The following is a 121,896-nucleotide window of genomic DNA, read 5'->3' as shown; positions in this document are numbered from 1 at the left end:
GATCAGCAAATCAACACCTTAAGGAATACCGTGTGAAATAAAGCACGACTGGAAACAAAAGCTGTGTAGATTTTTTTTTCAAAACAATTTGCTGCGGTTGCAGTAGTGTCCATCGTACTGAACGGAGGGCGATGCTGAGTCCTTAACCTTGAATGTGCAATCTATATCGAAACAAAGGCTGCAATTCAACCGGGCGGGTGGGGCAGAACGAAGGAAACAACTGTGTGTGTGTTTAAAATCAGCAATATTGTCCTGAAACAGGAAACGCATTTTTCCGTTAGAAAGCAATAATTTTCCCCTTTCCTTTTTATAAGAGGGCGGTACCGACTCTTCAGCCGGAAGTTAGCAAAAAAAGAGCAAGAGCTGCACCACCCTCCGTTTACAGGCTGATTCTTCCTTATTCATGAGTGCGGAGAGCAGGTTCCTTTTTTGCCGCTATTTCATCGCGGACGCTCTCCTGCCTCCCCCCACCCCCCTCCCTTGAATAAAATCTCTGTTGGTGTTGGTGTGTCACCCCCCCTTTCCCCTTCACTGTAGCGTGTTTTTTTTTCTCTAACTAACGGGGGCGTCCGCAATTTTTCTACATTTATTTTAAAGCATAATATGAGAATTTTACGCATCCCGAACCGCTCAGTGTTTGCTTTGTTATTTCTCTTCTCTTTGTCATCATCATTTCTCTACTTCATATATGTAGCGCCTGGATTAGGTGAGTGTTTAATTTTTCATTGTGTGTGTGTATATAAGTCCTTTCTGTGCCTTCTGCTGGGTCTCCGAGGTGATGGTATTATTTGGGAGGTGGTGTAGTAACTGCTTTGCTGTTGCACAGTTCAGCTGACTGTCACATTCTCAGGCCCAGAAGAGAGAGAGAGAGAGAGGGGGGAAGCTGGATCTTTTCGAGATGGGGAGAGAAATAAAAGACAATCTCGTATCTGCGGCTTTACCGGCAAACGATGGGCGGGCGGGCGGGGGGAATGAGCTCACTCTCTTTAGAAATAGGAAATGAGAATTGAGTAAAGCTTTTTCACGGTGGAGACCAGTGCAGGTTTAGCGGAAGTACTGCACTGTTTGGTCATGGAACGAGAAGAAGCGCCCCAAGAAATGCCTTGCATGTTGCTAAATGTGTTTATTTAGAGGACGGGGAGGTTGTATAAAAAATATACAGTTTAAAAAAAAAATGTTTCGTGCCGGTTTTATAATCAAAAATTTAGTTCCATCCCCGCCCCTCCCCCCTGTGAGTTTGTGCGTTTTCACAGTTGTGGCTATATCTTTCGAACATTGTATCTACCTTCTGCATGCGTTGTATCCAAGCATTTTTGGTTTACGCAAGTTGTCGACTGGAAACATTTGAATCACATTGTTGAATTTCGTAACTTTCAGCAGACGATTGACGCCTTTAAAATGTGTATGCGTGGGTGATATGGTGGTGCACTGAGTCATTCACAAACCCTGAGTTGCTGCGTGAAACTGACTAGCCTATTCGCCTGTCAGCTGAGCAGAGACATGTCCAGATGGGAGTAGTTTCTTTCAGTAAAGTAACCTCTAGTTCTACAGTTCTCACGTGTTCTTTAGTGGAATAGTAGCTTGACCAGACACAACATGGATAATTGTACAAACCAATCCAAAATGTACTCGCATGCGGGTCTAAATACAGCAACTCTTGTGGATATGGAAACAGGTGAAAAGCTGAGGCAGTGTTTTATTAAAATTAAGAATAATCGAGAATTCTTGATTTATAAGGGGTAAGATACGAGACTCCCTGATTCATAAGAATTAAATCCATATGTGGTCAAGTGGAGCGACTTCTTATAAATAAGCTTTTCAATAAGTCGTTCATTTTTAGTTGTAGGATATGAGTTGTCTATTTGCCTCCTATCTGTTCTGAGCTTTTTCAAGAAGGGTGTGTGTGGCAACGAGGCAGTATCTAAGACAAATGTTGCTATCTAATCAAGGTCAGCCACAAAGTTTTTCCTGTAGTTCCTTGTACTAAGTGTCTTGTATCCAAAGAAAATTTAAACTTTAATTTCTTTGAAAACGCTATCCAGTAATAAACTGAGGAATAAAAAAATCATCTCATCCTAGTGGGACCAGTGCATGGCTGCAGAGAGCAGCAAAGATTCGAATGATGGGAGTAGGGGGTGAGGAGGATAAGGTAACTTTTTCTGTTTCGGATAACCCTTTTTTAGTTTTTCTAATTCTTTGTCAAGGTCCTCTTTGTCTTTCCTGCTCTTTATTACTCCATTACAGAAACATCCATCCTGTAAAATGTCTATCTTCCAATTTTTGTATTTTTTTTTCCCCAAATGTTTTGTGTCTAACTTTTTTGAATGGGTAGTCATTTTGAAATTTTGATCTCCATGACTTTGTACATATGCTTTGTCATTTTTAATATTGGGGAAGTTAGAGCTTTTTCATAGAGGGTCATTGGAATACAATGTTTAACCACAAGTGACTAATGAGATAGACATTGTAACATAATTGAAGAGAGAATTGGTTGAGTATTTCAAAAGGAACACTATCAAAGGATACAGAGAAACAGAAGTGTGAAATGGGATTCGAGTGGACAGCTCCAGGTGAAGTTAGCAGAGGCAGTGTGCCAAGTGCTGTGAATTCTGAGTCCACAGTGTGGGCTGCAAAGATGCCACCCAGAGCTTGATGGCATGATATGACTGAGTTGGTGAACTTAGCACCAACTTTTCATAAGTTATGTTTTCAAGAGTTACCATAACAGGGAAGGGTTTAAGCAGAGAAATATAAACCCCCTCTTTCCCCCCCCCCCCTCATTTTTATCCCCTCTTTCCATTCCCTCCTTTCCTGAAAGCAGTGGGTCTAACTAAACTACAGTTCTATAAGCACTTGCAGCCCACCAATACCTTTTCCAAATGGTCAGTCTTCATATGAGCCTGGACCCTTATCAGCAAAATATTTGACCTTGGAACATCACTGTTTGACCTTGTCCTCACCTAAAATTCGCATACTTTCTACATTGGAGTCAGACTGCTGGCTGATTTTACCTTTTTTCTTTTACCCTACACTACTTTAGGGACACTGAGATTCGTTAGTTCTACAAAACCAGGGATTATTACATAATGAAGCCTTTAATTATGAATAAAGTTTTATGGGATTAAGACATACCATATATATTCCATCTCTGATTGTTTCCTACTTAACTCCAGTAGCTTTGCTAACCATAGTGACTAAGGAAGTGTGTTAACTTGAAAATAGTGTTTTTAATGTCCAAGCATGGTATTTATAGTTTAAACAGTTGGTATCTCCATTCAGCCATATTCTGATGCTATCTAGTATAAGGCCAGGCCTACTATAGGATCCCCTTCCATCTGCTTTCTTCTCAAACAATATCCCACTTTTTTGGATATTCTTTGGGAAAAGGACATGGAAGGAAGTTACGCAGTTTCAAATATCTCCTTCTCTCTTCCTACCCATTTTGGAGACCTGGCATAATATTCAAGATTTGGCTTTGCATCTTTATCTTTCTTACCCTTGATGGCTGTGTTTTGACTCTAATTTCCATTGCTGTTCTCTTGAGGTCATACCAGCTTTTTTAAAAAAAAAACACTTTTATTCAAGGTTCTGTTAAAGCAAATTCATCCGAATGGTCCATTAGATCACAGTTTGTAATTTTACAACTGCTTAATAGTTTTCTATTCTAGATTTTAAATTAATTTGTATGTTGTACAATACATTAACAATGCAATTTCAGTTTGGAAGGATATGTTTGAAAGAGTCACTATTGAACAGCAGATCAAAGAATTTTGATGGTAGTATTTACTTCACTTTACTGTACTAAGCATTTATTCCTGTTCAGTGAGTTTTTGATATTCCATTTCAGGCTGACTGATTTAATGTTTGCAAACATTTGCCTTACTAATTGATCATGTAAAGGTTCCCTGAAACAAAATATTAATCTAGTTGATGTGAAATTCAGGCAGCCACCTCAACAAATTGACACTAGATATTGACACAAAGGCTGAGTTATGTAGTGGAAGTATTTATATGATCTATGCAATTAATGACTTAATTTGCTACGGAGTTATTTGAATTAAAGCCACATACCTAGAACACCACCTACTGATTGTATTCATCAAAAGGATGTATTCATCAAAAGGGTGATATATTCTGAATCACCCAAAGGAGCAGTGTTATCCTAATAAAATATGTTCCTTTTTTTTATAAAATAAGTGCACATTGACAATACTGATGTTTTCCTTTTTTTAAGTGTCTGAGCTAAAATAATGTTTGCTAAAATTAAGGCTGCTCAGCTACCTAATGGCTCAATGGGTATACTTATAAGTTTTTAAAAGGATTTGCTGGAACTCACGTGCACAAAGCCCCATTTTACATGAGCATAGAACTGTGCAAGTGGGGTACCATACCTTGGTGCTTCCCAGTTTCACCACTGTCATAATAAACTATTCTTGCAGTTATACCACAGTTTAAGTGTAGAAAGAAGGGTGGAAACTGTGTATTGCATTTAAATCAATTTTTGGGACTGCTGCAATGGAGAGCTTCTTTCCCCTAAACATTGCTATTGAATAGTATTGATTATACAAAAATGTATAAATAAAAATACACAACACCAAATAATTGCTATTAGTAATACAAAGCACGTAATTAGATCCTTGGATTGAATCTGTCCCTTGATTACATGCTGACTGTCACCTCTGGGAGTCTTTGACTGTAGACCATGTATCCCCTTCTCTTCTACACATTAGTCATGTGATTATTTTTCTTTCTATTCCTTTTGGCTCTAGCTATACTAGAACGATACCTGGACTCCAAGGTTTAAATTACAAGGAGAGATTACACAAACTAGGGTTGTATTCCCTGGAATTTAGAAGATTAAGGGGTGATTTGATCAAAGTTTTCAAGATATTGAGGGGAACTGATAGGGTAGATAGTGAGAAACTATTTTCGCTGGTTGGGGAGTCTCGGACTAGGGGACATAGCCTAAAAATTAGAGCCAGGACTTTCAGGAGTGAAGTTAGGAAACACTTCTACATGCAAAGGGTGGTAGAAGTTTGGAACTCTCTTCTGCAAATGGCAGTTGATGCTAGCTCAATTGTTAATTTCAAATCTGAGATAGATAGATTTTTGTTAACCATAGGTATTAAGGGATATGGGGTTAAAGCAGATATATGGAGTTAGGTCACAGATCAGCCATGATCTCATTGAATGGTAGAACAGGCTTGAGAGGCTAAATGGCCTACTCTTGTTCTGTTCCTATGATGCCTGTTTTTATTTATCTTACCTTTCCACAAAATACATTCAACTAACCAAATTTTGTGTACAGAATCTAATAGACCTGAAGATCACTTACCCTAATATATAAAGCCATTTATACCCAGGCCTGCTCACTTTATTGTTGCTAGGACTCAATGACAGGAGACCTGTTGCTTGTGTGGTTGCTGGTGTTTAATCTTTGTGCTGTGTATTTTGAGCTTGCTTGATAACAAAACTAAGGTTTTTAATTACAACTTGTAAGACACTGAAGCTTGATTGAAGGCCTAGTAATTAAATTGAGATTGTTTTGTGTTGCAGGAAGTACTGGTGGTAACATTTAAAAAATATTTAATTCGTTGGCGAATTGGAGTACATCTCTAGTTACTACATAGATAGTAGTAGTATCATCCCGCACCCATTGGCTTAGTGATCAAATCTACAGCAGAGGTTTGTGTAAAAGTCAAGTGAGCCAGCAGAAATGCATTATCCTACAAAATGATATTGAAAGGTGCGAAGCTATTTGGATTGGTTTTGAAAATCTATAGTAAATAGGACTGATTTATAAAGTGAAGTTGCAGTCCCAAAAGCATACTGGGAATAAACAGATGATGGTAAAATGCATTGGAACATCAGAGAACTCATGCATATGAACATACAAAAAGATGGACAGGTTGATCTACTGACCCTGCCCCAAATTGTCATGACACAACTAAACATCATGAACCTCAATGTTCCCTCCCACCAGCAGTCATGTAATCTCCTGGGAGAGGCAAAGAACCAGATCAGTACCCTAGGCCAATTCAGGGAAAAGAAAAACTGGGGAATTCCTTTGGGACCCCCACCTCCCACCCCAAGGCAATCAAAAAAAGTTCAGGAGATCACAGCGAGCATGACATACATAGCCACCATCCCACCTATCTTCAGTATGCAGTGATATTAGCCACAACAAGTAGCTTGTCCAGCTCCTTTTTGGACTGTTGTAGCAAATCAGCACTCATCACCCGAGCTGGCAACTTGTTCCAAGTTTTGATGATCTTGGTAAAGAAAGCCTCCTGACATCTAACCTAGTTCTATGCTTACATAACTTATACCCATGACACTTGCATTTCAACACATCCTCAAGTTTTAATCAATTGTTGGTGCTTTTGTGTTTAGATTGTATGAATTACCTGTCCTTTGATCCAAGCTGGATAAGCACATGAAGAAAGGAATAGAAGGATATGCTGGTAGGATGGGAAGAGGCTCGCTTGGAGCATAAACACCGGCACAGACCAGTTGGGCTGAATGGCCTGTTTCTGTGCTGTTAATTCTATGTAATGTATGTGTTTTTTTAAAATCCAGCATATATTTTGTTTTAGAATTTTTTCAAAAAATCCTTATTACTCCTCAATGTTCTTAACAAATTATGGCTTTTAAAATGAGCTCCTTAAAGGAATCCAGCAGTTTTCGACTTTTGACATCCTTGGTTGGCATAGGCCAAACTCCATTTAAGGTCCAATAATATGCCTTAAACTTAACCTTAGAACAGTGTCCCAACTCTATTGTGAAGTACAAAAAAACAACTTGCATTTATATAACACTGTTCACATCCTCCAGACATCTCAAAGTGCCTCACTGCCAATTAATTACTTTTTAAAGTGTGGTCATTGCTGTTATACAAGCAAATGCGGCTGACAGTGTGCAGCTAGGTTGTACCAACAGAATAAATGAGCAGTTAATCTGTTTTCTAGTGGTGTTGACTGAGGGATAAATGTTGGCCAGAACTCTGGAAGAGCGTTCTGTTCTTTGAAAAATGCTATGGGAACTTTTACATCCAGCTGAACAGTCAAATAGATGGCGCCTCTGTTTAACATCTCATTCAAAAGATGGTAGCTTCAGCAATCTCAGCACTGGACAGAATTGTCAGCCCAGATTACATGCTCAAGTCCTGGAGTGGGGCTTGAACCCATGACCTTTTGACTTCGATCATAGTGCGACCAACTGAGCCAAACTGACACACATTTTATTTTGCACATTAGCCATCCATACGGCCGGAGTGAGATTTTAAATCTAATGCTACATTACAGACAGCTTTTTGCTGTGTATTGACTGAAAACTGTGTTGAGACTTTTCATGTAAAATCCTAATTCAGTGTAGAATGGGAGAAGAGAGAAAAAGAAAAATTTTGGGCTAGATTCAACCCAAATTACAGTCTTTGAAAAAGTAATAATGCTATCCAATCACCTGGGAAATTATCAGCTATTATGGCTTTAGAAGTTCAAAAAAATAATTCCCTCAATGGTTTCAAACATAAAGTATTCAAAGCTGATTATGAACCCTGAAGTGGATTGACAATAACACTGGATAAGTAGCTGTTTAAACTATTTCTCTACCCTTTGAATTGCTTTTATACTATTTGCAGACTCCCTAACTTCAGTAATTGAAATGCAAAATTTAAAACTGCAATCTATAATTGAAACCAGCTTGCTCTTTTACCCCTTACTGACCTTTGTTTCTGCCAGAGCTGAAAATATTATTTTATAAAGTTTGATGGACTTTCAAAAGCATTTGCTGAAGATTTCTTAAATTCAGCAGTTTTTATGCAAAGGTTCTAGTGATGTAACATGTTGATCAAGACTATCTCTCCACAGTACCATGTAGAGATATCCCTGCAGATGATTGCATCGCAATTAGTTGCGTATTCTACCCAATTCTCTGCAAGCCAACATGTTCCCCGTCACCTTCCAGCTCCTGCTATATCTGCCAGCATATCCCAAGATGACTAGCACATGATGTCAATGTGTTATGCAAAGGTGAATTAGACTTATTACAAAATGAATTCATCACTTGAAGTTACCATTATCACTTGAATGGTGTCACTAATGGGAAAGATAAAATGGAATAATATATATGGTAGGATACATCTTCTGTCACTTTTTTTCATTTTGTACCCCCCCATGAAGCAATTAGATAAATCATTGTCTCCATTAATTAAATCATTGACTGTTCAGATGCTGCCATGGCTTACTTGTGTATCAGTGTTCTCTAAGAAAGCAGAAGAAAATGTGTAAGTTGGCCAGAAATAAATGTAAATTCCTCTGCAATTTTTTTTTAAGAGATTGAAAGTTTAAGGTTTTCTTTTAAAGCTGAGTGTTGCCATGATGTAACAGTGACCGAAAGGCTGTTACGACTATAGGCTTTAGACATTAGTGTTCTCTAGCACTCATCATTGTTCAATTTTATCATAGATTTTAAATGGACTATTTACTTGATTTATGTAGGTTATGCCTGTGTTTTGTCAGTGGTTGATATGTTGTCTGTGATATGATTGATCTTCAGTCAGTGATATTTAGCTTTTGATTCAAAGGGTATGGACTTTTAATGATGGGTACACTACAGCTGGCCTCATCAGCCCCATTCCAGGAAGGGGAAAAAATGAACGGGGTTCCTGCATTGATTAGTCTCCAATGTCTGCTGCTGGAGTTGCTGATGTAAAGTAAAAATACAGCTGCGCTTTGCTGGAATGATCCTCATTGTAATATAACCCACCGAGGCTCATTGTCCAGGCTCACACATGTAAAATGGGAAACGTGTAGTTTGATCTATATGTAGATCTTACAGGAAAATTCTGAATGTAACTTTAAGGTTACTCCCATTCTAATTGGCTAACTTTTAGAATTATATTTTTAACCATAAGGTTAAGCTAATGATTGTGTCTTTAATTTGTGAATACTTTTTACATAAAGGATAGCACTTAGATTCTCTGACGTAACAAGCCAACATGTAATTGATTTGTAGGAGGCACTTATGAGTGTTGCTCTGAATTTCCTTTCTTTTACTGAAGGGTGTAGCTTGGCACTTTTCCAGAAGATTCTAGCTGGAGCCAGGAATTCACCATGTCTGTTTGAGTCTAATGTTGTCTAGATACTTCAGGGTGGAGGTCTTGTGGTTGATTTTCAATTAGTAGCTCAGTTAAATCTTTTTTTGCATGCCTTAGTTATTAACCTGAAGCATTATGAACTAAACTGGAGCTTGTGTCTTATTTTCTGTAAATGCAGTGTTGAACAAGAACTACAGTAGTTCATCAAAGGAAAAATTTCCACTGCAACCTCTAATTTATCATGGAGATAAAAACTGCAGGGAGCACTGTAACACCACCAGCTGAGCTTGGAAATTGCAAGGCAATGTTTATTTCTGTTTTTTGTCTTTGCTACAACTTTTTTGCTTTTCATTAGATCAAAGATCTTTCAAATCAGTGAATGATATTGAAAGCAGAGATGATTTGAGAAATCTGCAGTTTTAATTTTTTGAAATCTCTCCTACTGAAATGCCTTTTTTTGCTTTTCCTGAGAAAAATAAAGCAGTTAATATTAAATCCTGGCTTTCAAGTACTTGTACGTAATATCTCCCAGGGTGTACATTTCAAGAATTAAAATAAGTAAAAGCAGGAATGTACATATACTGCAGGTACCCTGATTTCATGTTTCAACAAGTTAATAAAATGCACTTAAGTATGATTAGGATGGTTTATTGCATAGGTGTGTCACCACTTGACATGCTCAGATGCAGTGTGTTTTTCCTATTGTCACCTAGACCGTCCTTCACTCAATGTGTGGAGATTGGTTTGGTTGTTGCTTAAGAAGTATTTGGATATTGATAAAGTGCCTAATCAAACATGCTGTGGGAAGGATATGGGAATCAGGATTCCATTAAAGTGGAGAGACTGTGTATAAACGAAAATATACCTTGAAAATAAATACAACCACATATCAATATTGCCCAACCATTAGCATTTTATCAACTTGCTATAATACATGAGGCTACTTGCAGTCGATGCAAGACTTTTATGGAAATATATAAGCCAATAACTTGACTTTTCTCTATTGCAAAACTTCCTGATTTAAACTTTCAAAGTTTCCTCCTCCAGATTGAGATACCTTTTTATAAATCATCAAGTCTAATTATCTTCTTTCTCTACACCTCCCACCATTCACCCTATTTCCTTCCATGAATCAGTTCTGCACAGTGAGAAGAAAATTATTTGTGAATAGACTTTTTTTAAGTGGAAGTTCTGCTTTAAGCTATGTTTTTCTAGTGGATCTTTCTACATCAAATACTATCCCCAGCAGAAAACATAAGTGACCTACCCTCATGGTCATATTGTGGGTAGGTGGTACTGATATAAGTGACAGCAGAACAAGAATGTTCGTGAACTTTATCCCTTTTCATTTTCATATTTGTATACTTGTTCTCTACTATTAAGTCCTGTTGTCAATGTTTTTCATCTGCTTTCCAATGTTGTCCCCTTCTTTCCTGAAGCTGGTGCCTTATGCTGAAATATAATTTCACAGGCACCAGCTGCCCACAATGGTCAACTTTTGGTGTTGACATAATCTTCCTAATGGCTAACTACACTGTGGTGTGGTACTCATTAACCAAGCTCATTTTGGCAACTGATTAACCAACGTTATCGTGGCATCTCATTAACCAAACTCATTTGTGACAATTCATTAACTGCATTTCGTCTGAGGCCCACATGCAACCTCCGCCCGACTTTGGGTGATTGGTGTGTCGGCCGCACAGCCAGCATGCGTTCCTGATTTCAGGAGCTGTGGGAGTGTTAAAATGGTGCATAGCATGGACCTGGACTAGTGGAGGAAAATTGGCCAGGTATCTGACCCAGTGTGTATCCAGTTCCAGTGCGGCCTGCTGGAATGTGTGGGCAAGGACCGGAGTGGTCTTAAACTGTGGTGATTTCCATGGTCAAATGGCTAATCATTCCCATTGTCAAGGTTCACTATGAAAATTGCCACATGGGAAATGCACAGAAGGGCAGGTGTAGCGTGTGAAATTATATTTCAGCATAAGGCACTAGCTTCAAAAGAAAAGGGGACAACATTGACAAAAAGAGTTGATAGAGAACAAGTATGCAAATATGAAAACGATGAAAGGAAGGGTAAAGCTCACTAACATTCTTGTTCTGCTGTTATTTACATTAGTGCCACTTATCCGCCATATTTACTTGGGTGTCTCTGAATCTAAGAGCTCTGAGTAACTATTTTGTGTAGGTAGAGAGAGAGAAATGGTATAGGAGAGGGTTGAGAGACAGATTGCTGTTTATACAGTATGGATTATGAAATCTGTTTGTCAACTAGTTTCCCAACAGAGGGCAGAGCACCATGCAAGGTTTTACATGAACATGGAAGCATTACACAAATTCACCTGTCATGATTAGTTTGTTTTTGTGTACAAAGGGTGCATTTGAGTCATGCATAGTAACTGAATCTCTTGAGTTGAAGCTATTGGGTGTATGCATAATGTAAACAAGATACCCTTTATATGTTAGTGAGTTGTAGGGTATCCTATATTTAATAAGCTAGAAGCAATCCAGTGAAGTTGAAGTACAGCATGAAGAGCTACAAACACATGCTAAATATATACTTCATATAATATTGTCATATAGGTAGTTCATTGGTTGATTCCATAAGGTTTACTTGTACTAATACTCAATTGTATTAACACTCAGGCCAAAGTAATTTGCCCAAGTTTTTAAATTTGTTGCTGTACTCTATTGCCATAATTTGAGCACACAGTGTCATATATATGGTGGGGGTACATTTACAAATGAACAAACAATTTCATCTAAGGAGGAAAATTCAGAAATTTGTAGGCTTTTTGTTTTTAAAAAAGCAATGTTTTGTACATCTGAGCTTCTGATCTCTTTTGAAGATTGCAATACACAAATTAATAACATTAGGACAATTCTGTGAGTAGTTTAGTTAGCATTTGGGTGTAGAAAAACCTGGACACTTATTGTAAAGAAACTGCAATATTTAATTTGCTAGATAATGAATAATTCAGTACAGTACCTTAGTCCAAAAATAACCATTTTATACGGAGTTAACACAAGTTTGACTTTAACCACAGAAATATGTTCAAATTAATTATTGCCCATGCTGCATACCAGTTGCTGACAGAAGGAATAAGTGGCCACCCTATCTCTAGCTTCTGCCAATGCTGCTGTTGAGCTGGATATTGGAATTATGTCCACTTGTGAACTAAGTGAATTTAACTGCTCATCAGTCATCTCTTAATCACTTTTATGGGTGCCCCGATGTAAATTTACTTCTGATAAATTGTACCTGTAACTGTTGGATAATTCAGTGTAGTATGTCCTCATCATGACCTGAGAGAAGTATTGCCTGAAGGCACCTATATTTTCCATCCTAATCAAATGGGGTATCAGGCTGCTGCCTTTTTCAAATTTTATCAAAATAGCACCTGAAGTAAACTTTGCTCCAAAAATTCCAGTTCCCAATATCCTATCAGCACTTGCAACACCTGAGGCTTAAACTAAAGGCTGTTTTTAAAAGAACCTGCCTGATGCATGCTTTTATATCCCCTTATAGAAAAAAAAATGGCTGGAGAATTACAAACAATTTTAATGGTCCATTGTGATTTTTCCCTCAGTTTTAGCCAATTCTGAGGTCAAGTAGTTATTACTGTGAAATATCATTGAAAATTTGCATTTTTATTTGATTGTATGCTCTGAATTGGTTGCAAATTGATGCTTGTTCTTTGGTTGGTTGGGGAACTAATTCAGCAAAAATAGTCGAATTTAAAAGACTGATACAGTTGAAATGAACTCAAATAAGATACTGCCAGGTGTTTCTATTCTGTGTGAAAAGATAGTTTGCAGAATTAATCTGATAGATTTGCAAAGATTGTTAAATTTGACCAAATTTCCTAAATAAAAGTAGAACCTTGATCATTACTTGCTGCTATACGTTAGTAAGAAGATTTGATTCTCTGAATTAAGAGCAAAGTGTTAAATACCCTTGTTACAAATTTAAGTCTGCCATAGTTACCCTCACAGGTTCAGTGACATCAGTCACTCCCATTAGCGGTCTGAGTAGCTTATGTTCACGGGAGTTGACTCACTGCCTTATGTCCACTTTTATGATAACGTGACCCGGGGGTGTAACAGTGGGTGCCCTTGTGACACAAACTGGATATCTCTGTCTTTTGCATGTGTATTTCTTGAAACTCCCCGACAACAGATCAAGTTGACAATAAATGAGGCAAGGTTGGTTCGAAACATTGATATTTTATTCCATAGAAAGACATTTTGAAGTATGTTGAACATCTGCCTTTTTCAAAATGTTCTGGGCTCCTACCTTGTATAGTTTCTATTCTTAAAAGTGCTCAATAATGCTGGGCTGATTACTAAAAAATTATATTCTGGTTTCCTGTCACTTTCAGCACCTTTTCCCCCCAATTCTACCGTGCTAGGCAGCAGCATCCAGCAGTGCAAACCAATTGAAGCAAAGGGCTTTATCGACCTTTTATTGTGCATAGTCCTGATTTTTTTTTGTTCTGTTTTAAATAACAACTGAATATATTGGGAATGCAGAGGCCTGTCAACATTTGAAAAGATAGAGTAACATCTTGGGTGGAGGCTTTGTCGTAATTTCGTCCTGACCATGTCTTTTGCATTGGTACCAATCAAGTGAGGGGAAAAATAGTACAGGGGAGGGAGGAGTGGGAGAAAGAGTAATCAAATAATTGGTATTTACACAGAATGGGCTACAAGTTCTGCTGGTTTGTCAACTACTTTAAATCTTTAGCAATTCCCATTGTGAACATCAGGAAAGTGTTTAATAGAATGGAAGATGATATGTCCTACCCCCATTGACCTTCATTGTGCAATTTTTTTTGTTTTAAATAAAAACATAAAATGTTGGGAATATACAGGTGCGTCAACATTCGAAAAGACAGATTAGCAGTTTGGGTGGTGACTTTGTCGTCATTTCATCCTGATGTGCTTCGTCTTGCTTTAATCAGCATTTGAATTGGTTAAGAAAATTGGCAGCCCAACCGTCTTCTACCACAGATCTAGGCCAGATCATATTATGCGGTTGAACAAATAACTGGCAGGTATTTTGGGTGTATCGGTCTCCAGAATTCAGTTACTGGATGCAATTCTATCCATTACTAGGTCTGAGGCTGGGTTCCAGTGTTTATTCCTAAGGTCCCTTAAATATCTTAACAAGTTTTGGTTATCTAGGGTAGTCATTTGTCTATTGAGCATTTTATTACTTTTAGTAGACTGTTTAATGAAGTACGGTGCTACAGCTCAGGTCCTTGCTTGTACATTTTCCTGTAGATTTGACACTGGTTTCGATAGTGATCCCTTTTTAAATAATAATGCAACAAGGTGGTGTTAACAGTCAAATGCCCTCCATCTTGCATTACCTAATCTATTTAAATATGCATGCAGTAACATAGATTGGTTTCCAAGAAAGTGTGAAATCAGCAGCTTAATACTATGCTACTACACTTAACACTTATTGGTGTAGTTTGAGGCAAAGTATTTATATTTACTGACATAATTCACCAAAAGTATGAGAGATTGTTCAGCCTTGATGAAAAGCCATGTGAACTAGTATGGTGCTTTCATACAAATGGAGTTAATGTGTGAAGCTACATTAATTGGAACATTTGAGTGACCATTACTTTGCCATTGACAAAGATGTAAAGTGACAGCTTATGTTTACGCGACGTATGACTTTTACAATCAATCCTACATGAGTGTACTATTTTAGTTTGAAAGATTAATACTGGTTTGTTTTTATGGACTCTGCAGAATGAAAACCTAGCATATGAATTTACAAACTGCTTAATCTTTTGTGGTCTGGCAGATAAGTTATTGTATCTTGCTCTTAATCTGATATGGAGAGTTTGAGCTGTTTGGTATTGTGGCACTGTGTAAAAAAAAAAACCCAAATCTCTGTTCACTTAAGTGAGATCAAATTACTTGCATGCTTTACTGGTGCTATGCTGCACTCAGCTGAGAAAAGGTGGTAAGATGTACTTTGATTTCCTTAGACCGGTGCTTTTAATAAATTACCCCATAATTTATTGCTGTAACTAATGTACTGAGCATTCCAATTTTATTATCTGTAATATTACTCTTAATTTACAAGCATTTTGTGGTAAAAGTTTACATGACCTATCTTTTTGTACTTCGTATATATTTTAAACGTATAAGACTGTTTATTTTAGCTTGAATTTAAAAAGCATCCCATATAATACAAGATCATTCTAAGCTGTGTGGTAAGTATCTGGGAGAAATAAAACTCTCTGCTGCCTTTACAACTGAAAATTATTCACTGAGGGAAATCTTTGCTGAGAAAAACTTACCTTTTCTCCTGAAATTTGGAGCTGAGGGAAGGGGGTCATTTTAAACACTCAACAAAAATATTGGAAAATATCTTGCTTTATACTGGCATTTTTAAGTCAATAATTCTCAGATACCACAGGGAAACACTGCTTAAAGTTTGCTCTACTCTATACGATACCATTATCCACAAGGTTATTTTCTCCCAAGCAACAACTGTAAATAAACAGCTATGACACAATGTATTCATAGTAGAAATAGCTCCATAATTGCAGTGAAACCATATTTTTAGACCGCACATGTAAAATGTGTTTTTTTTTAAATCAAAAATTTTGCATACACTGTCAAGTAATACTTCACTACTTTCTCCTGTCGAGCTATTTCTGTCATAGTGAAACTTGACTCTGTTTTACATTCTCCCCAGAGTTCTCGACATCTTGTTGTTTGCTCACACATGAGACCTTCCCTGTTGTATATTTGCATGTTGCTAACATAAGAACAAGGGGTGCCGCTCCAACCTGCCACATGCTTTCTTATCACTGACTTCTCTTGTGGCTGACGTTGCTCCCAACAATGAGGAAACCTACACTATCTATAAATATTATATTAAAAATTAGATTGGCACTTCTTGTCACCTTTTTCTATTATAAATTCCTGCGTCCATATTTATAATGGAGACTTCCTATGTAAGCTTGTCACAATGTGCTTGTCACTCTCTTACCAGTGCAGGTGCTGCTTCCCCACCACTGGCAAATAGGTTTTAATTAACGCCTGATAACTTCAGCATTATAAATGTGGACGCAGCAATTTATAATGGAAATATAAAAATCAACTTGCAGGAAAGTCTGGCCCAGAATTCAACAGGCTATTAATACAGTCCCTTGCATTAGTGAAGATTTTGTTTGCTTGTGGTTGAATCTGCAAAACAACCTGTTTCCAGTAAAATGGAAGATGCCAGAAAATTCTGGTTGCTGTTAAAATATTTGAATCAGAATTTTTTAAAAAGCCAACTTGGAAATAAATTAACACTTGTATTTGATATCTAAACTGACATGAAATTGGTTTCCTTCAGTGAGTTTGCTCCACATTACTCACTGATTTCATTTGGGCAGGAGACATGTTTTCAAAATAAACCACATTACTGACTGACATCTTGAGCTGAATGACTAAATAAGTTTCCAGTAAATACAATCTACATGCAAATTTCTGAATGCTCCACCTGAAATCTGCCGCAATCCAACCCAGTATTCTGTAAAGGTTCAAAAAATGTGGACACAACTTCTCTACCGAGATTAATGTTTCAGTTGTGGATCCTTCGCCAGAACTGTAAGATTTTTCAGATGACAAGCATTTAAAAAGGAACTAAACAAAGGGAAGAGGAGATGATTAAATGGCAGAAGTGAATGAGGGATAATAAGAGAAGTAAAAATCTGCCGAACACCTCTGGTTCTGTCCGCATGTACGACCCCAAGCTCCCTGTTGCTTACTATTTCAATTCCCTGACCCTCTCCCACTCTGACCGCTCTGTCTTTGGCCTTCTACATTGTTCCAATGAAGAGCTCCAGGAATTGCACTTCACCTTTCTATTAGGTGCTTTGCAAGGGTCTGACCTTCATATTGACCTTCAAACCTTTATGGTCTGCACTTCCTCTTCAGCAGGAGGTGCTGACTGTGTGGAATGCATGTGCAGGGTTTCATGTGAACATGGTGCTGCGGTGGAAATCTGCGCTTTGCATCAACATGCTTTTTTTTCTTCTCCCAGGCCCCAGTAGTGTGCCACTTGGCCAGCTTTTTGTGCTTCCATTTCTAACCTGCCTCTTCTCCCACCCCCTCAGTCATTGACGCATTCTGTGTGTCATAACGTCTTTAAGAACATAAGAACATAAGAAATAGGAGCAGGAGTAGGCCAATCGGCCCCTCGAGCCTGCTCCGCCATTCAATAAGATCATGGCTGATCTGATCCTAACCTCAAATCTAAATTCATGTCCAATTTCCTGCCCACTCCCCGTAACCCCTAATTCCCTTTATTTCTAGGAAACTGTCTATTTCTGTTTTAAATTTATTTTATGATGTAGCTTCCTAGGGCAGCAAATTCCACAGACCTACTACCCTCTGAGTGAAGAAGTTTCTCCTCATCTCAGTTTTGAAAGAGCAGCCCCTTATTCTAAGATTATGCCCCCTAGTTCTAGTTTCACCCATCCTCGGGAACATCCTTACCGCATCCACCCGATCAAGCCCCTTCACAATCTTATATGTTTCAATAAGATCGCCTCTCATTCTTCTGAACTCCAATGAGTAGAGTCCCAATCTACTCAACCTCTCCTCATATGTCCGCCTCCTCATCCCCGGGATTAACCGAGTTAACCTTCTTTGTACTGCCTCGAGAGCAAGTATGTCTTTTCTTAAGTATGGACACCAAAACTGTATGCAATATTCCAGGTGCGGTCTCACCAATACCTTATATAACTGCAGCAATACCTCCCTGTTTTTATATTCTATCCCCCTAGCAATAAAAGCCAATATTGCGTTGGCCGCCTTGATCACCTGCTGCACCTGCATACTAACTTTTTGATTTTCTTGCACTAGGACCCCCAGATCCCTTTGTAATGCAGTACTTTCCAGTTTCTCGCCATTAAGATAATAACTTGCTCTCTGATTTTTTTCCTGCCAAAGTGTATAACCTCACATTTTCCAATATTGTATTGCATCTGCCAAATCTCCGCCCACTCACCCAGCCTGTCCAGATCCCCTTGTAGGTTTTTTATGTCCTCCTCACTCTCTACCTTCCCTCCCATCTTTGTATCATCTGCAAACTTTGATATGTTACACCCGGTCCCCTCCTCCAAATCGTTAATATAGATTGTAAAGAGTTGGGGACCCAGCACCGACCCCTGCGGAACACCACTGGCTACTGGTTGCCAGTCCGAGAATGAACCATTTATCCCAACTCTCTGCTTCCTGTTAGATAACCAATCCTCCACCCATGCCAGAATATTATCCCAATCCAGTGATTCTTTATCTTGAGCAATAATCTTTTATGTGGTACCTTGTCGAATGCCTTCTGGAAGTCTGAATACACTCTGTACACTGGTTCCCCTTTATCCACCCTGTACGTTATGTCCTCAAAGAACTCAAGCAAATTTGTCAGACATGACTTCCCCTTCATAAAGCCATGCTGACTTTGTCCTATTAAATTATGTTTATCCAAATGTTCCGCTACTGTCTCCTTAATAATAGACTCCCAAATTTTACCCACCACAGATGTTAGGCTAACTGGTCTATAATTTCCAGCCTTCTGCCTACTACCCTTTTTAAATAAGGGTGTTACATTAGCAGTTTTCCAATCTGCCGGGACCTTTGCCGAGTCCAGAGAATTTTGGAAAATTATTACCAAAGCATCCACAATCCCTACTGCCACTTCCCTCAAGACCCTAGGATGTAAGCCATCAGGTCCAGGGGATTTATCTGCCTTGAGTCCCATTATTTTACTGAGTACCAATTCCTTAGTGATTTTAATTGTATTTAGCTCCTCCCTCCCTAGAGCCCCCTGTTTGTCCAGTGTTGGGATATTCTTAGTGTCCTCTACTGTAAAGACTGAAACAAAATATTTGTTGAGCATTTTTGCCATCTCCATGTTTCCCAATTTTTCTCGTGGCTCCTATTGTCTTGTGCTAATATCACATTTGCCATTTAACCATTTCCTGTATCCCATGTTTTCCACTTAAGTACTTTATATATGTGTGTGTGTGTTCGTGTTCCTCCCACTTTGTTCTGCTTTTTAAAATTCCGTTGCATCTTCCAGTTTTGATGAAGGATCCATGCCTGAAATGTTAAATTGTCTGTTCTCTCCATAGATGCTGGCTGACATATTGAGTGTTTCCACCATTTTATGTTCTTGTTCTCGATTTCCACAATCTGCAGCTCTTGGCTTTCTGTTTAATTACAATCTCGTGTAGATGAAACATGCCAAATATTAAAAGTAACCTCCCCTGAAGATTTAGTGGGTAAATACATTGCATAGTGTAGCACTGTAGAACGACATGGGAACAGGAAGTGTGTGCAATTCATCAGATGCTTCCTTCATTTGTCAGTGTCAGGCTGTGGCCTTGCAGAACTGCTCAACAGTGAAATACAGTATGTTGCAGTTATCTGGGAGTGGTGCAGAAAATCCAAATATAAAATGAAATGTGTCTAGGAAATGGAAGATCCCAATTGGTGCTAAGTTAGCTGAACTTGGGGTGATGTTTGAGGTGTAAAATTGGCCTTGGTGTCCTTGGACCAGGGAGGGGGAAATCAACTATCAAGTGACTCTTGCTGGAAAGTGTTAAGTGTGCAAGCTTGTCTTTACTGCCCTACATGGTCAATTAGGCTGCTGACACTTGCTGCCAATTCGCACACTTGACTGATCTGTTGACGATGTGCTGGAAGAAGCCCAGCAACAGTCAATGCTTTCAGGAGTGGAAGGGAGAAGATTTGGGGAGGGGGACTGGCTGGAGAAAAGGAACATTGAACATATCTCCAGTAATGGGATATTCCAAATTCCTTTTGGGGCACATGAGGTATGGCTACATGTCCTATCTGTAATGCTCATTTGTATAGCTCTCTGAGAATTGCTGTAATTTGATTGCTGTGTGCTAAAATCTTAATGTGTGTATATAACTGGTTCTTTCAGTGGTGTACTTTGCACTCAGTGGTTGTGAATGGGCAGACATTCACTGATGCAGCTCCCTGAAATTATTTATTTTAAAAGTCTGGCAATATTATTCAACATTTCTGGAGTTGGAAACAGAAAAGCTAATTCAGTTTAGTTTGAATTGGGATAAGCTACCATACATGATAATTGATGCAAGTCAAAAAGCTAGGGATAATGATTGTGAGCAAATTATTAAAGTGCCCAGCCTCCATGCTGGCAGCTAAATTGTATTTTTTTGAATCCTGTACTGTCTGTACCATTATCGAAGATTCCATATTTTGTAGCAGCAGTTTACTGCTTTCTGGCATGTTTCTTTAGGGAAGGCCTAAGGTAGGGAATATTGTTAGGATCTTCATGGTTCAGCCTTGAACCTGGTTTAGTTCTTTTTCATTCAATTTTTGAAATGATGGGAGAGCTCTTACAAAACTGGTGATTTAAAACTTGACAGGTGTTCCCTTTCACACAATAGAAAATCTGTTAATGTACAATATTAATGCGATATCAGAGAGTTTTGCTCTGATACAGCATTAGCATTTAGATAACTTCCTGATTTTTGTTCTTTCAATTTTCCTTTTATGGGCATTTAAAAGTTTAATCTTTTGTGTTGGATCTTTATGGCTAAATTAACTTTAGTTTAAGTGCTTTTTCATTTCCTAGACACATTTCATTTTATATTTGGATTTTCTGCACCACTCCCAGATAACTGCAACATACTGTATTTCACTGTTGAGCAGTTCTGCAAGGCCACAGCCTGACACTGACAAATGAAGGAAGCATCTGATGAATTGCACACACTTCCTGTTCCCATGTCGTTCTAACACGCTGACTAGTTTGCTGGGCTTTCTTATAGAAACTTGTTTAAATTTGAGTATGCTTCAAACAGTCTCCCAAAGTGACTTATTATAGACTGTCAAAGGTTCTGTACTTATTTTTTGGAGGGGGGGGGTGGGTGCGGTGGTGAAGGGGTGCGTTATGGTATACATTATTTTTCATTCGGAAATGGCTGCAAAACTAGTGCACGTTATATGGAAAAAACATTATAATAGTATATTCCCAGAATAAGAATGTATAATTATGAGAGCCACTAACCGATCAAAAGAAGAATTTAGGAGAAATTTCTTTACACAGGATGGTGAGAATGTGGAACTTGCTGCCACATGGAGTGTTTGAAGTGAACAGCATTAATTTATTTACGGGAAGTTTGATGCGTACAAGAGGGAGAAGGGAATAGAGGGATACTGAGACAGGGTGGGAATAAGTAATTAGTGGGAGGGGGCTCATATGGAGTACAATAACTGTCAGCATAGACCAGTTGAGCCAAATGGCCTGTTCCTGTACTGTAGATTCTATGGAATATGAGCTTCAAGAATGGAGCAGAAAGCAAAGCCATGACTTTTGAGAGGGCCTTTGAATACAAAAATTGATGGGGGTATTCTGAACTGCAATGGGTAAGCTTCCTGGTATTTTTTTTTCAACAAATGTTCTTAGCTGTTGTTAATGGTGCAGCAGGTGGGGAAGCAATATGGCCACTGAGATGTGCTTGGACACAGTGAAGTAGTATTTGACTCAAACTTCTCTGTACCCAATCATTATGCTTTGTCCCCCATTAACACATAGCTTTCCCACATCCTGTAGACTGATGCAAAATTTAGCATTGTATAGATTTCTGAAAAAATACTCCCTTTTTTAAAAACTCCGAATCAATTTAAAGAAAAACAGATCTCTGGGATTTTTTTTGGTCTGATTAACCTTGGTAGGGTGGGATCCTATTATACAGACATGTCCAGTAACAAGTAGGGAAATTTAAAATTAGCCTGCATTTAGATTTTTTGCAATTGCAGTAAACTTTATTTTGCTTTGCAGAAAAGTTTTAAAATTGTGGGTTGAAGTTTGCAGTGGAGGAAGTGTTAACCACCCCACACAGGAACTATGACCAAAATTCCTGTAAATGGTGCGCCATGAGGCCAGACAGATCTTATCTACAACCAAAATCCACAATTCTTACATTTCCCCAAAAAATTACTACATTTTTCTGGTGTAATTAACACTGTAGCAGGATTTTTCTTAACCACATGCCATTTTGTGTGGGCCTGAGCAGCAGAATATTGCAAAATCACAAATGTCTACCTTTGCTATCGCTGTCTGAGGCTGAACTAGACTGTTCGCTACCTAGGCATCCTATTTGACCCTGAGATGAGCTTCGGACCACATATCCACTCCATCACCAAGGCAGCCAACTTCCACCTCTGTAACATTGCCTGTCTCTACCCTTGTCTCAGCTCATCTACTGCTGAAACTCTCGTCCATGTCTTTGTTACATCTAGACTCAACTATTCCAATGCTCTCCTGGCTGGCCTCCCATCTGCCATCCTCCATAAACTTGAGCTCATCCAAAACTCTGCCCATGTCCTAATTCGCACTTAGTCCCGTTCACCCATTACCCCTGTGTTCGCTGACCTACATTAGCTCCTGGTCTGGGAACGCCTCGATTTTTAAAGTTTTCACCCTTGCTTTCAAATCCCTCCATGGTCTCACCCCTCCCAATCTCTGTAACTTCCTCCAGCCCCACAACCTCCGCGATCTCGGCACTTCTCCAATTCTTGCCTCTTGCGCATCCCCAATTTTAATCGCTCCACCGCTGGCAGTCGTGCCTTCAGTTGCCTAGGCCCTAAGCTCTGGAATTGCCCCTCTCTCCTCCTTTTAAGAAGCTCCTTGAAACCTACCTCTTTGACCAAGCTTTTGGTCACCTGTCCTAATATCTCCTTATGTGGTTCGGTGTCATTTGTTTGAAAACGCTCCCGTGAAGCGCCTTGGGATGTTTTACTACATTCAAGGTGCTATATAAATGCAAGTTCTTATTTCCCTTCCTCCCCAGGCCCAATAGCAATTGTGCACCTGAATGTGTGAATGATGCCAAAATCTGGGATTTCCCTCTTACCTCCTTCCAGGCCCACCTTTTGTATGCATTTCTAAGGGTCACTGCTCATGTCACTGCGTTCTCAAGTTGGCAACATTCTACTTGAAAATGGCATTTGGGGTTTTATCCTCCCTCTCGAGAACTGTATTTTTGACCAAAACTAAATGTAGAATGCATTTAGATCTGCTTAATTTTCTTCAAGCCTGAAATGACCTTTACTGCCATGGTTTCCTGCCTCAACAGCCTTTCTTTAAAAAGTGAAATTTGATTTGTATTTTTTGTACATTTTTTCCATAAAACCCATGAGCTCCTGGGAATCCAATTTGGAATTGCTGAGTCTGATTGCCTGAAGGACATAAACAAATGGCTCAACAAACATAATCGCTGTTATAGCTTAGTTTGGTGACTAGCCTGGCTAATACAGGGGATGGATAATAAGTGTTAAGGTGGCTTTAGTGGTATTGCCAAATGAACATTTTGCATTTTCTCAGCTCTAATTGTACTGCCAGTGGTAAAGTAAGCCATCCAATCAAATGATGTTTGCATTTGTAAACCTCTTTAAGGCTGAAATGAGTGACTTGCCATTTAGTTTAAATATCCTGTAAACAATGATGCAACACAAGCAAATGCAAAATTGTTCCATTTGTGAACATGCACAGTCTTTATTAATGAAGTCAAACTGTACTTTGTGGGCCATCCTTGAAACAGGACCATCTGATTCTAACCCTTTAATCCGAGAACTTTATAGAACAGAAGGAGGCCATTTGGCTCGTTGGACCTGCGCTAGCTGTCTGAAAGAGCTAGCCCACATAGTCTCATTCCCCTGCCATTTTCCAATACCCATTAAAATGTTTCTTTTTCAAATATTTATCCACTTCCCTTTTAAAAGCTATTATGGATTCTGCTTCCACCACTGTTAATGGTAAAGCATTTGATGCCCTCACAACCCTCTGCATTTAAAAAAAAGTTCTCCCAATGCCTCCCTCTTCTTTTGGTGATCATAACTTTCTGCCCTTTAGTTATTGACATCAATTAATGGAAATATTTATCTTGTCAAAACCCCTCATAATTATGAATACCACTCTCAGATCTTTTCTGGTCTCGCCTTAATTAAAGCCTCATCTTTGGTATCAGCTTAGCAAATATCTTCATGATTTGTTTGGTCCTGACATCCTTCCTAAAGTAGGGCACCCAAAACTGGACACATTTTTCTAACTGCAGCCTAACCGATGATTTGCATAGGTTTAACATTACCTCTATCTTTTGTGTTCTATGCCCTTCTCAGCATTATCAGTTTATTCTCAGATCCAAAAAATTTTTTTAAACAATGATTCCTGAAGTATCTCTGCTCTTCTACTCAAGTTTCATCATTCAATGTATATTTTCTCTCTTTCTTCCAAAATGTATCTCCTCATTTCTCTTCATTAAAGTTGATTTGATATCTATCTGTCTAGGTCCTCCTCAATTCACCTAAATACTTTACACACTTAACCTCACTTCCCATTTTGTCATCTTGAAATTTTGATGGCCCCTTGTACACAAATCTAGATCACAGTGGTCCCAACACTGATCCTAGGGTGGTGTGAATGTGTTCACGTTCCTCCAGTCTGAAAACTCTGTGTATATAAATGATTTGGATGTAGGAAGTACATTTTTGAAATTTGCTGATATAATAGTAAGGGGTTTGGCAAACAGTGAGGAGGACTGTGGAAGACTTAGGTTATTGCAGTAGACATATAGGTAGAAGATGTAATTTAATGTGAATAAGTGTGAGGCAATACATCCTGGGAGGAGGGGGGAAATGAGGAATGGGAATATACATGATAGAAAGGTGCTAAAAGCCATGGATGAACAGAGATACCTGTGGTTCAAATACATAATTCTCGTGTGTGGGTAGATAGTCATTTAAAAAGGCCAACATTTGTTCAGTTTTTCAAATAATAGCATGGACTATAAAGAGTAAAGGAGTAGCAAAAATATACAAAACATTAGTTAGTTCACAGTAGAGTTCTGTACACAGTTTTGGGGGTCCCCATTATAGCATGGGCGTGGGAGCCAGAAGCATTGCAGATTCACCAGGATAATGCCAGATATAGGAAACTAGTAATGAGGAGAGACTTGAGACCTTGAGTCAATTAGGGATGAATTACTTCTTCTGGTTGGGGAGTCGGTGATGAGTGGTTTTCAATTTAAATTTGCCATTGAGTGTGAGGAGAGAAGTTGGAAATTTCTTTACACAATGGATTGATGGAGCATTAAATGTTCTGCCACACGGATTGATTGAAATGGAGACCATTGCATGATAGCTAAAGGCTCAGCCAGTGGAGGGTGGGACGCAGAGTAGTCCAGTCTCACGAGTAGAAGTTTGAACTGGTGCAGAAAGACCAGGGAGGGAGCTGTATATGATGACCAGGAAATTGAAGTCAATACATTGGGGAACGGGGACCATTTAAAAAGAGTAGTGACAAAGTTGAGCCGAGAGATGACGAAAGGCATGGATGGAAGTGGGTGATAGTTCAGAGATTCAAATGGATAATCCTGGTGACATTGGACAAGTGGAGTTTGTCAGCTCAGTGAACCAGCACTGAGGCTGCACAATGTTAAGTCTAAGCAAGCAGCTGAGGGGAAAGATGGAATTGAACTAAGTTGCAGAGGTTCTGTTGAGAACCAGACAGATAGTATCAGTCTTCCCAACATTTACTTGGAAGAAATCCTGGTTCATGCATGATTTCACGTCAGTGTAAATAGGAACATTTTTCAAATTTATTTTCTCGATCTGTTCAAAATCTTCACATGGTATTCTGATACTGACAGTTTTGATGAACTCTAATATATTATCTGCATGCACTTCCAGTCCACTATCATTATAAATTCCTGTGTCCGTACTTAGAATGCAACCTGCCTATGTAAACTTGTCATGCTGTAATTACACCCTCTGCTATTTGTAGTGCTTCAGTTTTGCATCGCCAGCTCCTGAGCTTGCCCTGCAGAGAAATTCCTATGCTGCACCAACACTACTTCACTTCCTGATTGGCCCTGATTGATACTTTTGGCCTCAGCCAGGTGAGCTAAACACTAGGACTCCCATTGCCCAGCTTCCACAACAATACACACACACAGCGTCTAATTATATGCTGACGCTAATGTGATGTAACAAAGCAGCAAAACTCTCTTTAGTCAGGGGCAGTGGCCATCCTAAGGGAGCTGCTGCTTGGGAACCTGCACCTCAGCATGGTCGGCCTCAGCAACACGTGGCTGGCAGAGAGAGCGCCCTGGCTGCCAAGGTAACCAGAGTCAGGGATGTGCTGGATGTTGCCAGAGGCATTGGCAGCCCGGATGTCCTGGCACCATGTTTGGCTGGCAGCTGAAGCCATCCAAGTGCTAAAAGTCACACTCAGCCCCGACTCCTGCTCAGTGTGCTGGAGGCTCAAGCGTGTGGAGTGATTCCGTCCGAACTTACCCCTGTCTCTCGTGAATTCCTTCCGTGTCATTTCACTCTGCACGGAGGGATTCCTTGTACGAGCTGCTCTTGCATACTCTCCATTTCTTTGCCTTATTCTGCCTCCAGACACATGACACCTGGCGGAGGTGGAGGCCCCAGTGGAGAGTTCTCCCCTGCACTATTGGCGATCTGGGGTGAAGAGTGTTGCACGGAACATTACCGTCCACGAGGTACTTGAGCTATTTTACAGACTCCCAGGCCACCTGTAATTTTTGCAACCTGAATGCATTCAAGGCTGAGTTAGACAAATTTTTGATCAGCAAGGGAGTCAAAAGATATGGGGAAAAGGCAAGAAAGTGGAGTTGAGGTAAAAATCAGATCAGCCATGATTTCATTAAATGGCGGAGCAGGCTCGAAGGGCCAAATGGCCTACTCCTGCTCCTATCTCTTATGGTCTAATGAGTCCGTGTTTCATGCATATATGGAATATGAGAGGTTGCAGACAAAGTTTCATTATTTGAAGGGGCCACACATTATGGCGGGCAAGTTGGAGAACCCCCTCATGGGTCTGTTCCTGGGCCTGGCCATCCATGGTGGCCATCAACAGGTCCAGGTTGGACGTGGCCTGTGGGAGTAGTTGCTCTGGCTGCCTACCTCTCTTTCGTGGTCTTGTCCATGCTCAGGATACAGTAAAGGCTATGAGTCCTGGCTGTAGTGCTGAAGACTTGTGCTCCAGAACTAGCCGCACCTCTAGCCATACTGTTCCAGTACAGCTACAACACTGGCATCTACCTGACAAAGTGGAAAATTGCCCATGTATGTCCTGTCCATATAAAGCAGGACAAATCCAATCCGGCCAATTACTGCCTCATCAGCAAAGTGATGGAAGGTGACGTCAACAGAGCTATCAAGCGGCACTTACTCACCAATAACCTGCTTAACGATGCTCAGTTTGGGTTCTGCCAGGATTACTCTGCTCCAAACCTCATTACAGCCATGATCCAAACATGGACAAAAGAGCTAAATTCCAGAGGTGAGGTGAGAGCAACGACCCTTGACATCAAGGCAGCATTTGACCCAGTGTGGCATCAAGGAGCCCTAGTAAAATTGAAGTCAATGGAAATCAGGGAAAACTCTCCATTGGCTGGAGTCACACCTAGCACAAAGGAAGACGGTAGTGGTTGTTGGAGGCCAATCATCTCAGCCCCAGGATAAGTGACAAGTAACACTCGTGCCACACAAGTGCCAGGCAATGACCATCTCCAACAAGAGAGAGTCTAACCACCTCCCCTTGACATTCAACGGCATTACCATTGCCGAATCCCCACCATCAACATCCTGGGGGTCGCCATTAACAATAAACTTAACTGGATGAGCCACATAAATACTGTGGATACAAGAGCAGGGTATTCTGCGGTGACTCACCTCCTGACTCCCTAAAGCCTTTCCACCATCCACAAGGCACAAGTCAGGAGTCTGATGCAATACTCTCCACTTGTCTGGATGAGTGCAGCTCTAAAAACACTCAAGAAGCTCGACACCATCCAGGACAAAGCAGCCCACTCGATTGGCACTCCCTCCACCGCCGGCACACCGTGGCTGCAGTGTGTACCATCTACAAGATGCACTGCAGCAACTTGTCAAAGCTTCTTCGACAGCACATCCCAAACCCGCGACCTCGACCACCTAGAAGGACAAGGGCAGCAGGTTCATGGGAACACCACCACCTGCACGTTCCCCTCCAAGTCACACACCATCCTGACTTGGAAAGATATCACCATTCCTTCATCGTCGCTGGGTCAAAATCCTGGAACTCTCTTCCTAAGAGCACTGTGGTAGTATCTTCACCACATGGACTGCAGTGGTTCAAGAAGCCAGCTCACCGCCACCTTTTCAAGGGCAGTTAGGGATGGGCAATAAATGCTGACCTTGAGAGCGATGTCCACATCCCATGAATGAATTTTAAAAAAAGTGGCCCTGGAGAAGGAGTATGCAGTGTCCGCTGGTACGCTTAAAGCCTTTCATGACCAGTGGGTACCACAGGGATTGGAATGCATTGTGGATAATTATAATAGCATTATTAAAGTTTTATAAGCTTCCTTTTGGTTTTCTGGCTAAATTCTTTTAGTTGTGCCCCTTTAAGAAAAAAACTGGTCACTTTTGCTTGATTTATGTCTGGTGATACTGGGGCAACCCAGTGTCCCCTCATGGATTATTTTAGAAAAGAATAACTCCCGTGTGTGAATGTTTCCTGGGATGTGTTTTAACCAACGCATCCCCCCACCCCCACCCCACAATCTCTCAGTTGTCTGAGGCCATCTGGACGGATGCTTTCATAATAGAAGATACAGCACAGGAGGAGATCATTCGACCCATCGTGCCTGTGCCGGCTGTTTGAAAGAGCTATCAATTCATCTCATTTCCCTGCCCTTTCCCTGTAGCCCTGTAAATTTTTTTCCCCATCAAGTAATTATCCAATTTCCTTTTGAAAGTTACTCTTGAATCTGCTTCCAGCACTCTTTTTTCAGGCAGTGCATTCTAGATCATTACAACTCGCTGCATTAAAAAAAAGTTTCCTCATGTTGCCTCTGGCTCTTTTGCCAATCACCTTGTATCCGTGTCCTCTGACCTATATACTATTTATTTTCTCTGTTTGCTTTGTCTGATTTCTGATCCACAACCCCGGCATGTGACTGTCCTGTGAATCTAACCTCTTGAAAGAAAACTTTATATTAAAATGTGTTTTTAAATTAAGTTATGCTAAGTCCCCTTTCATAGTAAAATGGACAAGTATCCGAAAACACCACCTTCAGTTACATGACTACATTGAATCAGATCCCGATATTCAATTCCACAAAATGCACAAAGGAACGGAATTAGATTATGTGCCTACTTCATGTCATGAAATTACCACATTCTCCCAACACACTTGGCAGTATCTTTTTCTTGCTGCCTGTTCATGCTCCACTTCATAAGCCTTGGTCACCCTCTTCCACCCTACTGTCTGTCTTTATATGTATTCTCATTCCTTGGCCTTGCCTAGTGCTGCCCAATCTGTCTCATGGAGCCCAGTCGTAATCTTTTCCACAATCCTGGCCTGGATCTAAAGCCTAGTTTTCTGGCCCTCACACTCTTCCAGTTTTAGTATTTGCACTGCCAATTCCTCTCCCCAGTACTAGAACAAATGAATGCAGCACACAATGTGATCTGGAATGCACTGCCTGAAAGGGTGGTGGAAGCAGATTCAATAGTAACTTTCAAAAGGGAATTCGATAAATACTCGAAAGAGGGGAAAGAGCAGGGCAGTGGGACTAATTGATAGCTCTTTCATAGAGCAGGCATGATGGTCTAAATGGTGGCCTCCTGTGTTGTTTGATTCTATGATTGCATTAAATGGAGAGAGAAAAATAGCTTACAGAAACCAAAATGTGAAGACAGAAATGCAAGTATCTGTGTCCAGTGAGTAAATAGTTCATTTTAATTATCTCTGCGCATAAAGCAGCGGTATGCAAGGGGTATATAGACAAAGTGGGAGAGAGGATACCAAGGGAAAGAGAGACTGAAAGGCGAAAAAGAGTGGAATAAAGACCAACAGCATTCAAACAGTTTGAGATCAAGCGTGTCAGAACCTTAGCAAGAAAGAGGACAGCAGGAAGTGGAAAGTAAGACAAGCAGAGTGTTGGAGGAAGACAGAGACTTTTAATTTTGCTCTGAGAAATGCTTTGGGAAATCAACTGGTTTTATTAAATGTCTAATACTTGTTTCATTTCCTTCTCACCCATGGGGTTGAATTAAGGACATTGCATGCAATGCTTGGCCTCTTGAGGCCTTTAATGATGTAAAAATTAGAAACTGGGCCTACTAGAACTTTCTGGTTAAATGAATGTTGCTTGTATGTAAACAAGTCCCAGTTCTGATTATAGTTGTTCCAATTAATTTTGTGCAAATTGTTCCGGTTATAGTGATTTGTTATTGAGTTCAGTCGATAAACGAGAAAAGGCTTCAAAACTTCAGATTTTTTTTTACTGATCAGTCCGCTTCAACCATATGTGCAACTGTCTATCATGTAAACACAACCAGGCCAAAAGGAACAGTCATGGCAATTCCTACACTTGGTTATGAACACACAGTTTCACCAATGATGTTGCATTGGTAATGTGCTGACAGCTTTAATTATGTACTTACCTGAAATGAGGACAGTATTATATTGTAGTTGTAATGCAAAAGTGTCTGATTATTACAAACTCTGCTACTTGCTGTGCTGTGCCTTTAATGGTTCAAAACCAGAGTGTGTTTTTGAAGAGTAGTAAAAATGAGAAGGCAATAACAGTGATGTGCAAAAAGTTTCAGACTGGTTTAATCAAAAAAGCATTAGAAGCTGGGTTCTGACGAAAGGTCATCGACCTGAAACGTTAACTCTCTTTTTCTCCACCGATGTTGCCTGACTTGAGTGTTTCCAGCATTTTCTGTTTTTATTTCAGATTTCCAGCATCTGCAGTATTTTGCTTTTGATTAAGCATTAGAAACTTGAACTTTGCCAGCTAGTCGGTCTGCACTAGGGCAACTTTGTTCACTCTAGAATATTGAAAACTTGGATCATACTGTGTTTATACTAAACAAAGTGCAGTACAATTGTGATTATTTTGCAATTAAAATACTTAGTTTTAAATCAGTGCATTTAGTATTGTATACTTCTGAGTTACACAGCAGTTCATAAATGGTTTTAGGTTAATAGGAAAGCAGTAAATGCAACGTTTATGAAGCCTTATGGTTGATTTTATCTGCTAGTAGAAAGCAGAAACAAAACCCAGAGTTTGTAGATATTTATGATTAGATTTCCTGGAAAATGTCTTTATTTATGAAATTTAAATCCAGGTGAAAATTAGCAAGATATTAATTTTTTTTTGCAGAAATGTATACAAAAATTACTAATCCTTCATTAAACAGTAAAAGGTATTAATCTATGTAGTTTTATTGGTCTAAATTTTTAGATTGTGTATTGGAGAAGAGTCGAGGAAATGTTGCATGCATTAAATGAAATGAGATGGGCTCAGTGGCCTCCCTCATTTGTATCTATCTTGCGATCTTGTACAGACCACTCTGGACATGGTGTGCAGCTGAAAGATACAGAAACAGATTTTGAGATTAGCAATAGTGCAGGTTGATAGATCTGTTTTTTAAAAACTGATTCTAAAATCCAGGAATTTTTATATAAAATAAAATACAGCACCTTATTTGTAAAATTTAGCACATCGCTAAAATACTTGCATTTTAAATTTAGCTCATGCTCGGAACAGTCGGTAAATGGAAAAATTCTTTGAGAATGACTTGCTATAGATAGAAATAATTATAGTTTCAGAATTACTGCTATAATCTGTGGCACTTGATCATTGCAGATTGTGGTTTTTATGTGGCCAGTGACATGGTACCATTTTTTGACCTGATGAGTAGTAATAACGTGTTTATTTAAGTCTGATCATCTGTATCTTTCTTTGTATAATAATAATTCATGATCATTCGCAAAATACTTTTTTTTTGTTCTAATCTTTCCCTCTAGAAAAAGATTCTACAGATATTGAACAAAAAGAAAGGCTTTGATTTATATGGCATTTTATCCCAACTTGTCTCAAAAATGCTTCCCATACAATCATTTGTTTTGACATGCAGTGTTTGCTTTTTTATAGAGGCAAATGTGGCTGTGTTACAAATTTTGAATCTGCACTAGATATGCACTTGAGTTCAGCGTCACTAGTCTCGCACTCACACTGAATCTATGTCCCCTGTAATCTGGGCAGTACCTTTTATTACCCAATATCCAGTTAAATGATTGTAAACAATTTTACAACACCAAGTTATAGTCCAGCAATTTTATTTTAAATTCACAAGCTTTCGGAGATTTTCTCCTTCCTCAGGCAAATGTTTCAAGAACTCCTTGAAGCCTACGCATTTATACATATAGAACAATACATGGTGTTTACAGACTGCCCCTGCAACTGCCCGTTGCCAAGGCAATCACCGTGTTCAGACAGAGAGGTGTCACCTGCAGAACCCCCGAATACACATTCAACAAAAAAACAAACAGGGAAAAAAAACAGAGAAAAAAAAAACACAGAGAGAGGCAGAAACATCCGGAAGGCAGAGAGAGCCAGCAAATGACCCATTATATTAAAAACAGATAACATTTGTTCGCTGGTGGGGTAACGTGTAGCGTGACATGAACCCAAGATCCCGGTTGAGGCCGTCCTCATGGGTGCGGAACTTGGCTATCAATTTCTGCTCGACGATTTTGCGTTGTCGTGTGTCTCGAAGGCCGCCTTGGAGTACGCTTACCCGAAGGTCGGTGGATGAATGTCCATGACTGCTGAAGTGTTCCCCGACTGGGAGGGAACCCTCCTGTTTGGCGATTGTTGCGCGGTGTCCGTTCATCCGTTGTCGCAGCGTCTGCATGGTCTCGCCAATGTACCATGCTCTGGGGCATCCTTTCCTGCAATGTATGAGGTAGACAACGTTGGCCGAGTCACAGGAGTATGAACCATGCACCTGGTGGGTGGTGTCCTCTCGTGTGATGGTGGTATCTGTGTCGATGATCTGGCATGTCTTGCAGAGGTTACCGTGGCAGGGTTGTGTGGCGTCGTGGACGCTGTTCTCTTGAAAGCTAGGTAGTTTGCTGCGAACGATGGTCTGTTTGAGGTTGGGTGGCTGTTTAAAGGCGAGTAGTGGAGGTGTGGGGATGGCCATAGCGAGGTGTTTGTCCTCATTGATGACATGTTGAAGGCTGCGGAGAACATGGCGTAGTTTCTCCGCTCCGGGGAAGTACTGGACGACAAAGGGTACTCTGTTGGTTGCGTCCCGTGTTAGTCTCCTGAGGAGGTCTATGCGATTTTTTGCTGTGGCCCGTCGGAACTGTCGATCGATGAGTCGAGTGTCATATCCCGTTCTTACTAGGGCGTCTTTCAGCGTCTGTAGGTGTCCATCGCGTTCCTCCTCGTCTGAGCAGACCCTGTGTATTCGCAGGGCCTGTCCATAGGGGATGGCCTCTTTGACGTGGTTAGGGTGGAAGCTGGAAAAGTGGAGCATCGTGAGGTTGTCCGTGGGCTTGCGGTAGAGTGAGGTGCTGAGGTGCCCGTCTTTGATGGAGATTCGTGTGTCCAAGAAAGAAACTGATTCTGAGGAGTAGTCCATGGTGAGCTTGATGGTGGGATGGAACTTGTTGATGTTATCGTGTGGTCTCTTTAGTGATTCCTTGCCGTGGGTCCATAGAAAGAAAATGTCGTCGATGTATCTGGTGTATAGTGTTGGTTGGAGGTCTTGTGCAGTGAAGAAGTCCTGCTCGAACTTGTGCATGAAAATGTTGGCGTATTGGGGTGCGAATTTGGTCCCCATGGCTGTTCCGTGTGTTTGGGTAAAGAACTGGTTATCGAAGGTGAAGACATTGTGATCCAGGATGAAGCGGATGAGTTGTAGGATGGCTTCCGGAGATTGGCTGTTGTTGGTGTTGAGTATTGATGCTGTCGCAGCGATGCCGTCATCGTGGGGGATACTGGTGTATAGTGCCGAGACGTCCATCGTGGTGAGAAGTATTCCTGGTTCAACTGGTCCGTGGGTACTGAGTTTTTGTAGGAAGTCTGTAGTGTCACGACAGAAGCTGGGGGTTCCCTGTACGATGGGTTTCAGGATGCCCTCGATGTATCCAGAGAGGTTCTCACACAGGGTTCCGTTGCCTGATACGATGGGACGTCCGGGTGTGTTGGCTTTGTGTATCTTTGGGAGGCAGTAGAAGTCTCCCACGCGGGGATTACGTGGGATGAGAATGCGTAGGATGCTTTGAAGGTCTGGATCGAAGGTCTTGATCAGTTTGTTGAGCTGGTGGGTGTGTTCTTTGGTCGGATCTGCGGGTAACCGTCTGTAGTGTTCCTGGTTGTCCAGTTGTCGGTATGCTTCTTTGCAATAGTCTGTTCTGTTCTGTATGACTATGGCTCCTCCTTTGTCCGCTGGTTTGATGACGATGTTGCGGTTGGTCTTGAGAGCGTTGATGGCGTTGCGTTGTGCTCGGGTGATATTCTGGACTGTCTTCTGAGTGCGGCTGATGAATCTGGCATTGACGCATTTCCTGACAGCTTGAGCATACATGTCCAGCTGAGGGCAGCGACCCTCCGGAGGAGTCCAGTTTGACTCTTTCCTCTTCGGTTGCTGTACCGCGGATCCCTCTGTCTGCTGTTCCGGATCGTCGATTGTCTCATTGGGTTCGCTGCTGAAATCTTGGGGTTTGTGGTAGAATTCCCGGAGCCTCATTCTCCTGATGAATTCCTCTGTGTCCGCCGCGAGACTAGTGGGGTCCATTTTGGTAGTGGGGCAGAAATTGAGCCCTCGGCTGAGAACTTCGATTTCGTCTGGTTGAAGGGTGTGGTCGGATAAATTGACAATAGACTTCCCTGTGGTTGCAACCGTGGTACCAGGGGAAGCTTGGTCGTTGCTGGTGGTGATGCCGAGTTTCTCAAGCTTCCTGCTCTTGGTTTTCATGTAGGCAGCGTAGTTCCGTTGCCAGTTAAATGATGGCATGACTCAGGGACGTGACAATAGTACACCTCCAATCTTTCAGGACTATGGACTGAAATGCACTTTAGTGAAGCAAGTCCAATTGTAAATCAACATATATGAATGAATGCAATACAGTTTTCACAGGTTCAATCAGTTTCCTATCGCTCCTCATATCATGGAACATAAAAAATGACTTTGCCCTTTGATATGGACACCTAACTCACTTTAAAGTTAACGGTCTCTTACTAACACATGTCTTTAGAAATCTCTACCACTTTCACTAGTTGAGACACAAACCTGCTCAGATTTCCTTTTGTCGGAAAGAGGAAGAAAGACAAAAACTCGACTTCTGATCCTCCACTCCATGTGTTGAGGATTAGCTTGCTAAGCTGTCAACCAAAGTTACCAAATTGAATGAGAAATCTCCCCTTTGCTTTGTGGTCACATAGGCTGCCAATGCTTGCTGCCAATGCTTGCTGTCAAGCCTCGCAGATTAAACTGTGACCACTGAAGTACAGTCTCAGACTGTCTGGTACCTGTGGAATCAAACTCTCAACAAGGAGTCGAACACTTTTTCAGAAGGATTGGAGGAAATGGTGAGGAGGAAAACTAAGATGTACCTTAGTAGTAGATTTGCAATATAACCAAATAGGGAATACAGTGGAGAACATGAATGCAAGATTTCCTCACCATGTGCACCCAAGTGCACAAATTGGCTACCATATTTCCCTACACAGGAAAGTGAAGGCACTTCCAAAAAAATACTTAATTGCCTATAAGCAGTTTAAGACATCTTCAGGTTGTGAAAGGGCCTTTCCTCAGCCTTTTCCAGAATCCCATGTGTCCTCTATTTTATAGTGAAGAATACCTTTTGCAATCTAGGTTTACAGTTACTGGACTGCATTGAGACTGAGTTAAATAGAGCTATATTAATATATAGTAGAACAACACAAAAATGTTCACACTGAACGATAAATTGCTTCACTTTTCCAATTTTGACATGCTTTACCCTTTAAAAATGTATTTTAAACAGGGTTTCTGAAACTGTTTCAAACACCATGTTAGTTTTCCTGTTTAACCCTGTATCAGCCAATAGAGAGATATACCTTTTTTTTGTGATCCTAGCTTTCACTAGTTTCAAATTAAAATCAGTACTGTGCACTGTTGGCAAACTTTCGTGCACAAGGTCATGCTTGGTGCTATTTTGAATTGAAGTAGGAAAGCATGAGTTTGGGACTTAGCTGGAAAATTTGATGGAAATATACCAGATTAAAAAAAAACGATTTTTTTTTTTGTTCAGTATTGTACAAATAAATTGAACAGAACCTTTTAAAATATATAGTAAGAGGGGTGAGTACATTGTAAATGGTACCACATGTGGTGATATCGCTAAATTCACATTTCATGGAAATAGGTCACATATGAAAAGCTGTATTGTTGGGGGGAAAATTAATAAGCTATAGGGGAAATAAAATGTCATAATGAAGTCACCAGAACCAGTCCACAAACTAGTCATTCTAGTTTACATTTAAAATGTTTTAAATTTTTATTTGTCTAGTGTGTGCTATAAACTGCATCCTGCAACTCCTCATGGATGTTATCAGTATTCGTTCAGAGCACTAACCGCAACTTAAACTCATGACTTTGTTCATATCAGGTCAGCTTGTTCTTAGAATATAAGTCCTGTTTAACAGTAATTCATGTGTTTGGTTCACATATCCATTTTTTTCATACTTTAGGTCTTCAAGGTCAGGCATCATAGTACTGAACAATTAAATACCTTTCCAGTCGAGATCCAATGTTAGTATCAAATACTCCTAGGTCAGAGCTAAGTTCCTTTACTGTCCCCCACCAATGTAGCTAATAGTGTTGCCTGTTCATAACCTTTACTAGCAAGCATTCTGACTAAATTAAATCAAACCCAACCATTGTATACTTACTATTGCAAAATGTTATATTATGTTTCAGTGTAACTGAAAATGTAATTAATTCCATAAAATATTAGTTGTACTTATGTGTATGCAATTGCTTAGTTAGTTTTCCTGGCTTGGTTATGTTTTATTGGCTTTATTAAAGCAGGTTTTTCTATCTGATTACCATACTTGGACATTTTCAAACAGTGTCTGTTAAGAAGTTTTGCAGCATACTTGATATAATTTGCAAATGCCACAAGTTAATATGTACAAAGGACTTTGAACACTAGGTGCAGAGCGTTCCACTTCTGCGCTTGCCAGCTCGCAAATTTCTCATCCATTTAAATGAATTGGAGGGAAATTGTGGGCTAGTGAACGCACAAGTGACAAAACTAAAGCCAGCAGTTGTATCTGGTGATGTCTAACTGTGGTAAATATTTCCTGTCAGCGCCCTGTGCTGTTAAGCATGTGTTGGAATAATACGAGGATGTTCAGATAAAAGTAGTTATTGGTAGTCATTGTATTTGAAGGGTTGGGGTACAACACTAAATTGCTGAACAGATTCTGCTTTAGCTCCTCCAATGGCTCAGCAAGTTTATCCAGTCTCCAGCTTTTTTTTTATTCGTTCATGGGATGTGGGCGTCGCTGGCAAGGCCGGCATTTATTGCCCATCCCTAATTGCCCTGAGTCAGACAGATAAGTTAGGGCCTGAGCTTAATCCCCAAATTGTGCTGTGTTTGATGATCTCTGCCTAGGCAGCAGAAGGGGAAGTACAATTGACCTCTATGCCCTGGGTTACAGAAAGGGAAAAATTGCAAGGTTTCCTCTTCAAACATTATCTAGTAACCATTTCCGAAATGCATGTGTGGCTATTAAGTGAGGACAGAATCTGGCTTTGCTGCGATCCCACCATCTTCCACCCCAATAGCTGAATATTGACCATTTGGGGAAGATATTGTAACTCAGCAAGAAATCAATGACCTTAGGAGAGGGGAATAAGATAGGCGAGAGAGCAAAAATGTTTATCCAGGTCATGTGGTTATTGGCCAAAATTTTCTAGGCTTACAATGTGTAAATGTGCAAGATTCTAAAAACTGAAAGGTATTTTGAATACTTTTTTTTTATTCGTTCACTGGATGTGGGCGTCGCTGGCGAGGCCAGCATTTATTGCCCATCCCTAAATGCCCTTGAGAAGGTGGTGGTGAGCTGCCTTCTTGAACCGCTGCAGTCCGTGTGGTGACGGTTCTTCCACAGTGCTGTTAGGAAGGGAGTTCCAGGATTTTGACCCAGCGACAATGAAGGAACGGCGATATATTTCCAAGTCGGGATGGTGTGTGACTTGGAGGGGAACGTGCAGGTGGTGTTGTTCCCATGTGCCTGCTGCTCTTGTCCTTCTAGATGGTAGAGGTCGCGGGTTTGGGAGGTGCTGTCGAAGAAGCCTTGGCGAGTTGCTGCAGTGCATCCTGTGGATGGTACAGTGCGCTGGTGGTGAAGGGAGTGAATGTGTTTCTCTGTCCTCTTGCCTCTGGGATTTAGATTAAAATCCATGCCACATTGATCAGATAAATGCCACATTAGTGCAGTAGTGCTCTTTTGATGGAGTATCAAAAATGGAAAATGTTCGATTCTTCAGTAGCAACTTGCTGTAACAGTTCAGTAGAAGTTTAAAACTGGGCTGGATTTTCCTGCATCTTTACTACTCAGTTTTGGGGTGACCAGAAGAGTAAAGTGGGTGGGTGAGGTGTTCTGCTGAATCCCCACTCCAGAAACAAGGTGACCGGCTAGAAGTGCCTGCCCAAATATCGTCCACCTTTTATATAAATTGTATTTAAATATTGCTGTGACACCGGCTGTATGATTTCCCACCGTTTCTATCTATGGTCCACCCATTGCTATGCATACTAGTATAGAAGAGGCATTCAGCACTGTTGGGTGCCTACCAACAGGCAGAACTGCATTTAGATGGTATCTTCATTGGATGTTTAAATTGATATTATTTGCTTTTGATTGATTATGGGAGTATTTTGGGTTCACTTTTTAATTTAAACTTTGCTAGTTTCCACATTCTTCTTTGTGCTCTGCAACTCACTTTTTACACCGTGAGCCATTCAACTGAGGAGGCAATGGTGCATCCATTAGGGAATCCCCTCTGTGCTATTTAGAGGGAAAGGAGGAATGCAGTGAGGTGAGTCTTATCGAGTACGACAGGAAACATCTCTTGCAATGCTTGTATTTTGTTGTCCAGCTCTGAAAGTCTGTCGATGACCAGTTCCACTCTTGCTAATCTGGAAGCCAAAGCATCTCTAGCAATGGTTTCCTTTACCACCTGCAATGTTGCCTCTGTATTTCCTGTCAAGGATCCAACCTTGCCCTCCCTCCTTTCCTCAACTACATGCTAACATTTGGCAACATTATCTTCAGACATTGGATCAGCTTCCAAGTGCGCACCCAGATGTACCTTTCCGCCACCTCTTTCAACCTCTCCTCCTATGATGTCAGACTGCTTGTCTAACATCCAATCTTGATTTCCTTCAGTTAAACAGTGGGAAGACTGAACCTATCATCTTCAACCTTTGCTTCAAACTCTGTTCCCTCAACACTGACTCAATTCCCCCTCCATAGTCATTGGCTGAACTGTTCACAACCTCAGGGGACCTGTTCAACTGCAACCAATAACTTCATCACAAAGACTGCCGACTTCTACCACTGGAACATTGACTGCCTCCATCCCTGCCTCAGCCTGTCCACTGTTAAAACACTCATAGATGCCTGTGTCATCTCTGGACTCAATTTAATGCAATGCCTTTATCATTCCAGCCTTCCATAAATTCCAGCTAGTCAAAATCTACACTGCATCGCTCACCCACTCCCAGCCCCCCACTGCCTCAAATTTTATATTCTTGTCATTACCTTCAAATCCCTCCATGGTATTACCCCACCCTATCTCTAACCTCTCTCTCCTCCAAATTACCCATTGATCTAATTCCAACTTCTTGTGCAAACTCCTTCCTTTCGAGCTACCATTGGGGACTATGCCTTCAATCCCACTCTCTAGAATTCCCTGTCCAAACTGTTCTCCCTTTCCTCCTTTTGTGATCTGAAGAATATAGTTAATATACTAATAAAATGTAGAATAATACATTAGAATGTAGTACTAATACTGGAACATAGAACTGATGTACTAGGAGTTGAAGTTAACATTGGAATGTAATGTACTGGAAAGATACAGGATGAAACAGACTGATACTGGAGAGATACAGTATTAAAGACAGACTTGGGAGTCGACAAACACCCAAGGATGAACAGGAACCAGATGTTGAAAGAATGTGATATGTATTAAGGTCGCTGATACTTGTACAAATAATGATATGCATCTCATGAACTAAAATATAGATAGATGTCTTTTCATTAGTTTTGGACTTGTGTTAACTCTTTTTGGTGCAATGGGTAGACATGCCAGTGGTTGCATACATTTGGGACCCAAGTACTAAATGCCTAGGTTTAAAAGTAGAGATTATAAGCCACTCCAGTGAGCACACGGAGCTTGCATGCAAGATAGGTCCAGGTTAGCAGACTTTTTATGTCTCTCGGACCGGTAATATGTGATCTGTTCTTTTTTATCTAATGAAGATTAGCTTGTTTACAGGATTTTATTCTAATGTCTGTTTCACTGTTGAATCTTTGACAGAACCAATAAAGCCTATTAAATAGGACTAAGTTGTGGAATGTCTTCAGATTTCTGAACTAAATTATGAGCATCTAATTTAAAGACCGGTCCAACGAATACATCTAATAAATTCTCCTCCCACCTCTTTTGACCAAGTTTTTGGTCACCTTTTTGTAATTCAATGTCCTTTTTCCACATGCCTCTGTGAAGCACCTTGGGACATTTGTCTTGCTCGAGGCAGTATATGAATGCATATTGTTGTCAACTATCCATGCAGCAATATCGACAAAGCAAGGCTCTCCTATCTTGACCTGTGCAATGAGCAATGCTAAACACTGTGCTTCGCTCATGGATGTTGACTTAGAGCTCACCTTCACCAGAGGCACTGCATTACCAGTGTCTTTGAAAATCGCCACCACCCTCAACTTCTTTGCCACAGGGTCATTTCAAGCTGCCTCTGGGGATCATAGAATCATACAGAACAGAAGGAGGTCATTCTGCCCATCGTGTCTGTGCCGGTTCTTTGAGCGATCCAATTAGTCCCACTCCCCTGGTCTTTCCCCATAGCCCTGCAAATTTCTCATTTTTCAAGTATATATCCAATTTCCTTTTGAAAGTTATAATTGAATCTGCTTCCATCATCGTTTTCAGGCAGTGCATTCCAGATCATCATAACTCGCTGCATTTTTAAAAAAAAGATTCTCCTCGCCTCCCCCCTGAATTTTTTTGCCAATTATCTTAAATCTGTGTGGTCTGGTTACTAACCCTCCTGCCAGTGGAAGCAATTTCTCCCCATCTACTCTATCAAAACCCCTCATAATTTTGAACACCTCGACCACATCTCCCCTTATCCTTTTCTGCTCGAAGGACAACAATCCCAACTTCTCTAGTCTGACCACATAACTGAATTCCCTCATCCCTGTTACCATTCTAGTACATCTCTTCTGCACCTTCTCCAAGGCCTTGACATCCTTTCTAAAGTGTGGTGCCCAGAATCGGACACAATACTCTAACTGAGGCCGAACCAATGATTTATAAAGGTTTACCATAATTTCCTTGTTTTTTTATTCATTGACTTGTTTACTGCATCAGTATACTGCTGAGTATACTGAAGCATTAAACAAGTCACTGATCCATTGTTTGCTGGAACTGGGCAAGACATAACCTTTCTCCATGGAGATTACTCATTAACATGAGAAGCCAGTCCACTTTTATGGCGTACTGTCTTGTATTGTGTAGTAGTAATTTTTCTGTTTAAAGAAGCCCCTGATGCCTGCCCCAGAGGAGGAAAGGGAAAATGCATAAGGCCAGCAGTGATAAGACATCTGCAAGAACAGCTCAGAGGACATCCGTTTCTAAATACCTGCTATGGCAACTGCAAGAACAGTGCTTCTTGGTGCTTGCAGTTTTGTACCCTTTTAAACATAATTTCTTCTTGAAGCTTTAAGAATTGGTACCTTTTTCACTGCCTTTCCCTTTGTGCTTACCTGCTCCTGGGTGTCTGCTTTTCTATGGCTGCTATTGGAACATGCACATATTCCTTCCCCCACTGTAATTATTTAGTCTGACTAAGATGAGGAATATAATGTGTAGGAAGTCTGAAGCTCAAGCTTGCACCCTGCTAGTCTATCTGTTTCTTAATCTGTCATTGGACTCTAGTTTGCATCTTCTGATTTTAATGAGGTACTCTGTTATTTCTAAATCCAGCATTTGCTGATCATGTTAATTACCAGTTATGCAATTTTGGTGGACTCTTTAATTGTGCATTTTTTCTTTTCCAGTAAACACCTATCTATTTATGATGCAAGCCCAAGGCATCATGATCAGAGAGAGTGTGAAAACGATGGGATCCCAAATGTATGAGCAGGTGGTTCGTGGCACTTATGCCAAGATGAACAGCAGCCTTAATGGTACAGGTATTTATGCAGTAACCATGGTAACATACATTAAAATGGGGACATGTATTCTACAAGTGAACAATAACTGGCTTCTGTATAGCATCTATAAATGTTACGCACCTAAAAAAGAAAATTCATTCAGAATGTGGCATCGAAACGTATATATTTTTAATATTTCTTTGCCCATCTTAGGAACTAGTATTTGTAGTAAAATTCAATAATTTTCCAATTCATTAATCTTATTTTAAACCTTTTAAAATTTTTCCATTTGTCTCATTTGGTAGTACTCTCCCCTGCAAGTCAATAAGTAAGGTTGTGGTTCAAAATCTATTCATGGACTTGAGCACCAAATCCAAGCTGATATGTCAATGCAGCATTGACAGAGTTCTGCATTGTTGGAGGTGCTGTCTTTTGGATGATGTTAAACCAAAGCTCTGTGTTCCTGTTCAGACTGATGTAAAAGATCCCTTGGCACTATTTGAAGAAGAGCTCTCTATGTCCTGACCAACTCGCACCAGCAAAAACAGATTACTAGTCATTCATCTCATTGGCTGTTTGTGGAATCTTGCTGTGTGCAAATGGCTGTTGGGTTTTCGCCAGTATAAGTGCACTTCAAAAGTAATTTATTGGATGTGAATTGCTTTGGGATGTTTGGAGGAAGTGATGAGGTGCAAATAAATGCAAAGTCATTTTGTTTGCTCTGCAGACGAGTTGAATACATTTGTAGTCTACTAAAAGTGTAGAGGAAATGTGCTGAAGCTTGCACAGGTAGTGAAGGGCAGCAGACCATGTAATGGCATTAATATTTTGTAATGACAGAATGTGCAACACTTCACAGAACGTTATTTTCCCTGAGTAATCTGTTTTTGGTCTTTTACATGTAATTCTATAAAAAAGGGTCACAATTGTTTTTTTTATTATTCATGGGATGTGGGCGTCGCTGGCGAGGCCAGCATTTATTGCCCATCCCTAATTGCCCTTGAGAAGATGGTAGTGAGCCGCCGCCTTGAACCGCTGCAGTCCGTGTAGTGAAGGTTCTCCCACAGTGCTGTTAGGAAGGGAGTTCCAGGATTTTGACCCAGCGACGATGAAGGAGCGGTGATATATTTCCAAGTCGGGATGGTGTGTGACTTGGAGAGGAACGTGCAGGTGGTGGTGTTCCCATGTGCCTGCTGCTCTTGTCCTTCTAGGTGGTAGAGGTCGCGGGTTTGGGAGGTGCTGTCGAAGAAGCCTTGGCGAGTTGCTGCAGTGCATCCTGTGGATGGTACGCACTGCAGCCACTGTGCGGCAGTGGTGGAGGGAGTGAATGTTTAGGGTGGTGGATGGGGTGCCAATCAAGCGGGCTGCTTTGTCCTGGATGGTGTCGAGCTTCTTGAGTGTTGTTGAGCTGCACTCATCCAAGCAAGTGGAGAGTATTCCATCACACTCCTGACTTGTGCCTTGTGGATGGTGGAAAGGCTTTGGGGAGTCAGGTGAGTCACTCGCCGCAGAATACCCAGCCTCTGACCTGCTCTTGTAGCCACAGTATTTATATGGCTGGTCCAGTTAAGTTTCTGGTCAATGGTGACCCTCAGGATGTTGATGGTGGGGGATTCGGCGATGGTAATGCCATTGAATGTCAAGGGGAGGTGGTTAGACTCTCTCTTGTTGGAGATGGTCATTGCCTGGCACTTGTCTGGCGCGAATGTTACTTGCCACTTATGAGCCCAAGCCTGGATGTTGTCCAGGTCTTGCTGCATGCGGGTTCGGACTGCTTCGTTATTTGAGGGGTTACGAATGGAACTGAACACTGTGCAATCATCAGCGAACATCCCCATTTCTGACCTTATGATGGAGGGAAGGTCATTGATGAAGCAGTTGAAGATGGTTGGGCCTAGGACACTGCCCTGAGGAACTCCTGCAGCAATGTCCTGGGGCTGAGATGATTGGCCTCCAACAACCACTACCATCTTCCTTTGTGCTAGGTATGACTCCAGCCACTGGAGAGTTTTCCTCCTGATTCCCATTGACTTCAATTTTACGAGGGCTTCTTGGTGCCACAATCGGTCAAATGCTACCTTGATGTCAAGGGCAGTCACTCTCACATCACCTCTGGAATTCAGCACTTTTGTCCATGTTTGGACCAAGGCGGTAATGAGGTCTGTAGCCGAGTGGTCCTGGCGGAACCCAAACTGAGCATTGGTGAGCAGGTTATTGGTGAGTAAGTGTCGCTTGATAGCACTGTCGACGACACCTTCCATCACTTTGCCGATGATTGAGAATAGACTGATGGGGCGGTAATTGGCCAGATTGGATTTGTCCTGCTTTTTGTGGACAGGATATACCTGGGCAATTTTCCACATTGTCGGGTAGCTGCCAGTGTTGTAGCTGTACTGGAACAGCTTGGCTAGAGGCGCAGCTAGTTCTGGAGCACAAGTCTTCAGCAGTACAGCTGGGATGTTGTCTGGGCCCATCGCCTTTGCTGTATCCAGTGCATTCAGCCATTTCTTGATATCACGTGGAGTGAATTGAATTGGCTGAAGACTGGCTTCTGTGATGGTGGAGATATCGGGAGGAGGCTGAGATGGATCATCCACTCGACACTTCTGGCTGAAGATGGTTGCAAACGCTTCAGCCTTGTCTTTTGCACTCGTGCTGGACTCCGCCATCTTTGAGGATGGGGATGTTTGCAGAGCCGCCTCCTCCCGTTAGTTGTTTAATTTTCCACCACCATTCACAACTGGATGTGGCAGGACTGCAGAGCTTTGATCTGATCCGTTGGTTGTGGAATCGCTTAGCTCTGTCTTATAGCATGTTGCTTCCGCTGTTTAGCATGCATGTAGTCCTGAGTTGTAGCTTCACCAGGTTGGCACCTCATTTTTATGTATGCCTGGTGCTGCTCCTGGCATGCTCTTCTACACTCCTCATTGAACGAGGGTTGATCCCCTGGCTTGTTGGTAATGGTAGAGTGAGGAATATGCCGGGCCATGAGATTACAGATTGTCCTGGAATACAATTCTGCTGCAGCTGATGGCCCACAGCGCCTCATGAATGCCCAGTTTTGAGCTGCTGGATCTGTTCTGAATCTATTCCATTTACCACGGTGGTAGTGCCACACAACACGTTGGATGGTGTCCTCAGTGCAAAGACGGGACTTCATCTCCACGAGGATTGTGCGGTGGTCACTCCTACCAATACTGTCATGGACAGATGCATTTGCGACAGGTAGATTGGTGAGGACGAGGTCAAATTGGTTTTTCCCTCGTGTTGGTTCGCTCACCACCTGTCGCAGGCCCAGTCTGGCAGCTATGTCCTTCAGGACTCGGCCAGCTCGGTCAGTAGTGATGCTACCGAGCCACTCTTGGTGATGGACATTGAAATCCCCCAACCAGAGTACATTTTGTGCTCATGCTACCCTCAGTGCTTCCTCCAAGTGGTGCTCAACATGGAGGAGGACTGGTTCATCAGCTGAGGGAGGACGGTAGGTGGTAATCAGCAGGAGGTTTCCTTGCCCATGTTTGACCTGATGCCATGAGATTTCATGGAGTCCAGAGTCAATGTTGAGGACTCCCAGGGCCACTCCCTCCTGACTGTATATCACTGTACCACCACCTCTGGTGGGTCTGTCCTGCTGGTGGGACAGGACACACCCAGGGATGGTGATGGAAGAGTCTGGGACGTTGGCTGAAAGGTATGATTCTGTGAGTATGGCTATGTCAGACTGTTGCTTGACTAGTCTGTGGGACAGCTCTCCCAATTTTGGCACAAGTCCCCAGATGTTAGTGAGGAGGACATTGCAGGGTCGACTGGGCTAGGTTTGCCATTGTTGTGTCCGGTGCCTAGTGGTCCGAAGCAGGGTGGTCCATCCGGTTTTATTCTTATGACTTTTTTAGCGAGATTTTACAACTGCATTGGCTTGCTAGGCCATTTCAGAGGGCAATTAAGAATCAACCACATTGCTGTGGGTCTGGAGTCACATGTAGGCCAGACCAGGTAAGGACAGCAGGTTTCCTCCCCTAAAGGACATTCGTGAACCAGATGGGTTTTTACGACAATCCGGTAGTTTCATGGCCACCATTGCTGATACTAGCATTTTAATTCCAGATTTTTATTTAATTAATTGAATTTAAATTCCCCAGCTGCCGTGGCGGGATTTGAACGCATGACTCTGGATTATTAGTCCAGGCCTCTGGATTACTAGTCCAGTAACATAACCACTATGCTACCATACCCAATTGATAACTTTTTTATTTGTTTATATGATTGACAAACTTTTAGTTTGGGTGAGGATGGATTCAACCAAATGCAAGTCCTTGGGATTCTTGCTGAAGACTACTCTTAAGTCAGTTTATCTTCCAGGCTGATTCATACGAACATACAAAGTTGACGGGCAGGAGAAGATCGGCTGCTCCATCAAGCCTGCTGCACACCTCATGATGGCTGGAGCATTATGGCTAAACCCTTCGCACCCCACTCCCCACAACCATCCCCTGCAGTCATGTAATCTCCTGGGCAAAAAAGCAGAGAAACCCTGGGCCAATAAGGGAAAAAAATACTCTGGAAAATTCCTCTCCGGCCCCCTCAGGCTATCTGAACCAGTCCAGGAAATCACATAGACAGAGTGTTATCTATAATGACACTTACCTTCTATGTGATCTTTGCTCCAGTCAAGAACCTGAAGGCATGTAGAGAGCCTAGAGAGGATCTAACAACCTCCCCATGACATTCAACGGCATTACCATTGCCGAATCCCCCACCATCAACATCCTGGGGGCCACCATTGACAAGAAACTTAACTGGATCAGCCATATAAATACTGTGGCGACAAGAGCAGGACAGAGGCTGGGTATTCTGCGGTGAGTGACTCACCCCCTGACTCCCCAAAACCTTTCCACCATCTGCAAGGCACATATCCAGGAGTGTGATGGAATACTCTCCACTGCCTGGATGAGTGCAGCTCCAACAACACTCAAGAAGCTCAACACCATCTAGGACAAAGCAGCCCGCTTGATTGGCACCCTATCCACCACCCTAAACATTCATTCCCTTCACCACCGGCGCACAGTGGCTGCAGTGTGTACCATCCACAGGATGCACTGCAGCAACTCGCCAAGGCTTCTTCGACAGCACCTCCCAAACCTGCGACCTCTACCACCTAGAAGGACAAGAGCAGTAGGCACATGGGAACACCACCACCTGCATGTTCCCCTCCAAGTCACACACCATCCCGACTTGGAAATATATCGCTGTTCCTTCATCGTTTGTTCAGGTTGCCATCTGTTTACTCTAATGTGGAATTGCTGCTTTCATACAATGGAGTTTTTGAAGTTACAGTCTAGAATTAAGAGCAATATATCAAAGTGTTCATTTTGTTTTACGAATATTCTATTTTAAAGCAAATGTAAGGAGACGCATAACACCCGATTATAGTCCAACAGCTTTATTTGAAATCACAAGCTTTCGGAGCTTTGCTCCTTCGTCAGGTGAAGTGAAGAGATGCATATAGGCACAGCATAAATAGTCAGAGAACAATGCCTGGTGATTACAGATAATCTTTCTAACTGCCCTTTATCACACCTCGGCAGAGAGATAATCACAGCAATCAAAGGAGTGAATGGTGTTCAAACAGGTTAGTCAGGGAAACATTACATCCAAGAATACTGAGGTGGGGTCACAAGGGGTCAAATGTAGCAGATTCTGGGGTTTGTATTAAAAACAGATAACTTTTTTTTGCTGGAAATCACAGCAGGTCCGGCCACATTTGTTTACGGAGAACAAGACAACTACGACTTGAGTCTGGATGACTCTACGTCAGGTGGGGTTACATGTTGCGTGACATGAACCCAAGATCCCGGTTGAGGCCGTCCTCGTGGGTGCGGAACTTGGCTATCAATTTCTGCTCGACGATTTTGCGTTGTCGTGTGTCTCGAAGGCCGCCTTGGAAAACGCCTACCCGAAGATCGGAGGCTGAATGTCCTTGACTGCTGAAGTGTTCCCCGACTGGGAGGGAACCCTCCTGTCTGGTGATTGTTATGCAGTGTCCGTTCATCCGTTTTCGCAGTGTCTGCATGGTCTCGCCGATGTACCAAGCTCCGGGGCATCCTTTCCTACAACGTATGAGGTAGACAACGTTGGCCGAGTCACAGGAGTATGAACCATGCACCTGGTGGATGGTGTCCTCTCGTGTGATGGTGGTATCTGTGTCGATGATCTGGCATGTCTTGCAGAGGTTGCCGTGGCAGCGTTGTGTGGTGTCGTGGGCGCTGTTCTCCTGAAAGCTGGGTAATTTGCTGTGAACGATGGTCTGTTTGAGGTTAGGTGGCTGTTTGAAGGCGAGTAGTGGAGGCGTGGGGATGGCCTTTGCGAGGTGTTCGTCATCATCGATGACAAGTTGAAGGCTGCGAAGAACATGGCGTAGTTTCTCCGCTCCGGGGAAGTGCTGGACGACGAAGGGTACTCTGGTTGTGTCCCGTGTTTGCATCTGAGGAGGTCCATGTGTTTTTTCGCTGTGGCCCGTCGGAACTGTCGATCGACGAGTCAAGCGTCATATCCCATTCTTACGAGGGCGTCTTTCAGCGTCTGTAGGTGTCCATCGCTTTCCTCCTCGTCTGAGCAGATCCTATGTATTCGCAGGGCCTGTCCATAGGGGATGGCCTCTTTGACGTGGTTAGGGTGGAAGCTGGAGAAGTGGAGCATCGTGAGGTTGTCCGTGGGCTTGCGGTCGGGTGAGCTGCTGAGGTGCCCGTCTTTGATGGAGATTCATGTGTCCAAGAATGAAACTGATTCTGAGGAGTAGTCCATGGTGAGTTTGATGGTGGGATGGAACTTGTTGATGTTATCGTGTAGTCTCTTTAGTGATTCTTCGCCGTGGGTCCATAGGAAGAAAATGTTGTCGATGTATCTGGTGTATAGTGTTGGTTGGAGGTCCTGTGCAGTGAAGAAGTCCTGCTCGAACTTGTGCATGAAAATGTTGGCGTATTGGGGTGCGAATTTTGTCCCCATGGCTGTTCCGTATGTTTGGGTGAAGAACTGGTTATCGAAGGTGAAGACATTGTGATCCAGGATGAAGCGGATGAGTTGTAGGATGGCGTCTGGAGATTGGCTGTTGTTGGTTTTGAGTACTGAGGCTGTCGCAGCGATGCCGTCATCGTGGGGGATACTGGTGTATAGTGCCGAGACGTCCATCGTGGTGAGAAGTGTTCCTGGTTCAACTGGTCCGTGGGTGCTGAGTTTTTGTAGGAAGTCTGTAGTGTTGCGACAGAAGCTGGGGGTTCCCTGTACGATGGGTTTCAGGATGCCCTCGACGTATCCAGAGAGGATATTTAAAGCTATTTGAATGCTGCATCGAGTATTTGCATGTTAGTTTCAATTTTCTATTATTATATCACATGCTCATATTCCCTCCATCATAAGGTCAGAAATGGGGATGTTCGCTGATGACTGCACAGTGTTCAGTTCCATTCGCAACCCCTCAAATAATGAAGCAGTCCGAGCCCGCATGCAGCAAGACCTGGACAACATCCAGGCTTGGGCTCACAAGTGGCAAGTAACATTCGCGCCAGATAAGTGTCAGGCAATGACCATCTCCAACAAGAGAGAGTCTAACCACCTCCCCTTGACATTCAACGGCATTACCATCGCCGAATCCCCCACCATCAACATCCTGGGGGTCACCATTGACCAGAAACTTAACTGGACCAGCCATATAAATACTGTGGCTACAGGAGCAGGTCAGAGGCTGGGTATTCTGCGGCGAGTGACTCACCTCCTGACTCCCCAAAGCCTTTCCACCATCCACAAGGCACAAGTCAGGAGTGTGATGGAATACTCTCCACTTGCCTGGATGAGTGCAGCTCCAACAACACTCAAGAAGCTCGACACCATCCAAGATAAAGCAGCCCGCTTGATTGGCACCCCATCCACCACCCTGAACATTCACTCCCTTCACCACCGGCGCACCGTGGCTGCAGTGTGCATTATCCACAGGATGCACTGCAGCAACTCGCCAAGGCTTCTTTGACAGCACCTCCCAAACCCGCGACCTCTACCACCTAGAAGGACAAGAGCAGCAGGCACATGGGAACAACACCACCTGCACGTTCCCCTCCAAGTCACACACCATCCCGACTTGGAAATATATCGCCGTTCCTTCATTGTCGCTGGGTCAAAATCCTGGAACTCCCTTCGTAACAGCACTGTGGGAGAACCCGTCACCACACGGACTGCAGCGGTTCAAGAAGGCGGCTCACCACCACCTTCTCAAGGGCAATTAGGGATGGGCAATAAATGCTGGCCTCGCCAGCGACGCCCACATCCCGTGAACGAATAAAAAAAAAATTATAACCAAATAGTGGAGGGGGATCTACAGATGCATGGGGGGTGATTTTAAACCCCAAGAACGGGTGGGTTGGGGGCGGGTGGGAGTTGAATATAATTGTTTTTTGGTCGCGATCACAACCCGACTTTATTTCCGGGTTTAACGTCGGCGCGGAAAAGTACAGGCTTCGCACTCGGAATGCAAAGTCCGAAAATTTTGCGGTTGTGATCCAAAAAAACAACTATTTTCAACTCTAACCCACCCGTTTTTGGGGTTTAAAATCACTCCCATGGTCTTTGTTGTAAAATACAATAGTGCACCTCATCTGTTTCCGGGATAAGTGCTTATTGTTGCAACACCAGCTAACCGTGTACGAAGTTCGACATTGTAAACTGATGTATTTTTTGTCCAAATACGTAAACTATGATTCAGTCTTGGGGATTCTTGCACTTTAATGTCATACTGAACCAGTCAATAAGTACTACCATCGGCCTTCACAAGGGAAAGCAGCCAATTGGTGACAGAGTTTACAGCACAGAAACAGGCCAATCGACCCAACTGGTCCATGCCGACATTTATGTTCCATGTGAGCCTCCTCCTTTCCTATTTCATCTAACCCTATCAGCAAACCCTTCTATTCCTTAACTCTCTCATGCTTATCTAGCTTCCCCTTAAATGCATCTGTGCTAATTGCCTCAGCTACTTGTGGTAGTGTGTTCCACATTCTTGCCACTCTTTTTAGGTAAAGAAGTTTCTCCTGAATTCCCTATTGCATTTATTAGTGACTATCTTATATTTATGGCCCCTAGTTCTGGTCTCCCCCACAAGTGGAAACATTTTCTCTACATCTACCCTATCAAACCCTTTCATTATTTTTAAGACCTCTATCAGGTCACCCATCAGCCTTTTTTCTAGAGAAAAGAGCCGCAGCCTGTTCAGCTTTTCCTGATAAGTATATCCCCCCAGTTCCGGTATCATCCTTGTGCATCTTGTTTGCACCTTCTCCAATGCGTCTATATCATTTTTATAATATGGAGTCCAGAACTGTGCACGGAATTCCAAGTATGGTCTAACCAAGCTTCTGTACAAGTTTACCATAACTTCTCTATTGGGCACCGAACCTTAGGAAAGATGCATTAGCTTGGAAGGGATACAGCGCAGATTCACCAGATGGCATCTGACCAAGGCTCTGTACAACTGAAGCATCACTTCCTCACTTCTAGTATAGCCCCTTGAGATAAAGGCCAACATTCCATTAGACTTTTTGATTATTGAATCTCTTTATCATTGTAAATGGATCCAGTAGCTCTATGTAGTGTATCACAATTCCCCCTTTCAAGTGTACTCATTAAAGATTTTGCCCATATGCATCTGACTGGAAACCTTACTGAAGAGTTTTGCCAAGTTATCTCAATCGTAGTAGGCAATCCAAACGTGGTCTCTCCGTTGGTGACACTGTATTTGTCCCAGTCCTCATCCCCACCACAAATTATTCTGTTTGGGGGGAGATGCAATCTTCAAGGATTCCAAATCAAGAGAGTGAATTGGTAACCAGGACCAATTAAGAACATGTCCTTTTGAGTTAATGTTCAGGTATTGTTCCTACTTAGAAGTGCTGTCACTAGCTAGCTGTGAATGTTCCAGAAATGGGTAACCCCCACCCCCCTTTGAGATGAAATAAGAATCCTACCATGTTATCCTCAACTAGAATGGACCAGTTCCCCATGGGCCCAACATAATTCCATTTTACCATGTTGTAACATTTGAATTGACTGTATCCTATGATCAGATGGCTTTGTTTCATATAACAGGGATTTCCTGTCGCGCAACGAACTTACATTCCATGGTGAAGATCTTAATTCAATTAACTAACAAACCTATTTGGGAGACAAATGAATTGTGTTCGTATCTCTGCAGATGGGAATTCTGTCTCGTTTCACACTTGCCAATTGTAATTAATTGGATTCACATATAAAGTATTCAATTCTAAAGCAGTGTCTTCTATTAATCAAAGTTGAGATTCTTTAATGCAGTCAGAGAAAGGCAATATTTAAAAATTCACTGAAATGTTGGTTTTAGCATCTATGCAATTTAAGTAGCAACGGCTTTGAGACAAAGGTCTTTCAAAAAGCAATTGTTTGAATTGTATGAGGTCTCTCGGAGAAAAACCCAATTTGAAGGTAAATGATTTAAGAGCATGAAAATTGACTAAATTTACTGTTCAGAAACGGAATTTAATCGTTTAACAGCAACTGTTCTCATTGAAGACAATGCTATATAGGGAACTTGATTGTTTACAACCTTTAATGTTTCTTTAGTGTATTGCGTTCTTGTGGCTCATATTGCTAATTGCAAATATATTAGGTGCTTTAGTTTGTAAACTAATTGATGTATCAAATGTAAGGAATCTTACATGTGTCCACCCCAGTCCATCACTGGCATCTCCACATCATAATTGATGTCGTGATAGCCACCTTTTCAAAGTGAGTTTGGTAGTGTAGTGCATTATATTCAGTAAGCAGATTACTACAAGTGGAGTACTTGTTAATCCTTTGAGTAAATACCTCTGCAAAGATATAGGTACTGCTTCCGAATCATAGGGGCAAGGTACAGTGAGAAAGTAAACAGCAGATTGTCTCCTGCTTAGTTAAGGTTGTAATTTCCCTCAGCAGGGGCCAACATCATATCCTAATCCTACTGTCCCCTTACTACTCCTCCATTCTCCAGAAATGATGTACAAATCTAGGAGGCAAGATGCCTTGTATCTGCAATTACCTTGAAGGTATCCTTGTGATGTGTACTGCCACTTACTATTGTACGATTGGGGAATTATCGGTAATGCTCTCCAAACTCCATATAAAGATGCAGCTATGCTGTTCATTGTGCAATATTCTTAATCAGGCCCAGCAGAAGGAAGTTTACGAGATTTCAGGAAAGTAATTGTGTTCCTCTGTTAGCACTCCTGGTTGAAAGTCTCCGAGATAAAACTGAGCATTTGTCCCACTATCAAGGAGTTGCTCCCTTATGATAACCAGTTCAGGGAGTTGTTAGAAAACATTTGCAAAAGCCAAATAAAGGCTAGATAAGATCAATGCAATCAAATCTTTTATGTCATTGGACAAATTTTGTCCCATCTCCAAGATGATTTTGGTGGATTCGGTCTGTGTAGAAACTTCAGTGGTTGAAATATAACACTATGACCCCTGTACCATATAGTATGCAGAATGGGGCCTTGGTTAACTAGCAATTTAATGTAAGAAGTAGCAGTAACAAACACACATGTTCCTTATGTACAGAAGGGGGTTTAATGTGCTCACAATATAACAGTGCAGGTCTGTGGCACCACAATAGAGTAAACACACTGTGTACAAATGAGCATGCCAACAGAAATCTATTGCAGTCTTACTACTGCATGTCATCCTGCAGTTTGCATTTGATGCACCTTGGTGGTTTGTAGTGGAATGAGGTGCAGTTATAAAATAGTGCCTTGCTCACCTTTAGGACTGGGTAATTGCTGCCTTACAGCCTGCATACGTCCTTGGTTCAGTGAGGCCTTATTCAGCTTAGGCCCTGGTCTTTTTTATGCTGCTGGGTGCAATACTTCCAACAGTCAGGAAAAAAAATAAATCCTGTGTTGACTTGAGAGGGATTGCAGAATTGTTTGAGCACATGAGTATGAAAGGTCAAACAGATGCACTCCCATTCTTCTTTGTATCACCTGTTTATAGCTGACCTTACTTGGGTCAGGATCAGGAGATGCCTCTTTACAAAACTTTCATGCTAAGAAGGTTTCCATCATAGGCTTTTGTGTTTTACCTCCCAGAAGATTGGATTTTACTGTGATTTTTTTTTTCACTTAGGTATTTGTGAGACCCTTTTGGGTTGTGAATGTGTGGACTTGACATGTCCAATCTGGAGCTGGAGCTTTTTTTTGTTCATTGAATTCCTGCTATCATGTAGGACGCCACCAAGTGGCAACATGGTCAACAGCAGAATGATCATCAGATCATTCTGATGCTTGATTGAGTTGGTTCCAAGTTGATGAAAATAAGGGGTTTTGTTCAAAGGGCCCCTGTTTCCAGGAGGCTAATTTATAGAAAGCCTAAACCAATATTTTAATAGCCTATCATTAAATTGTTGTACCTCGGTACTCAACTCCATTTACCCACCTTTGACCCTTATCCATTGATACCCTTACCTAACAAAAATGTATCGATCCCAGTCTTGAAAGCTTCAATTGACTCAATGTCCACAGCATTTTGGAGGAAGAGAGTTCCAGATTTCTACTAACCTTTGAGTGACAAAGTGCTTCCTAATTTTACTCCTGAATGGCCTGGCTCTAATTTTAAGATTATGCCTCCTTGTTCTAGATTCCCTCACCAGAGGAAATAGATTCTCCATCTACCCTATCAAATTCTTTTTTCATTTTAAACACCTTGATTACATCACCCCACATTCTTCTATACTCAAGGGAAAACAAGCCAGGGTTATGCAACCTGTCCCGATAATTTAATGATTCTTCTCTGCACCCCCTCCAATGCCAATATATCCTTCCTGTGGCGTGGTCCCCAGAACTGAACGCAGTACTCCAGATGGAGTCTGACCAAGGCTCTGTACAAATGAAATACATCTTCCTCCCCTTTGTATTCTAGTCCCCTTAAGATAAAGACCAACATTCAATTAGCCTTTTTGTACCAGTCCACTAGCTTTTAGTGATTTGTGTACATGGACACTCAAATCTCTTTGCTCCTCCATGGTTTCTCACCATTTAGAAAATACTGATAGGCCATCCACTTTGGATCCAAGAAACTTAATTTGTTACAATTTTGTCCGCTCACTTATTCTGTTTATGTCCCTTCCTATCTGCATTACTTATTGTGCCTCCTAACTTAGTGTCATCTGCTAACTTGGATATACAACTCTCTGCTCCTTCTTGCAAGTCGTTGACAATTATGGTTAAAAAGTTGAGGCTTCAGCACAGATCCCTGGAGAAAACCACTTGTCACATCTTGCCAATCAGAGTACATACCCTTTATTCTATCTCTCTGTCTGCTACCTCCCAACCAATTTCTAACCCATGTCACAAGATAGCGCACAGAATTGGAGGCATTCATTTTTACCAAACTCTTGTGCAGAACCTTGTCAAATGCCTCATGAAGTTCATATAGATAACATCCATCGACACTCCCTTATTCCCCATGTTAGTAATCTCTTCAAAAAATTCAGTTAGGTTAGTCAGACATGACTTGCCCTTCACAAATCTATGCTGATTCTCTGATCAGCTCAAATGTATTTGCTCAGTCACTCTGTCCCTAATGACAGATTCTAGTAAAGTCCCCACAACAGATGTTAGACTGACAGGTCTGTAATTACCTGGTTTCTCTTTCCCACCTTACTTAGATAATAGAATCATAGAAGTTTACAACATGGAAACAGGCCCTTCGGCCCAACATGTCCATGTCGCCCAGTTTATACCACTAAGCTAGTCCCAATTGCCTGCACTTGGCCCATATCCCTTTATACCCATCTTACCCATGTAACTGTCCAAATGCTTTTTAAAAGACAAAATTGTACCCGCCTCTACTACTGCCTCCGGCAGCTCGTTCCAGACACTCACCACCCTTTGAGTGAAAAAATTGCCCCTCTGGACCCTTTTGTATCTCTCCCCTCTCACCTTAAATCTATGCCCCCTTGTTATAGACTCCCCTACCTTTGGGAAAAGATTTTGACTATCTACCTTATCTATGCCCCTCGTTATTTTATAGACTTCTATAAGATCACCCCTCAACCTCCTACTCTCCAGGGAAAAAAGTCTCAGTCTATCCAACCTCTCCCTATGAGTCAAACCATCAAGTCCCGGTAGCATCCTAGTAAATCTTTTCTGCACTCTTTCTAGTTTAATAATAACCTTTCTATAGTAGGGTGACCAGAACTGTACACAGTATTCCAAGTGTGGCCTTACTAATGTCTTGTACAACTTCAACAAGACATCCCAACTCCTGTATTCAATGTTCTGACCAATGAAACCAAGCATGCTGAATGCCTTCTTCACCACCCTATCCACCTGTGACTCCACTTTCAAGGAGCTATGAACCTGTACTCCTAGATCTCTTTGTTCTTTAGCTCTCCCCAACGCCCTACCATTAACGGAGTAGATCCTGGTCTGATTCGATCTACCAAAATGCATCACCTCACATTTATCTAAATTAAACTCCATCTGCCATTCATCGGCCCACTGGCCCAATTTATCAAGATTCCGTTGCAATCCTAGATAACCTTCTTCACTGTCCACAATGCCACCAATCTTGGTGTCATCTGCAAACTTACTAACCATGCCTCCTAAATTCTCATCCAAATTATTAATATAAATAACAAATAACAGCAGACCCAGCACCGATCCCTGAGGCACACCGCTGGTCACAGGCCTCCAGTCTGAAAAACAACCCTCTACAACCACCCTCTGTCTTCTGTCGTCAAGCCAATTTTGTATCCAATTGGCTACCTCACCTTGGATCCCATGAGATTTAACCTTACGTAACAGCCTACCATGCGGTACCTTGTCAAACGCTTTGCTGAAGTCCATGTAGACCACGTCTACTGCACAGCCCTCATCTATCTTCTTCGTTACCCCTTCAAAAAACTCAATCAAATTCGTGAGACATGATTTTCCTCTCACAAAACCATGCTGACTGTTCCTAATCAGTCCCTGCCTCTCCAAATGCCTGTAGATCCTGTCTCTCAGAATACCCTCTAACAACTTACCCACTACAGATGTCAGGCTCACCAGTCTGTAGTTCCCAGGCTTTTCCCTGCCGCCCTTCTTAAACAAAGGCACAACTTTTGCTACCCTCCAATCTTCAGGCACCTTACCTGTAGCTGTCGATGATTCAAATATCTCTGCTAGGGCACCCGCAATTTCCTCCCTAACCTCCCATAACGTCCTGGGATACATTTCATCAGGTCCCGGAGATTTATCTACCTTGATGCGCGTTAAGACTTCCAGCACCTCCCTCTCTGTAATATGTACACTCCTCAAGACATCACTATTTATTTCCCCAAGTTCCCTAACATCCATGCCTTTCTCAACCGTAAATACCAATGTGAAATATTCATTCAGGATCTCACCCATCTCTTGTGGTTCCGCACATAGATGACCTTGTTGACCCTTAAGAGGCCCTACTCTCTCCGTAGTTACTCTTTTGCCCTTTATGTATTTGTAGAAGCTCTTTGGATTCTCCTTTGCCTTATCTGCCAAAGCAATCTCATGTCCCCTTTTTGCCCTCCTGATTTCTCTCTTAACTCTACTCTGGCAATCTCTATACTCTTCAAGGGATCCACTTGATCCCAGCTGTCTATGCATGTCATATGCCTCCTTCTTTTTGACTAGGGCCTCAATCTCCCGAGTCATCCAAGGTTCCCTCCTTCTACCAGCCTTGCCCTTCACTTTATAAGGAATGTGCTATTTTTCTTGCAGCTGTCTGTAATGGAGAGACATTAACAATTTTCCAAACCAATGGCACAATTCCCAAATCAAGAGCTTTGGAAGATTATTACTAACGCATCTGCAATTCTCTCACCTATTTCTTTTGATACTCCAGGGGAGGAAACTATCAGGTCCTGGGCACAAGATCTAGGCGATAATTGTAATCCGTTAACCTGGAACTTAATAGACATCTACTTAGCCTTATTTCCTACCACAGTATTGAAAGTCATAGTACAAGAGTGGTGGAAGGATAAAAAAATAAACTGGAAAGGATATTTCAGATTTTGAATTTTGTAGAAGATAAATGGTCTTTTTGCCAGCTTGTGATTTTACCCCCCACCCCACCCCTCCTGTTGCCCAGTAGGGACTTGGAACAGTCATTTTCAGCATGTATGTGGTTCAGCCTCATCAGTAGATTGTGAATTGGGTGACAATAGTAACGTTGCCACAATAGGATTACCCAGCAGTACAACCATTTCACCATTAGCAAACACTCAGATGAGAATCCCTTGAGGAGCAGAGTTCCTCTAGCTATACCTTTAGCAGCTTCCCCACATTCTGAAAATATATCTACATTTTATTCTGTGCCCAATATCCAGAGTGGGCGGGGGGGGGGGAAAGAGTTCCTAATTATTCCAGACTATCCAAAAAAAAAAGCGGTATATTCTCTACTTGTTAGCAAAAAGTCAACATGCATGTACAGCAGGGAAACATTGTTTATACTCTCACCAATTCTTGCAAATGCTAGCAGACAGAGAAAAATAAACTCTTGGTAACCTAAAATCTAGTAGTTTGAATTATCCCTTTCTAATTTCATTACGCAACATATTTTTTAATGGCAAGTAACATGTTTTGTAATTAACATTACATGGCTGGACACATACATGCAATCTGACTTTGTGTATGTGCTACATGTTTTCTTGTACCTGCTGAAGATCTCAAATCTATTGTACTCTAACTTTCTTCTCGTAGATTATCCAGATGATTTAAACCATAGTGAAACCTTTCTACAAACCACAACATTTCTTCCTGAAGATTTTACCTACCATGCAAACCTCGCCTGTCCTGAAAGACTTCCTTCTATGAGTGAGTATATGAACCGGTCAAGTTATTGTAAATCTATTTAAGATATATTAAGACATTAAATTATTGTTAGAGTTTACCTAAACAAGATTTTTTTTTTAATCCATTCAAAATTATAGCTAGGTTTTTCTCTAGTACAGAAATACCACAATATCTGAGAATGGATTACATGAATGGAAATTTACAAATTGATCACAACATTGGATGTAATGTTAAACATGAACCAAAAAAGAATTGTTATGTTGTGTGTTTGCATTGCCTATGAAAAGGAAATCACAAAGATGCTTGTTCTTTTTAAAGAACTATTTTGAGTTCCCTTTTGACTCAATAGATAAATGTACTAAAGCAAAATACTGCGGATGCTGGAAATCTGAAATAAAAACAGAAAATGCTGGAGAAGCTCAGCAAATCAGGCAGCATCTGTGGAGAAAGAAACAATTAACATTTCAGGTCGAAGACCTTTCATCAGAACTGGAAGATGTTAAGGGAGTTAAAGTTTTTGAGCAAGTATAGAGCCAGGGAAAGGCGGGGGAGGGACGGGAGGAAAGAACAAAAGGGAAGGTCTGTGATAGGGTAGAGGGCATGAGTGATGAAATGACAAAGGGATGATTGATTGTGATGGGACCGGTTTAGAAACAAAAGATTGATCAGGAGTAGCTGTAAATGGCAGCAGCAAAACCATTACCAGCACTAGCTGACCAAAAAAAGGGAGCAGTGGTTATGATCTGAAGCTATTGAAATCAGTGAGTCTCGAAGGTTGTAAAGTGCTTAATTGAAAGATCAGGTGTGGTTCCTCAAGCTTCCATTGAGCTTCATTGGAACAGTGCAAGAGGCCGAGGACGGAGAGGTCAGAGTACGAGTAGGAGTGGGAAGGGGAATTAAAATGGCAAGCGACCGGCAGGTCAGGATCACGCTTGCGGATAGAGCAGAGGTGTTCAGCAAAGTCATCACCCAGTCTGCGTTTGGTCTCCCGATTGTAGAGAAGACCACATCATGTGCAGCGGATACAGTATACTAAATTGAAAAGTACAAGTAAACCGCTGTTTCACCTGGAAGGAGTGTTTGGGGCCCTGGATGGTGGGAAGGGAGGAGGTGAAGGGGCAGGAGTTGCATTTCCTGCGCTCACACGGGAAGGTGCCGTGGGGAGGAGTGTGTGTGTTGGAGGTGATGGAAGAGTGCACTCTGGTGTCGCAGAGGGAGCGGTCCCTTCGGAATGCTGAAAGGGGAGGGGAAGATGTGTTTGGTGGTGGGATCGCGCTGGAGGTGGCGGAAATGGCGGAGGATGATGTGTTGAATGTGGATGCTGGTGGGGTGGAAGGTGAGGACAAAGGGGACCTTATCATGGTTCTGGGAGGGAAGGGGAGGGGTGAGGGCAGAAGTGCGGGAAATAGGACGGACACGGTTGAGGGCCCTGTCAACTAGATTGGAGGGGAATCCTCGGTTGAGGAAAAAGGAAGACATATCGGAAGCACTGGTGCAGGAGGTGGTATCGTCAGAACAGATGTGACAGAGAAACTGGGAGAAGGGAATAGAATCCTTACAGAAAGCGGGGTGGGAGGAAGTGTAATCAAGGTAGCTGTGGGAGTTGGTGGGCTCACAATAGATATTGGTTGACAGCCTATCCCTAGAAGTGGAGATAGAGAAGTCGAGGAAGGGAAGAGTCAGAGATGGACCATATGAAAGTGAAGGAAGGGTGGAATTTGGAAGCAAAGTGGATGAAATTTTCCAGTTCGGCGCGAGAGCAGTAAATGGCACCGATAGTCATCAATGTACCAGAAAAAGAAGTGAGGGAGAGGACCAGAGTAGGACTGGAACAAAAAATGTTCCACGTATCCCACAAAAAGGCAGGCATTGCTGGGCCCCATGCGGATTCCCATAGCAACACCTTTTATTTGGAGAAAGTGAGTGGAGTCAAAGGAGAAGTTGTTCAAAGTAAGAACAAGTTCAGTCAGGCGGAGGAGGGTGGTGGTGGATGAGGACTGGTTGGGCCTTCGTTCAAGGAAGCAGTGGCGGGCCCGCAGGCCATCGTGGTGAGGGAGGGAGGTGTAGAGGGACTGGACATCCATGGTGAAAAGGAGACGGTTAGGGCCGGGGAACTGGAAACTGTTAAAGTGGCGGAGGGCGCAGGAAAGTCGCGGATGTTGGTTGGAAGGGACTGGACATAAATGTACCACTTCATGTGGTATCGATCCATACAGAGCAGGAAGAGGTCTAGTTTGTGGCTCTAACAGTCTTCGACCATCAGTGAGTTGCTACAGTTGGTCTCAGCATACCTAGACTAAGAAGGAAGAAAAAACAAAATTGCAAAGGTTCTCACTTATATCTACTTAATGGTGTACCTCTAAAGGTCCAAAGTGGCTGTACTTCTACTGGTAAGTAGATATGTAATTTGCTTTCTGAGATGCTGCATTGTTCATTCTACAGCTGTTAAACATCAGCCAGTGGTGCTACACAATCATTCAACTACCTACTTGGTCTTTCTGGAGGCAAAGCAGCAGAATTTTAATAATTCCATACTATGATTTTTGTACCAAATTTATGCTACTATTGGCATACATGTGGTACAAAAGGCTTACTATGAAAAGGGTATAGGTGCTATCAACCCAAACCATCATAATAAGAATTTGAGTATAATTGGTTTAAAATTAGTTTTGATAAATTTATATTCACACAAAATGAGGCAATTGGTTCAAAGTGAAGATTTTATAAAATCCATTTTTACCATTTTTTTTCTTGAGTTATGGATGACACTGGCAAAACAACATTTATTGCCTATCTCTAGTTGCCCTAAGAAGGTGGTAGGCCTTCTTGAACCATTGCAGTCCTTCTGTCCCTGGTGATCCTACAATGGTGTCGGGTATTGTACTCCAGGATTTTGACTCTGCAACAATGATGCTAATAGGGGTCTATGTCCAAATCCGGATGGTGTGTGACTTGGAGAGGAACTTGATGGTGTTCCCGTGATCTTTCTGCTCTTGTCCTTTATTGGTGGTAGAGGTCACAGGACTGACAGGTGCTGTGGAAGTAAGCTTGATGAGTTACTGCAACATATCCTGTAGATAATCAATACTGCAGCCACAGTGTGCTGGTGATAGGAGGGGATGAATATTGAGTCTAACGGCAGGGGTGCCAATCAAGTAGACTCCTCAGTCCAAGGATGGTATCAAGCTGCTTGAGTTGTTGCAACTACACTCACCCAGGCAAGTGGTCAATATTCCATCACACTCCTAATTTGAAACTTGTAGATGGTGGAGCCCTGTAAATGGTTTGATGGGTTAGGAGGTGCACCACTTGTTGCAGAGTACATGGTCTCTTGCCTTTCTCTTGTCATGTTGTTGTGGTTAGACCAGTTAAGCTTCTGATTAATAGTCTCCGTGATGTGGTTAATGGGGGACTCAGCAGTGTTGGTGCTGTTGAAGGCCGGTGGGAGGTTGTGGCCTCTTGTTGGATATGGCCATTGCCCAGCACTTGTGTAGTGCAAATGTCACCTGCGACCTGCCTGCCCAAACCTGGATGATGATCAGTTTCTGCTGTAGGCTGACATATGGGCTACTTCATTATGGGAGGAGTTGTGAATGTAGCTTGAACACTGTAAAATTGTCAATGAGCAGTATCACTTCTAACCTTATGGTGGAGGGAAAATCATTGACCCAGCTGAAAATGGTTGGACTTAGAACACTGCCCTATGGAACTCCCACAGTGATGTCCTGGGGCTGTGATGATTAGCCTTTAATAATCGCAACCATTCTTTTGTGGAAGGTATATCTCCAGCCGCTTGAGAGCTTCCACTGTGACCCCCATTTACCTCAACTTTTCTCGGGCTCCTTTTGTGCTGGTGCTGCCTCCATGTCAAGGACAGTTGCTCATGACTCCTTTTGGTATTGAGCTCTTGCATCCCTGGATCAGGACTCCGATGAGGTCTGGAGCCAAATGGTTCTGGCAGAATGCAAACTGATGGTGAGCAGGTTATCAATGAGTAGTGTTGCTTGATGGCACAATTATTCACTCCTTCCATCAATTTATTGATTATTGGAAGGAGGCTGATAAGATGGTGATTGATCAGGTTAGATTTGTCCTGTTTTTTGTGAACAGGTCATACCTAAGCAATTTTCCAATGTCATTGGTGGGTAGATGCCAGTGTCACAGCTGCATTGGAATAATGTGACTATGGGAGTACCTAGTTCTGGGTGTGCAAGTCTTCACCTATAGCTGGGGTATCATCAGGGCCTATAATCTTTGTGTCTAGTACGCTTTAATACATGGAGTGGAGTAAATTGGCATGACACTGGCATCTATGATGGGGACCTTGGGAGGATGAGGAGTCAGATCATCCACTTGGAACTTTTGGCTAACGACATTTGAGAATGCTTTACCCTTGCCTCTTGCATTCATGTGTTGGGCTCCATCAGTTTATGGAGCTTCCTCCTCACATTAGTTACCTGACACGTGGATATGGTAAGGCTACAGAGCTTTGCTCTGATCTGTTAGTTGTGGAACTGCTTAGCCCTGTCTTTTGATGTTGAGCATGTAGGTTGCTCTGTGTTGTAGCTTCACTTGGTTGATGCATTTTATGCCTGATAATGCTCTTGCCGCACTTTTCTACACTCCCCATAGAATCAGGGTTGATGGTGATGGAGGAGTGGGGAATATGCTGAGCTACGAGGTTACACGTTTTGGTAGTATGCAACTCTTCTGCTTCTGATGGCCTACAGCATCCCATAGATGCAAAGTTTTGGGCTTGCAGTTCTGTCCTTAGTTTGTCCCACCGAGCACAGTGTAGTGCATCGTCTGTTCTAGAATTGTTTGATGTGATCAACATAGACTGTTGAAACCAATTAGAGCAGCTTGACCTTTCATTCCCAATGTTTCCAAACAGAGGGGCCAATAGATGTAAACATGACTGAAATTTCATTGGAGGAGATCCAGGAATTATTTACTAAGGATCCTTATATCCAACTTGGTGGTCACTGGAAGCCAAGAGATTGCATACCTCGTTGGAAGGTAAGAAATTGGTTCATGCTTATGAAACAAGGGTGCTTTACTTTGCCTTTTTTAATAGCTTAAAAAGTTGTGAACTGTATTCTCGCAAAGCTCAACTTGTGAGTTTAAGATTATTTGTAAATGTAATTAATGCTGTAAGGATTAAGATATTAACAGTAGCAGCACTAACCTATTTTGGAAACTGCATAATGTATTGACAAGCAAAGACTATTTACACACCAATAAGTTATCATGTGAATTAAATATTAACATGGGTGTGTTTTATAATGACTTATCAGAGTTAATGCAAAACAAATTAGATTGATTTTATGGTCTCTGGGAATTCTGAATCATACTTTATGCAACACCCATCCAGGCAATTTATATTTAATGTTTCTGTTAAGCAATAGTCATGATACTTGAGTGCAAATGGTGACTTTTGTGCATCAAATGGGTTAGGAGTTGACTTAAGTTTCAATCTGGCAATCAGACGACAATTTTACTGCTGAATTTTGTGACGTTGCCAATTCTTTTGCACAAATTGTTGCCAAGGATCTCCCTTCTAATCATATTCCAGTAATTACAAATGAAAGGTGCATGTCTGTGGTAGTTGAGTAAGCATAGGGTTCTACTTGGCTGTGGTAGCATGCTGATATTCACTTGCATAAGAAAAATATAATTTGAGCAATGAACCAGAGAGATACCAGCACCTGTAGAAGCCACATTCTGAAAGCAATGACTCATGCTAGGTGAGGAGCCCTTGCAGTGGGAAGAGTTTTTGAAAAATAAGAGATCATTATGCATAAATCTTGTGTTACATTCTTTTTTAGAATTTTCTTTTGTGGACTACTTTCATAAAAACAGAAGGAAACTCCCATTATTCCAGTCTTGCTCACATTTTTATATTTTCATTAAACATTACCCACAGAAGAAAGTCCCTATTGTCATGTATTTGAAGTGGCAGTACTAGCATTTTGTTCCCGAGAAGCTAACACTGACTCCTGTTTTTGCTGTACATGCTTACCCAGGTTCACTATTGCACTTATTTATTCATGATTATACCTTTTTAGTTGTGCTTAACCCCTGGTGCATGACAGCCAGCAATAAAAGATTAGGCTTTAAATAGAATTTGCTGGTAATCAATTCTTTATCCAAGGTTAGCCATGCTCAATTCATTCTCCCTTTTTTATGGGTAAAGTTGTTGAAGGTCATGGGTTATTGAGTTGGTGCTGCAGTTATTTATTTAATATTGGAGACGTCCCTAAGAAGAAAATGTCGTACCCACGTTATATGCATGAGCACTACTTCCATTCATATGATGGGTGAATTAATATCTATAGTATTGACGGAATAAATCAAACTAATTTATTCCATTTTTTTAGACCAATAGAAATTAGAATTCTGGCTTTGTCGTTAATTTGTAAAATATAACATTTGTTTAAAAAATCCTAGATTTACATATTTTGCAGTTAACTTGTAAAGATTTATTTTACTCTCAACTCTTGAATTTACAGGAGTGTTTAAAAAGGTTTGCTCCAGACAATTTCTTTACCGCCTCTTACATTGTTCTGTATTTCTCAAATGATGGTATGTTGAACTAAAACATTTAAGCACCTTTTAATCTAAGTTGCACACTGTTCTGATATACAAGGATATTGCATATTAGTGTTTTAGCAGTGTTAAAGGCCAATTCTCCAATATTGCCTGCCAAATATCTATTTATAAATTCAGACTGTATCTCAGTATTGTTTTGATGTACAGTAGATATCGTGTTCACTCATTGGAATAATTCCACTTGTGGAACTGACCCATTTCTGTACTAAAAATAGCATTGGCAATAACCAATCTTCAGAACAGTTGAAAATTGTAAATGAGCCTACAGAATTGTATTAATTCTGCCAAATTAATATCACATTAATCATCTGTTATTATTAGTAACTTAATTTGAACTGTAACATTTCAGGTGGCAATTTTGATCCCGTTCCGCAATCGTCATGAGCATCTCCCAATCCTGTTAAGACATCTGATTCCAATGCTGCAGCACCAACGCTTGCAGTTTGCTTTTTATGTCATTGAGCAGGTGAGTGACAAAAATAAACAAGACCAGTGTGTAAATATTTGAAACAAAGGACCAGATTTTGCAGTAACAATAACAGTGAGGCTAACAGCACTCACCGTTAATCATGTGCAAATCGGACCATAACTTCTGGCGACCGCACATGCACAGTTAAATGTGGAAATCCAGAAGTTGCTGTCCGAGATGTGATGCTCCTCCTAAAAGCTGCGTGAAAATGGCAGTCAAGCTCTCCATTCAAATGTATTGAATGGAGTGAAGTTCCTGCACTTACCTGATAGATATGGACTGAACCTGCAAAAAGAAGTTAGTCATATCATTTCAAGTCTAAGTACCCTTTTAACGGCGTGGTAAGTCTTAATTACTGCCAATAAACCCCTAAGATTTTAATTATTGTTTGACATTATTAATTTTTTCACTTTTTTTGTCTCTTAACTGTCTCTTAATTCAACCTTACCCTCTCTCTTTATTTTGCTTTCTGTACTCGATATGACATTGAATTCACTATTCTAACTTATACTTCCTGGTTCTGACTGTACTGTTATTAATGATCCTTCAACCTGATTGGTTAAGGAGATGCACAGCTGCTTGCCCTTTTCATACAGGTCCCAGATGCCCTGTACAGGGCGCTCTGCTTTTTGGATCTCTAACTTCCAGGAACTTGCCATGTGAAAGCTCATAGAAAGTCTGCGGGCCGAATGGCCTCCTTCCGTGCTGTAACCTTTCTATGATTCTATGGTTTTAAAGCTGCATTATAATTACTGCACCTTGTTCTCTAAATTTGCTATGGGTAAAATTTAGCTCTGCAAGAGAAAATCTTATGCATTGGTTCACTTCCTTCATTGCTGTGCATCATGATTGTTGCTGTGTATTATCTTCCTTGCTTTTTCCCATTCTTGCCATCAATTGCAATGTGAATTTGGGCTATTTTCTATCAGTAAACATTGCAAAATAACTGCACTTTTTTATAAAGAGGGTTGATAGAAGTCTATGATTTTAGTAACTGTTTTTATCTGGCTTTAACTTTGCACCATGTAGAGAAAGTTCTTCTAATAGCGACATGCATGTGGTATCTTACTTTTGTTAACTTTATGGCTTGTGAACAATTTTCATTACACACACTGATAAATAACCATAGAATCATAGGTTACAGCATGGAAGGAGTCCATTCGGCCCATCGATTCTGTGCCAGCTCTATACAAGAGCAATCCAGCTAGTCCCACTCCCCCGCACTATCCCCTTAGCCCTGCAATTTTTTTCCTTTCAAGTACATATCCTGTTCCATTTTGAAGGCCATGATTGAATCTGCTTCCACCACCTGGCAGTGTATTCTAGATCCTAACACTCGCTGTGTAAAACGTTTTTCCTCTTGTCAACTTTGGTTCTTTTGCCAATCACCTTAAATCTATATCCTCTGGTTCTTGACCCTTCTGCCAATGGGAACAGTTTCTCTATCTACTCTGTCTAGACCCTTGATGGTTTTGAATATCTCTCTCAAATCTCCTCTCAACCTGCTCTGTTCCAAGGAGAACAACCCCAGCTTCTCCAGTCTATCCACGTAACTAAAGTCCCTCATCCCTGGAACCATTCTAGTAAATCTCTTCTGCACCCTCTCTAAGGCCTTCACATCTTTCCTGAAGTGCGGTGCCCAGAACTGGACACAATACTCCAGTTGTGGCCGAACCAGTGTTTTATAAAGGTTCATGACTTCCTTGCTTTTGTACTTTATGCCTCTATTTATAAAGCCCAGGATCCTGTTTGTAATCGCTTTCTCAATCTGCACTGCCACCTTAAACAATTTGTGTACATATGCCCCCAGATCTCTTTGTTTCTGTACGCCTTTTAGAGTTGTGCCCTTTAGTTTATATTGCCTCACTCATTCTTCCTACCGAAATGTATCATTTTGCATTTTTCTGCGTTAAATTTCATCTGCCACGTGTCCACTCATGCTTCTAGCCAGTTTCTATCCTCTTGAAGTCTATCACTATCCTCCTCGTTGTTCACTACAATTCAAAATTTTGTGTCATCTACAAATTTGGAAATTGTGCCCTGTACACCCAAGTCCAAGTCATTAATATATATCAAGAAAAGCAGTGGTCCTTGTACCGACCCCTGGAGAATACCACTGCACACCTCCCTCCAGTCCGACAAATAACTGTTCACCACTACTCTCTGTTTCCTGTTACTTAGCCAATTCTGTATCCATGCTGCTACTGCCCCTTTTATTCCATTGGCTTCAACCTTGATGGCCAGCCTATTATGTGGCACTTTATCAAACACCTTTTGAGAGTCCATATACACCACATCAGCTACATTGCCCTCATCTGCCTTCTCAATCAAGTTAGTTAAACACGATTTGCCTTTAATAAATCCATGCTGGCTTTCCCTAATCAATCTACACTTGTCCAAGTGACGACTAAGTCTGTCCCGGTTTATCATGCCCTTTAGTTTAGACCAGTCAGATAAAAACAAGGAGGGGGTTGCCACCTTTGCCTGCACGAGATCTAGCTAGTAATAGAGTATCTATAGATGTATGAAATGTATGTCCAATACAAAAATATTTTAAGAAATACCAATCCATGCTAGCTTTTAAAACTAGTGCATGGAGAAGAACTAAAGAAGACTTTGCATGAGCATCCCACATGCTGACTTCCAGTACATCCTATATTTGTGGAGGCTGCAGCTATCCTGGTGTGTAACTTGAGGCCCTGAGTATGACTAGATTTTTGACAATATACATGACTACTTTTCAGAAAAGTAAAATCATGCTTCAATGCTGGATACCCTCCAGGCCAGCATAGTCTGTTCTGTGATGAAATATCACCACAGGGATTGGCAGTTAGGCAATGTGTTGTCATCAACAAACTTCATAACCAATGCAGGTTAACCATAATTAACCATCATCATTGCGACCCTGAATCTTTATATCATAAATGATTTAAACTACTGACAAATTGTCCCCTTTTTAAGACTCTGGGTTGATGCCAATGTGGACTCTCATCTCACAGAAACGTCCCAGGTATGTGCCACAGAGGATCAAGTGTGTGCTATGATGGTTCTGGCAGAATGGATTTGGGAGCAGCCCACCAGTCCCCACGTCAAACAGTAAAATATTAAAAGGGCAGACGCTCAGCAACAGCCCTCTACAAATGTTCTTCCTCCCAAGTAGGTGACTTGTAGACAACCAATCCCTATTGTTGGTAAACCCTTCTCTAGATGCCATAATTTTATGAGGAATGGGTCTATGGAAACATAAGCCTATGGCGGATAAGAAGGCAGGTAAACTGAAAGTTGAGAAATGAATGTTGTACCTGCAGATAATGGGCAATGCCTCCATTTCCATTTATCAAAAGTCTGAGTAAGGTCAGGTGGTTCTGGTCCATAATTTGGAGATCCAGTGAGTAGAATTTGTGCTAGATAGTAGAGATTTTCATTGTGCTTTATGTGCAGCAAAATTGCAAACCCCTCTTATAAGCCCAGTTGTAATTCTGTTGCATGTAGCACAGAGAAGAACATTCCTCACCCCCCCCCCCCCCCACACCCCCAACCAAACTTGGTTACTTAAAAGAGAGTATTCTTATGTGCTCAGAAAAGTGATTGGAATATGTTTTCTTTCATCAGGCCGGGTTCCAGCCATTTAACCGTGCAATGCTCTTCAATGTTGGATTTATGGAGGCTTTGAAAGACACTGACTGGGACTGCATAATCTTTCATGATGTTGATCACATACCTGAAAATGATCGCAACTACTATGGTTGTGGGCAGATGCCAAGGCACTTTGCAGCCAAGTTAGATAAATACATGTACTTGTACGTCCTGTTACTTAATCTCAAGTGATCGGTTAAACATAAATTTTGGACAAAAATATTGTTTAAGGGAGGGAGGTATTGTATAGCTTTAAGATTGTATGAAATTAAGGAACGTATCTTTCAAAATTCTAGTAAAACTATATTTGACTGAAGTGTGCAAAATAATTTCATTCTTTTTACCCCTCCCTCCTTTTGAAGTTCCTGTACTATGTACCATTCTTCAGCAAGACCAGTAAGCAAATGACTTGTTCCAAGATCCTTTTTCATGTTACTATATGAAGTTACCAAAAAGGCCGTAAATGGTTTGTGGTGACTCTCCTAATTTCTCTTCCCCTCGCCGCCCCCCCCCCCACCCCCCCAATTAATACTCACCACGTGGGTCATAAACCCCTGTCCTTCCATCCTGTCGTTTGATGCATTACCGCAACTTCACAGTCACCTATCTTATTTTCCACCCCCATCTTCCACCCACTCGAGGGAATAGTAAATGATTTAAAAGTAATTTTTAATTATTTATTATAGTTCTGTCTTTTTTTCTACAGGCTTCCTTACAATGAATTTTTTGGTGGAGTGAGTGGAATAACAGTGGAACAGTTTAGGAAAATCAATGGATTCCCAAATGCATTTTGGGGCTGGGGAGGTGAAGATGATGATCTCTGGAACAGGTTGGTCAGGTTTGATGCAATAATTAGTTAAATCTAGATTCATTCATATGTCACTAATTCAATTCATACAAAGCACTTCTGGTTTAAAAACAGCTGTACATATTCAACTGAATACCATATTAAAAGTACATAAAAAATTGGAGAAGGCCACATTGTCCCTCGAGCCTGCTCCACCATTCAATCAGATCATGGCTGATCTTTGACCTCAACTTCACTTTCCTGCCCGATCCCCATATCCCTTGATTCCCCTCTAGTCCAGAAATATGTCTACCTCAACCTTGAATATATTCAATGACTCAGCATCCACAGCCCTTTGGGGTAGAGAATTTCAAAGGTTCACAACCCTGAGTGAAGAAATTCCTCCTCATCTCAGTCTTAAATGGCCGACCCCTTATCCTGAGACTATGTCCCCTAGTTCTAGACTCTCCAGCCATGGGAAACAATCTTTCAGCATTTGCCCTGACGAGCCCCCACATAATCTTATGTTTCAATGCAATCACCTCTCATTCTTCCAAACTTCAGAGAGTATAGGCCCATTCTACTCAACCTCGTTTCATAGGACAACCCTCTCATCCAGAAATTAATCTAGTGAACATTCGTTGCACTGCCTCTAAGGCAAGAATAACCTTCCTTAGATAAGGAGACAAAAATTGTACACACAACTCTAGGTGAGGTCTCACCAAAGCCCTGTACGATTGTAGTAAGACTTCCTTACTTTTGTACTCTAATCCCCTTGAAATAAAGGCCAACATTCCGTTTGCTTTCCTAATTGATGCTAACTTTTTGTGATTCTTGTACGAGGACTGCGAAGTCTCTGAACATCAACATTTTAATAGTTTCTCACCATTTAAAAAAATTCTGTTTTTCTATTCTTCCTACCAGTGTGAATAACCTCACATTTCCCCACATTATACTCCGTCTGCCACCTTCTTGCCCACTCACGTAACCTGCCTATATCCCTTTGTAGACTCTTTGTAGCTGCTTTTCCTAATGGCCATCAATCACGTTAAGAAACCGGTATTGTGAATCCCATTTGTGCCAGGACGATAACCGAGCAATGCAAGTATGCTTCCATCATGGGAGTACACTTTGCGTTTGGCGCAGAGGAGTGCAAACTGGCGTGGTTAATAGTGGGTAATGTCACCACCTTCTCCCCCACCCCCCACCCCTTTAATCTCTTCCAGCATTTGCACCTGCTCCCCTCACTGCTGTGCTAGAAATGTTTGTCCTCCTTTTGTCACAAAATCTCAACAAAGCAAAAAGAGACAAACCCGATATTGTAGTACCAAGTCCCACTCCAAATTCTAACTCCCCCACCCTGACTTGCATCTTGAAGTACCCTCCCACACCTGGGAATTTTGTGGCCTATATCTTTATTGAAGACATGTCATGCAAATAAAAGGTTTAATTGTTTACACATTTTGAAACAAACTTCAGTGCTGGATTTTCGTTAGTGTTGATGTCCGTTACTGCTACAATGTACAAATGTTAAGGTATTACAATTGTGACAGTAATTTTCTATCGAGTGGGGGGACTGGGGGGTGGTGATGGGATGAGGGAGAAACGCAATTATACATTGACGCAATTTAACTTCACAATGAATCTGCATAACTTAACTAAACACTCTTATATACTACAAGTTAATTCCATCTTCTACATGTGAAGAAGATTACATGTAGAATGCAGACATCGGCCACAAAAGGGGATGCTGTCCTTGTCCAATCATCATGAGGTCCTGGCATTAGCATCTGGCTTTTTGGATGTTTGCCTGAAATTAATACATTTATTCATACACAAGAAGAAAGGCTGATTTAAAAAAAAAAAATTCGACAGTTCAGAACACAACTTAGTAACCATCTACAAATATTCTCTCTCCTCTCTCCCCTCCTTGACCCCTTGTCCCCTCCCCCTCCTTGTCCTCCTACCGTTTCTGGCACAGCACAGAAGGAGCCCATTGTGCCGGCTCTATCCCCATAGCCCTGTAAATTTTTTCCCTCCAAGTATTCATCCAATTCACTATTGAATCTGCTTCCACCACCCTTACAAATGTAAAGAATCTTACAACACCAGGTTATAGTCCAACAATTTTATTTGAAAATCACAAGCTTTCGGAGGCTTTCTCCTTAGTCAGGTGAACGTGGGAATCCTTGAACGTTTCGCATTTATATTCAGAGAACAATACCTGGTGATTACAGATAATCTTTCCAACTGCCCGTTGTCAAGGCAATCAAAGTGTTCAGACAGAGAGGTGTTACCTACAGGACCACCGAATATACAAACGGCCAGAACACAAAACAGAGAGAGGGAGAAACATCCGAATGGAAGAGAAAGACAGAGAATGACCCGTTGTATTAAAAACAGATAACTTTTATTCGCTGGTGGGGTTACGTGTAGCGTGACATGAACCCAAGATCCCGGTTGAGGCCGACCTCATGGGTGCGGAACTTGGCTATCAATTTCTGCTTGACGATTTTGCGTTGTCGTGTGTCTCGAAGGCCGCCTTGGAGAACGCTTACCCGAAGATCGGTGGCTGAATGTCCTTGACTGCTGAAGTATTGCCCGACTGGGAGGGAACCCTCCTGTCTGGTCGGGGAACACTTCAGTAGTCAAGGACATTCAGCCTCCGATCTTCGGGTAAGTGTTCTCCAAGGCGGCCTTCGAGACACACGACAACGCAAAATCGTCAAGCAGAAATTGATAGCCAAGTTCCGCACCCATGAGGACGGCCTCAACTGGGATCTTGGGTTCATGTCACGCTACACGTAACCCCACCAGCGAATAAAAGTTATCTGTTTTTAATACAACGGGTCATTCTCTGTCTTTCTCTTCCTTTCAGATGTTTCTCCCTCTCTCTCTCTGTTTTGTGTTCTGGCCGTTTGTATATTCGGTGGTCCTGTAGGTAACACCTCTCTGTCTGAACACTTTGATTGCCTTGACAACGGGCAGTTGGAAAGACTATCTGTAATCACCAGGTATTGTTCTCTGAATATAAATGCGAAACGTTCAAGGATTCCCACGTTCACCTGACGAAGGAGAAAGCCTCCGAAAGCTTGTGATTTTCAAATAAAATTGTTGGACTATAACCTGGTGTTGTAAGATTCTTTACATTTGTCAACCCCAGTCCATCACCGGCATCTCCACATCATGACCACCCTTACAGGCAGTGCATTCCAGATCATAAACTGCGTAAAATAAAAGTTTCCTCATGTTGCCTCTGGTTCTTTTGCCATTCATCTTAAATCTGTCCTCTGGTTACTGACCCTTCTGCCACTGGAAACAGTTTCTCCTTAGTAACTCTATCAAAACTGTTCATGATTTTTGAATACCTCTATCAAAGCTCCTCTTAACCTTCTCTGCATCTAAAGAGAACAATCCCAGCTTCTCCAGTCTCTCTACATAATTGAAGTCCCTCATCCCTGATACCATTCTAGTAAATCTCTTCTGCACCCTCTCTAAGGCCTTGCCATCCTTCCTAAAGTGTGGTGTGAAGAATGGAACACCAAAATCCTGCTGAGGCCTGGAGGTGGTGTTAGCAGTGTACCTGTAGAAGCTGATGCACAATAGGAGGGTGCCAAGGATGCGTCCTCCCTGGTGACAGTGAGGGGGTTGGAAGAGACATTATTGCTGCAGATGCTTTGGCTACTGTCAAATGGTTAAGAGTAGAACCAAGCAAGCGAAATATCAGAGAGCTGGACAGTTAAGGAAAGGCATTTGAGGATGATGGTGTGGTTTACAATGTTGAAGGCTGCAGAAAGGACAAGAAGGGAAAATGTGCCATGGCATAATTGTTGAGAATGTCATTCGTAACTTTGTTACCTGAGTGATTACGGAGTTGTGGATGGGGTGGAAACCTAATTACAAGGATTCAAACAGAGAATTGTGAGAAAGGTGGGCATGGATCTGAGAGACAACAAACGGTTCAAGAACCTTGCAGAGCAATTGGAATGTAGTTCCATATGCCAAGGCTCAAACATATGGATTTCAGTTTCACAACTTGATAGTGCCCAAGAGGCTGGGAGGATTTAAAACCATCCTGGACCACTGGAATGTGAGCAACCTGTACAAAATCCAGGCCAACTGTGATGAATAGTCTCCCCATTACTGTAAGGTGTCTGCAGCAACCCCATCACTATTTCCTTCCAATTAAAAAAAAAATCAGTTAGGAACACCCCCACTATCTTAATTTTGATATAATAGCCCAGAAGATAAAGCCTCCAGTTAATCTTATAGCTTCACGAGAGGATCTGGTGTTACACACCTTAATAAATTGGCAATTAATTAAAGCTATTCAGTGAATGAAGAAAAACTGAAAGTTAGAAATCTGAAATTTAGAAAAAAATCCACTAAGTTCCGAAAAGGGAGAACATGCTGACATTTTACAGAACTCTGGAACAGTTTTTGAGTTCTGATGGAGGGTCTTGCCAGAAACATTAGTGTGTCTTTTCAGATGCTGAGGATCCTGCTGTATATCTACAGAATTTGCTGAATTTTTTTATTTTAGATTTCTAGCATTCACAGTTTGATGTTATGAGAAGAGCTTGACAAAATTCAGCTGGTTTTCATTGAAGGTTGTGGAATATGTTGCTTTATGCAGCAATTGCCAGGGAGAGGGGTTGTGAAGCAGGTTTGGTCTCCTACAGTGTTGAATTTTTAATTTTGATTAAGCTGCTATGCAAAGGCTAGGTGATTTTCCCACGTACAAGACGAGGAAACTAGATGGAGAGTAATTACTGCGTTGACATTTGAATTTTTCACTGAACTGTCAGAGTGGTGGATATGTTACGTAGCCACTAAATCCCATCAATGCCAGCTAATGCCATTGAGTATAACTAATTAAAGAGTCAGGAGAAATATCTTGCTAAGAATTAACTTGGAAAGTTTACAGGAATACTATGAGCACACATGATCCAGTGTACTGGATCAATCAAATTGTCATCTCTATAATGTAATTGGTCAAGGTTGTGTATTGTAGATACTAATATTAGAGCTGTTACTCCACTATTTTTGCTAGATTACCTTGAACCTAGATGTAGGGTTAATTTTGGTTCTTCAGTTTGGGGTTTTAAATTATGCTATTGCCATGTTGTACATTTGTTTTCACTTGTCTTTGAGATAGATTTGCAAAAACATTATTGTTATCTAGTAATTGTTAATGATTATGTAACAAATCTCATTTTTTAGAAAGTAGCTTCCTTAGTGCACCTTTTGCTTATACTTGGGCTACTTTAAAGTTCTCCACTCAAAAATAACATAAAAATTAATGGCAATAACATGTACAGGCCTGAGAAGATGGAATCTCACTAGTCTAGTTGATAAAGCCTTTTTTAGGACAAGTTTCTCTAGTTATTCTTTCTTCTCCTCCCATTCTCACACAAATTGATGGTATGTGGAGGATAATTTAATTTGAAGAACGAACAGCACTACTGCCAAAGGTGAGTAACCTTCTATGCCTTTGAGCTGTACTTGCTAACCTTTTGTCAAACTCAGCTGGCAAATGTGTTGCTCTTGAAATTCTTTGCAACAAAACTCCAGGTTATGAAGATGAATAAGCTTTTCAATATTTGAATTAACCTCTGGATTTGCTTCTAATCAAGTGCAATGATTTATACATAGCCATTGAACTAAGAACTTGTGCTGAAGAATATATTTGGCTATTTTTAGGGTTCAGTTTGCTGGCCTTACAGTAACAAGACCAGAGGGTGATTTAGGAAAATACAAATCTGTCCCTCATCACCATCGTGGGGAAGTGCAGTTCTTGGGAAGGTGAGTAAAACTTTTGCAGTACTATACTTGAAAATGCTGTTGAGTGTTGGATTCTGAAGAGATGGTAGAAAACTTTCTTAAAATAGTTTGTCCAAGGTAAAATACATATTGATCATATAATTACTTGGTGTCAATTTTGACCAGCCCAGATTTTTTTTTTAAGTACAAGGTATAAATTACATTATTGGAATTTCTAGCATCATACATATGAAGTATGCAAAATGTTAGACTATCTATTGAGATTTAATTTTATTAAATGAAGAACATACCAACAGTGGGTTAGTCTAATTTTATTCCTCATTGGTTCAAATTCCACACAAAAACATTTATATTAATGTAGTGCAGAAACTAGTACTGTGATTGAGAGCAGTTCTACATCTTCAGGCCTGGAGCACAACAGTTCTAAATGTGTATTATTCTTAAACATCAGATTAAATTGGCAGTGCATAGTGAACTACACAAACTGATCCACATAGTCATCACATCATTAAGGATAAAGTTTCAGTACTGAGATTTTCTGGGATGTGTGAAATGTTCCATTACTAGTGGTGAGATGCTTCATTAAATCTGTGAGCCTTTAGAGAAAACAAAGCAATATATTGTTAGATAGGTTGCAGAATGTTTACCTTTTTCCTGATAGGCTAGCTGATAGCTGTCGCATAAAGCGAGCATTCATTGAACTCGTACTATTGGTGCTATATGTACCAATGTTAACCCACTCCAAATTCCATTAGTAAAAACTTGAAGGAGTAATTTCACTGAGCAAACATTACTATCTGACTTTTTGTAAATAATGTACTCTTTGCAGTGCATTTATCATTAAGGTAACCTTAACATCAAAAATCCTAGTATCCCCACAATTGTGCACTTAAGCTACAGCTTCAGAACATAAGTGAGCAACAATGTAAGACTACCAGTGTTCAAAAGGTTTTCTAGTTTATGCTCCAGATACTGCCACCCTCCTCCTCAGTTTTATGACTTGGAGTATTTCAATATAATTTAACATCTGACATTGTTTTGCTGTGTAACATTTGTCCTCACTGCAGAGTGCTTCCTTCGAAAAGAACTCTGACTTTTCTGTAGGGGAATGTGGTTTGGGAGAATGCTGTGAATTCAAATACAAAACTCCTGAGAATAGCACTGACCCATTGATCTCTTGACTCAGTTTTTGGCCTATCATTGGGTAAATGAAGAACAATTTACATTCAAAGGTGACTCACCTCCTGACTCCCCAAAGCCTTTCCACCATCTACAAGGCACAAGTCAGGAGTGTGATGGAATATTCTCCACTTACCTGGATGATTGCAGCTCCAACAACACTCAAGAAGCTCGACACCATCCAGGACAAAGCAGCCCGCTTGATTGGCACCCCATCCACCACCCTAAACATTCACTCCCTTCATCATCGGCGCATCGTGGCTGCAGTGTATACCATCCACAGGATGCCCTGCAGCAACTCGCCAAGGCTTCTTCGACACCACCTAGAAGGCCAAGGACAGCAGGCACATGGGAATAACACTAACCGCACATTACCCTCCAAGTCACACACCATCCCGACTTGGAAATATATCGCCTTTCCTTCATCGTCGCTGGGTCAAAATCCTGGAACTCTCTACCTAACAGCACCGTGGGAGAACCTTCACCACACGGACTCAGCGGTTCAAGAAGGCGGCTCACCACCACCTTCTCAAGGGCAATTAGGGATGGGCAATAAATGCTGGCCTTGCCAGAGATGCCCACATCCCCCATGAACGAATTGGAAAAAAAAGGAAGATTGGACGAAAAGTAGATTGTAGTTTTTTTTGAGTCGCTTTAATGTATTCATTTAATGGCAAATGATTGAAATGCATTTGATTGTACAAAATTGGCAGTTGTAAAGTTAATTCAAAAACCAAAACTTATTCAGAATTTGAGCTTATTTAATATCCTTTTAACCCCTCGTCTCCTCCCCCCCCCCCCCCCCCCCCCCCAAAAAAAAAACATGCTATCCACCTATTCAACAAACATAGCTGTACTGGTCTTCATTCTGTGCAAGTAGATATTTAGGATAAAATCTCCTAGAAATTAGAGTTCAATTGCAATCCAACTATTAGAATTCTAGCTCTATTGGTACAAGTCGTCCTTCTACTCTATTTTAACTAACTTTTAATTCTGCAAAATTGAACCTATTCACCCTATTTTGAATAATTTGCATTATTACTTGAATGTGATCCGAATAGCATTTGTGAAATGAGATTGTTCCTTAGTTGTTTACTATATTATTTTAATTGGCATGAATGCATCAGCAGTAAACTGAATGTTTTAATTTTTTTTACAGATATGCATTATTGAGACATTCTAAAGAGAGGCAACGGCTTGATGGCCTGCAGAACTTGAAGTACTTTCCAAATATCACAGTTGAAGCCTTGTATAAAAACATAACTGTAAACTTGACACCGGAGCTGGCTCCAGTGAGTGACTATTAAGCTATAATAGACATAGAAGGTTAGGGTCCCTTGACAAGAAAAAGTTGATGGACTTGTGAAATTTTTATTGGTAAAAAAAATCTGCAACCACACAAAACAGGAATGCGTGGTCTTGAGGAATTGGCCAACCGTTTGATTTTACTCTTTGATAACAAGATGGGTCATGGTCAATGACTATGCAGCAGAGCTGGTAGATATGAAATATGAGGCTTGAAATTCATTATATAATGGACTCCATCAGTGTAACCTCTTATTCCCGCTTTTCCAATTGGATAATAGTACATCATTGATCAAGAAGGAAAAATAAACTGATGAATCCAAGCAACAACATCACAGTAATAAATCAAACTGAATTCCAAGGCTGCAGAACTAGTTGAAGCTATTAAATTGTAATATTTTGGCATAGGATGCCAAAAGGAATGAAGTGGGCAGTTTCCTTTCCAATCACTTGTGATCAAATATTAAATTAGCTGAAAATCATACCATTACCAATTTTTTTTTATTCACTAGCAATTGTTAATGCACTTCTAGTGGATGAAGTTTTTGTAAATAAGCTGTGAATTGCCAGATATTTTTTTATTTATAGTCTACTGAACCACAAGGTTTACATGTTGAGATCAACAAATATAAGTCTGACACTGTTGTATATGTAAGGCATAGAACACACTGAATATAGTCCCCTTAATTTTAAATGTAAGGGGAATTGATTATTATGTGTTCCTGTACATATGATTTAATGGGATTTTTTGTTTTAGCCATCTTTACTGCTACACTCTCATGCTGCTGAAATCCATGGATTGTTCCTAGAAAGTTTGGCATCTTTACAAATATCTTAGTTAAAACGTTGAACCTTGGTTGCTTCAGTTTATTCAGTGTAAATGATTATATTTGAATTATTAACATTTTGTTAAAAGTAAACAAATATGTGCCAATTATACTGTGGCATTTTGTTGTCAACAATTCATAAGACATAAGACTAGAGGTGTAGAAAATGAGTTTCCACCTTTGTTACGAACAGGGTTTGTGGTGACATCCAGCACTTATGAAGCTGCTTAATTTGTGTGTTTTTTTCTTCCATAATGTTCTGTATTTAGTGGTCCAAATATCTTATCTGGTCCATGACATTTAGCTGATAATTGTAGCTTATCTGTCTGAGTAAATTGAAGAGTTCCTTGGCCCTCACCCCTTACCATGTTTGTGAACATTAGTGGAGGTCAATTTTCGACTAGGTGCTAAAGCCCATTGCCTGTTTAAATTGCTAACTTTTTTTTATAAAAGTGGCTTGTAGTATTAGATGTTGTAGCAGTACACTGCACCAGAGAATGATAGGATATGGAGTTGCACCCAAGATTCTCCAGAGCAATTTGCCAAGGATTGATGAGGTGCTTCTCCATGTGGGTGGACAACGATGAGCCTGCCTGTGCTGCTTTAACACAACTTCTGGAGATCCATTGTTTTACATGCCAGGAGAAGGGATGGGCAAAAGAGAGAAAGTTTTAAAAAAAATATAGTGGGAGAGATATATTATATATATATATAAATATATATATATATGATGTGTATATTTTTGTATCAATCTTTGGTTTACATCTTTTATGGGTCTATGATCCCATCCACCAATGAATGGTAGTGACATGACACAGGCCCTGCTATTTGTAGCGAGGAACAACCCAAGTGAATAGACATGGAAGCTTTTGTTGCAAGGTCATGATCAGTCAATATGAGAGGACATCTAGGGATGAAATGTCTCCCGTTCATATTTTTTTTTAGCAAAAAGTTTGGTCTGAACACAAAATGGAATTCCTATTTTGGTCACTGCTGACTTTTTTGCTAAAATTTTCAAGGCGAAGAATTTCACTCTCCTAGACTTATCTGTCCTTGAAAGGCTGCTAGCCTTATTTAGTTTTATTTTGTTTGCATTTAAAGCTGATATTTTACAGAAGAGCACTACATGCATTATCCTGAAGATTGAGTATGAAGCAGTTAGAGTGTATAGCAATAAAGAGAATGCTGATTGTTTTATTTTCAGCTGCTGATGGTAGTGGTTTAAAATGGTAACTTGTGTTGCTATTTCTGAATCCGGTATATTGCTTTAATGCGGAAAATGAACTTGTAATTGTATTTTGTTTTGATTATAGTTATATGTAAACCATATTTTTTGTGCTGTTTTCCCCCCCTCCTCTTTCCTTCTGTTCCTCTCTCACTCCCTCTCCAAAATGGCTTTGATGAAGCACTTAAGTATGTACTGTTCATGTTTTGCCGATTTATAAACTGTTTGAGTTTTGTGTATTTGTATAAAGAGAAAATTGTCATATGCATGTCCCAACATGGTATAGAAAACATTTTGAAAGACACTACAGTTGGAAAGCTGCTGTAGGGCAGCACACACTCAACTCCACTTGCTGATGGTAGTTTCCAGTCTTCATTTTAAAGTAATTCAGACCACAAGAAGTTTATATCTTCTAACTTTTTAATATATCTACTCGGTAAGGTCCCCTGTCCACTTCAAATTTGTTCCATGTTATGGGAATAAAGGATAATTTTCTTAGTTATCCATTTTGATCACTTCTGCCATGTTGGTGCGCGAGACCCACAATATGTCAGTATATGACCCAAATTGCACTGCACAAAGAAGTTAGTAAAGATACAGGAAACTCGGAATGTATCAAACTTTCGACAGAACACTGATGCAGGCAGATACGCAAAAAAACCCTGCAATATAAGCCCCTTTCCTCAAATGTTGGCATGCATTGTTTATAGAAGACGATTCCTATTTAAATATTTGCTGTATGATCTAGTTTTTGCATGTTTCCACGTAGAGCTGGACAGATCAGCAAAGTCCTAGACCTGTGCACTGAGATGCATTGAAAAGTATTAGCGTTCTCACCTCAAAGCCTTCTGTCCCATCTTTCACACCTTTGATCATTCGTTTATACATTTTTGTATTAATTTATGGATGATTTTTTCAATAAAAAGTGAAAGGCACTAAGTTGATGTGTAGAATACAAATGATTCATCAAAGTTAGGATTTTCATTCCTTTGAAATGGATGACACTGAAGACAATTTAAAATAAACAATTTAAAATGTCCTCATGAAGTGAATCAAACTAAGAATAATTGTGCAGAATGTTCCAAAAAGGGTGCACTAGCCAAGCCACGTTGATTTGCATGACATGAGTAAATGTGTTTGGCTTCTCTGTGACCGACAGTCTCCTCCAGCATCAATCACTGGACTGTGAAGAATCCACGTTCAGCAATTGGTTCATTGTTGGCTGATGCCAGTTCTATCCATGTGATCAGAATGTTTGTCTTGAACTGATGTCCCAGTATGTCTGTTGCCTCTGCTGCCACAGCCATCCTCTGTAGAGGAAGAATTGGGATGATACTAAGTGGTTAGTTACCCAATAAAACCTTTCAGGACCATGCTGATTACAACCGCAACAATTCCAGCAAATATTCTTGCTGACTTGCTAGGTTGCAAATCTAACTGGTTAATGACATTTAGGGCTCGATTTTCGGACCTCCGAGCCGGCGGGTTTGTGGCGGGGGGACTCTGAAAATCGGGGATTCCCGGGGCGGCTCCAACTCGCCCACTTCCGGGTTCCCCAGTGACGCGCTTACATACGCGCGCAGCCCCCGCATGTGGGACTCCCGCCGGCAATTAAAGCCAGTGGGATCCAACTTAAATTAATTAAGTAGGTACTTCAGGACATTTGCAGACCTGATTGACATGATATTTTAGGAGGGGTGAGATTTCCAACTCTGACTGTTTCCCATACTGGGGGAAACACTCCCAGTTGAAATGGACACGTTGCAGCCACCAGCCTGTGGCCGCTGCAAAGGTCCATTTGACAGGTGTGGGGTGGGGGAGACCCTCACTCATTGCAGGAGGCCACTCTGTCACTTTGGACAAAGTTTGGCCTCGACCACACTCCTCCTAACAATAAAATTCACAACCTTGCAACCTCAACCCCGGTGTGCAAACGTACATCTTGCGGATGGGGGCCGCCATAGCTTCAGTCATGATCTCGGAGGACGAACAGCATCACCAACCTAATCGGCCATGCCATCCACCTCTAACACGTGGAGCTCCACAACACAGTGCTGTGACACATCCACCTGCACAGCAGGAGGGAAGGCAACCGCAGAGAGAGATGCATCGCAGAAGGCACTACCCTCGCCACAGGGTCGACAGACTGAGGCTCAGCTTCCTGGACCTCTCTGAGCAGCAGTGCACATGGAGGCTCAGAGTCACTCGACATGTAGTCGTAGACATCTGCAGCCTCCTTGATGCCGAGCTGCTCCCGGCTGGCTCGAGCACCATCTTACCTGTCGTTGTCAAAGTCACCACTGCCCTCAACAACTTCTCCTCTGCATCCTTTCAGTGTGCCACCAGGGACATGGCCCGCATCTCTGTCGTCTGCACAAAAGAACCCTGCATATACACCTGCACCCACTCTGCAGTGATGCAATGAATGGCATCAGGTGTGGGTCTTCGTGGTGATCCTCAAGAAAGGGCATTATTGCGCAAACCAGACAAGATTTTCAAAGATGTGGCAGTAGTGGTGATAACAATTTTTATGGTGTTTTGCAAAACAAAGGAAAATAAATGAAAAACGTCATTTTCAAAAAAAAACATGACATTTCTTCATTCAACCCTGTGCATCCCCTTTGTGCTCACAAATCCTTTGCCTTACGTTTACAGGAACCCCTACGTGGTGCTACCCCTGCGGCTTCAGCAGAGGTAGTGGTAGGTTGCTCTTGTCTATGCCCGACCGATGAGATGCTTTGCGCGGACGCCCTCTGGGTTTCGGTGCCCGTGAGGGCCCCTCCAAAGACTGCTCCACCTGCACCTGTGCAGGGGCAGATTCGGCCACCTGGAGAGGGGGCAGCATTGCGGGTACTGGTTGAGAGGGGGGCAACGGGTGAGACGTAGGAGCGCTTTGAATGGCATCCCCACTTCCATGTCCCCTTTCACCATCATCCCTCTCCTGGCCCAGGCCCACATCACTCCTTCCACCCTGCTGGACGACAGTTTGGAGGACTTGTGTGAAGCCTTGGCAGGCCAGTTGTAAGGTGTCTGTCAGCCTGTTTAAGGCGGCAGAATGTTGCTCAACCTGAATCCGAATGGCCGTTGTCAGGGCCTGAATGGACTCATTGAGCTGTGCTTGACGCTCGACGGAGGCTAGTCTTTCCTCCATCGCAGACATTCCCGCACCTATCCGCGACACTATCTCAGAGATGCCTTCACGTCCCTGTGACAGTATTCCACGCATGCAGGAGTTGGACTCCTCCATCCTCTGCGCGATTGTGGAGAGTGCGTGTGGCAACTCTTCCAGTACCTCGGCAATGTGCTGCTGCCCCTCGATGACTCTCCTTTTCACGGCTGGCCCCCTGGATTCAGCATCTGGGTCCAGCTGAGCAGAGCCTGGAGAAGAGTGCTCCCACCGACGCGGACTCTCCACGGCTGCCCCTGCCACCAGGGTCTGCTCGTGCTCACGTGCGTGGTGACTCACCATGTGCAAGCCCAACTAAGTGAGGACGGGGACTCACAGAGGTGTGTTTATCTGTGCTGGTGAATGGCTGGCTCAGATGTGAGGATGGACCCTCAGAGGCCGGCAGGTCCTCTGAGGAATTGCCCTCCGCAGTCACGGCGGTCGCAGATGGCCCTGCAAGAGAATAGAAAGCAATATTAAACATGTGGACAGATGTTAAAGTGCTGCAGATGCCAAGTGATGCTAAGATCATTCGCTATCATGAGTGCTGAGTGTTAGCTTTCTGTCACCAGCCACTTGTGCAATCCCAGTCTCGGCATCCACCATGGACAGGCACTCCAGCGTGTGCCTGCTACTCCGCATCTGTTAATGCCACCTGGTGTGGCGGGCCCCCTCCGGTCTGTGCCCTCTCCCGGGCATTCTGGCATCTCTTCTCCTATCAAGGCAAAAAACAGAGGTGTGATTGAGTGATGGTTGCATGGTGACCCGCTGCATGCATTGGTGTGTGTGGGGTTGAGCGTGAGGGAGATGCATGGGAGGGTGTGTGTGAGACATAGCCATGAGATTGTATGAGGATCAGGTTGCGTGGTTGTGTTCGAATGGGAACTGGGGCGGTGAGTACGTGCAGGCAAGGTGAGGATGATGATTGAGTGGATGTGAGGAGTGATGCGAGAGCGTTGTGGTGGCAGTGCAGAAGGGGTTGTGTGGTGGTGGAGGTGATGTGGAAGATGGAGTGTGGGGGAATGCGTAAGTATACTCACTTTGGCTGACCTGGTTAGGTCATTAAATCTCTTCCTGCACTACACCCAGGTTCGTGGCACATTGCCACTGCTGGTGACCTCCTCGGCCACCTCCAGCCAGGCCTTCTTGGTGGTGGAGGGAGGACACTTCCTCCCATCCGATGGGAAAAAGATTTCCCTCCTTCGCCTCACCCCATCGAGCAGCACCTGGAGTGAAGAGTCCGAAAACCTTGGAGCAGCCTTGCCTCTGGGCTGCTCCATGCTCCTAAATTGGTTGTTTGCTGCAGGAGGAGCATTGGTGGACTGCCCCTTTAAGTAGGGCTCCTCCTGCTGATAGCCTGTGATGCGGGTGCGCAGTGCACCCGCTGCGCAGGTCTAGGACAGGAAACCCGGAAGCCAAGGTAAGTGCCTTCAATTAGGCTGCGATTGCGTGTGGCGCACCCTGAATTCACTGGGCGAGTTACCCACGGACCCAGTTGACCCCCCCCCCCCGCTGCCACCCCGCCTCCCTCCTAATATCGGGCCCTTAGTCTTTTTTATGGAGTTGAAGAACTTGTTGATTCACATGTTCCAGCCCCTGAATATTGCTTAAGAAATTACACTAATCTGCAATAACCTTACAGCATATAATACACCTAAAAGGGAATTAGATATATACTTAAAAAGGAAACATTTTCAGGGCTATGGGGAAAGAGCAGGGTAATGGGACCAATTGGCTCGCTCTTTCAAAGTGCACGAAGGCCCAAATGACAGCCTCCTGTTGCTGTATGATTCTAATGGTTCTGGTAAGGAGTCCCCCACCCCCCCCAATCCCCTTTCCACAATTGCACTAAGAAACATGGCCTGAAAAAAGAGGATATAATTGACCTATACCTGAAGTAAACCACTCGCTGTTATGTCGTGCACCTTTCATATTCCATTCTGGTAAACAACACTCCGTGATGCACATATTTTGCTATTGTCGCAATACCACTGATGCATTAGGAAAGTTAGAGGAGTTTTGCACAGATGGGGAAGAGAGCTAAGATTATTTGAGAATTCAGGTTATTTATTTAAGCAAATGAAGGGTTGGAGGGCAATCCGTTTTTTTTTAAGTGCTGCAGGACTAGTGGCAGTTTGAGTAAAGCTGGTAAAGACCATGGTGTATGACTCCTTACACCATTTGGGGGTGGGATAATTATTAAATAATGCATCAGGGAACCTTGTGTGCGCCTTACTGTGCAGTGGACAGAAATGTTTCCAATATAACGCAAGGTATAGTTGCACTGCAGTCAGGGTATAATGCTGCTGGTGAGAAGTTACCTCTTGTGGTCTCCCCATTGATACCTGGAGGCAAAACTATACTTTATTCTCGTATACTGCTAATACTAAATAGATTGTGTAACTGCACGACAGGATTGAATTTTTTAAGAACATCTAACACTTGTGAACTTGCAAAATAAATTCCGATTCAATATAGTAAGCATTGAGCCTAATTTTTTATGAAAAATGCTTGATAGATTTGTTATAGGAGGATGTAAATTTGACACAGTATTAGAAGATTTTGGATGCTATAAGATGTTTCTATTCTAGATAACATGTGCCTTTTCTCATTCCATAGTTTCTTTTGTTAATTTTCACACACAATGGAAAGATTAACTTCAATCTGTTCTTGAACCAGTCATACATTAGGTAGTGTAGTATTACATCTACTGTTCAAGTCCAGAACATCGAGAATGATGCAAGCATGCAGAAAATGCTTATAATATTTTTGATATCACAAAATAAATATGTGAGGGAGGCTATTTGGCCCATCTTAGTTCATCTGTTAAGAAACGAGGAGTTGTTCCCATCTCCTAATCTGGTCATCCATCTGAATCTTAAATTAATCTGTCTTTCTGGAAGTCTATTCGAAATGTTGATCAGTCTTTGCATAAAGAAGTTAAACCCCTATCCCTGGTTTCCTCCACCCTCACCTCTAACAGGAAGTGTGAGGTGCTCATGGACTTCTTTGTCATGAAGTTTGAGACAATCAATTCAGCTTCCTCTGCCTTCCTTTTCCTTGCCCACCAACATCAAGTTTCCACCCCCACCCCCACCCTAGCCATGAACCTGTAGTTTCTCTCCTATCTCCTCTCATGCCCTCTCTGAGCTCATCTTGTCCATCGCACCCACCTTCTGCTCACTCAATCCTATTCCCACTCAGCTGCTCACCATCCAACTTCCCTTCCTGGCCCCTATGATGGCTGCCATTCTAAACAGTTCGCTCTCCTCAGGCACTCTTACTTTTTAAAAATCTGCCATCATCACTCCCTTCTCAAACAACCTACTCTTGACCCTCTTCCAGTAGCCTCCTCTTTGGCTTGGTGTCAATTTTTGCCTGATTAACCTCCTGTGAAGCGCTTTGCGGCGTGTTAAAGGCAAGTCATTCTTAGAGGGTGAAATGATAATCTAAGATTGTAACAAGATTAATGGAGAATTCACCCATATTTATAAAATGTTGTTCTGTATGTGACACAGCCCTTTGTCCTATTGGTTAGGTGATAGCTTGAAATGATCAAGAATTCTATCACAGCACTCGGGTAGGTAAAATCAAATTGGATGCCAGGAATTTAACAAAAGGTGAATTAAAATCCATCCCCCCAGGGAAAATTTATGGGTCTAATAGAAAGTTTTTAGTATGAAATGTGACTCCTTATTAGCTACTTTGCTCTATAAATTGAATAATGATAAATGGATTGTGATTTACTTTAATTATACCACTTTGGATTGAATTAGAATTCTACATATTTGCTACAAGTTAGCTCTCCAAAGACAAGGCCAGACTGTGCCAAAGTACAGACTATAAATATCACAGGATGCACAGAGACAATAAGAGTTGTTGCCGGAACAAGCATAGAATGGAGAGCTAACTTGTAGCAAATATGTAGAATTCTAATTCAATCCAAAGTGGTATAATTAAAGTAATAACTAAGTTAGTTATGTGATAGTCCCTTAAACTCAAGATAGAATTACTGGTCATGGATTAACTGCTTATTCAAACCTTTTGTTCGGGACATTTGTGCCTTAAGCTCTGTGTTGCTTCTTCCTCATTTCTGCTCTTCTATTTTCATCCTTTTTTTGATAATTTTAATCTCTTGGATAATTTATCTGGATTCTCATTTATTGCAGATTATTTCCCCCTCCTCTGGCCCTTTACACTTTTAAGCGAATCCTCAACTGTGCACATTTTTGGTGTAATATTTTGCCATTACTTTCTTTCTCTCTCTAGACAGTCATTTAGTACATTCTTATACTTTGCATGCTTTCATTCAACATTCCAACTCAAGATAGAAAAAAATGTGGAAAATTAATTGTTACTCTAGTTAGTTCATTTGCAAGATGGCAATATATATTATGTATATTTCCTTCCAACTGATTTTTAAGGAAAAGTTACAGAAGAGCAGGTCACATTACATAGAAAGTTAAGCAAAAATATATTTAAAATCAGAAAAGGGAAGACTATAAAGGCATAGTCAGTATAAGTAGAGGTTAAGTGTTTAAATGTTTTATTTTTTATTTAAAGTTGTCCTTCACTGTGTGGAATTAATATTACAATAATACAGCTCTCCTGATGTGTGAGTAACTATTATTGTGACACAAGGATTTGTTTCAACATTACGTTTTATGAGTTGATGGTATAAATAATAGCTAGCCTAAGCATATTGGAATTTCCTTGGATATGCCAGTAGTTTAAGGGTTAAGCAAAAAAATCATATTGGTCTCTGGTCTTGATAGTTTGCAAACAGCTGAAGTAGGTAAAATATCAGTTGACCTTAAGCCAAGATAAGTGATTTCCTGGGTGTCTTAAGTAAATCTTATGCTGGTAAAACTGTTCTATAAGGTTTTACTAGGGTAAAACATGAACAGGACTTGAGTATAATATTTGTGATATAGCAGTCTGAGAAAATACCTGATTTTCAGGAACCTGTTTAGAAGGTGTACCTCACCTAAACTGGAGAGGTATGTGAATCCTTGCGGAAAGGGTAGATAAGGCAGTAGGGAAAGATTTAAAGTAGTCGGGGGTGGGAGGAAGAAGTGTGAGAAAAAGACCAGCAGCAGGACGTATAGGCAGGGTGGGGTGACAGTTACCCAGATAAAAGTACTGCAGATAGCATAAGAAATAAAACAAGTGAGTTAGAAGCACAAATTCAGCTTAAAGAGTATGATGTAGTAGCCACTAGAGACCTGTCTACAACCTGACCATGATTGGGAGCTAAGTATTTCCAGTCTATAGCATCTATTGGAAGGACAGGGAAGGAGCTGTAGAGATAAGACCCAATTATCACAGTAGAAAGAAGGGATTTCAGTAAAAGTGAATACCCATAGTGTTCCTGCTCAGAGTTAAGGAACAGCAAAGGCTGCAAGACATTGATAGGAGTTGTGTATAGACCTCCTGATAGTGATGTAGTAGGGGGATGTATAAACAAGATCGATGAAGCATGTAGCAAAAACATAGTGGTTATAATGGGAGATTTAATTTTCACATAGACGAGGAGAAGCAGAATAGCTCAAGTTGTAAAGGCAATACATTTCTAGAATGTATTTAGGGCAGTTTCTAGAACAATGTTTTAGAGCCGATAAGAGAACAGGCCGCTCTAGATTTAGTGAGTAATGAGCCAGAAATAGTTAACAACCTGATGGTAAGGAAGTAACTTGTAAATAATGACCATAATATAGCTGAACAAGGATACGGAACCAAGACAGGTAGATGGAGTTAAGGTACAGATCATCCATGATCTAATTGAATGGCGGAACAGGCTTGAGGGGCTGAATGGCCTACTCCTGTTCATATGCACCTATTAAATATTAGGTTTGAGGGTGAGTGGCACAAACCAAGGTTTTAAATTTAAGTAAGGTAAATTTCAAAGGGATGAGAAATAAATTGACTACAGTAAACTTGGTTGAACTGTTAGTGGGTAAACCTACAAACAGTGGGAAGTATCGAAAGAAGTATTTGGCATGATACAAAACCAGTACATACCCCGAAACGGCAACGGCTCCACTTGTGTAGTTCAGCAACCATGGTCAACAAATGAGACTAGAGACAGTGTCAAGCTAAAAGAAAAGGCTGACACAAATGCAAGGAAAAGTTAAAATCCAGCAGACTGGAAGAGCTATAAAAAGCAACAAAGGGATACAGAGAAAGTAATGAGGTACAAAAAGGGAATATGAAAAAAAATTGCAAGGGATAGGGATATCCAAACTAACAGCAAAAGCTTTTATAAATACATTGAGAAGGGGAATGTGGGCCAATTAAAAACTGATACAGGCGAGACTATAATGGATAATAAGAAAATAGATTTTTAAATGAATACTTTCACAGTGGAAGGGGACAAAATACCAGCAGTACAAGGGAACTTAAAATGTCAAGGGGAAGAGCTTAGCGAATTTAAACAAGTTTAAAAAATGGTAATAGAGAAAATAACAGGATGTAAGATGGACAAATCTTCAGGACCTGATGGTTTCTACCACAGGATATTAAAAGAAATGTGAGGAAATTTCAGATCATTAGTCGTAATTTTCCAAAGTGATCTCGATTCAGGAATTGTCATTGGATTGGGAAATTGCAACTGCCACTGCACCATTTAAGAAGGGAGGGAGAAAGAAAACAGGTAACTACAGACCTGTTAGTTTAACATCAATATTGGGGAAGAAACTGGAATCCATCATCAGAAACAGAGCGACAGAGCGCAAGGACAAATGTCAATTGATCAGAGAGTCAGCATGGATTTGTGAAGGGTAGGCCTTGTCTGACTAATCTAGTTGAATTTTTTGAGGAGCTTGCTAGCATGGTGGATAGGGGAATGTCTATGGATGTAGTCTATATGGATGTCCAGAAGGCATTTGATAAGGTTCCACACATGAGATTATTAGCAAAGAATATGAGTGTATCGAATTGGAGGTAACTTTGTGACATGAGTTGGTAATTGATTGGGAGGTAAACCAAGTGTAGGGATAAAGGGTTTGGTATTTGATTGGTGGGATGTGACAAGTGATGTTCCCGGTGATCTCAGCTTTTCACCATATATATTAATGACTTGGATGAAGGAATAGAGATTTGTATATCCAAGTTTGCAGATGACACTAAGTTCAAATCCCACTCCAGAGACTTTAGCACAAAATCTAAGCTGACACTCCAGTGCAGTACTGAGGGAATGCTGTATTGTTAGAGGGGCCGTCTTTCGGATGAGATGTTAAAACGAGGCCCCGTTTGCCCCCTCAGATGGACGTAAAAGATCCCACAGCACTATTTTGAAGATGAGCAAGGGAGTTATCCTCGGTGTGCTGGCCAATATTTATCCCTCAACCAACATCACGTTTTTAAAAAAAATGATCTGGTCATTATCACATTGCTGTTTGTGGGAGCTTGCTGTGTGCAAATTGGTTGCCATATTTCCTACATTACAACAGTGACTACACTTCAAAAATAATTCATTGGATGTAAAGCGCCAGGATGTCCTGAGGTCGTGAAAAGTGCTATATAAATGCAAGTCTCTAAGTTAGGAGATACAGCAAGTTACAAAGGGACATAGACTAAGTGAGTGGGTAAAACTATGACAGATGGAATTCAAAATGGGGAAGTGTGAGGTCATCCACTTTAGATCTGTAAAAGAAAAATTGGAATATTTTCTTAATGGGGAGAGATTTGAAGCCGTGGAGGAGCAAAGGGATTTGGTGTAAATGTACGCATCACTAAAAGCAAGTCACAGGTACAAAAAGTAATCAAAAAGACTAATGGGATCTTGGCCTTTATCTCAAGTGGATTGGAATTCAAAAGTGAGGAAGTGATACTTCAGTTGTACAGTAAATCTGTAGTACAGTATTTAGAAAGCTGCAAAGCAATGTGTACCAATGTTACAAACCCATACTTTTAATAGATGTACTGCGCCACCTACTGGTGGCCCTTATTACATTTTAATTATAGTTTAACATTTATTTAAGATTATGGTGTCCTGTTCCACAGTTCTTTAGGCACTGATTAAAGAAACAATATTTTTGTCATTTTAGTTATCTTCCAAATAACACTGAATTGGGTTGATCCTCTATTTGGGGACATTACATGGATATATTCTGTGTAATGTTTCTCAAATTTGGTATCCAGAAGATAATTGCTCAGGCAGTGGAAGCTTTGTGTTTGGATACAGCACCAATATTTTGAACAGACTTTTGGGACTAATATAAAATAAGGTGAGGGATGTCAACTTGCCAAAGGTTTAAAATATTAATATTAAAAGAATATTAATTTTGCTAATATTTTTAGTCCACACAAAAAAGGGAGAAGGAAGTGAGGCCAGTGATCAGTGTGCACTGTGAAAAGTTTACAGTTGACAATATTTCTCAGACAATATTGTTCACATTAAGTAACCCATACAACAGTGATATCTATAATGGGCTCTTAATCTGGCCAGATCTGTTCTCCTTTTCATCCTTATTCTTCCTTATGAACAGTTGACAGGGCTGAGAAATTCAGAGTACTGTTTTGATGCCAAACTAAATGTGAAGGGCAGGATAGGGGAACTGGAGAGAAGGATGCAGGTACTCGTGGCATGGTAATTACAAGAAATTTATTGGTGATTAGGGGCTGGCATGTAATCTACTTTAAGGAGATGGGGTGACAAAAATGAAGAATTTTGTTCATGTTACATCATTGGATTGATTTCTGTTTCACATATGGGGTTAAAATCCAGGTTCGCTTTTAGAAAATGGCCCACCTTATTTTGATGCACAAGGGTCAGAATAAACATTATAACCCTGGAACTCTGTGGGCTGCAATCTCTGCAGTTATACCAGGATTGTGTCTGCCAGAGCACTCCCAATACTGATCCCACCAGAGTCCTTCAGCACCTACCCTTCCAGAGTTTGTGGGGTCAATGCAACAGTGCCTCATATGCATGGGTTGGCAGGTGCCCACACCGCTGAGGACAGATCTCAGGTGAATGCCTGCTGCAATTTTGACAGTAACTTGAGTACCTGGCTGTCATCTGGAAGGGGTGACAAGGCCCTACCCCACCTCCAAGAGACCCAATGCATTCCCTCCCCCCTCCCCCCTCTCCCTCGGCCCCCAGTGTAAATGGGACAATCCATAAATCTTTTAAAAATTAATTCTTGCCCTTTTATGGGGGTCTGACCTGCTTCCCTGGCATGGACTCCCCCAGTGGAGCGCACTTCTGCCCTTCTGGAGGCTGGTATTCCCCATCTCACTGGGTGTCCAAACCTCTGATCTTACATTATGTCCCTTATGGGACTCCCAGTGTAAGGAGTCCCCTTCCCTCATGTAATTGGTCTTGTAAGGGTGTGAAAAGGCTCCTTAAAGTTGAGGGGGAATTCCCAACTAAGTCAGATCTTAGCAGAATTGAGTGCTGTTCTTTTTCTACTGAAGGGTGTTTTTACTCAACTCTTTAGGGCGATCAGAGGTGAGATCAACCAAGACTTTAAACTTTTCTAAACTAATGGTTTTATTAACATTAAATCAGTACAAGTTTACAGATGGAGATGCATACAACCTTTAAATCAGTAACACAATTCAAAACTCAGAATGGCCGATTCTTCTGCTTCATGAACGCTGAAAGGTTAATTCTCCGCCAACAACCTGCGTGGTGTGAGATCAATAATCCAGTGACTTCCTGTGTTGCATTCTTCTGGTCTGACTCATGCACTGAGCAATAGTTGATCTCGTGGACTCTCTTATACCATTTTTGCTGACAGTCATAACCCCTCGGTAATTTTCCATTGTCTCTTTCCCATGGTTACGCAGACTGACGATACCAATCAACACTTGGTGTTTAGAATGGTTTCCCAGTCTCTCAAGGTCTCATTATCTGTAACCTTCCAGACAAATGTAAGGAATCTTACAACATCTATGTGCGGAACCACAAGAGATGGGTGAGATCTTAAATGAATATTTCACATCGGTATTTACGGTTGAGAAAGGCATGGATGTTAGGGAACTTGGGGAAATAAATAGTGATGTCTTGAGGAATGTATATATTACAGAGAGGGAGGTGCTGGAAGTCTTAACGCGCATCAAGGTAGATAAATCTCCGGGACCTGATGAAATGTATCCCAGGACGTTATGGGAGGTTAGGGAGGAAATTGCGGGTGCCCTAGCAGAGATATTTGAATCATCGACAGCTGCAGGTGAGGTGCCTGAAGATTGGAGGGTAGCAAAAGTTGTGCCTTTGTTTAAGAAGGGCGGCAGGGAAAAGCCTGGGAACTACAGACCGGTGAGCCTGACATCTGTAGTGGGTAAGTTGATAGAGGGTATTCTGAGAGACAGGATCTACAGGCATTTGGAGAGGCAGGGACTGATTAGGAACAGTCAGCATGGTTTTGTGAGAGGAAAATCACATCTCACGAATTTGATTGAGTTTTTTGAAGGGATAACCAAGAAGAAAGATCTCATGGGATCCAAGGTGAGGTAGCCAATTGGATACAAAATTGGCTTGACGACAGAAGACAGAGGGTGGTTGTAGAGGGTCGTTTTTCAGACTGGAGGCCTGTGACCAGTGGTGTGCCTCAGGGATCGGTGCTGGGTCTGCTGTTATTTGTTATTTATATTAATGATTTGGATGAGAATTTAGGAGGCATGGTTAGTAAGTTTGCAGATGACACCATGATTGGTGGCATTGTGGACAGTGAAGAAGGTTATCTAGGATTGCAATGGGATCTTGATAAATTGGGCCAGTGGGCCGATGAATGGCAGATGGAGTTTAATTTAGATAAATGTGAGGTGATGCATTTTGGTAGATCGAATCGGGCCAGGACCTACTCCGTTAATGGTAGGGCATTGGAGAGAGTTATAGAACAAAGAGATCTAGGAGTACAGGTTCATAGCTCCTTGAAAGTGGAGTCACAGGTGGGTAGGTTGGTGAAGAAGGCATTCAACATGCTTGGTTTCATTGGTCAGAACATTGAATACAGGAGTTGGGATGTCTTGTTGAAGTTGTACAAGACATTAGTAAGGCCACACTTGGAATACTGTGTACAGTTCTGGTCACCCTATTATAGAAAGGATATTATTAAACTAGAAAGAGTGCAGAAAAGATTTACTAGGATGCTACCGGGACTTGATGGTTTGACTTATAGGGAGAGGTTGGATAGACTGAGACTTTTTTCCCTGGAGAGTAGGAGGTTTAGGGGTGATCTTATAGAAGTCTATAAAATAATGAGGGGCATAGATCAGGTAGATAGTCAAAATCTTTTTCCAAAGGTAGGGGAGTCTATAACGAGGGGGCATAGATTTAAGGTGAGAGGGGAGAGATACAAAAGGGTCCAGAGGGGCAATTTTTTCACTCAAAGGGTGGTGAGTGTCTGGAACGAGCTGCCAGAGGCAGTAGTAGAGGCGGGTACAATTTTGTTTTCTAAAAAGCATTTGGACAGTTACATGGGTAAGATGGGTATAGAGGGATATGGGCCAAGTGCAGGCAATTGGGACTAGCTTAGTGGTATAAACTGGGCGACATGGACATGTTGGGCCGAAGGGCCTGTTTCCATGTATTAAACTTCTATGATTCTATAACACCAGGTTAAAGTCCAACAGTTTTATTTGAAAATCACAAGCTTTCGGAGCTTACCTCCTTCGTCACCTGATTTTCAAATAAAACTGTTGGACTATAACCTGGTGTTGTAAGATTCCTTACATTTGTCCACCCCAGTCCATCACCGGCATCTCCACATCATGGCTACCTTCCAGACAGTCTGCGTAACACTTTTCGAGTTTGGTCAAGCTTCCCAGCATGCCCTTTTGAACAGTCAGTTTAATAGTTCCTTTTACTAAACTCGGCTCCTTTAGCAGGTATTTAATCCTGGTAAAGTCCAAAAATCTTTTATTACATTGTTCTCCGGGACCTGCACTGGAATCATGGTGAGAATGCAGCAGAATGGCCAAGGGAATTTAAACCCTATTGGGTAATGTTATGAATCTGTGTTGCCAGCAGAGGGCCTCACCTGCCAGCAATACACCCAATAAATTTGGACATACACTGCCTACAAATTGCAGATTGTGAGCATTTGTTTCTGATTTGTGCTGTCGAAGGATGAGGTTCCCCTTTGGTGGCGGGTTTCATCGTTGCAGAGCAGACTTGTAAAATGATCCCTTATACGTACAGGTACCTGAATAAAGGGCATGGCATTCAATTTAAATGTAAGAATCTTGTGGGTTTGGGTAGTATACATGTTTAATTAGAAGCTCTTTGAGTTTAAAAATCATGTTTACATTTTCTTTGTCCAGGTCTTTTTTTCTAAGCAATATTTCTCAGCCTGTCCAATTCAAATTGAGTAATTCGTACAACAGACATACGCCATCTGCGATCAGAATGGCCAGATCTGTCTTCTCCTGGCACTTCCACTTGCTCTTCCTTACTTGTGAATTGTTATTGTCACCTCTCCTGGACTTATTACCAGGGCATAGCTATCCTAATCTTGCAATGTAACTTGAATTTCTGTGCCCATTCGCGTGCACGTTTTGGCTGTCGCTCCGGAACCAATCCCATCGCTTCTATTTCCCCTTTTTCCTTCTTTTCTTTTTTACCCCTCCTAGGCCTCTCTTACCTGTCATCATGCCTCATTTCATTTTTCCCCCTCTCAGATACTCTGCCCCCCCTACCCCCCAAATCTTTACCCCAACCCTTCAGCATTCCTCACTGACCTTCCCACTCAGCGCGCCCGCTGGGGGCTAATCTTGTCAATCTCCTTCCTGTTCCACTCACCCCTCCCAATATTGACCCTGGGTCTTTGCTAGTGGATCAGCTATCACCACCCCTCTCCTCATCTTCCTCCAGAATTTCCGATCACTTGTGAACAATGCCCTCGCCATCCATGAGTTTATTGTGGATGACTGCATCGACATCATGGCCTTAACGGGAACCTGGCTGACAGGCGATAATACTTCACGCCCCCCCCCCCCCCCCCCTTAATAAAGTCTCCCAGCCTGGCTACACCTTCCACCACTTGCCCTGCCCAGACCACCGCGGTGGCAGTGTGGCCCTTATCACCAAATCACACTTTGGTCTGTCCCCCTATTCCTCTGGCACCTTCTCGTCCTTTAAGCATCTCTCCTTGTTCCACCCTTTTCACCTCTCTTTTAAAATCTTCGTTCTTCACCATCCACCCAAGTACCACTCCAGGTTTCTCACTGCGATATCTTCACTGCTTTCCTCCCTCAGCCTCTGCAACGATTGACTTTTCAACCTCCATTTAAACTCATCATTGCTCTCTCTCCTGTGAGTTCACTGCCCTCCTATCCTCCTTTAATCTCTCTCTCCATATAAACTCCCCTACCCATATTCATGGCCACCCCTCTTGCCATCTCACGTGGCTCTCCCATCATGTCATTCATGGATAAGGCCATCTCGGATCACTTCCTTGTATCCCTCTCCACCCACATCCCCCTTCCCCCTCCCAATCCCACTTTTGTGTTCGCCCTTGAAAAAAATCTCTTTTTCCCCCCACCCCAAGTCACCTACAACGGCACTTTCAAATTCCCAACTGTCTAGCATTTAGTCCTCCATTCACCACAACCTTTCTGTCGCTACCGATCTGCTGAATCACACTCTCACCTCCACCTTTGATACCCTTGTCCCCATTAAACCATTACTTTCTCTCACCCTGGTCATTCCCCCTTCTACAAGCCCTCATCTCCGCCCCCTTAAGTCCAAGGGACAATTACTTGAATGTTTATGGCAGGTTTAGCCAATCATCGCCAGATCTGGCTGGACCACATAAAGCACCATCGGGTCCCGCTCTCCTCTGCCAAATCTGTTTATTACTCCAGGTTCATCCCGGAATGCAAAGATAACCCGGGCTTCTCTTCTCCATTGCAAACTGTCTTCTTAAAGCCCTCTCCCATGCCTCCTCCAATCTCATCTCCAACAACAAGTGCGAAGAGCTCATGGACTTCTTTGTCACTAAGATTGAGACCATCCATTCAGCCGCCTCTGCCGCTTCCCTCCCCTGCCCTCGCCCTGAACTCGCATCTTCCTCCAGTTTCTCTCCTATCTCCCCTCATACCCTCTCTGAGCTCATCTTGACCATGAGACCCACCTCCTGCTCTCTCGCCCCTATTACCACCAAACTCTTGATCATCCAACTTCCCTCCCTGACCCTCATGTTAACTGATATTGTTAACGGTTCCCTCTCCTCAGGTACTGTCTCCCTTCCCTTCACATCTGCTGTCATCACCCCCCTCCTCAAAAAAACTACCCTTGACCCCTATGTCCTTGCAAACTACTACCCCATCTCCAATCTCCCTTTTCTATCAAGTCCTTGAACGTGTTGTTGCCTCCCAAAATCCGTGCCCATCATTCCTGCAATTACATGTTTGAATCCCTCCAATCAGGTTTCTGCCACAGTACTGAAACAGCCCTTATCAAAGTCACAAATGATATCCTATGTGACTGACTGCGGTAAACTATCCCTCCTCATCCTTCTCGACCTGTCTGCAGCCTTTGACATGGTTGACGACACCATCCTCCTCCAACGCCTCTCCTCCGTCGTCCAGCTGGGTGGGACTGCCCTCGCCTGGTTCCATTCTTATCTATCCAGTCGTAGCTAGAGAATCACCTGCAATGGCTTCTCTTCCTACTCCCACACCTTTACCTCTAGAGTCCCCCAAGGAGCTACCCTTGGCCCCCTCCTATTTCTCATCTACATGTTGCCCCTCAGCGACATCATCTGAAAGCACAATGTCAGGTTCCACCTGTACGCTGATGACACCCAGCTCTACCTCACAACCACCTCCCTCGATCCCACCACAGTCTTTATTTTGTCACACTGTTTATCTGACATCCAGTTCTGGATGAGCAAAAATTTCCTCCAACTGAATATTGGGAAGACCAAAGCCATTGTCTTCGGTTCCTGCCACAAACACCGTTCCCTAGCCACCGACTCCATCCCTCTCCCTGGCCCCTGTCTGAGGTTGAAGCAGAATGTTTGCAACCTTGGCATCCTATTAGACCCTGAGATGAGCTTCCGACCACATAGCCGCTCCATCACCAACATCCATAATATTGCCCGTCTCCGCTCCTACCTCAACTCATCTGCTGCTGCAACCCTCATCCATGCCTTTGTCACCTCTAGATTTGACTATTCCAATGCTCTCCTGGCCAGCCTCCCATCGTCCACCCTCCATAAACTTGAGCTCATTTTATCTCCATATGTGGCTCGGTGTCAAATTTGCATGACAATAGCTTTTGTGAAGCCTTTTGGGACATTATACTATGTTAAAGTCACTATATAAATGCAAATTGTTGTTGTTATTGTTACACATTTCTCGTAATGAAACTTTCACATTTCCATTCAGTATGAGGCAAAAAAATAATGATCTCTCCCTTGATGGCAAGCAGCTACCCTTTAAGAGCTGCTGACTTGCCAATTTGGTGATTCCTAGCAAAGAAAAATACAGACCTACCTTCATAAACTAAAGTGGAGAGGAATGCCATGTAAAATTCAGAGATGCCTGCCAATACAAGTGTGCCTATGGCATAGGCAAGTGCAAGCCTGTTATTACAAAATTGGGGCTAATTTCTTCTCTGTACCGAATGAAAGATAATGAAGGAAACTAGAGTTGAATCAGATATCTACAAAAGGTGCCTCACTGTATACCAGGTGAAATGATTAGGGAGCAGTGAGGAAGAAATTCCTCACCCTCAATTCTTGCATTTCTGACATGTGGTCCTGGTAGCGAACCTTGCCCACTGGGAGTGCACATCTGAAATTCAGGTGTTCATTGTGCACAATTTATGGTCAGCAGGCAAGTCTCCCCACCAGGAGCGTAACGACATAAACTCAGCCCTAAACTGCGAGTTTGGCACAGCACATTTTTCAACGATTAAGGAGCCCAACTTCCCAGCTGATGGCAATGTTAAATATGTAGCTGCAGTAGGTAGTTCTTAAATTTTGAAGATACATTAATCTATCAGTCACGAGATGGTAGCACATATCAGGAAAACAGCTCGTGACTGTTTCTCCTGTTCTGCCATTCGATCATTGAAAGGCTGGTATTATGAATTATGTGTAGCTGTGATTTTGTTTTATCATCAAGAAAAATGTCAAGCCACATTTCCTTTCTGGCATCTTAATTTAAACATAATAAAGAAGCAAAAATTAGTACTTGACCCAATAATGAGAACATTGATTTCTTGGTTGTTAACCAGTGCATATTTTATGGCGTTCAAACACTGAAGACAAGTAAAAATGCAGCACAAGCAATATATTCAACACCAGTAACTGGACAATTGACGACATATTTATATCTGTGCTTTCTTGCTTCACTTTGACTACTTCATAATTTTTTCTTCCTCCCCCTGCACCCCCCACCCCCCCAACCCGTCCCCACCTTTTAAATTTGACATCCTTTCCAGGAAAGTGGTTGAGTAGATGAGAGAATCACTTTGTTTCTTAATTGTAAGATTAAAAAAATAAAAGCTGCTTTGTGAGCAGTTTTCCAAAATTACATGTGTGACGAGCACTTGTGTTGACAAGCCCTTTTTGTTTTTGTTTTGCACTCAATGATGTAGAAACGTTCCAACTCTTGGCTTGATGTCACTTCTAATGACACACTATTATTTAGAAGGTTGGCCTTGAATCCGTGGTAGAACTCTTGCCTCTGAGTGGGTTCAAGCTCCACTCATTGTGAGCACATAAACCTAGGTTGACATTTCAGTACAGTACTTATCGAAACTACAGCATAGAAACAGGCCATTCGGACCAACTGGCCATTTATGTTCCTCACAAGCCTCCTCCCTCCCTACTTCATCTAACTCCATCAGGATATCCTTCTATTTCATTCTCCCTCATGTACTTATCTAGCCTCCCCTCAATGCATTTATGCTATTTGCTTCAACTACTCCTTGTGGCAGCGCGTTCCACATTCTTACCACTCTCTGGGTAAAGAAGTTTCTCCTGCATTCCCTATTGGATTTATATGTGATTATTTTATATTTATGACTTCTAGTTTTGGACTCTCCCACAAGTGGAAACATTTTCTCTATGTCTACCCTTTTATTATCTTAAAGACAACTATCAGGTCACCCAGTTTAGTCTTTCCTGATAAGGATATCGTCTCCGTTCTGGTATCATCCTTGTGAATCATTTTGCACCCTCTACAATATCCTTTTTATAGTATGGAGACCAGAACTGTGCACAATACTCCAAGTGTGGTCTAACCAAGGTTCTATACAAGTTTTACATTACTTCTTTGCTTTTCAATTCTATCCCTCTAGAAATGAAATATGGTGCTTGATTTGGCTTTTTTACGGCCTTATTAACTTGCGTCGCTACTTTTAGTGATTTGTGTATCTGTACCCCTCGATCCCTTTGCTCCTCTAACCCGTTTAGACTTATTATTCAAGCAGTATGTGGTCTCCTTATTCTTCCTACCAAAATGTACCACCTCACACTTATCTATATTGAAATTTATTTGCCAATTACCCGCCCATTCTGACAGTTTATTAATGTTCTCTTGCATTTTGAAGCATTCTTCCTTTGTATTAACTGCACCCCCAAGTTTTTGAAATTGACCTGATAGAGGTCTTTAAAATAATAGGGTAAATGTAGAGAAAATAGTTCCGCTTGTGGGGAGTTCCAAAGTAGAGGTCATAAATATAAAATAGAAGCTAATAAATCCAATAGGTAATGCAGGAGAAACTTCTTTACCTTAAGAGTGGTATGTGGAATGCATTAGCACAAGTAGTCGTTGAGGCAAATAGCCTAGATACATTTAAGGGGAAACTAGATAAGCACATGAGGGAGAAAGGAATAGAAGGGTATGCTGATAGGGTTAGATGAATTAGGGAGGGACGAGGCTTGTGTGGAGCATAAACGCTGGCATAGACCAGTTGGGCCAAATGGCCTGTTTTGTGCTTTAGTTTCGATGTAACTCGGTGTGAGATAGGAGAGAATTATCTCTTTCTGTGTTGCTCAGAAGTTTGTGTTACTCAGAAGTCTATTTCCAGAGGATTTTTTTTAGCTTCTACGTTCTTCAGCTGAAGGTTGTCTTAAAGAGAAATCCCTCCAATTCCATAGTCGCTATACACCAAAGATGTAAATAAGCACCTGTCCTCTACTTAGCACCCCCACCCCCCAGCCCACCATGGGTATACAATAATGTGGCTGAAATCAAAAACTTAAGAGTGGGAAATTGTGGGCATAAACACACATATTACTACATGCATCAGCATAATATTGCAACCATTTCTGTTTAGGTGGAGGGAAATTCTAAGGAGGGAGAAGAAAATAATTAGGCAGAGTAGGGCAAAAGGAATATAATTTTCAAAAAATTCTGTAGAATAATTAGATCGCTGTTGACCCTTAAATGGTTGAAGTACTTTCAGAAAAATCTGTACCAATAACGTGGCTGAGCAAAGGCATACTGTGGAAAAATCCAGATCTCATTTCAGTACCTGAGCCAACTGTGGTATCTCAACAACTAAATGAATAGTTTAGTGTTTGCATTTTAGCTTATTTGCCAACTCCCTTTTGCGTGTTGCCCAGAGTTATGACTAATTCATGCTTTATGCTTTTCATAATGGCCAAAGCAGGCAGGCAACAATTGTTGACAATGCATAGACTGTATAAAAAGGACCAGATTTGTGGGAATATGGGTGCTAGAAAATATTTATATGTATTACAATTTGATTTCATAAGTTGTTTTTTTATTATCTTGTATATCAAAGGTGAAGTCTGTACGTTTAAACAGATTGCTGAAAAAACAAGTTGTTTGTCAAATGTTCTAAGCTGTGTGATGTTTTTAAGAGAAGTATAGCTCAGCTCACAGGTTGCATTGTTGAGCTCAAGTTTATGGAGGGTGCCAGGAGAGCATTGGAATAGTCGAGTCTAGAGGTAACAAAGGCATGGCTGAGGATTTTAGCAGCAGATGAGCTGAGGCAGGGGAGGAGATGGTGTTACGGAGATGGAAGTAGGCAGTTGTTGGTGATGGACCGGATATGGGGTCTGAAGCTCTTTTCAGGGTCAAATAGTAGGCCAAGGTTGTGAACGTTCTGGTTCAGCCTCAGATTGTGGCCAGGGAGAGGGGTGGAGTCGATGGCTAGGGAATGGAGTTTGTGGCAGGGACCGAAGCAAAATACTGCGGATGCTGGAAATCTGAAATAAAAACAGAAAATATTGGAAGTACTCAGCAAGTCAGGCAGCATCTGTGGAGAGAGAAACAGAGTTAACGTTGCAGATCGATGACCCTTCGTTAGAACTGGAAGAAGTTGAAGATTAAACAATTTTTAAACAAATACAGAGCCAGGGAAAGCGGGGAAGGAAGTGGAGGGGAGGAAAGAACAAAAGGGAAGGTCTCTGGAGGGCAGGATTGATTAAATGACAAAAGGGATGATGGTGCAAGGGATGGAGGGTGGTAATGGGACAAATAAAGAAACAAAAGATGGGTCTAGAGGACTTGTAAATGGCAACATCTGAACCATTACCACCACTTGCTTTCGAAAAAATGGGAGCAGTGGTTATGATCTGAAGTTATTGAAATCAATGTTGAGTCCAGAAGGTTGTAAAGTGTCTAATCGAAAGATCAGGTGCTGTACCTTGAGCTTCGGTCGAGCTACAGTGGAACAGTGTAGGAGGCCGAGGTCAGAGTGGGAGTGGGACGGGGAATTAAAATGGCAAGCGATCGGCAGGTCGGGGTCACGCTTGCGGACTAAGCAGAGGTGTTCAGCAAAGCGATCACCCAATCTGCGTTTGGTCTCCCCAGTGTAAAGGAGACCACATTGTGAGCAGTGAATACAGTATACTAAATTGAAAGAGGTACAAGTAAATCGCTGTTTCACCTGGAAGGAGTGTTTGGGGCCCTGAACCGTGGGAAGGGAGAAGGTGAAAGGGCAAGTGTTGCATCTCCTGAGCTCGCACAGGAAGGTGCCATGGGGAGGAGAGCGGGTGTTGGGGGTGATGGAAGAGTGGACCAGGGTGTCGGGGAGGGAGCGGTCCCTTCAGAATGCTGATGGGGGAGGGGAAGATGTGTTTGGTGGTGGCATTGCGCTGGAGATGGCGGAAATGGCAGAGGATGATACGTTGAATGTGGAGGCTGGTGGGTGGAAGATGAGGACAAGGGGGAACCCAATCATAGTTCTAGGAGGGAGGGGAAGGGTTGAGGGCAGAAGTGCAGGAAATGGGACGGATGCGATCGAGAGCCCTGTCAACTATAGTGGAGGGGAATCCTCGGTTGAGGATAAAGGAAGACATATTGGAAGCACTGGTGTGGAACAGATGCGATGGAGACAGAGAAACTGGGAGAATGGAATAGGGTCCTTACAGGAGGTGGAGTGAGAACAAGTGTAATCAAGGTAGCTGTGGGAGTCGGTGGACTTATAACAGATATTGGTAGACAGCTTATACCCAGAAATGGAGATACGGAAGAGTGGAAGATTGACCATGCGAAGGCGAGGGAAGGATGGAAAGTGGAAGCGAAGTTGATGAAATTCTCCAGTTCGTGGCGACAGCAGGAAATGGCACCCATACAGTCATCAATGTACCAGAAAAAGAGGTGAGGGAGGGGACCTGAATAGGACTGGAACAAGGAATGTTCCACATATCACACAAAAAGGCAGCCATAGCTAGGGATAGTGGAACATTAGGAGGGGGCAGCACCACCCAGCTGGATGACAGAGGAGAGGCATTGGAGGAGGGCGGTGTGGCCAGCTGTGTCAAAGGCTGCAGACAGGTCGAGAAGGAAGAGGAGGGATAGTTTACCATGGTCACAGTCACATAGAATGCCATTTGTGGCTTTGATAAGGAACATTTCAATAATGTGGCAGGGGTGGAAACCTGTTTGGAGGGGTTCAAACATGGAGTTGCTGGAAAAATGGGCACGGATTTGGGAGGTGAAAACATGTTCAAGGACTTTGGAGAGGAAAGAGAGGTTGGAGATGGGGCGGTAGTTAACAAGCACAGAGGGGATCCCCCACTGCCCTAGCCCTGAACTCGCATCTTTCTCTAGTTTCTCTTCTACTTCCCCTCATGCTCTCTCCGAGTGGCCTTTTTGAGGAGGGGGGGGTGATGATGGTAGATTTGAAGGGGGGGGGATCAATACCTGAGGAACGGGAACCTTTGACAATATCAGCTAACATGGGGGCCAGGAAGGAAAGTTGGGTGGTCGACAATTTGGTGGGAATAGGGTTGAAGGAGTAGGAGGTGGGTCTCATGGACAAAATGAGCTGAGCTCAGAGAGGGCATGAGTGGAGATACAAGAGAAGCTAGAGGAAGATGTGAGTTCAGGGCTAGGGCAGGGGGGAACCTTCGGAGAAGTTTGGCTTGGTGGGTTAGGGGAAGGGACGGAAGTGGCAGAGGCAGCTGAATGGATGGCCTCAATCTTAGTGACAAAGAAGTCCATGAGCTCCTGGTTGGAGGTGAGGGTGGAGGGGGCAGGGAAGAGATGTTTAAGTAGACGGTTTGTAGCAGAGAAGAGAAATTGAGAGTTGTCTTTGCATTCCAAGATGATCCTGGAATAGTAAGCAGTTTTGGCAGAGGAGAGCAGGACCCGATAGTGCTTTATGTGGTCCAGCCAGATCTGGCGATGAACGGCTAAACCAGTTGTCCACTATAAATGTTCAATCTGTGTCCCTTGGACTTAAGGGAGCAGGGATGAGGGCCATACCAGGAGGAACGACCAAGGTGAGAGAGTGTAATGGTTTTAAAGGGGACAAGGGCCTCAAAGGTAGAGGTGAGGATGTGATTGAGCAGATTGATAGCTGCAGAAATGTCATGGTGAATGGAGGGCCAAAGGCTAGACAGTTGGGAATTTGAAAGTGTTGTTGTAAGTGACTTGGGGGAGAGTTCTTTCCAGTAGCAAACACAGAAGGAAGTGGGGTGGGGAGGGGGAAGGGGGATGTGGGTGGAGAGGGATACAAGGAAGTGATCACAGATGACCTTATCTGTGATTGACCCGATGGGAGTAGAGAGGCCACGTGAGATGGCAAAATTGAGGGGGTGGCCGTGAATATGAGTTGGGGAGTTTATATAGAGGGAGAGATCAAGGGAGGATAGGAAGTCAGTGAACTCAGAGGAGAGAGAGCATGATGAGTTGAGATGGAGGTTGAAGTCACCAAGGATGAGAAGTTGCTCGGTGCAGAGGTTGAGGGAGGAAAGCAGTGTAGATATCTCGATGAGAAACTTGGTGTGGTACTTGGGTGCACGGTAGAGAATGAGGATTTTAAAGGAGAAGCAAGAGGGGTGGAACAAGGTGAGATTCTCAAAGAAGGAGAAAGTGTCAGAGGAGTAGGGGGACAAACCAAGGTGCGAATTGGTGATGAGGGCCACACCGGCACCATGGCAATCTGGGCGGGGCAAGTGGTGCAAGATATAGCCAGGCAGGGAAGCTTCATAGCTTCATTAAGGGGGAAGGTGTCATCACCCATCAGCCATGTTTCCATCAAGGCCATGATGTCGATGCAATCATCCACAATAAGCTCATGGATGGCAAGGGCCTTGTTTGTAATTGAACGGACATTCTGGAGGGAAATGTGGAGGGGGTGGTGATAGCTGATCTTCTGGCAGAGTCCACAGTGTCAGCACTGGGAGAGATGAATGGGATGGGAAGGAAGTTGGCAAGATTAGCCCCCAGTGAGTGTGCTGGGCGGGAAGGTCAGTGAGAGAGTAGGGTGGGACAGTTGAGGTTGCTGCTAGTAAGGAAGCAGCAATGAGTGCCTTGATGGGCCCTTCGGAGGAGGCCAAGAGAGGCACAGAGGGAAGCTGTAGCCTTATCTAAAAGGGAGTCAAGCTTGGGATGGTGGTAGGAGAGTAGGAAGGTTGAGGAGTGGCGAAGGGTTGGGGTAGGGATTTGGGGTGGCATTGTACCTGAGAGGGGAAAAGTTAAAGGAGTTGCAATGACAGGAGAGAGGGACCTAGGAGGGGTAAAGGGAAAAGAAGAGAAGAATAAAGGGAAATAGAAGTGATGGGCTCAGGTCCAGAGAGGCAGCCAAAAAGCTCATGCATATGGACACAGGGAAATTCAAGTTACAAAGGCATGCTTACATAGCAAGCTTAGGATAGATATGTCCTGGTGATAAACAGAGAATAGAGAGGGAGTCCAATGTTAAAGTCAGAGGTCCCATGAAGGGATAAAGTTGACGTAGATAGAGTCAAGTCAACTTGGAGCATCGACAAACTGATGTCCAGGTTGGGAGACACATGTGGAGGACGAGTGAGTCCAGAAGCAATTTGAAGGGTAGAATATTGGAGGACACACTGCTGGAGGTATTTCTGTGGAAATGAAGAGCCAGGCAGTATGCAGAATCGATCATGGGGCAGGAAACGGTGGCGAAGTTGGATGTCACTAAGATCCGGAAGTGGCGGAGAAATGGACTTTGACCCAGAAGAGTGAATTTCTGGCCAGGACCAACACTGTAACAAAATAAATCTGAAAAGCCAGTAGGACAGATATAAGCTCAGCACGTAACAGCAGTGGTGGGGAATGTAAGCTGGATAAAGTTACCTTAACATTTAAGCAACTGAATAGAAGATCAAAATCACAGCAGCTGAGTCTTGCAGTGTATTCCAGTGGAGTAGGGTAGTCTTTGCGGCAGAGAAGTCCAGGAATTTGGAAGCCAAATTTAAGCAAAGTTCCAGTGCTCACTGGTAAAAATGAAGAGCTGGCATGGTCGGGGGATGGGCAGTAGATCCAGGTAACTTTAAACTTGCAGCTTAATCATATAGTTAGGGTTAAAATGCACCCACTATGAGAGCCAGTGGAAGAGAGAATATTGGGGGAAAAGGGGTAAAGGATGCCAACGGATGGCTAAGGATAGAGTTGCACAACAAAAGAATTCCCTTGGGAGCTGTAAGAAAAGCACTAAACAAGCTTTCTATATTATAAACATAAGCTACGTTATTATAAATCTTATGGTTAAAGTAGAATACACGTTAAGTCAGCTGTGAACAACGGGCTTGCTGCTTGTATCAAAACATGATGTGGAGATGCCGGTGATGGACTGGGGTGGACAAATGTAAGGAATCTTACAACACCAGGTTATAGTCCAACAGTTTTATTTGAAAATCACAAGCTTTCAGTTTCTCTCCACTGTGAGCCGAAAGCTTGTGATTTTCAAATAAAACTGTTGGACTATAACCTGGTGTTGTAAGATTCCTTACATTTGTATCAAAACAAGCTGCTCACGACCTTGAGAGAGAAAGCCCTTTTGATTAACAACCACCTGGGCCATCTTAATGGGGTATCATTGAAGGAATGCAAAAGGGAGTTGGATAGGACTGTGAGAGTTAATGTTGGGAGTATGGGAGTGGGACTGATAGGCCCTTTCTAGACAGAGGACATGATTGATGGGAACTTCAGACATACAGGGTTTTTTGTCTTTGAAACAAATGTAAGTGAGATGCTTTGCGGTAACTAGCCAGAACGTTCTCAGGACACAGATGGACTGTCCAGAGAGATCAGACTGCCAAAGATGCATTTTGGGGTCTGCTGTTTGTGAACAATTAGCCAGGTTGTATCAATCTAACCAGCATACTTAATTGTACGATTGTATTTTAAACATCTTTGCTACTTGTTATAACTTCTTAATAAAGCTATTATACTTTGGCACCAACAGCCTCAAGGCCTTTATTCAAGGACAAGATCAGTATAAGTAAAAGGCATATTGGTACATATATTTTTACTTACATATTGGCGCCCAATGTGAGGCGTGAGGTATTGTTGGTACAAAGTATAAGTATTTGATTTGGGTTGTTGTTTAAGTATTCGGGTTGTTGTACAAGGTATAAGTATTTGGGTTGCTGTGATTGATAAACAGGCAAAGTTGGGTCAAGGGAGACCCGTTTTCCAGCGGCGGTATTGGGGTGGATTGTTTACCCACAGTTGAGTTGTTTACACACTGATCACACGGACTCACGATGGCCTGGTGTGCCCACAGGTTTTTGAGGTGGGCTGTTGTGCTCACGATTTTTGAGGTGAGCGAGTGTGCTCACGGGTTTTTGAGAATTTTAATTTAGCCATGGCAGGAAAGATCAATAAATGCACTAAAGTTGTAGAGCCACCAGTAAAAACAACTCTGGTAGATAAGACAAAGAAATATATTCAGGGGAACATAGGAACTTGTGCTGTATTAGTTAAAACCTGTCAGACTTTGTGTGCTGTTGAGAGTCGAATGAAGGAGTTAACTGAGGAGAAAAAGGTGATGGCTGGAAAGCAGGGGTGCTGCTATTTCAGCTTCAGGAGGTATTGAAAGTCAGTTCAGACTGAGAATAAAATGCTGAAAGGTAAAGCACAGGAAATGAAGGAAGAACGTAGCAAGACTGACAATGAAAATGGAAAATATATGGAGATGCTGCAGGGATCAGTTGCACACATGCAAACACAGGTAGCAAGCAAAACACATGGAGCTATCCAAAAAGCAATGGTTAAAACAAATGAATTGACTGCAGCCACTAAACCTAAAGCTGACAGTATGAGGAAAGAAAGACAGGCAACAAGCAACCCAAAAGAGACCAAATCACGATATGCAATGTAATAAAGAGACAGAAAAGCTTAAACAACAGCTAAAACCCAACAGGGATATGGTACATGTCGTAAGTCAGTGTAGTGTAATTGAAGGAGATGATAGTGGGAACGAAGGTATGGACTGGAAAGGGGAAGACAACTGAGATCATTATCATGATCAAGGTCCGAGGGACTCGATACCTAGAATGGCCCCCACATGTACAGTCAAACGAGAGGTGGGGACAGTTAGGGTCAAAGATAAAGCACAGCCACCAGAGGGTGAAATTGCAGATATTGAAAATGCTGCAGAGAATTTGACACAGACCATTGAGATTCCCTATACGGGTATGCAATTAGCTGGACTAGTGACAACAATTCCTGAAATAAAAGTCAGGAAAGATGCAGGAGCCTCAATAGCAGCGATAGATCAAACTGCTAAATTGAGTGACTGTGACGATAGAGAGAAGGTGCAAATGATACTGTACGCCTGTAGCCTCGAGGTATTCAAGTGTTTGTCAGCAGGGATACGAGCAGGCAGGCAGGGATGGGTGCATACAATAGCTGCAGTCTGGGAAGCAGTGGGGATAGGAGATAGCAAAGATCAGGCCGCTTTGCAAACTTAAAAGCAAGAGAAAGATGGAGGGACCGTCACCACGCCAGACTTGGGTGAAGGTACAGGCTGTGAGCTTGAGACTTTGAGTCAGTACAGAATGGGGTTAAGTCACAAACATCAGAAATTGAACCGTTTCTGTCATGTCTCTTTAAGAAGCCTGTCCTAATCATGAGTGCTTCCTTTTCGAGGTTGTGGGCTACACCTCCCTTTTAATGCTTGTTAAACCCATCTGTTTCACTAATGTCCTTCAGGGGAGGAAACCTGCCGTCCTTACCCTGTCTGGCCTATATGTGACTCCAGACCCACAGCAATGTGGTTGATTCTTAATTGCCCTCTGAAATGGTCTAGCAAGCCACTCAGTTGTAAAATCTCGCTAAAAAAAGTCATATCAAGAATAAAACCGGATGGACGACCCGGCATCGGACCATTAGGCACCGGACACGACAAAGGCAAACCAAGTCCAGTCGACCCTGCAATGTCCTCCTCACTAACATCTGGGGACTTGTGCCAAAATTGGGAGAGCTGTCCCACAGACTAGTCAAGCAACAGCCTGACATAGCCATACTCACAGAATCATACCTTTCAGCCAACGTCCCAGACTCTTCCATTACCATCCCTGGGTATGTTCTGTCCCACCGGCAGGACAGACTGACCAGAGGTGGCGGTACAGTAATACACAGTCAGGAGGGAGTGGCCCTGGGAGTCCTCAACATTGTCTCTGGACCCCATGAAATCTCATGGCATCAGGTCAAACATGGGCAAGGAAACCTCCTGCTGATTACCACCTACCGTCCTCCCTCAGCCAATGAATCAGTCCTCCTCCATGTTCAGCACCACTTGGAGGAAGCACTGAGGGTAGCAAGGGCACAGAATGTACACTGGGTGGGGGACTTCAATGTCCATCACCAAGAGTGGCTCGGTAGCACCACTTCTGACTGAGCTGGCTGAGTCCTGAAGGACATAGCTGCCAGACTGGGTCTGCGGCAGGTGGTGAGTGAATCAAAACAAGGGAAAAACCTACTTGACCTCATCCTCACCAATCTACCTGTCGCAAATGCATCTGTCCATGACAATATTGGTAGGAGTGACCACCGCACAGTCCTCGTGGAGATGAAATCCCGTCTTCGCACTGAGGACACCATCCAACGTGTTGTGTGGCACTACCACCGTACTCAGTGGGATAGATTCAGAACAGATCTAGCAGCTCAAAACTGGGCATCCATGAGGCGCTGTGGGCCATCAGCAGCAGCAGAATTGTATTCCAGCACAATCTGTAACCTCATGGCCCAACTTGTTCCTCACTCTACCATTACCAACAGGCCAGGGGATCAACCCTGGTTCAATGAGGAGTGTAGAAGAGCATGCCAGGAGCAGCAACAGGCGTACCTAAAAATGAGGTGCCAACCTGGTGAAGCTACAACTCAGGACTACATGCACACTAAACAGCAGAAGCAACATGCTATAAAACAGAGCTAAGCGATTCCACAACCAACGGATCAGATCAAAGCTCTGCAGTCCTGCCACATCCAGTCGTGAATGGTAGTGGACAATTAAACAACTAATGGGAGGAAGAGGCTCTGTAAACATCCCCATCCTCAACGATGGTGGAGTCCAGCACGTGAGTGCAAAAGACAAGGCTGAAGCGTTTGCAACCATCTTCGGCCAGAAGTGCCGAGTGGATGATACATCTCGGCCTCCTCCCGATATCCCCACTATCACAGAAGCCAGTCTTCAGCCAATTCGATTCACTCCACGTGATATCAAGGAACAGCTGAGTGCACTGGATACAGCAAAGGCTATGGGCCCCGACAACATCCCGGCTGTAGAGCTGAAGACTTGTGCTCCAGAACTAGCTGCACCTCTAGCCAAGGTGTTCCAGTACAGCTACAACACTGGCATCTACCCGACAATGTGGAAAATTGCCCTGGTATGTCCTGTCCACAAAAAGCAGGACAAATCCAACCTGGCCAATTACCGCCCCATCAGTCTACTGTCAGTCATCAGCAAAGTGATGGAAGGTGTCGTCGACAGTGCTATCAAGCAGCACTTACTCACCAATAACCTGCTCACGGATGCTCAGTTTGGGTCCAACCAGGACCGCTCGGTTACAGCCTTGGTCCAAACATGGACAAAAGAGCTGAATTCCAGAGGTGAGGTGAGAGTGACTGCCCTTGACATTAAGGCAGCATTTGACTGAGTGTGGCACCAAGGAGCCCTAGTAAAATTGAAGTCAATGGGAATCAGGGGGAAAAGTCTCCAGTGGCTGGAGTCATACCCAGCACAAAGGAAGATGGTAGTGGTTGATGGAGGCCAATCATCTCAGCCCCAGGAATGGCTGGAGGAGTTCCTCAGGGCAGTGTCCTCGGCCCAACCATCTTCATCTGCTTCATCAATGACCTTCTCTCCATCATAAGGTCAGAAATGGGGATGTTCGCTGATGATTGCACAGTGTTCAGTTCCATTCGCAACCCCTCAAATAATGAAGTAGTCCGTGCCCGCATGCAGCAAGACCTGGACAACATCCAGGATTGGGCTGATAAGTGGCAAGTAACATTAGTGCCAGACAAGTGCCAGGCAATGACCATCTCCAACAAGAGAGAGTCTAACCACCTCCCCTTGACATTCAACGGCGTTACCATCGCTGAATCCCCCACCATCAACATCCTGGGGGTCACCATTGACCAGAAACTTAACTGGACCAGCCATATAAATACTGTGGCTACAAGAGCAGGTCAGAGGCTGGGTATTCTGCAGCGAGTGACTCACCTCCTGACTCCCCAAAGCCTTTCCACCATCTACAAGGCACAAGTCTGCATTATGATGGAATACTTTCCACTTGCCTGGATGAGTGCAGCTCCAACAATATTCAAGAAGCTCGACACCATCGAGGAAAAAGCAGCCCGCTTGATTGGCACCCCAACCACCACCCTAAATATTCACTCCCTCCACCACCAGCGCACAGTGGCTGCAGTGTGTACCATCCACAGGATGCACTGCAGCAACTTGCCAAGGCTTCTTCGACAGCACCTCCAAAACCCGTGACCTCTACCACCTAGAAGGACAAGAGCAGCAGGCACATGGGAACAACACCACCTGCACGTTCCCCTCCAAGCCAAACACCATCCCGACTTGGAAATATATCGCTGTTCCTTCATCGTCGCCGGGTCAAAATCATGGAACTCCTTTCCTATCAGCACTGTGGGGAGAACCTTCACCACACGGACTGCAGCGGTTCAACAAGGTGGCTCACCACCACCTTCTAAGGGCAATTAGGGATGGGCAATAAATGCTGGCCTCACCAGCGACGTCCACATCCCATGAACGAATTTTTTAAAAAGTGTTTTCTCTTGTGTGATGGACTAGGTTTTAGAAAGCATATGCTATGTTGATAATTTTATCTGTTTGTCTTGTGTTTTATTCTGATATTGCTGAATTAAAATTGGAGTTATTGAGGTTAACTGACCTATTAAATTGTGGAAACCAGACTTTTGCTGTGGCCAAGAAAAATTCTGGTTCTTATAAAATGTGATCATCTCAAATTCTGGACATGAGATATCACACAAAAATTGGCATTTTGAATTTCTTAAATGCTTAATAATTTGAAGTAAATGTCGAGTGATTTGAAGTTTGACTTGTGTTGAATATTGGTGAGTGTGAATTAATCTGATTAAAGTTGTGTTGAATATGGTATTGGTGAGTGTGAGTTGATGTGTAAGGAGCTATTGCTGTGTGTACTGTAAATCAAAGAATGATATCTTCTTATCTAGTACAGGGCATCGATTTTGATAATTTTGGGATAAATCTTGGTTGTACTAAAGTGTTAGAGCTGTTAGCTCTGACAGCACACCCTTTTATCTTGTGATTGGCTGTGGTCAGGAAAAAAAAGTGACCAAAAAATGGAACAGATTAAAAAAAAGGGTATCTGGAATCTTCTTGATAGGAAAAGCAGGAAACCTAAAACAGCTCGGAGAGTTGGTTAAGAACATACCCACAAAAAGTATGTGGAGAAAAATTAATTGGAAAGCTATTGTTGTTTTATGGCAAGAACAGCAAATTATAAAACCTAAGAAACAGTTGGAAACTGAGAGCAACCTCAACAAAAGTTGATGGAACAAAATTAGAGGTGGAAATCACAACGATCTGGAAATACTGGACTAACTAAAAACTAAAATGAACAAAGGGAAATGCTAACTCTCGACAGGAATTTTTAAAAAAAATTTACCGGGAGAGCTGCATTGATGTATATTGAGAATGCTGCTTGCGTCTGATATCGGGCTCCATTGTTTTGTTTCTAAAAATGGTTAACCCCTTCCAAGGTCATTGACATCTGTTTTTAATTCACCAAGCAACAACCTTTGCATTTATTTAAAATAATTGACAAAATGAGATTTAATTGTAAAAGAAAAGATAAGGTCCAGCTTTAAAGAATTATAAGTTACAGTTGCAGGATGGTCTTTGGTTATAAATTAATTTGAACTTCTTTGAAGCACTTTGTGGTGGTGTAATTGATTCCTCCCCCACCCCTTAATGTTTTAACAAGCAAGAAGTAACTAACCCTTACTTCTGTATTGCTGAAGTATTTGGACTGTACTAGTTACTTAGAATTTGGTCTGACACCTTTGGAGTCACTGCATTCTGAAAGTGGAAAAAGCAGTTAATGTATAAACAGTTTTATTGTCTCTTGATAAAAACAATGATTTTTGTGAAGTTCAAAGGGAAACATCCTCTTTCTTTAGGGGTGCATGGTGAGGATCCTATGATTAAATCAGAAAGAGATTAACAAGCAGGACCTCAAAGGTAGTAATCACCGGATTATGCCCGGTGCCACGTGCTAGCGAGTATAGAAATAGGAGGATAGAGTAGATGAATGCTTGGCTGGAATAATGGTGCAGGAGGGAGGGCTTTAGATTCCTGAGGCATTGGGACCAGTTCTGGGGGAAGTGGAACCTATACAGGACGGACGGGTTGCACCTCAACAGAGCTGGACCAATGTCCTCGTGGGAAAGTTCGCTAGTGCTGTTGGGGGGTTTAAACTAATTTGGCAGGGAGATGGGCACCAGGATGTAGCATTGGAAAGGAGAGACAAGGTGCACAAAGATAGCACTAGAGAAAGAAATAGTACGGTATTAGGTGGGATCGGATTAAGATAGAGTACAAGAAAGTCTAAGATTGGTTCACAGTGCATGTGCGTAAACGTACAAAGCATGGTAAACAAGGTTGATGAGCTGCAGGCGCAAATAGCCACATGGGAATATGATGTCATGGTGATAACGGAGACCTGGCTCAAAAAAGGGCAGGATTGGGTACTAAATATTCCTGGATACAAGGTGTTCAGGAAAGATAGGGAAGGAAAGAAAGGAGGGTTGGGGGGGGGGGTGGGTGGTGGCAATAAGGAGAGTATTGCAGTGCTGGAGAGAGGGGATGTCCTGGAGGGGTCAAGGACAGAATCTATTTGGTTAGAGTTAAGAAACAAAAGAGGTGCCATTAAACTACTGGGTGTATTCTTTGGACCACCAACTAGTGGGAAGGATATAGAGGAGCAAATTTGCAGGGAAATTATAGAGAGGCGCAAAAGCCATAGAGTAGTGATAGCGGGGGACTTCAACTATCCTAATATAGACTGGGATAGTAATAATATAAAGGCAAGGAAGGGGAGGAATTTTTGAAGTGTTTTCAGGAGAACTTTCTTGATCAGTATGTTTCCAGCCCAATGAGGAAGGAGGCATTGCTGGATTTGGTTTTGAGGAATGAGGCGGGCCAAGTGGAACAAGTGTCAATGGGGGAACATTTAAGGAACAGCGATCATAGAATCATAAGGTTTAGAATAGGATATGGAAAAGGACATGGACCACTCTAAAGAGCTGGCTAAAGTGAACTGGGAACTTAGGTTAAGGGATATGTCAGTAGCGATGCAGTGGCAGGCATTTAGTGAGATATTTCATAACACTCAGCAAAGGTACATTCCAGTGAGAAAGAAAGACTCTAGGGGAAAGACGTACCATCCGTGGCTAACTAAGGAAGTTAAAGATAGTATCAAATTGAAAGAAAAAGAATACAATTCCACAGAGATTAGTGGCAGGTCAGAAGATTGGACAGAATATAAAAAACAGCAAAGAATGACTAAAAGAATAATAAGGAGAGAGAAATTAGAGTACGAGAGAAAGCTAGCCATAAATATAAAAACAGATATTAAGAGTTTCTACAGGTATTTAAAAAGAAAAAGAGTAAGCAAAGTCAGTGTTGGTCCTCTAGAGAGTGAGTCTGGGGAATTAATAATGGAGAATAAGGAAATGGCGGATGAATTGAACAGATATTTTGCGTCTATCTTCACTGTAGAGGATACAAATAACATGCCAGAAATAATTGTGAATCAAGAGGTGAAAGGGAGGGAGGAACTTAAAACATTTACAATCACCAGGGAAAGGGTTTTGAAAAAAATATTAGAATTAAAAACTGATACGTCCCCAGATCCTGACGGACTTCATCCTAGGGTCTTAAAAGAAGTGGCTGCAGAGATAGTAGATTCATTGGTATTAATTTTCCAAAATTCCCTAGATTCTGGAAGGGTCGCGTCAGATTGGAAAATAGCAAATGTAACTCCTCTATTCAAGAAAGGAGGGAGACAGAAAGCAAGAAACTGCAAGCCTGATAGCTTTACAACTGTCATAGGGAAAATGCTAGAATCTATTATTAAGGAGGTTATAATAGGGCACTTAGAAAATCTCAATGCAATCAGGCAGAGTCAACATGGCTTTATGAAAAGGAAATCATGTTTGACTAGTTTACTAGAGTTCTTTGAGGAAGTAACAAGCAATGTGGATAAAGGAGATCCTGTGGATGTGGTGTACTTGGATTTCCAGAAGGGATTTAACAAGGTGCCACATCAAAGGCTACAACACAAAATAATAGCTAATGATATTGGGGGTAACATATTAGCATGGATAAAGGATTGGTTAGCTAACAGGAAACAGAGAGTAGGCATAAATGGGTCATTTTCAGGTTGGCAGGATGTAATGAATGGAGTGCCATAGGGATCAGTGCAAGGGCCCCAACTATTTACAATCTATATCAATGACTTGGATGAAGGGACCAAATGTATGGTTGCTAAATTTGCTGATGACACAAAGGTAGGTCGGAAAGTAAGTTGTGAAGAGGACATAAGGAGACTGCAAAGGGATATAGATAGGTTAAGTGAGTGGGCAAAAATTTGGCAGATGGAGTATAATGTGGGAAAATGTGAACTTGTCCACTTGGCAGGAAGAATAGAAAAGCAGTGTATTTAAATGGAGAGAGATCGCAGTACTTTGAGGTACAGAGGGATCTGGGTGTCCTAGTACATGAATCACAAAAACTTAGTATGTAGGTACAGCAAGTGATGAGGAAGGCAAATGGAATGTTGTCATTTATTGCAAGGGGAATGGAATATAAAAGTAGAGATGTTTTACTACAGTTGTACAAGCATTAGTAAGACCACATCTAGAATACCGTGTGCAGTTTTGGTCTCCTTATTTAAGAAAGGACATAATTGCTTTAGAGACGGTTCAGAGAAGGTTCACTTGACTGATTCCTGGGATGAGGGGGTTATCTTATGAAGAAAGATTGGACAAGTTGGGCCTGTATACACTGGAGTTTAGAAGAATGAGAGGTAATGTTATTGAAACATAAGATCCTGAGGGGACTAGAAGGGGTAGATGCTGAGAGGATGTTTCGCCTTGTGGGAGAGACTAGAATTAGGGGCCACGGTTCAAAAATAAGGGGTCTCCTTTCTCAGAGGTTTGAGAGTCTGTGGAACTCCCTCCCCCAGAAAGCGGTGGAGGCAGGGTCATTGAATATTTTTAAGGTGGAGTTAGATAGATTCCTGATTAACAAGGGAGTCCAAGATTATAGTTGGTAGACAGGAAAGATGGGTTGAGGTCGCAATCAGATCAGCCATGATCTTATTAAATGGCAGAGCAGGCTCAAGGGACCGAACGGCCTATTCCTGCTCTTAATTCGTTTGTTCGTATTTATGTTCGTAATTGGAGGAGGGCCAATTTCAGTGGGATGAGAACAGAATCCTGGAACTCCCTTCCTAACAGCACTGTGGGAGAACCTTCATCACACGGACTGCAGCGGTTCAAGAAGGCAGATCACCACCACCTTCTCAAGGGCAATTAGGGATGGGCAATAAATGCCGGCCTCGCCAGCGACGCCCACATCCCTTGAACAAATAAAAAAGATCTGGCCTGGGTAAATTGGAATCAAAGATTGACAGGCAAAACTGTAATTGAACAATGGGCAGCCTTTAAGGAGGAGATGGTTTGGGTGCAGTCTAGGTACATTCCCATGAGGAAGAAAGGTAGGGCAACTGAAGCCAGAGCTCCCTGAATGACAAAAGCGATAGAGAGTAAGTTGAAGCAGAAAAAGGGGCGTATGACAGATGTCAGGTTGATATCACAAGTGAGAACCAGGCTGAATATAGAAAGTTCAGAGGGAAAGTGAAAAAGGAAATAAGAGGGGCAAAGAGAGAGTATGAGAATGGACTGGCAGCCTACATAAAAGGAAATCGAAAAGTCTTCTACAGGCATGTAAACAGTAAATGGGTAGTAAGAGGAGGGGTTGGGCCAATTAGGGACCAAAAGGGAGATCTACTCATGGAGGCAGAGGGCATGGCCAAGGTACTAAATGAGTATGTTGCATCTGTCTTTACCAAGGAAGAAGATGCTGCCAGAGTCTCAGTAAAGGACGATTATAGTTGAGATACTGGATGGGCTAAAAATTGATAAAGAGGAGGTACTGGAAAGGCTAGCTGTACTTAAAGTAGATAAGTCACCTGGTCCGGATAGGATGCATCCCAGGTTGCTGAGGGAAATAAGGGAGGAAATTGCGGAGCCGTAATCTTCCAAACATCCTTAGATGTGGGGCTGATGCCAGAGGACTGGAGAATTGCAAATGTTACACCCTTGTTCAAAAAAGGGTGTAAGGATAAACCCGGCAACTACAGGCCAATCAGTTTAACCTCAGTTGTCGGGCAACTTTTAGAAATTATAATCCGGGACAGAATTAGCAGTCACTTGGACAAGTGTGGATTGATTAGGGAAAGCCAGCACGGATTTCTTAAAGGCAAATCGTGTTTAACTAACTTGATTGAGTTTTTTGATGAAGTAACAGAGAGGGTAGATGAGGGCAATGCAGTTGATGTGGTGTATATGGACTTTCAAAAGGCGTTTGATAAAGTGTCGCTTAATAGGCTTGTCAACAAGATTGAAGCCCATGGAAAAAAAGGGGCAGTAGCAGCATGGATTCAGAATTGGCTAAATAACAGGAAACAGAGAGTAGTGGTGAACGGTTGTTTTTCTGACTGGAGGGAGGTGTACAGTTCCCCATGGGTCGGTACTAAGACTACTGCTTTTCTTGATATATATATTAATGACTTGGACTTGGGTATACAGGGCACAATTTCAAAATTTGCATATGACACAAAACTTGGAAGTGTAGTGAACAGTGAGGAGGATAGTGATTGACTTCAAGAGGATGTAGACAGGCTGGTGGCACGGGCGGACACATGGCAGATGAAGTTTGATGCAGAAAAATGCAAGGTGATACATTTCGGTAGGAAGAATGAGGAGAGGAAATATAAACTAAAGGCATAATTCTAAAAGGGATACAGGAACAGAGAGATCTGGGGGTATATGTACATCAATTGTTGAAGGTGGCACGGCAGGTTGAGAAAGCGGTTAAAAAAGCATACGAGATCCTTATAAATAGCTTTAACAGCTTTATAAATAGAGGTATAGAGTACAAAAGTATGGAAGTCATGGTGAGCCTTTATGAAACACTAGTTCGGCCACAGCTGGAGTACTGTGTCCAGTTCCGGGCACCGCACTTTAGGAAAGATGTGAAGGCCTTAGAGAGAGTGCAGAACAGATTTATTAGAATGATTCCAGGGATGAGGGACTTTAGTTACGTGGATAGACTGGAGAAGTTGGGGTTGTTCTTCTTGGAACAGAGACGGTTGAGAGAAGATTTGATAGAGGTATTCAAAATCATGAAGAGTCTAGACAGAGTAGATAGAGAGAAACTGCTCCCGTTGGCGGAATGGTCAAGAACCAAAGGACATAGATTTAAGGTGATTGACAAAAGAACCAAAGGTGATATGAGGGAAAACTTTTTTACACAGCGAGTGGTTAGGATCTGGATTGCACTGCCAGAGTGGGTGTTGGAGGCAGATTCAATCATGGTTTTCAAAAGGGAACTGGATAAGTACTTGAAAGGAAAAAAAATTCTGGGCTATGGGGAAAGGGCGGGAGTGTGGGACTAGCTGAATTGCTTTTGCATAGAGCCAGCACGGACTCGAAGGGCCGAATGGCTCTATGTGCTGTAACCTTTCTATGATTCTATGAAATCAGGCTAGGTGGCACCCTCTCAAGACGCCAACAGGGGAGTGTGATCATGGACAGGTTTACCCAAGTTCCGCCCTATCGATTGTCCACGATAATAAGTGCCGGCACAAGTTTGATCCTTATGTAAAAGGTCTTGAAGTGGGGGATAATGTCATGGTAAAACTGAGCAATGTCACAGGAAAATGGGCAAAGAAATTTGAAGGACCCTTCTCTATAATAGACAAATTGAGTAATAACGTGTATGAAATTCAGACTGATAAAAAGGATACGTGGGTACATATTGAGCAGATAAAGAAGTGGCAATGACAGGATACCAAAACAGTACATGCCAGTGTCCCTATAATCCTTTTATGCCTTATGGACAATGACATTGTGCAAGTTGAGGAGGACGAAACCGCCTCCACAGACTCCAGAAACACATTCCCAGGCTTTGTTTATTCGGGTTTGCCACACGCACCTGCACCTTCACCACCCCCCTCCCCCGCCCGCACTGCCAACCCGCCACCATTTCAAAATTGAGCTCTAGATGTGGAAACATGCCTTTTTGTCACATTGACTTGGCTTTTAATGTTCCAACTCATTTTCTGGTTCCTTGATTGGAGATCCTACTCAGTTTTTGCTTAACTCGGACCAAAATTGCCCTGGGTGTTTTACGACAGACTGAGCTATTTGCACTTCAAAGAGGAGTTGCGTGTGAAGAAGCAGTGGCTCACTAGGAAGTCTCTAAATGAGATATGCAATTTCATTTCACCAGCCTGCAGTCACAGTTGGCCATCTGGACTGCACTACCTACGGCAATGAAAGTCACCATGGGCATCAATTTCTACATCAAGATATACTGGGTAGGGTAATGGAAGCAAGAACCTGGGAATCAATTAAGAAATAGTTGGATGACATGATGGGTATAGTGTTGGTTCTCTCCGTATGAATGAGCTAAGATTGGCTGAAAGATTTTCTTTGTCTGGTGATAAATTTTCATCAATAAATCTCGCCTGAGGGTCAATTTTCCCAGGCAACATCTTTAGAAATACGCCCTCACTCGTGTGTACGTTATCTTTTGCTTGAGTCCACAGCTAAATGAGGGTGTACCAGTGGAGGGTTAGTGCATTGTGAGCAGCATGTT

The 121,896-nt window shown here is 42.2% G+C and overlaps 1 protein-coding gene across 4 annotated transcripts; it reads left to right on the top strand.

Moving 5' to 3' along the window:
• The first annotated feature begins 358 nt into the window (after positions 1-358).
• On the top strand, positions 359-82,072 carry LOC137335280 (beta-1,4-galactosyltransferase 5-like). Of its 4 annotated transcripts, none has more exons than XM_068000574.1 (9): positions 359-706; positions 42,349-42,483; positions 59,217-59,330; positions 64,204-64,328; positions 66,271-66,387; positions 70,003-70,190; positions 70,733-70,855; positions 76,517-76,618; positions 78,936-82,072. In XM_068000574.1, the coding sequence occupies exons 1-9, from the start codon at positions 604-606 to the stop codon at positions 79,081-79,083; spliced, it is 1,155 nt and encodes a 384-aa protein (XP_067856675.1). In that variant the 5' UTR covers positions 359-603; the 3' UTR covers positions 79,084-82,072. The 4 variants fall into 4 exon arrangements, with proteins under 4 accessions (XP_067856675.1, XP_067856677.1, XP_067856679.1 ...); XM_068000576.1 differs by having other exon boundaries at positions 360-706; positions 42,349-42,477; XM_068000578.1 differs by lacking the exon at positions 359-706 and adding an exon at positions 19,868-19,956.
• The last annotated feature ends 39,824 nt before the right edge of the window (positions 82,073-121,896 follow it).

Source organism: Heptranchias perlo, chromosome 19 (assembly GCF_035084215.1).
Source record: "Heptranchias perlo isolate sHepPer1 chromosome 19, sHepPer1.hap1, whole genome shotgun sequence".
Taxonomy (NCBI): Eukaryota; Metazoa; Chordata; class Chondrichthyes; order Hexanchiformes; family Hexanchidae; genus Heptranchias; species Heptranchias perlo.
This window is presented reverse-complemented; position numbering and strand designations above follow the sequence as displayed.

Bases quoted from the DNA above. Each gene is read 5' to 3' on its own strand.
- LOC137335280 (XM_068000574.1), top strand. From the start codon at position 604: ATGAGAATTTTACGCATCCCGAACCGCTCAGTGTTTGCTTTGTTATTT. The intron at 70,856-76,516 runs GTTGGTCAGGTT...GGCTATTTTTAG, and splicing joins GATGATGATCTCTGGAACAG to GGTTCAGTTTGCTGGCCTTA. The intron at 76,619-78,935 runs GTGAGTAAAACT...TTTTTTTTACAG, and splicing joins GAAGTGCAGTTCTTGGGAAG to ATATGCATTATTGAGACATT.